The 128,939-nt window shown below is 42.0% G+C and overlaps 1 long non-coding RNA gene across 1 annotated transcript; it reads left to right on the forward strand.

Moving 5' to 3' along the window:
• Positions 1–26,914: 26,914 nt before the first annotated feature.
• LOC134532568 (uncharacterized) lies at positions 26,915–87,160 on the forward strand. Its single transcript, XR_010075155.1, has 2 exons — positions 26,915–27,030; positions 85,556–87,160. It is a non-coding gene; the product is annotated as an uncharacterized LOC134532568 (long non-coding RNA).
• Positions 87,161–128,939: the final 41,779 nt, after the last annotated feature.

The following is a 128,939-nucleotide window of genomic DNA, read 5'->3' on the forward strand; positions in this document are numbered from 1 at the left end:
GTAATGGAAGCTCTAGACATGCTTGGGAACTTGGTATCTCGTGTTCCGGAACAGCCACGCAGGGAAGAATTTTCTCCTTCCGGACGGGGAACTAGACCAAGAGGTTTGGCGTGGGTGCCCACATTTAAGGAGTGGCTGCAAGAACACGTTGAAGTCGGCCACGTCGATCCGACTTTAATGCAGGAGATTACACAGTTACTGGTGACTCTCAAAGATGCCGCCCATCGAGAACCATCTGAACCACAGGGGGAGATGGATCTACCTGTCACCCGGGAAACTGAGTTTGTACTAGAGTCAGAGGATTTTCCTACATTTGACGAGTGGGCTTCAGAATACATGGATACTGATCATCTGCACCCGGACCTCAAGGAGGGAGTGTTGTAGGGGCAATGGTTTGGATTAAATTATCCATAGCTAATTGGCCAAATTGTACCATCATTTATAATGTATTTCTAGAAGTTTCCCATTTATAACATAAGCTAGCATTTACTAAAGTACTATGAAAACAACTGATGCTTGAATATTTTGTGTTGATTATCCATGACTTACTGGAGGTGACCCAAAGTAATGTTTGAGAATACCCCAGCTGAAAAACTTAATGCTATTTTCGTTAACATCTAATTTAGTTGAAAAACCATTTAACATACATAATATGGTTAGTTATATAATGAGTTAATTTTAATACACCCTTAAATATAAAGTAGTTTATACCTTGTTATGATTAAAGTAGTTTAAAACATCGGCTTTGATAGTATAAAATAAAAATATTGGCCTACTTCTAGGCAATTAAATTATTTTGTTAATAAATAGTGGAATAACTTTATGGATAAACTAAACTTACTTAATTTTTAAAAATTTCATTTACAAAAATATCAAGCAACTATCGTCTCTTTAATTTTTACCACAACTTAACAATTGACTATCAATCAATAATAATTATGTAAAATCGATGATTTGCATATCACAGGCATTACAGGAAATGATTATTCCTTCTGTCCAAATTGGACAATAATTGGGAGCCTACATATGTCCATCAACTTCAAGTTTTCAGCCTACTCTAAAACATAACGAGCGAAATGTTCTAATGTTATTGTATTTACAATATATGTTTTCCACAAAAACATATTACATCTGCTTTAAATCCTTATTTTCTACGTGAATTGTCTTCCTGTTGAAATGACGATAGTGTTTCTTGGACTTAATTAATTTCAATAAATGCACAGGACCACACTAAACCATTTAAAAAAAATGTCCCTCAACATAGTCTTCAAAGTTTACATTACTCCGTAACATAAACATTATCGTTAAAACTGGGGAATCATCTTCATGATTGAATAACAAATGTATTACTTTTTTTTGGACCTTTTTGGCTACACACAAAACAGTATTGAAGTTTTTTTCAAAAGGTATACTTCAAACACTTGTGAAATTATAAGACAATTACTCTCAGCTTTTCGTGGGGCCTATAATGGCAGTGTTGGAAGCATAGACTAAGCTAGGGTCTAAATAAATTAATTTATATGTGTATTATAATAAATTGTTGCTAAATACCAAATAAAATAGTGATGATTTATTATGTATTATGATAATGCTACATCAATGTATTAAATGCAATAGTCAAAAGGTGCTTTAATGTGGTAAAACATACCAAAGTGAAGGGATTTTGAGGCGGGTATCACTGCCTTTTATGTAAATTTCGTAAAGCCCATCTGTGGTAAATTCTGATCCAAATGGCCTTGATCTGACACTTAAGCCTTGCCACCCATCACTGAGTAAAATCGTCTAAGAACAGTTGTAGTTGTGAAAGTTTTGAATTCATCTGAATGTAGTATTTTTATGGGTAGTGTACGTCTTAAATACATACACACTAATTTTGTGAAAATTTTTCTATATATAATTACATAATTATATTGTAAGATTTCTTATTTCATTATAGTATTGGTTTGAAATATAAAATTATTGTTATATATTTATTTACTTTAACAATAGACAGAGTATCTATAGAAATAACTAGTCAAGTATTTTTAAATTATTTGTTTTCAAAAATTTAAAGTGCTTCAAGGTATTACAGACAGACCAACACTGGAATGCAAGGGGTGGTTATCACCACACAGCTACAATTCGGCCACAAAGGATGATTAAGAAACCATGAAAATGTTTTAAATTGTCAGGTAAATCATCACAATCGTGTACGAAAAAAGCAACAGAACAATGATAAATCAATAACGCATAAAACTACCAAGAATCACACAGCTGTGAGCTGTGATATTTTTATTTAAAAAAAAAAAGTCATGCAGACAGCACTTCTATGATTAACTTAAGACCTGTCAGTCTTTAAAAACGTTTCAAAGCTCTAAATGAAAACGGGTGACAATGAAATACCACTTCTTTCATGACTGCATATCAAATTTGAAAGTAATAGATATTATTTTTACCAAATTGAAAGAGCACTCTGAATTTAAAATCTTATAAATTGGCCAGGTAATAAGATGGTGAGTTGGCTGGGGAAGATGTATTCACACACCAAGTAACTCCAATAACACATTTTGGTGGTTATTCTTTCTGTCACGACACATAAGAAGCAATAGAAGATCCATAGATATGTCTTATGATCCAGCCAAGCAGTGGGGCGAGAGAGCTCCACGCCGGCGGAGACGACAGGCATGGGTGCCGACATTTCCCGAGCTGCTCTCTGAGCACTTGGAGCTCCAACATGTGGCCTCAGAGACTAGACACGAAGTCATGGAGGCCTTAGAGATGCTCGGAAATATGGTATCGCGAGTGCCAGCAGAACATCTAACGGAATCCCACCTGCACACCGGGCGGCAAGACGAACAAACAACACAACGACCGTGGGTGCCAACATTTTTTGAGTGGCTCGAAGAGCACTTAGATGTTGACAATATCGACCCGCTGGAATTGCAGGACATCAAGGAGTTGCTAGCTACCCTCAGGGACCTTGCATCTTCTCAAAAGCCCACAAGACAGGTGGAAATGTGTCCGTACAATGAAGACGAGATGACGCTGGACCGGACAATGTGGATGCCTAAATATTCCCAGCAGCTCGATGAACAAGAAGATTGTGCACACATTCTATCCTCCCTCGGGCAGGAAGTTTTGGAATTCTCAGAGGTTTTTACAGACACTGGATCAGTTAATCAATCAGACTCACGACTGGAGGTGGGGTCATATGGTCAACAGGGAGCAAAGCAGCTTCCAACAGCGTCAAGACAGCAGGTGTCGGAGTTCTCAGAGGTATTTACAGACAGTGAATCAGATCATCAAACAGATCCACGGCAGGAGGCGGGATCACATGGATTGCAGGAACCAGAGCGTGTTCAAGTAGCTTCGGTGCCTACTTTTTCCGAATGGATCGAAAGTCACCTAGACCTTGATCGAATCGATCCCGCAATCAGGCAAGATGTCAAGGAGTCTTTGGATATGCTTGGATATATTGTTTCCCATGTTCCCGAAGGATCGCGAGTGACAACTGCCCCAAGGGCCAGAAGGGAAGTCGGTCAAGATCGTCCAGTCTGGGTCCCAACATTTCAAGAGTGGCTACAAGAACACGTAGATGTTGATCATGTCGATCCATTAGTGATGCAGGACATCATGAAGTTGCTAGCTGTTGTCAGAGACCCCGCTGCTCCTCATTCGACCCCGCCTCATTTGGAGATGGAACCGTGTGACAGAGAGGAAATGGAATTCGAGCAAAGTTTGCAGAGGCTGCCTAGATATCCTGAGTGGGTATCAGAATTCTTAGAGTCTACTAACGTACACCCAATCCTCAAGCAGGGAGTGGTAGAGTTGATAAGGAGAAGAAGACCAGCAAGTTGGATATCTCGGTACTTAGAGTTGGTTGATCTTGTCGAGTAGAATGTGACTTAGGACCTGTTTCAAGAGGTGAACATTTGTATGAAAAAACATTATAGTTTATTGTCAGCTATTGTAATGAACTGCTTGAAAGGAAGAGGATATACATATCAGAGTAAGTTCTCAGGAGACTGGCGATTTGTAGAGTATTCCTTGCTAGACACTTAACTGTTATTGGGTGGCCAGAAATTTAATTTAATTCCTTTGGAACTACTTATGCTATTTCTTACTATAGAAACATATACAATGAGTCATCAACGATCAGTATATTTGAGGTAGCTTTAACATAATGTTAAAACCTTTTTGTATAGAAATAAGATAAAATAAAAATAGGACTTTAAATGAGAAATTATCTTTCGAGTCAAATGTTGCAATAAAGATCAACTGTGTTTGATGGTAAAAGTAAAACATTTTCCAATGGACAATGGCTGAGGAATTTTTCTAAAGAGTCGTGGCCATGGTTCTTCTTTGTCAGGTTGTTGATGCAACCGCCTCTTGGATGTAGCACGGTCGGGACGAGTTGATGGACGACGGCCCTCAGTTCCTCTTCTTTGGCGCTTCCATTGTCGGGAGCAATAGCCTGCTCGCTGACAGGCTATGCTCACACAGTTACAAAAAAAATAGACTGGTGTCATGATTCATGTCAATGTATGACTTTCCGCATTTCAGTTTTACTGGTTTGGTTCACTTTCTTACATAATGAGGATTACAAATTTACTGTGGGAAAGTGTGATATATTTTTATGCTTCAATACTCTTAGTACATCTGCGCAGTATTACGTTAGACGTCACCAGCTTCGATCAGCTAGAGAAGCGCTTCCCATGCTTGACCGCAGCGGTGAGAAGCAGTAACTGTTGTAGACGGTCCACGGTTCGCCATGGTCATTTCAAAATTATTTCTTCAACCAGAATCAATTACAGAATTTTGGCAATCCATCAAGTTGAAATTAGAGTGGTTGTGTCCAGGTGGGACACGCGATGTTCAGTAACACGTCTGTCACATTCTCGTCGGTTGAGCCCATAGCGGCACGACACCAGTAGGACCACTCAGCCACCGTCGGCCCTGGTAAGGTACTGGACGTCGCATTGGGGATGACCTGGGGTTCGAAACCCCTTTTCCAGCCATTCCGATCATTTCTTTCCAAAGCCGGGATCCACGCCACTATCGTCCGCTGTTATGTCGAGAGGCCAGCACAGTCTTAAAGGCGACGGGATTGTTGTGGGATCCGAACAACTAAGTTGCTGACTCTATGCTCAGAGTTTATAGTCATGCGGGCGTGATGGGATCTGACCCACGACCCTCGCCGTCGGGCGGAAGGAGCGCTGTAGCACCGGGTCTGTCGGGGAGCATGACGGGGAGGGGGGGAGGTCACCTCCGCGGTCCTCTGGTCGCGTGAGCGACGGAAGGAGGGCCTCTCGCGCCGCGGGACGCCGGAGACGCCACAGGGACGTCGCCGCGGCGCCATTGTCTCCTCCTGGTCGCCGTCGACGAAGAACAAAGAGGCGAGGAGAGTGGCCCAGTGCCCGGACTCGCCCGGCGTGGAGGACACGACGTCTGTTTCTTCCTCCCCGCCGACTGCCGTACCATTCAAGTGTCAACGCACAGTTGCCGCGGGGAAGCAGCAACCAAAAAAACACGCCATTTGGTTTCAACAGATCTAAGGATACGATGTAGCTTGGCTTCTGGGTTTTTTGCCGTGTCCTTGGCAAATAATTCCACCAGTACACGGCTACAACCCAGAAGCCAAGCTACATACTTCAGACACTGGCCGTGAAAGCCTGCGAACATTACTAAGGATATGATATTTTCTTTTAAATTTTTTTCTTGCAATTTGGGAAGATTGATTTCAATCATTATTTTGGACACACTCCATTGTTAGTTTGCACTCTGAGGAAAACACGAGAAACCGACAAAGAATGATGAATACACAAACACACAGATTACAAGCCAAAAACCCCCAATGTCTTCTTCGAAATGTATTGATAGCATAGATTATTCCGTGGAAGGGGTTAATCAGAACAATATCACAGCACAGATGAACACATTGGGCTGACAACGACGAGACAGTTGCAACAAGAACAGTAAATAAAGACAAACAACAACGCTGGACAACACTGCGACAGACAGACAGAGGAACACAACGATGATGCTAAACAGTACAACCACGCACGTGTGAACCCAGTTTAATTTCGTCGAGTGTCGTAGGCCCAAGATAATGGTTTAAAATTACTTTTTTTCTCATTTAATTTTCAATTATTGGCGTCGATAAAACATAATACATATATAGTTTTGTATAATTCCTGAATTAATAGTGGCTGGTTACTACAAATAGTTTCCTCTGTCAGATAATCATGGAGACGGCAAGCTGAGGCGTAGCTGAAGTCACTTTTTAACCTCGTCATCGCTGCATTGTCCCGTCCAAAACATTGCGGAAATGGGGCTCGATAATGTCTGATGACGGTTAGTAAGTATGAATAAAAATCTCATTCGTTAAAAACAATAACTTCCATTTAAAAAAAATAGGCATTTGAAACTGTTTCCACATTGCAAACACTACACTACAGTCAATGTTTTGGGCGTCTAAGTAATGTGGTGCAACAATGAATTGAAGGTATAAACCGGCTTCACACACTTACCATGTAACCATGCAGACGTGGCCACCCTCTGGAGATAACGACGTTAAGTATTGAATTCATCGTTTGGAATTACTATTACTGTAATATACAATGTTTCGCGATCTTTGCAATCCTCTAAATGAATGATTTCTGCCAGAACGAAAGAAAATGTATAATATCAATGTTTAAAAATCCTTATGGTATAAAAACTGTAGATTTAAATAACGTTTTTTGTTCTTATCTGTTAATGACGTTCATGACCAGTCATGGTATCATGGTTTTAATCATAAAAACACATAAACTATATACGAAATCTGCAACAAAAAAATTTAGAACTAAATTTTTTTTTTTGGTATATCTATAGGCCTACTAGTTCTCCCTCACAAAAAAGCAATGTTGTTTTCTAGCGCTCCTGGTAGCAAGTACTGAAAATAAAGAGGGCTTCCTCCAGCAGACGAAAACAAAATGGTGACTATGATGTCATAATCCAAGGTGGCGGCCTACTGCAGACGAAAACCAGATGGTGGTCATGACGTCATACAAGCTGCCGTAATATATTCATTGGTATTAGTGGTGAGCGGTCACTCTAAAGGTGGCATCCGTGGAGGAAAGATCTGTCGCCTTTTTTTTTGTCCTCACTTGGTTTGAACCGAGAACGCAGAGCTCCAAGACGTGAGTGCGGTTTTAATTAAAATTTAATTAAAATTTTATTTAAATAATTATTTATTAAATTAAACATTTTAGATTTTTTTAGGATAATAATTACAGATTTTGAAGACGGCGGCCGTAACGAAAATTTCAACGATGACGTCAAATTCAAAATGGCGGCGATGACATCCTAATGGACGAGTTCAAATGTCCTCAAACGTTAACTGGAGGCTTGTAGATGAGGAATTTATCCTCTTTGAGGATTTTTAGTATTTTTTAAAAGCAAAAATATTTTCTAGTTTTTTCATATTCCCAATTTTTTTAATATTTTATGGTTATTTTTCCTTCTAAAGTAGAATTTTAGAATCTTTTCTTTTTTTAGATTTTTGGGGGAATTTTTTTCCTGAAAACTGGAAATTTCTGCTAATTTTGGCGAATTTTGGCGAAATGTTGGCAAATCTTGAAGGTCAAGGCCATACAAGATGACCAACCATGACGTCACAATCCACGATGGCAATTGACACCACCGCCACCACACTTCAAGTTTAATCCTAGGAAGCCCTATTATATACTGCTCGAAAATAACGTACGAAACAATTTTATATTTAAAAAGAAAATTATATTTCTTTAAATTAAAAAAAATCACTTAACATTTATTTTATTGTCATTAATATTATGGGGTATTTAATTTATACATTTAAAAAAAAATTAACACACACAATTAATATAAGTTTAACATTTTCAGCCAGCACTGTGATGAATTGTTTAATTTCAAAATTGAAATTAAAATTGTAAAAGTTCGAGATAGATCAGACCAAAAATCAACTTTGATAGTGTGCCATGATTTAAAAACATTTGATGGAGAAAATTGTAAGTAATTTTGCCTCCAATATTGTCAGTTACATTGAGAGACAAATATTTGACAGAGTGACAGGGCCGTCCATCGTGCACGTGGCTGTATTACCGCACGTTCTCGCCATCGCCGTGCGGGTTGGCAGCACTGATGTTGTTTCCGCGGACGGCCGCCGGATGCTGGCGGCGCTAGAAAGCGACGCGGCCACCCGGGCGTGGCATAACGCGTCGCGCCGATCGCCACAATGGCGCTCCGTTCCAGACGTCTAGCTGGGCCGTTGTCCCCCCCCCCCCCCGCCCTCAATCACGTGACAGACAGGCGTCCTGCCAGGAGCCGGCGGGGGGCAACAGACTCTGGCTCACTTCACCCTCTATTCACGTAAATATCTGCAGTAAGTTATGCGCGTCGTTTTTCTGGCGATACTAAGAAAGACGTTTCCTGATATATATATATATATATATATATATATATATATATATACATACACACAAATACGCACACACACATACACACACACATATATATATATTGCCGAACTACACAGAACGAAGAAAATATCTCCCCGTGTGCTCGACTGAACACACACTGTGCACACGACACAGTTGGAAGTGCAGACAAGCTCTGTGTACCTATATGCACGTGTGCGGGTTGGGACTGGGAGCGCAGGACGACAACATTTTTGTAGACAAAAAAAACCCCCTGTGAAATAAAGAGAAAATATAAACATAAAAAAATGTACAGTATCTACTAATAAATACTTACATTTTACTCATTATCATGTTTTCAATGCAGATCTTTATTGCTCAGTTTCTAGTGAGTTTGCGCCGCATTGTTTAAAGGTTTTTTTTTTTAAATATCGTAATTTAACAATGCAACTCTACTGACGTTATGTTTTACTTTAATCTTTTGTGTTTACATTGAACCTTGAACACTATATTATTGCTATAAATACATACGAGTGTATAAGAGGTACACAGTGTTTTATAACATGAATTTGTTACGCGCTATCGTTTGGCGCGTCCAGTCACGTCTTGCCCAGGGGTTACCTGCCTTCCCACGAAATGAAGCTGAAGATTGGCGTCCCTGTTTTGCTAATGCTTAGCCTTGATGCACCGAGATTGTGCAATCAATGGTCTTTAAAATAAAAATTTCCCGTTTTTCAAGGATATGTTCTGCAGACTTAATGACTTATGATTAGAGACCTGAAAAATTCGCGGGTTCATTTCGTGTTATCCTAAAATTCAAATAATTATACCTCAGTGCTGCTTCTGCCATTGGTACACTGTAAATCTCGAGAACTGAGGGCCAATTAGAGACCCTCACACATTGAAGTGTCGAATCACAGGCCACCCAGTCGAGATGAACAGTTGGCATTTGCCGGAGTGTGTAGAGGATAATGGAGTCTATCCTGGAGGTCATTTAACCCGCGAATTTTTCTGGTCTCTACTTATGATGTGTTTAGTTAGCCCTGATGACGCCAGGTACTTCAGTTAGTTTGTAAATAAACATGGATACATTTTTTTAAAACTTTATTTGCCCAGTTCGAGCCCGTTGCCAAAATAAACATAAATACAAATTATGCAAATATTCCCTTTCCCCGCCAGTTCTCGCTTTCTCGTTGTTTCTAGGAGAAACTCTACACGCGTAGATAATGCGGTGACGACTCGCACAACACGCAATGCCGGCAAGTGCTTCGTGCTAGACCTCAACTGTGTGGTTTTTTTTTTTCATGCGGCCATCTTTAATCGTGGGTGCTCTTCCCACAAGCAACCCCCCCCCCCCCCCCACCCGGGCCCGACCGCGGCACAACTTTTACTCCCGAGTCCGCACGAACGCGAGTATCGGAACTCATCACTATGCGCCGCTTGTGCAGTTTGCTTTCCGCGTCGTGCAGGGACTTTCTACGCTGTCTCCGGGGCGAACGACCAGCTCCAGTGTAGGTGCCACGGGTAAAGGAACCTTCACCATGCGGTAGCTACCAGCATGGAGGTACTTGACAGCCATATCAATTACCGAGTTCATATAAGAACTTTTACGGTTATAATTATAGACCGGAAAAATTCGCGGATTCATTTCGCGATATGCTAGAATGCAAATAATTGTATTTTTATGCAACTTCTGCCATTGGTTCGCTGTTAACCTGGAGGACTGTGGGCCAATTACAGACCCTCAGTCAAAGCAGTATCGAATCACGAGTCTCCCAATTGAGGCGCCTCACGAGTCAGCAGACAATGAACAGGCGGCGTTTGCCCGAGTGTGCACAGGATCGTGGAGTCTAGCCTGGAGGTCATTGAACCCGCGAATTTTTCTAGTCCCTAGTTATAATAGTCTGTAATAATTAATTTAAACGTTAGTTACTTGCTGAAGTGTTATTAACAACTTTGAGTAAAATGGAAACTAAGGGAATAATAGAATATAGAAAATAGGAATAGACTGAAATAAGGTTTTTATGCATTAAAATTGTTTTAACTATTTATATTGCAAAAGTTTTTTCGTTAAGGTAGAGATCACAGAACAAGGGAATTTCAAAAGTATAATAACAATAACATTGAAGTCATTTTCAAAAATGAATTGATAATTTAACGCCAGTTACTTCGCTGGGTAACCAGTCAATACTAACTTCATAAATTCCACTAAATTATTTAAAAACGCTTTAATGAGGCTCAAAATGATAATGTTGTAAAATTATCATGGCTTTAAAGCTGTTTGAACTAAGATGGAGTCTCTTGATTTCTATTCCCCCCTCCCTTAACAATACACACTCCGTGATAAAAATATTTACTACTCTTGCTATGTTTGATCTACCTTCTTCACAAGGCACAACCTCAACACCCGGCTGGTTCCACAAATAACAATCTCCAAAAAAATGCACAATGTTTCTTTCCGAATCTATCCAAAGTGGGCATTTCGTGAAATCAAAATCAACCTTCGCTATCATGATTTAGTAAAATAAATATTTATTTCAGAATATCCATTAGAGTATATAAACTCCAAATAATATAATACAGCTACAAACATAAAATTACAATTGATGACCGGAAAGGCAACTATAATTTAAAATTATAAAATAATTACAAAATAATGTTATTTATAAAAATATACCAGTATTTATAATTCATTAGAGATTGCTATAAGAATTTTAACCTAAACTTTCGGCAGTTAAAAATTAATAAACTACGAGTTCGCATTAGTAAAACTTTCCAATAAAAATGACCTACGAAATTTTGAGAGTGCACGAACCAACTAGAAAAAACGCATTTTAAAACAATTTAAACTTTTTTCCTCCAAAAAATTTCGTTCCACAACCGAATCATTTTATGTCGTGAGCTAAGAAAGAATAATATACACAATCGCAAAATTTAGATGTAAAAAACATGGTAACCATATTTTCAAAGGTATTTAAGTAGTCGTGAATAGGTTCTAAAATTAATTCACTGAATTCATCATTTAAAAACAGGAAGGTTTAATGGCAAAAAAAAAAATGGGACTCATAAAATTTTTCCATTTAAAATTCTTACAAAATGAGTGAAAGACGGTTAAAAAAAATTTTAAAAAGGGCATTAAACAACTAACGTAATCATTTGGGACACTGGGCCTGGCCACATCTATAACGAGTGTTCCTTTAAATATATTAAACAAACTTCTAGCACTAATCTTTATACAGCTGCGGCTGATTTACTTGCCAATTGCTAACCATAAATCCACTTCATGGACTGATGGTTAGGGACACCTGTATTTCGCGAATACATTTCGTGTCAAGGTATTTCACAAAATACTGTAACTTTTCTCCTGTGGTTATTGGCTGAGGTCGGTGAGAGGTGTCGTTCCGCTCTTGACGGGGCCAATGAGAATGTGGTCACCGTACTGCTGCACCCTCACAATTTGCCATGACTCTTAGAAAAAGCTACAGTATTTTGTGAAATACCTTGACACGAAATGTATTCGCGAAATACAGGTGTCCCTACACTGATAGTCCATGTAGAGGCGACAATCTTTATGATTCTTTGATGATTTTTTTAACGGGGGTGGGGGGCGAAATGCTTTCAGGTCGACCTTGTTGGAATCCTCCCCGCTAACGTGGAACTCACATTAACACATAAATTTATAATTTTTTCAAATGCGTTCTTCCAGTACATTCTATTGGATGTTAAAATTAAAATCTCGATATTTGTTATTGTTGGCTATAGTTTTATAATTGATACAAGGTTCATTCTTATACCGTAAGTACTCGATTACTCCTCATTTATGACTATATACGAATGTGTTATCTGTATATCTCAGGGTTAATGCTTTGTTTATCAAATAAAGTTCATTATTAGATTGATGTATTTTTATAGTTAAATATTCTTACTCTGTGTATCAGCAAGAGACTTCAAATAATTTCACAAAATTTTATAAAAAAAAATAATCTAAAAAATATCTGCAATGAGCAATGTTTTAATGTTTAAAAAAATATATGTAGGCCTATGTATAAAGTGTTTTAATATTGTGTCAATTAGGAAGACATTTGGAGAAAGAGAAGATATATATGTATAATGTGTGAACTACATTCACATTGATCGACCAACTATAAAGCTGAAGTAGTATTTATGATATTATATTTTTAATATGTTTAATATGCTGTTACGTATTTTATTTAATAGTTGTTCATTATCTAGCTGTAATTCTTCACTCAAAATATCAACTTTGTATTAGCATGTAAACTTAGTCCAGATCAGCATTGCTAAACTATTAGTGGAGGCACTCGGTAGTTAGAGAACAGTTAGTACATCAACGATGTCAAATTATTCACTATAACGCCTTTCCAAACATGCATCGACGTGATGAATTGATTTGATTGATCTCCTATCCCAAAAACGCCCTCTGCTTGGAAGATAACAGGCAGCGGACTGGTTAGCTCACGAGGTAGAAAGGCAGGCAGTGTTTCTATCTGTGTTCCAGGAAAGACGGCGAAACTCCCGCTAAACATCACAAACCTCCATATTCCTGAGTAACGGATGGCCAAAAAAAAAAAAAAAAAAAAAAAAAAAAAAAAAAAAAAAAAAAAAGTAAGTGGACGCATTTATATGTGGCCTTTCATTTAGTGTTATTAATTACTGTAGATTAACTTCTCTTGCTAATTGCCCGGGTTGATTACCGTTAAGAGAGAATGGGTTAGGGTAGGCGACTTAACAAATTACTTGAATATAAACCACAAGTTAATATTCAGTTTGGACGGATGAGATACTTCCGTGGCTACACTAATTATGTTTTTTTTTTTTTTTTTTTTTTTTTTTTTTGCTTTTACTGAGCGTGAATCCTGCTACGGTCGGTTTGGTGAGGGGGTGTGTGGGAAGGGAGCTCAGCGGATCAATGCTAACCCAGCTGTTACCAGTAAACGCCTACGTTTCATTTATATTTATACTAGCTGTATAAACACACCGCAATATAAGGAACAGAGAAGATATATAGGTAACGGCCTCGTAAGAACCTTTGGCAGCTGATTTTCGAAAAAAAAAAAAAAAAAAAAATGTTTTACTTAGTGGTTTTCTATGTAACAAAATAAATAAAAAAACTAATTTCAAGTCTGTAGGTATTATAGTTCCGGATAACTCGTGATGAATGAGTCAGTGAGGCAGTGAGTGGTATTTGGCTTATGGATTGCCTAATTTTTTTATTTTTCAGTAAGACATCAGACCACCAAGGCGTGGTCATTGGTACACTACTACATGGATGCCGCTTGAAGCCATGTTATCAGCTAAATATATCTAGGTGCACAGTTTTCTTGAGGTGTCATAAGCCCTCTTTCTCTGAATCCACCATTACTGGATTCACAAAGAGAAACAAGTGTGGTCTCAGGTACCAAATTTCTCTACCTATAACACATTTCAACATGGGAACAGTTACTGAGGTGTTGTTGGTACCATAATACTATCCCTGCATCTCATAGAACAACTATGCGCTTTGGTTTATCAAATGGTATGTACACTTACTATACTGTTGATGGTACTGACTTTTAAGACTATCAAAGTAGGTACTGCAGATTCCTCTCAGTGTTGGCTATATCGCTTCCTTTTCTTGTTTCTTCGTGTGGTTGTTCTTTCGACAGGCGACTCTATGAACGGTTAGTTAAAAACAACACGTGGTTTCGTGCTTTCAGTACATGCTAGGACTGACATAAAAAAATTGCGTTTAAGTTAACAAAAAAAAAACATTAAATAAGGACTTTTTTTAGTAGTGGAGAGAATAAACCTTTACAAACAATAAAATAAGGTTATACTATGAATTTATTTAAAAAAATGAAAAAAAAACACGAAATGAAAGAATCCAAATAATTTGGGATACCTCCCTCTCTTAAGGCGTCCTGTCTCCTTCACTCAGCACAACAAGCGCCAGTGGCGCCATGACCTTGGCTGCGGGCAGCTCTCGTACTTGGAAGAATGGCTTCTGGCAGAACGCCCGACGCCTTGTAACAACATTTTTTTTCCTGCATACTGCAAGGTCATCGTCACGTGCAATGCACTCGTGCAGAGGTTACGCCCCCCCCCCCCCCCTTGTAACCTTTCCGTGATTTTTATAAAACGACACTAAATAAATGTTAATCTGGATTTACTCTTCTCGTCGCCTCAACAAGGCGTTAATTTCCTTTTATTTTCTCCGCGGAGACCCGCGTGTGTCGTGTAGTTCGAAACAGCTACACACCTCGAATGTTAGCGAAACCGATGCACGGCTGTTATTTATAGATTTTTTTTTTCACGGCTACGACACTTAAGACGTTGCACACTTAAGCAAAGTAAACCCGTAAATTACAAACTGTACTTGTACAAGTCTCACCGCAAACGATGGCGAGAAACCTTTCAAAAAAAATTTAATATCTTCTGCAGTCCATTTGAAACGATTTGAAAGAAAAGAAAGAAAGAAAGAAAAAAAGTTTTTGAAACATTGCGCACACGAAGCTGTGAATATAAAACAACCTGATCAAGGTTGAGCATAGGTGGACATAGCAAAGCAGAGCTGGGAGCAAGTAACGGGAAACATTTTCAAGTTTCAATTTGGAAATTTTTCGAAGTTTTTACTGGATTATGCTGAACTTGGTTTTTGTTTTGTTTGGATGTAACCTAAGATAAAAAAAAATATATCAAAACTATTGTTTGTGTTTTTTTTTAATTTTTCTAAGTTTTTTTTTTTTTGAAAAATCTTAAAAATCAAGACAAAATTTTTTCGGATAAACTAAAGTTTGTCGGAATCTCTCTTACCTGCTTTCTTCAACGTTTGTGTTATTAAAAACTATTGCAGTTGTTTCGAAAAAAAAAACTTTAATATTTGAGCTAAAGACGTGCTCTTCATCTAAATTGCGACTAATGTGTAATTTCCGAGTGTCTGTATGAGACACCAGCGAGCGAGTGTCTTCAGCGGTGTAGTGGTAACACGCGCGCTTCCTACCCCGATGTTCGGGGTTCAGACTGGTTCGAGGCCGTGTTTGTGAATGAGGGCACGGCATCGCATGTAGGTCCGGAAGTAATGTTACGTATTATTTCACAACAATAACGTACACGCAGAGATAATGCCTGGATTCAAATACAGGAATCATAACTGCGACATATGTCGACTTTTTGGAATGTGCACATGATTTTAATTCCTTCTGTTGTTACATATAGTACCGTATTTTACCACCAAATTAATTCTTTAGTAACCAAAACTAAATATTATTGACATTAAAATTATCATAAAAAAATTTGTCTTGGAACAAATTGTTATTAAGTCAATATGTGACAGGCCTGAAAGATGTCAACGTATTTTCTCACTCCTTAAGTGTCTTTCATTGGTGAGTACAAAAATATTAGTTTGGCCAATGCACACCAAAATCTAACACAACTTAATAACGTGCGCAGGAGCTTCAAAACTTTTTTTAAATAGCAACCAGTCATACGTTGATTTTTTTAGCCAGTGACTTTAACCTTTAACTGAACTCCTCAAATTTTGTTTCCTAAAATTAAAAAAAAAATATTTACTTTATGCGCACAAGAACTTAGTGATATATAAAGTAATTTAAAAAGAGATGATTTCATGTCAAAAAATCAACAGGATTTGTTGGAGTTTAGGGAACAGTGTAAACACTGAGTTATACATATTTAAACTTAAAAAAAAATGAAGATGAGTTTGAATCTAGCTTGAGCTTGAGCTTGAATCTCAAACGTGGCCTCTCTATTCTAATTACGAGAGTACTGACAAGAACACAAGAGAAACATGCTTACCAGTCAAAGTAATAGAATATCCAGAGTCAGCCCGCCGCCGGAGAAAGTGTCTCACCATTAGACAGCAAGGAACACTCCGTATGCAAAAAGCCCGCCTCTAATTACCTCCACCAGGAAGCACTCCCGTCATCTTCGCCGGCTGTAATTAAGCCCGGGGGACACAATGCGAAGACGCCAGACTGACTTCCCACCTCCGGCGCTCCGGGCGCTGATCTGAGCGTCGCAGGCCGTCGTCGCTTGTGCCGTTGTTCTCCGGAAACCAGGCTGTTGTCGAGCTGTCCCTGGCGGGGACGTACCACAACGCCGAACGTACAATAACGCCGAAAACCATAACGCCTAATGCCAAATTGACTACAACGCCGACAGCTAGAAACTGCTGTGTACCATAACGCCGAAATACATTAACGCAGAAAAATGTCATTGCGGGACTGCCGCTAAGGTTAGGTTAGGTAAGGTTAGCACACAAATTCATTCAGTTGTTTTTCATTTTGCTCCTGTGCCACCCCCCCCCCTCCCCGCAACAAAATTTTTCGGCGTTAATGTATTTCGGCGTTGTGGTAACGACCCGTCCCTGGCGACCCCCCCGACTCAGGCCCTGCCGTCCGTAGCGACGCAGCCAGGGGGTAAGTCCGGACCCACCTTTCCAAGACTTAAAAAAAAAAATCAGTAAGAGAATTACTGCAACTTTACCACACAAGATTACAGAGAGATCATTTTGGAAGGACTTTTGTAATCCGAAGTGGGCTGCGATAACGTATTTCCTCCCCGTGACAGCCCAACATGCCTCATTCACGAAAGCTCCCAGGAATTTTGTTCCCACTTTGTCATACAAACTTTACATGCGTGTTTTTATGTATTTTATAATATTAATATTTAATTGTATTACTTGTTTTAACTAAATTTTCAAATATTATCTTAAAAAACAATCATTAAAAATTATTAAATAAAAAACTAAAATATAAAATGCTCAGTTGCTTTTTCCAGGTAAAAATATTACTTATATTTTTAAGTGTAAGCGTTGGAGTTATATTTAGTGTGATAATCAATTTTCTTTAAAACTTCAAGTACGAAGAACCCTTACTCACGAAAGATGATATAATGGCTATACTGTACCCCCTCCTTCACAATATCCTGGCTACGGCACTGTTTTGCTCCGGCGTGAATCAGTTTGGAGCAGTTATTAAGAGGACAGGAGAGGTCGCATCGTGCATGAATATATATATATATATATATATATATAAGAAATGTTAAAAAAATGTAAGAATCCAAATAATTTGGGATACCTCCCTCTCTTAAGGCGCCCTGTCTCCTTCACTCAGCACAACAATATATATAATATATATATTAGAACATATGAACGACTCTACAGAGAATTCGATGGGGTTGGTTTTGACGGCCAGATATTTTCATTACGGACACCCGAATGTACAGAAATATGTAATAAATGCAGTGTAAATAAAAAATAAAAAATTGCAAACTTTTTTTCTCCATAAAATTAAGATTTTTAATCCTAAAGATAAACATGAAAAAGCATTTGCTGTAAATGTGTTACAATCACATAAGAAAAACTTGTAAAACAACCAAATCTTAGAACTAAATATGTTTCCCAGAATTTCTTTTACAATTACATTATATATTTTTTAAATGCTTAAAATTGAAATGTATTTCGTTTCTTAGATTTGGTTGCTATATAGGCAATTTAGATGAGATTTAAATAATTTTACAGCCATGTTTTTTTTCAGTCTTAGGCTGTAGGCCTATATGTGTCAGTGAGGTAGGATGATAAGTGCGACGCTCGCTGGCGTTTATAGCGTGGTTCCGACTCTAAGCACTACGCTGTGAACTGGCGCGCAGTCTTCTCGTCGTGCATGGGGCAACTTTGAGATCCGAGCAATATCCGTAGCATTATATGACGGGAAAACGAAGATGTGAAGTTGTAAGCAAGTCCCTCGAGTGCTTCCCTGCCAGAAAATGATTCCAAAAACACGCGTTTTAGCCATTATCATTAGAGACCGGAAAAATTCGCGGATTCATTTCGTGATAGGCTGAAATTCAAACATGTGGACAATTCTGCTGGTTCTGCCATTGGCTCGCAGTTTAACTGGAGCTCTCTGGGCCAATGAGAGACTATCGACCAATGAAGCGTCGAATCACAAGCTACCCAGAGGAGACGCCTCACAATTTAGTACCCAAAGAAAACACGCGTGTTTACTTGAGAAATTCAGAAGATAATAGAGGCTATCTTAGAGGTCATTGAATCCGCGAATTATCCCTAATTATCATGCTTCTAAAAATACAGTTGAAAAACGAAACAAGGGAGCAGAACTTCTCATCGGCCCTCGGCCTCGACGCTTTTCGTGAACTAAAACCGCTCGGACATCTCGAGCAGTGGTCTGTTTTGAAGCTCTGCGCACCGCGCGAGAGTGCCCGGGTGTAGGCGGGCCCTTCAACAGCTCGGTGCTCGTGAGAACCCGAACATATTTCTCTGAGAAGTGCCGCAGCCACCTCCGTGAGTGGAGGAGGCCTTGGCGGCTCCGGGGAGACGGGCCGAGGTCACCTGGGTCCAAGGTCACGGGGTCACGGGGTCGCGAGGTTCCTCGCACCCAGGGGGAGCGGGGGAGGCTAGTGGTCAGCTTCTCCGGAGAAGACGCGGTCAGACACACCAGGCCCTGCACCCAACAGCTCTGCGCCAACAACCAGGTCCCGTGTCCAGGGAGGGGGGGGGGGGGGTTACCCCTGCCTCCCAGGATCATAAAAAAAACAAGCGAAGACTGAATAAGAAATTCATAGCAAATTAGTTACTTATAGATATTTTTAAAGATTATTGTAACATTTAGATAGCTACGATAATGTATATCGTCCCCATCATAGCACGACATGCCTCATACTCCAAGTAGTCTATATTTAGTTCTGGTTTGCACTTAAGTTACAAACTTGACACGAATGTTTATTTAATGTTTTTAGCAACATAAGAAAGTGTATGCGTATTTAATGACATGTTTTTAGAGAAATCATCAAATAACTGACTTAGGAATAATATATTAAAAATATTTTGATAAAAACCAAATTATGAAATGTTCTGAACTTTCGTAGAAACTACGCCGTTTTTCAACTTCCTAGTTGATGTTTCGTTTTAAACAAAGATGGACAAAAAAAGTGTTTTTACTGTAAGACGTAACTGGTTTTTGAATGTTTCGTTATAATACCAAGAATATTATTTTGGATTTATATTCATAGTAAGTTACATCAGTTTATGTTAATTTGCGAAAATAGGCGTAAATTAACGAACACCCCTCGTAACCAGCGTTCTTCGTAATTTGAAGGTGAACATTTTTAACAGTGCAGATTTCTCAGTGTCACAACCAAATTAAGCAATCTCCTACAAAATAGTTTGCTTGTGGTTTAACAAATGGCATAGATTATTTATTTTAAACTCAGCATAAAACTTCTTACAACAGATTTCTGACAAATGGTTTGTAAAAGCCATTTCATATATGTATTTTTATGATTCTAATTCTTGAGGAAATTTGTACTGACTTTGATAAACGTTAACTTGTATCGGTGATTTATTGACTATAAATGAATGTTAGAGGTAGAAGGTGTTTCTGATTTTCGAAAATAAAAACAACTTAATTAAAAAACCCAATCTGTCACACTTTGTTTTAATATGCAAGCATGGGTCATATTCATATATCAATTTTATCGAATCCGAATATATGTTTCGAATCCCAAAGAGTACCTCGAATATGCCCCTCGGATTCGAATCTAGGTGTCAAAGGTTAAAAATAAAATTATATATAATAAATAAAAAAATTAACTTTTGTGTTGAAACATTCTTCTATGTAAATAGTTGTTTCACAATGTAAGCTTCCATAATAAATACCAATTGTAATATTATTCATATAATTTCTTGAGGAATGGTAACAGGACAGGTATGGAGAAAAGATATAGGCCTACCTAGTAAACCTCAGAGGTTATGTGTTAATATTTTTTAGTTTACTTTAATATTTTTCTTTAAATTGTTTCCACCGATTATCGAATCCTTCGAATATTAAAGATTTTATGGGTTTTGAGGATTTTTGCAAAAATATCAGATCTACACCTGGATACCTTCTCACTCTAAGGTTGTAGCGTTCGAGTTCGTGGTCAACTTGCGAGGCATATCAGGTTAGTGCGACTGGGGAAAACCTCAAGGCTAGCTCAAACTCGCCATGTTTGTTATGTAACCTTCTTGTTATTATACTTTAAGTAATGTTCCTTTAAATGTCACGATAGGTTTCACTTTTACTGGTTTTTAGTCGCAATTTTGCCACATTATTATTACTAACAAACTAGGAGGTTGTAAGGCGCCTAAGGCACCCGATAAAAATGATGACTATAACAAACACTTTAACTTAATATGCACGAAACGTTTATTAAATAATACATAACAAAACAATATTTGTGACTAAAATTAAACTGTCAATAATACTTCAAGAAAATATCTACCGATAAACGGTTGAACACACAACATCGGTATACAACCACTCACTGACTGATACACACTTAATTCAAATATATTATGTACAAAAGCAAGATAAAATATATGTTGGTTTGAGCTTTATATATGACATGGTGGAATGATAATGCTACAGTTACTAAAAAACTAAAACAATATTTTTGCAAAACTCCGTTCCCCCGGAGAAACCCCCGGAATGGCCACCGCATGGGGAGCCCAAGAAAAGAAACGGGCTCCCCATTTGGAAGCCACCTGGAAGGTTTTTTTCTGTTCCACCCACCGTTTCTTTGGTAGCCTGACTTGTTACAAGGGATTGTATTCCTACCAGAGAAAATGCCACCATTTTGTCTGGGCAATCCGCCTTGGAGGAGCCGGGGCGCGAACCCGGGTCCTACAAGTCACAAGGCAGGCGCTCTACCCCAGAACCAGAGTGGTAGAGCGGATATGTGCAGTCTTCTTAACACTGACATGATGTTATTCCACGAGTTTACTGTAGTTTCGTGTGTCATAAACACGTGCAGTAACATCTAACCTTGTTAACGAACAAATTTATGTGTTCTTATGTTGTTCGTTCAGCATGAATTATGTAATTTCATAATAGTGAAATATAATTTGTATAACTAGTCTGGCAATTTGTTAGTTGATTTCCTGCAAATAAACTTACAGTCCCGCTGCACTATGATTATACAAAAATATAGACTAGTAAAAAAATACGTAAGAGCTTGCACTGTCGATGGTAAAGTTATTTTTAAATAAATGTTAAATATTAAACGAATGTGTTTAGTTCAAATATGTGTGCGCTTACAAGCATGAATTTATTGTATAAACATTTTATTTATTTGGTTCTAAAGCCACAGAAAAGTTAACGTTTTTATATCACTTTTGGCTTTCTTTTGTTTTACCGTGCTTAATATGCGCAGTTAATACTGGAAAGCTATTCAAACAACTGTATGCAAATAGGCGTTTTCAAAATATTAAATTAAGTACAACTAAATCTATGAAAGTATTGGAGATGCCAAATAAAATATACATTTTCATACTGACATCGCCAGAATTTCAGTTTATGAAGACTAAGAATTTAGATGACACTAGTTTTGTGAGCTTTGCTTACTTATTTAGAAATATCCACATCATTTGAATACAACTATATTTTATTGGAACAGAAAGTTTTTTTTTTTAATATTTGTGCACATCGTAGTGATATCGCTTTTTATTTATTTGTAATTTTAATTGTAACAATGTTAAATACGGTGTTTTAAAAATTTGTTTGTGTTATATTTCTACGTGTAAAAGTATAAAACATGTACTATGTTTTAACTGTTACAGTATCAAAAGTTCATTTAATGGTTTTGTATGTTTATTTCCGTCCAAAAAAATATTTTTTTAAAAATTAAAATGAAAAATAAATAATATTAAAAAAACTAAAGAACACGCTTTTATAGAAAATACAACTAAAAAATAGAAAATAAATTTTTAAAATTTGAATTAAGAATCATGTAAATAAGAATAAAATGTATTTTATTGTAAAAAAAAGCGTGGGGTGCTTTTTAAGATACTATCAAAATGATAATCCTTCTTCTCATATATGTCAATAAAATATTTATAACTATTGACACCATGCACCCCACGATTTTTTTTTACAATAAAATATATATTTTTTCTTATTTACACAATTCTTAAATATAATTTATTAAAATTCATTTTCTATTTTTTAGTTGGATTTTATATAAAAGCATGTTTATTTAGTTTATTTAAAATATTATTTATTTTTCATTTTTTAGTTGGGTTTTCTTTATTACATCAATTTACTATTAAAGTGAGTTTGAGCAGTTATTGGATGCTCTTAAAATATAGGTATATTCGATATAGCGTTTTGAAGAACTATAGTACACAATATTTTCAATATCCTACAATGAAAAGCAATGATTTTCAATAAAATTGGGAAGTCATTGATGTATATTCTAAGTCAGTTACTTATCCGAGAAATGAGTAATTTGGGCGCCTGCTGCCTCCCTTGGATGAGTTAGCCAGTTCTCAGGTTCCCTCTCCGTAAAATTCATCTTATTCAAAGTCGGTAACTTATCCGAGAAATAGGTGATCGGCGCGCCTGGTAGTTTCCCTTCTTGGTCTTGGCGCAAAGACACTAGGTACCAGTTTTAGGAAAACAAAAAATCGCTAATCCTGATTATCCTAGTAAGTACAACGGGTCTAACTGTTTAAATTATTAAATTGTCATTGGTCCTTGATAAGTATGCTAAATTTCGAGTTCATCCGACGTTTTTAAGGGGGCCGAATCATGTTCAAAGTTTCCGTTACATACTAACATACATACATACATACGTATGAAGCTAATAAAAGCGTGTTAAAAATTCCATCAATTTTAATGTTTTGCTTAAATATGATATATATAATGATAAAATATATTTGACAAAAAATATAAAATATATTAAGTGCATCTGTGGTATTTAAGGATAATTTTAGCAGCAAGAAATTAACTGAACACAAAAGAAGAATATAAGAATATAATATAAAAATTCAAAAGGGCGTAACTACAAAACAGGAAATCTGCCAAAGAAACTTCAGGCGCACGAACATATACTTATTATATGCATAAAGACAAAAATACCAACAGTTTTTTAAATATAATTATAAATTTCAAAAATGTATGCAAATTTCAAACAAAAAAAACTAAGTTGTCGAAAGGGCATAAGTAAAAAATTCAAAATGTAATCAAAAGATTGCCAGTGACGCAAACTTTTATTTTCACAAGGTAACAATTTTCACTGCATTTCCTTTAGAGCTAAACTTTCTGAAACATAGGCATTTTTATTAATTATATGCAATAGGTATTCGTAAGGCGCCTTAGATGCCCATTGAAAATTAATAAATATAACAACACACTTTAATTTAATCAATAAGGCGTGTTCCACTTATGTAGCCGTATATCAAAAGTTATTACATTGTTAAACTTCCATTTTCTATTTTATACACATATTTATGGAGTAGGCTAATATTGTGCTTCATGATACGCTTGTCTCTAAGGTATACGTATCTCTTTGGCGTTACAGAGTCAGTGATTCAGTGATGAGCGTAACTACATATGTATATATAAAATGGTATTGGCGATCTGTGTGCAGCGACTACAAGAGTTCTGACAGCCCCAGGCTTATTATGAGGACGCGCCCCCGCCAGGTGACAAGTCAGTGTTTGTTTTACGCGCGCTTTTTAAAATTTCAAAATGTATTGTTAAAAACAGGGAGTCCCGAGCTTTTTCAGTTCACAGCGCATTTAGTTTTAGTGTATTGTCTCGGTCTAGTTGAAATATGTAGGGTACATGCAATGATGCTTGATTAATAGTGCATGCGAAGACACGATTTCAGCGCACCCTCCCAGATCCTCACGCCCTAGGCTGCAGCCTAATTAGCCTAAGGGTTAATCAGGCCCTGTCTGTGTGAAATATCACGCAAGTGATCGTGATTGCAAGAGAGCTATAATGGTGTAAAAAAATTACAGGAATGATTATTTATTAAACAGGAGAGACAGAAAACGAAATAACCAACATTGATTGTGATTACAAAGTTCTAAGACAATGTCCAGTCGGACACAACTCCGCGGGAAATGTAAACAACGCCGCGCTTATCATCGCCCGATGACCCGACATTCCTATTGGTGCAGCCGTGGCGCTGATATGAGCAGTGCCAACCATGGGAAAGAAAAGGAACTATTAAGCTCGGCTCTACGCTCGTGATATTACATATTAGTAGTAGGTGAACTCGACGACGCGGTGTACTGGCGACTGGCTGCAGGCCCGGAGAAATGGGTCGTCCTTCGGCCCGTGACTCGATGTAAGCTTTTGGACATACGCCATTGCTAAGCACTTTTTTCTGTAGAAGAAAACTAATAAATACCCAAAAGACAAAAAACACAAAAAAAGCAATAAATTGTTGTTGTCAACAGGATATAAACACCACATAATATTCCATAACAGGAATATGGTCAACAAACAAAGAAAAACAAAGAAAAATGGACTAAGAGAACGAAAGAAAAAAAACCCACAAACGATGACAGCACAAAAATATTGAACCCAAAAAAATTCAGCACAACAGTTGAAACGAGACAAAAACTCGACAAAACGAAAAGACGAAACTAACACAATAGTTTTTCCAAAACAGAAACAAGCTACGTTTCGGGAACTGCTATCTGCTCCCGTCCTCAGGCAGAGACGCACATGGTACGAAAACACGGGTGCGACCTTCGGCCCGTGGCGGCTATAAGCGGGTGTGCCCCTAGCCGGGAACAGAACCCGCGACGCCTGTGGCTGGTTGTTGGTCGAGACACCGAGCGAGCGACGCGACTCGAAGTCAGTGGGGCCGTGTCCCAACTTAGCGATTGGTATTTATTTTTTTTTATTTGAAACGCTTTCGAACGTCACTAATATAAAAATAATTTATAAAATATAAACGTTATAACTTCAAGAGTAAATTAAATTTTTTATAGCTACTCTATCGCATTATCATTGACTAAAGGAATCAAAATAATAATATTAATATATTTAAAAAAATATGTAGGTATAAATTAATGTTTGCTTGTTTGTCCCGTATGCCATTCATGCGATCTTGATGAAATTTTGCACACTTGACCTTTGAAACACGGGAAGGTCATTAAGATTTCGAAAAACCATCCCCATACCCCGTTCCCACTCCTTAAAACAGAATTTTGATACGACTTGAATAAATTTTGTTCACTTTGCATTCAAAATAAGGGGAAAATTACTGTCTTAAAATATTAAAATGATTTATAAAAAAAGTTAGGTCACTGATTACATAAAAAAAACCCATTCCCCTTACCCACCCCTTAAAAAAAAACAATTTTTTTTTAACTTTTTGAAGATACGTTTCTACATTTTGCGTTATAAATAAGAGAAAGTTAAAATAAATTCTCACACACCCTTGTATACATGAGATTTCGAAAAAAAATACCCCTAATTCCCTTACTACCCATAAATCAGTATTTTGGTATTACTTGATGAAATTTTGCAAACTCGACGTTCGAGTTAAGAGAAAATTTAACTGTCTAAATTATGTACTCCATATGAGGTTTCGATCTGATTTTCATAAAGAAACTTTATTAAAAACGGGATATTTTACAAAACTACCCCACCCACTTTTCTCATGCCTTTAAGGAGAATATTATACTCATAGATAAAATTTTTTACACCTGATGTTAAAATAAAATTAACATACCGTCAAACCTACATTGTTTCCTGGCTACATGAAGTTTAGAAATAACTACCCGCCTTTTCCACTTTACTACTCAGGCAGATTTTTGGCTCTCCTTGGTGAAATTTCGAACAGTTCACGTACAAAAAAGGGGAATTTATCGTTAGCATACAATCGAAGAGTACAATAGAAGTTTTACAGAAAACTTGAGAATTCGCAAAGAAAAAAAAATTCCCTTTCCTACCTCTTAAAGCTGTATTTTGGACTTTGTAGATGAAATTTTGCACACTTACCGTTAAATATAAGAATACTACTTCTAAAACTGATGTATAACAAAATTTTAATTCAATACGTGATATTTTGGTATACTATTTCCCTCATCATTTTCTACCCCCTGAATCAGAATTGGTCAAATTTTGCACACTTGACGTTAAAAATAAGTTGACGATTATTGTCTACATACAATTTTTTTTTTTTTAAATCTCCTCGGACAACGCCGGGTACTCCAGATAGTATTATAATAAAAACATGACATGCAGGTAACCATCGTCATGGTACCTTGATTATGGAATAGCTTTTATGATGACAATTACTTCAATTTCTTTGCAATGATTAAGTCGAGGAAACACGAAAACACGAAGATGCGTCACGTCACGGATTTCGACAGCAAAAAAAAAAAAAGAAGGTGGCAATTGTAGCGCGGCCTGTCTTGCGGAGTCATGTCGGATCGCCGCGAGAGATGATGTCCTATCAGAGAGAGGCATTGGCGGCCGCGGCGTTACGTAACACGGAGCTGCGGCCGGCCGCTCGCGGCAGTGGTTGTGATGTGTTGTGTCTCCGCTGTCTCCCGCCCCATCCTCCCCCCTCCAGACCACGTGTTCCCTCCCCTCTCCCGCCGCTTCCCCCCTCCTCCTGGGCCGGCCGGGCAATCACTGCTGAGCGCAGGACCCCATTGAACGCGGCTATCTCGCTTCAGTGCGGTGCGAGCCGTCGCGCGAGGCGGTCACGGCTAGTCGGTGTCCGTCAGCTGGCAGTGTCGTTGTGACGTGTTTGCAGCGAGGCGTGTTTACACCTCGGCGCCTTTCCTCCGGTGAGTGCTGCCAGCCTGGGCGCTCGCTATTCTCCTGCCGGTCGATATCGAGATCAAATACAAATAGAGACTGAAACCGGACAGCTCCCAAGATTTTTGTGTGGAAACCTGGCGTTATTTCACGTTAGTCCGATATATGGCAGACTTTATGCCCAGTATGAACAATATAGCGGTTTAATACATATGGTACCAAAATTATGACAACGGAGAAAAAACGTATTTAAAATTATACAGATTCATGGAAGGAAATAAACTTCCGGTGATTCAAAATTTACTAAAAAGAAGTTAATTGTTTGACACCAGATAATGTAATATTTGTATAATAGAACGATTTATCTATAATATTATTGTGTTGTCACATCTCTTGCCGTTAGGTTATTTTTTCACACGCTCTCTTGTGTTGTTAGTACAGCGCTGTCCGGTATTAGTCTGGATCAGGGACGGGATGCTGCATGGTTTGGGGGGGGGGGGGGGGACTTGCCGACGACGGCAACGTCCACCATGTTTTCCACTCGCAGGAATTCCGGGAGTCAAACCCCGACCGCCTTTGCGGCTTTTTATTCTTGTTTGCTATTTGAACTACTGGACCAGCATGCCCCGAACTTGATAAAGGCTGAGTTCTCAATTAGGAAACTTAGCGGATGTATAGCACACCTCACGTAATTTTTTTTTTTTTTTTTTGTAAATAGAACAGCAATATTTATGTAAAATTACAGATATTTGTGAATTTGTACATTCTCAAAAATAAACTGCATCACTGAAATATAGTGTTTGTAGTAATACTGGGTTTGGATATTTGCTCGGATATCCCTTGTGTTGTCCCAGTGCCTTTAATAGGATAGTTAAAGAAACGTGGAAACCGTTCCCTGAGTAGCTTGACAGTATTAAGTGCGCACATTAATAAACACAATAAAATGAAATAAATTCAAATTGTTGGATATTCGATTGTGTTTTTCCGTGGTTGTTAAAAAAAATACGATTGAATGAAACATCAATCAAAATATAAAATTATGCACCAGTTTTCCTAAGAAGTACTCGGTATCATATAGAAAAAAAAACGTATTTCATATAGTTAAAAATAAGAATAGCCATGTGTTGTCCAAAGTTACAATGTCTTTCTTGTAGTGTTACAAACCATTTCTTGGCCAATGGTTTCCAAAGGAATCTTTTGTAAAAGTACGAAAATGTTTTTTCTGTGCATGCACATGACCTATGCACGCGACCTGTGCGAAATCGGTTCACAATTTAATTCTCATGTGTTCATTTTTGCCAATGAAATATTGCGTGGAAAATAACCTATGTTCGGTAGTGTTAGTATATAAAAATTTTAAGTATGAATTTCCCACGACAGCTGAGGGGTATTGGAATATGAAGAGGGTAAGAAAAGAGTATTGTAAACAACAATAAAGAAAAAAAAATAATTTACATTTATCACCAGTGTGAAATATTACATTTTGATAATTTCTGTCACAATACGGTGAAAATCCCGCTAAAATTCTCTCATTGGTAACTAAACCATTAGTCCATAACATATATGAAATAATATATATTCACTTCCTTGCTATGCGCAAGACCTTCTTACGTGCACACGACCATCATGTGTGTTGTGGATCAGTATGTTTGATAACATGTCGGTCTGCTCTTGTGAATATTACCTACTGATACTTTTATTTATTTTTTTTCAATCGTGAAACCAGCCAGAGTAAAAAATTGTAGTTGTTTACTTTTCAAACACCATCAATAGGTAGGGACCGGAAAAATTCGCGGATCCAATGGCCTCTAGGATAGCCTCCATTATCGTCTGCATTTCTCAAGTAAACACGCGTGTTCATTGGGTACTAAATTGTGAGGCGTCTCCACTGGGTAGCTTGTGATTCGACGCTTCATTGGTCGATAGTCTCTCATTGGTCCAGAGAGCTCCAGTTAAACTGCGAGCCAATAGCAGAACCGGCAGAATTGTACACATGTTTGAATTTCAGCCTATCACGAAATGAATCCGCGAATTTTTCCGGTCTCTATCAATAGGTAAAACTTGAATAATTCGATGATTCATTTCATAATAGGCTAGATTTCAAACTCCGTCTTCAGTGATTGGACCACCGTTTACCTGAAGGACTATGAGCCAATGGAAAACCCTCCACGAAAGCAGTATCGAATCACGAGAAACCTTGTTAACTGGTGGCTCGAGTGCATAGAGTTTCGTGGAGTCTATCCGCGATTTGTTATAGTCCCTATCAGCAGGGACTGGAGAAATTCGCGTGCTGGATGACCTTCAGGAGAAAATACGTACACAGTTCTCAGTATTCTGGGCAAATGATGCCAGTTTATTGGTTGTTAACTTTTGAGTCGTCTCAACTGGTTTCCCTGTTATTCGATACTTCTCTGGCGGAAGGTTTCTCATTGGTCCAATAGCAACATTAGCTTAAGGGCGCTGTCTGCCCGGGCACACATATGTTGCGCAGAGAGCTTCAGGAAAAACAACGTGATTTCAAAACTACTCAAGTAATTCGAGTGGGATCTATTTACGAAAAGCATTTAAGAATTCGCTGAGTGCCGTAAAGTACTTTTTAATTCAGATTAAGTTTTTAAACTGTATTTTTAGAAGAGTTAAAATGGCTAAATGGTGCATTTATAGTGTAATTATTACGCTTTAAACAACCTGTACATATTCTTGAAAGCACTTGCGGGACTTGCATTACACATTTCTCTTCATTTCTCTGCCATATAATTTTACTGTTACCGCTCAAATTTCACAGTTATCCTGTAACTACGAGAAGACTGCGCGCCAGTTCAGAGCCTTGCGCTTAGAGGCTATACCGCGCTAGAAATACCAGCGAGCCTCGCACTTACATTTCCACCTCACTAAAACACATACACACCCCGACCAGACGGCCCCCTTAAAGGTATATGTATTTGAATTTTAGCCTATGACGAAATTAATCCCCTTATATTTCCGGTCCCTAGTCATTCGGGAACCGCTGCAATTATTACGTGCTCACGTGTGTTGCCTTGTTTATATTTAGAAACCGGGAAATATTCGTGGAGTCTATTCGCACACGCTAGAATCCAAACTCCATCTCATGCTGCTTACGTAATTGGACCACAGTTTTTTTTGGAACTATCCTGATCCAATGAAGAACCCTCCTCGAAAGCAGTATCGAATAAAAAGCAACCCAGTTAACAGATCTCACAAGTCAGTAGCCAATGAGCAGGTGGCATTTGCCTGAGTGCGTAGAGAAGTGTGGAGTCTATCCTGGGGGTTATTTAAATAGCGAATTTTTTTTCCAGTCGCCATTTATAGTAAAGCAGTGAAGCGAGATCACTGGAGGCGCATTCACGAGACAACGCCACTCAGGGAAAGTGTAGTGGGGAAACCCCCCCCCCCCCCCCTTTTCCAACTTCCGGACAGGTCACTGACCCGGGTATCGGTAAACTTGGAAAAACAAGTTGTTTTAACGGAAGCGGTGGGGTAGCTTGTTATTTCAGTTCACTTTGAAATCCCCGCAAGAACAGTAAAGCGAAATAACAATTTGTAACAAGGAATAGTGTTTGCAAATGTGTCATCTTGCTTGCTACATATAGTTATGGGATATAAGTGATAATAAAAACAATGTGAAGGGGACGGAAATTATTTCAATTTGATACTGAACCCAACGTAATCATGGCGGTAATTTTTGCTTACTTTTGGGGCCCTAGTTTTGAGTTTTGTGCGAGCCATGAGTAATTTGAAATTCTCGACAAGCCTTTAACTCTAGCTTTTGGCAAGATAATTTTACCAAACTGTAATCGAACCATATAAAATTTGTGCGATATTTTATCATATGCTACCCACCTACTTTATCCTACTGTTTCCCAGTCTATTTTTAAGTTGACTCTGAGTACTGATGAGAAAATATTTTAACTTCTCAAACTATCTCTATAATGATATATTAGGCGGAAATACACCGTATCATACAGGAAATATGTAAATTAGTTTTTTTAACACAATATAAATATCATCCGTACAACATACTTTATTCAAACATATGTACAGGTCATAAGAAAAGTATACAAAAAGGAATTTTATATATTAGAGTATTAATATAGATTTTCTATTTTTAAAATTCTATTTAATAAGTTTAAATTGATTCTCGCAAAAGTTTGCAGTAGAACTAATTGTTTTTTAATTAGGCCAATAATTACTTATAATTTTTAAAATAAAAAAAAACCTGTTGTCATACCTTGTTTTAATATTCAAGGAGATTTAGTTGAAAAGCAAAAAGTTAACTAAATATGAATTTTCTTCCAAATCGATAGAGCCGTTTCGAATGTTTAAATTTATATATACCTACAATAATTGCTCGCTGGGCATGTGTCGTTTTGACTAAAGGAGTTTTGCCTAATTTTAGGCAAAACGCCGTTTAGGCAAAACGCCGTTAGGCAAATCGCCGTTAGGCAAATCGCTGTTAGGCAAATCGCCGTTAGGCAAATCGCCGTTAGGCAAAACGCCGTTAGGCAAATCGTCGTTAGACAAAACGCCGTTAGGCAAATCGCCGTTAGGCAAAACGCAGTTGGCCAAATAGGATTTAGGAAAAACACCGTTAGGCAAATCGCCGTTAGGCATATCGCCGTTAGGCAAACCGCTGATAGGCAAAACGCCGTTAGGTTAGGTAAGTTTAAGTTAGGTTAGCTTAGGTTAGGTTAGCTTAGGTTAGGTTAGGTTAGGTTAGGTTAGGTAAGCTTAGGTTAGCTGAAATGCGGTGAGTTGAAAGTTAACCGATTTTCGCGTTGCGTTTTTGCGGCTTGCGCGATATACGAAAGAGTATTTGTAAACGCCGCTGTGTAACGTCTTGCGAGGTACGAGCCTGGCTCGCACGTCCCGGGTGCAGCAAGAGTACACCGGGGGCTGCGCCCTTACAGACAGCGCCAGGCGCTAAGGGAGGGTGCAGGTCGCCATTATAAATCAAGCGTGGCTCCGCGAGGGGTGGAACAACCCCTGCGATATTGCGATGGCAGCGTGCAGGGGTGTCCAAATGTGCCTGCAGAAGGGACGGCATGCCAGCGAGAAGCTACACATGTCAGTTTAGATACTGCAAGGCAACCCGAGTACAACGTAAATGTTTCAATCGACCGGTGTTTCGGCATCGTGAAGAACTTGAAATTTAACTTGAGTTCAGTAATGAAGAGCAAGATTTCGTAATTAGTCTGCCTTCAATGCAAATCATCCAAATCTATTCAGTCTTAACTAATTTGCCAGAACTATCATGAAAATATGTTTTAAGCCATACGTAATAAAAAAATATGTATTTTATTATTGTATAAAATTTTTCCCATAGCTTGAAATATTTTTTACTTAAATAAAATGTCAGTTTCAAAGTTTTTACGGAGGCTCTTTGCAAATGAGAAATTTCTTTTAATATACCTAATCATATACTTACCTCTAACGTTGTCCGTATATGAAAAAAATGTTACCAAAATAATACTTAATTTTATAATGTAGTTACATTTTAGAGGTAAAAATAATATACTGTAGGGGAAGGCACACGCACTTAACTTTGACACATTATATTTCTGTTAATAAAGTTTAAAAAGCAATGTAATTAATTTGTAGCAAGGCGACATTAAGTCAGTTTAAATATAGCCGAGTATTAGTACATTGTTTAAAAGGGAAGTGTGTTTTTTTTTACTTGAACTATTAAATATGTATTGCGTACGATTACCCGACTTGAGTGGGTAATCGTACGCACTAAATTTATGTTGCATACTATTAACCTCTATGCCAATTCTGGTGCATAAAAAAGGTTTTCCGAATATTCCCTGAAAGGAAGTATAATTTTTTAAAATATGACAATTTACCTAAATAACAAAATACACTTTTTGTACTATACTGGGAACATACAAATTTATTTTCTTTTCAAATTAAAATAAAACATGATTTGATATTTATCTACAGTTTATTTATTTTTATTATTTTTCATAGCCTCTAATTTAAGCTTGCAGTTAAGTATTTTTAAAATATTGTTGTAGGTACTTGAATGAAATTATATATAGTTTAGAACTTAGCTTACTCATTATTTGCATTGTTAATGAACAAATAGGGAGAGATAACACAAAACAATACACTTACACACTGACAAACCATAGTTGCAAATATATAGAAAAATTAAATTTTCATCAAAATAACAAATCACAGTTTGTTATTTGACAAAGAAGTACACTATTTCAGCATTAAAGTTAATGAAATAATTATACTTTCACTTGACGAAAATCTCATACAGAATTTTAATGATTTTCTGCAGCGCTACAGTCTGTATGGACCCAGCCCGAACACCTGCACAGCGGTACCACAGTTCTCTGTCCTTGCTAAACTCTCCACAAAACATACAGATCTAATTAGTGCCATTTTTTGTTGGAAAGATAAAGCCACCATATCCAAATCTTCAATGTCATCATCTTGACAAAGATCTTTTATATTTCCTTTGTCTTTGCTAGAAGAAACGGACGAATCGCTGAAAATATTTTTCTTCTTTTTCTTCTTTTTCATTTTTTTAGCTTCCCTATATCATGTTCATCTTATGTTTCCTTTTATTTTTCCTCCTTGTTTCCACTTCTTCCAGCACTTTTTTTTTTTTTTTTTTTGGAGTGGCTGTTAGAATTCCCGAGCGCTGTTTTCGTGTCGGCGCTTTCCTGATACCTGCAGTCCTTGATGTCGATGGTTTTGTAACTGGGGAAATTAGTATACATATTTGTTTGTTACTTTCATAATGTACAAAACCATTGATATGATCCATTTTAACATAACAGTTACCAAATTTCGCACGGATGAATGAAACGCAGGTGGGAAACTGGTACGCATGCCTGCGTACGAATACCCCAAACGACGCCATGTCAGTTTACTGACAGTCACAGTTGAAACTATCACAAAGTACAAGCCATTACCGCGTTAAATTATAGCAAAAACACCACTAATTATTTATAAACATCTAAAATTCTACAAAAGTACACAGTTTTTTCCTTACCTCGAATGCAATGAATGGAGGATTTTATTGGAAAAATCTCCGATTTATAAAACACGTATATCCGACACATCTTCAGCCGCACGCCATTGCAACTCGACTAGAACGATGTTACTCCTTTCGCCGCATAGCAGCGCCAGTACTCCTGCGTGCGTCTCCTCTTCTTTAGCCAGATACTGACCTGCGTACCATTACCCACTGCGTCCAGTTACCCCGCCTTCCCCTATTAACTGTACTGTTGTGTAGGCCCACTTTTAAAGTATCTCGCAAATAGAAAACATTATTTTGGAGAATTTCTATATAAATAAAGTAATTCTCCCACTGTCATGCCTTATGCCATGAAGCCTTTGAACTGAATGTTAACGAAACTACCCCAAACATCAGCGTTTAACTTTTTTTTACATTAACTATTATTAAAATACATGACCTTAGTTCTAATAAAATAATTAAAATACCTGACCTTCGTTTACGCGTGTAGTTACCCTTGGGCGGTTTCGTAAATATTCGATTGGAAAGCTTTAGAGTATTGAGGGAATATCGAAGGAAAAAAAAGTTAGATTATGTAGCTCATAATTATCCTACACGGCATAGACAGAACATAAATTTACCCATTCCCTTATTTCATAAAACAATTTCACAGAGATCTTTAACATTTTCGCTTTAAAAAATTGTAGTTTTTCTTCCTGAAAAAAAAATCAAATTAAATATGGCAATTATTGGCTCAATAATTTAACTTATGAACATTTTTATGTAATATTAAAGTGAGGTTTTAAAAACAGTAGTACTTTATGTACCTACTTGTACTTTTCCTATAAATATAAAAATTTTATATTTTTATATATATAATTTTTTTGGAACAATACTTTTTTAACTTCAGACTTTAAGAAAACTTATGTTAAGATTTCATAAGTTATTTATATTTATTTATTTCCCAATCGATACAATTTTGGAAATTTTTACATTAGTTGAAATACCGCACGTAAGGTTAAAGTGACTAGGTGTACTCGCACACAGGTTTGCTCGTGAGAGTGGTAAATTTTCATTTTTAATTTAGTGAATTTTAATAAAAGTGTAAAAATAAAAAGAAGAAACAAATGCATTATCATTAAAAATAACTTATCCCTCTGCTAGTGCTGGAGTGATTGCCGCGAGGGTGGATGCGTGTGTCGCCGGGAGAGTGGCCGTGGGAAGGGGGAGGGGGGTCGGCCTGCCGCAACGTGACCTTGAGCGCCTGCTCGGACCCGCTCTCGCGCGACCTTTGCGCGGGGGTAAAACACGGCCGTATGACATCTGGTCCGGTTTGTTATGCAAATCGCTCGTCCCGCGGGCGGACGGCAGTTGGGAAACTACCCGAGCGGATGATAAAAAGCATTTTTACGGGAGCCTCACCTAGTCCTTCGCGCTCCCCCCCTCCTCTCTTCTCTCCCCCCACTCCTTCTTGACCTTGGTGCGACGAGATTACGTCGTCAGATGCCTGCGCCGAAGCCCCCGACAGCGCGCCGGTAAACAAACTGACGCGGCGGCGCGCGAATCGCGCACCGCGCCGCTGTAAACGGCCCGTAATGTAGCGCGCTAATGGAACCGCCGACTTTATAATAATTTAAAGAATTGGGCTTTCGCGAAGCTTGCTGTGTGTTTTTTTTCTTTTTTACGTTTCCTTCCTCGGCGACTGGTCCTGCCCCGCACATTCCCTCGTCTTTGTGCGTCTCTAGAGCCGCGGTTGTGTCGCGGCCATGAAGAATCATGGCGCCGGCCTGCCGTCGCTGTTCACTTCAACGATTCAGGGTATAAAACACGGGGAGGAAAAAAATCTACGTTTGAGCATTTTTATTACCGTAGCCGTGTTGGTTTCGCTAAATAATTGGGCAGCAATGTAGACTTGAAGCACGTGAACATCTGCTTCGCGTTGATGCTTGGACAACATCGCTCTTGGCCACGCCTTTAGACTCGGTCGAAAACGATAAGAAGCACGTGACCTTGTAATCAACCAGTGAGTTGGAGACCCAGGGGAAAAAAAAATTAAATTCGCGGATTCGTTTCGCCGTGTGGGATGAAATAAAATTATTCGTTTCTTGCAAGCTGCTTGCGCGCTATTGGCACGCCGCTTCTCTGGAAGACTGAGTGAACCAGTGAGTGAACCTCAGCCACAGAAGTGTCGAATCACAGCGAACCCGGGTTGATACTTCTCAACAGTTGGCGGCCGTTTTACCCCTTGCAATATGCTTACGAGTCGAAGTTTGGTGCAGATTCGTTTACATTCAGTTCGAAGGCTTCATGGAGTAAGGCATGACAAAAGGAAAAATTGCTTTATTTATGTTGAAATTCTCCAAAATAATGTTTTCTATTTGCAAAATACCTTAAATGTGGGGCATATCCAACAGTAAATATAATATTGCTAGGGTATACTATTTTTACCTCTGAAATGTAACCACATTATAAAATTAAGTATTATTTTGGTTAAGTATTTTTGTCATGTACAGACACAGTTAGAGGTAAGTACTTATAGGATTGTAGAGACCTGTAAAATTCGCGATTTCAAATCCCTAAAGGATAGACTCCATGATCCTCTATGCACTCGTGCAATTTACATCTGCTGATTGGTTACCGACTCGTAACACCTGTTGACTGGAATGATCGTGAATCGCTAATTCTTCTGTTAAAGATTTTTTCATTGTCCCAGAGTCCTTCAGATAAACAGTGGCCCAATCACTGAAGCAAAATAATGTCAAAAGTATTTGGACTCTATTCTATCGCGAAATGAATCCGGGAATTTTACAGGTCTCTAATGATTAGCTATATTAAACTGAGTTACAGGCGATCTTTATATATATATATATATATATATATATATATATATATATCCTTTCGCCGTGGCCTTTGGTATCCACTCAGCGAGTGTGATCATCCCGAGATGGGGATTGGCTCGGCTCGCCCGAGTAACGCCCGTGACAACACGTGACAACAGCTGGCCTCGGGACCGGAGTCGTTGCCCGGGCAACGCGAGATGGCGCCACGGATCAAGATAAAAAGCACGGACGTGAAGCTTTCAAACAGGTTACCCCCTGGAGTCGGCATCTATAACACTTTAGAACTGTAGCCAACCTTGACCACAGAACCTCACTCTGCCTCGTCCTCTTAAAGAGTTCTGGTTTCCGATTCGCTGCTGTCGTCGCTTGCGTCACCCCACCACACGGGAGAGCTCCGTGTTTTTAGTTACGTCCTCGAGTCACTGCACTGAAAACTAATTCTAATCGATGAAGTTACACTACTTTTATCGTGATGTATGAAGTCATGAAGTCTCAGACCAGATCCGAGGTGTGCTGAACAACCAGAAATCTCAGATTCGCCTACGTGCCTTTTTTTTAAAGTGAACCTCCTTTCGGCGCGATAGGAGTAACATTTCAACAATTCAGGGCCGAATTTCAATGAAATTTTATTTTCGTGAAACATTTAACGTTTTTTTTCCCTAACATAACTAAAAACTAAGTGTATTTGTAGGCGAGGTCCGGGTTAGGGAGGGACCTAGGTGCATCTCAGGCCGAATCCTATACGCCTGGTCATGCCGGGATCAGCCACACAGAGAGAGGGTCGCATGCATCGTGTGCTAGGAGGGGACGTGGGTAGCCATGGCAGCGATTGATGTCGTGTCTTAACTGCCCTCACTCATAACTCTAGATGGGTTTTGGCCCAGGTAAAAACCAGCATGGACACAAGGAAATATGTATTTGGCTATGACTTTCTTGTTGTGTCTTCGCTTGTTGTTGATCCCGGAAGGGAGGGGTGAACCCCTCCCCCCCTCCCGTGGGGTGCCACGTGCCTGCAAGGGGAGGGCCCAGCCGCCGGCTCGAGTTGGCTTCGCAGACCGGCATTCCAGCGCCGCGCAGTGAAAGCGGACGATCGACTCGTTGCGCCACGCGACCTAGTAGAAAGTTTCCCTGAACGCGGACCCGCCTGCCTCGCCGCTTCTCCTCCCGACCCGCCGGTGCAGTCTGCTGGCGCGTCCCTCGACGGCGGGGTCGCTGCGAACACCGCCCCGGCAGACACACGAGCACTCTAGTCCGTGAACCGAACATACCAACAGGCTCTAGTCCGTGAACCGAACATACCAGTAGGCTCTAGTCCGTGAACCAGACATACCAACAGGCTCTAGTCCGTGAACCGAACATACCAACAGGCTCTAGTCCGTCAACCGAACATACCAACAGGCTCTAGTCCGTGAACCAGACATACCAACAGGCTCTAGTCCGTCAACCGAACATACCAACAGGCTCTAGTCCGTGAACCAGACATACCAACAGGCTCTAGTCCGTCAACCGAACATACCAACAGGCTCTAGTCCGTGAACCAGACATACCAACAGGCTCTAGTCCGTCAACCGAACATACCAACAGGCTCTAGTCCGTCAACCGAACATACCAACAGGCTCTAGTCCGTGAATCAGACATACCAACAGGCTCTAGTCCGTCAACCGAACATACCAACAGGCTCTAGTCCGTGAACCAGACATACCAACAGGCTCTAGTCCATCAACCGAACATACCAACCGGCTCTAGTCCGTGAACCAGACTTACCAACAGGCTCTAGTCCGTCAACCGAACATACCAACAGGCTCTAGTCCGTGAACCAGACATACCAACAGGCTCTAGTCCGTCAACCGAACATACCAACAGGCTCTAGTCCGTGAACCAGACATACCAACAGGCTCTAGTCCGTCAACCGAACATACCAACAGGCTCTAGTCCGTGAACCAGACATACCAACAGGCTCTAGTCCGTCAACCGAACATACCAACAGGCCCTAGTCCGTGAACCAGACATACCAACAGGCTCTAGTCCGTCAACCGAACATACCAACAGGCTCTAGTCCGTGAACCAGACATACCAACAGGCTCTAGTCCGTCAACCGAACATACCAACAGGCTCTAGTCCGTGAACCAGACATACCAACAGGCTCTAGTCCGTCAACCGAACATACCAACAGGCTCTAGTCCGTCAACCGAACATACCAACAGGCTCTAGTCCGTGAATCAGACATACCAACAGGCTCTAGTCCGTCAACCGAACATACCAACAGGCTCTAGTCCGTGAACCAGACATACCAACAGGCTCTAGTCCATCAATTGAACATACCAACAGGCTCTAGTCCGAGAACCGAACATACCAACAGGCTCTAGTCCGTGAACCAGACATACCAATAGGCTCTAGTCCGTGAACCGAACGTACCAATAGGCTCTAGTCCGTGAGCACTTTGAGTAACAACTATTTTATTCTACGCGGGAGACTACAACTGCCCTGATAATTGCCAACAGTTCACAAGTGTTGACTTCTACAAGCAGCCAAAGCTAAGCCGTATAAACCAAAATAATTTAGCACGGAAGCTTTATTACAAGCGGCATCAAATTTTTTTTTTTTTTGAAATAGCAAGATTACGATGCATGGACCCCCTTAAAGAGATGGCGTCCAACGCGAGTGGCATGCAATAGATAAGTCACAGTTATTTATTCAGTTAACATGTTCTTTGGTGGCTGACTGGCGAACGTGGTATGTGATTCGACTCTTATTTAAATTAGGTTATATAAACGGCAGAGCCCGGAAATTTCGTGGATGCTTTTGTTGTGATATAGTTAACGTTAATTAATTACTTTATACACGTTTGCTTTCCCATTGGCTTACTTCTTCTTTTGATTAGGTCGATAAGATCCGGACTCTTCACTGCTAGCTGGTAGTTGACTGGCTCACAGTCGTAGAGGGATTGGCAAACAATTGTGAGAACATATCATAAAAAGCAATACTAAGGTATAAATGTTTGCAACATAACTGGTCACCAATATAAACATCGGAATTTCCAGGTCTCTGCTCAGCGACCAACGGCATGAGCAGCAAGAAGGTAGAATTTGCGGAGAACTCCAGAGCTTGTGTAGCGCTGTGGAGTGTGTAGCCTTGTTAACCGCGGATCGGCGCCGGCAGCCACGACCAATCAGCGCACGCGGCACCTTGACTTGGCCAATGGGGCGGGCCCAGGTGGCGTGGCCGGCACAGCTCTTCACCCGCGGGCTGTGGCTTTGGAAGAACAATGAGGGTTTTTTCTTTCTCCTTCCAGACCTGCTGGCACACCGACTCCTCCAACCCGCGACGGTTGAGCTCTTCCTCTTATTTTATACATTCCACGCCCAAGTCATTAAGGTTGGTTTCTACACGCTGAATTGTTTCACCTCCTCCTGTCTCTTCCCCCCCCCCCCTGGTGTTTCCTTGGATACACGAAGAAAACCGCGAGATGCGTGCAACACTCCCCGACGGTCGTTTCAAATAACAGCTCGCAACTCTGTCTTGAAAAAAAAATGGCTATTCGTTCAGAGGATAACATTTCGTGGCAGTGCTGTGCATCTTACATGACGTTACCTGATAAGCTGAAGTTGTTGGCCAATTGGCTTCTTTTATTTTGGTAGGCTGGGCAATTTGGCTAATACGAGCTGGGCTTCTGTGATTGGTTGGAGCCTCTAGTCAATCTGCGGTCTCTTTCTTTTCTTGTCGGCTGGGCTACATTTCCATAGGGGAGCTGTATTTTGGTTTCGGAGATTTCTGAACAGAAGTCCGCAGATTCTGCTTATGTTTGATGTGCGTTGTAATATGTATAATGTAATACTTATATTGAAGAAATTTTGTAAGGCATCGGTTTCAGTCATGGGCGTAGTAGATCCTGGGTGTTCCGGCGGGGAGGGGGGGATTCTGGGATTAAGAATACCCTCAGTGAGAGGTCTCGCTTGCGCTTAAAAAAGTGTTACTGTGAAGCAGGGTTGATAAACGTAAGTGTCAAACCTAAGTTTAAAGTAATCAACACGTGCATTTTAAAGTACATATGGGAAGTATACAAAACACAAACACTCTATACAGATATGACTTGCGTCTTCTGTTAACACCTTGCGCAAAAATTCTCTCCCCCTCGGGAATTTTCATGGGCCTATTTGCGAATCCTACAGATTTCCCCCCCCCCCCCCCCCTGATTTCAATTATAAATTACGAATTCGTCTTCCTCTTTGTCAAGCATAATTCAATAATTATTTGGTTTAGTTGTGTATTGTATCAAAGAAATGCACGGGCGTTTATCCCCTCTCCTCCCCCCAGAATCAAAAAGCCTCTTACTGATGACCAAGGGCAGGCATTTTTCGCGAAAAAAAAAATCCCAACGCCCATTATAATGCAATATGGTTTGCCCCTCCGCCTGTGTTTTCTTCCTTGTGACTGGTGGTAGTCTACAAGAGAGGCCATTACCTTATTTGACCGAGCCATTTGACCGGGCCATTTGGGACGCTTTTTTCCCCCCCGTACTGAATTATTGTGATTGCTGTGCTGACAGTACACATGTGCTAGAAATAAACTTGATCAATAAAGAAACACAGACAGCGCTACGCTGTTTTAACTCTGAGCCATCAGTCTCGAAATCTTTTCGTGAAGTCTACAAGCCCCATTGCCAGATACCCGCGCGGTAGACGCCACCCCCCCCCCCCTCCCCCACCACGGGAGAACCCAAATGATTTGAGACCTTGAAGAAATGTATTTTATTTGTCCGGTTCCATACGACGCATCTCACATTTTCCATAACCCTGAATGTGAGTAGCAAGGATATTAAAAAAAAAAAGTTTTTATGCAAAATAATCCATATTTTCTGCCAAAATATTTTTTTTATATAGTTGTTCATTTTCTTCAGCGAAAACGTTAAGCTTCATCGCGAATTGAAATTAAATTTGTGTTTAAAGCAAAATGTCTTTCAACATCATTGGACTTCTTATCAGATTTGCCTAGATTTTCTCGTATTCTATAAAACTATAAATTAGGACCACGTAAAAAATTAACAGCCAACGGATGCAAGTCGTACTGGAAATAGACTCATACACGCTGCGTCTTTGAGTTAAGCGCGAGTTCATGGAAAAAAAAAAAGTTTGTAGCGTAAAAGAGAATAAAATGTGACCTCGTTCAAAGAGCTCTGAATAGGATCATAAATGAGGCTGGTTTTTGCTCGCGCTTGCGGTAATTAAACTGCCCGTGCGACGAGTTGTGGTCCCGTTTAATGTACGAATAACGTGTTTCGACGTTCCTGAGGTGCGCGCCGCCTGCTCAGTTAGAGCACTGAACCATAGCTCTACCCACACGCCGGTCGCGAATACGCCGTCTGGTGCGACGGGCGTGTCTACGACCTGGCCACTTACCTTCTCCGTCGGCCTAGTGAAGCCCGCGGCGGCCTGCGAACTAACGGCGGTAGTGGTAGTTGAACCCATTAAGAATTGACTTCTGTAATCTCGGTTAAATTTGTTAAACATTTGACCATTATACTAATGATAAAACTATTCAAGGTAAAAAGTGTGTAAATTATTTGAAGCTGTGAAAAAAACTAATTGACGTGGCTATTAACATTATTTATAACTCAAAAAGATAGTTTTTTTTTAAATTTCTGTTTTTTTTTCTGTTGTTCTAACATCAAGAAAAAACTCAACGTATTTTGATGAAACTTTTTTTAGTAAGGTATTTGGATAACTATAAACACTAGGCTATACAATACTATAAATTTCCATCGCTAAGAGTGTGAAAAAAAGGTAATAATGATTTCAAGGTATTAATTATGTCTACGAATTTAATTAAGGACAATAATGTGTCGAAGGGGGAAAGTAAAGCTTTAAAAAGAAAAATTAATAATTTCAAGTCCATTTAAATTAGAGGTAAGAAACAAATGAACAACGTAGATGTAGAGTTGCATTTTGCATTTTTTACATTTTTTTGAAATTAATCCTTTAGGTGATTAAAATGGGGCTAAATTTCGGTTTATCACTTACTTTGCCTTTATTCCTCTTGTTACTGTCATTAAAACAACTTGAGCTCATGTCCCCAAAGCATTTTTTTTCCCGCATAAACTGCACTCATCAACGTTTCTGCAAACATGTTCGATGGGTGATCGACGAGACGGTCTCCTGAGCTGACTGAGAGAGGGTCACGCCAGTATCTGACGCACGATGTCGCGTCTCGCTCGGTCTGGCCACCCACTTAAAAAGTGACTCGTCTCATCGCATCCAGTGCGAAGCCCTACTCCTAGAGCTGCCTCGCACGCGTCGCAAGATGGCGGACCTAGCATCCCGCTGAGAGCGCGTCGCAAGATGGCGGACCTAGCATCCCGCTGAGAGCGCATCGCAAGATGGCGGACCTAGCATCCCGCTGAGAGCGCGTCGCAAGATGGCGGACCTAGCATCCCGCTGAGAGCGCGTCGCAAGATGGCGGACCTAGCATCCCTGCTGAGAGCGCGTCGCAAGATGGCGGACCTAGCATCCTGCTGAGAGTGCGTCGCAAGATGGCGGACCTAGCATCCTGCTGAGAGCGCGTCGCAAGATGGCGGACCTAGCATCCTGCTGAGAGCGCGTCGCAAGATGGCGGACCTAGCATCCTGCTGAGAGCGCGTCGCAAGATGGCGGACCTAGCATCCCGCTGAGAGCGCGTCGCAAGATGGCGGACCTAGCATCCTGCTGAGAGCGCGTCACAAGATGGCGGACCTAGCATCCCGCTGAGAGCGCGTCGCAAGTTGGCGGACCTAGCATCCCGCTGAGAGCGCGTCGCAAGTTGGCGGACCTAGCATCCCGCTGAGAGCGCGTCACAATATGGCGGACCTAGCATCCCTGCTGAGAGCGCGTCGCAAGATGGCGGACCTAGCATCCCGCTGAGAGCGCGTCGCAAGATGGCGGACATAGCATCCCGCTGAGAGCGCGTCGCAAGATGGCGGACCTAGCATCCCGCTGAGAGCGCGTCGCAAGATGGCGGACCTAGCATCCCGCTGAGAGCGCGTCGCAAGATGGCGGACCTAGCATCCCGCTGAGAGAGTGTCGCAAGATGGCGGACCTAGCATCCCGCTGAGAGCGCGTCGCAAGATGGCGGACCTAGCATCCCGCTGAGAGCGCGTCGCAAGATGGCGGACCTAGCATCCCGCTGAGAGCGTGTCGCAAGATGGCGGACCTAGCATCCCGCTGAGAGCGTGTCGCAAGATGGCGGACCTAGCATCCCGCTGAGAGTGTGTCGCAAGATGGCGGACCTAGCATCCCGCTGAGAGCGCGTCGCAAGATGGCGGACCTAGCACCCCGCTGAGAGCGTGTCGCAAGATGGCGGACCTAGCATCCCGCTGAGAGCGTGTCGCAAGATGGCGGACCTAGCATCCCGCTGAGAGCGCGTCGCAAGATGGCGGACCTAGCATCCCGCTGAGAGCGTGTCGCAAGATGGCGGACCTAGCATCCCGCTGAGAGCGCGTCGCAAGATGGCGGACCTAGTATCCCGCTGAGAGCGCGTCGCAAGATGGCGGACCTAGCATCCCGCTGAGAGTGTGTCGCAAGATGGCGGACCTAGCATCCCGCTGAGAGCGCGTCGCAAGATGGCGGACCTAGCATCCCGCTGAGAGCGTGTCGCAAGATGGCGGACCTAGCATCCCGCTGAGAGCGCACTCGCTTGCTCCTCCGCCCACAGAAAGACGCGCCTTCAAGTCTGCGGAGCGCTTCCTCCCCGCCTGAGAGGGGATGACAGCTCCGCTCCCACAGCTGCCACCGCCGAATGACGTCAGCAGTCGAGGACGTTTTTGTCTGTGCGCGAGCAACCAACTCCACGCGACGTAAAAAGGAGCCCGGCTCGGCGCGGCAGCGACCCCGGGGGGAGGAGTGCCTCGAGGCGGCGTGGGCGCGCGAGTGAACAGCTCCGGCGACAATGTCCTCCGGGCTCGACGTCTCGCCTCGTCCGTCTCGCCCGCGGAAGAGGGCTGTTTCCACCCGGGACCCGCGGACAAAGCCAGCGATGTCGATAATTACACCCCCCGGGGTGTTCTTTTTATTTCCGTCTCTCGACGGCCTCTGAAAGGAACATTTCTACTCTCGGCCGTCGTTCCACCTCGGCGTGCTCGTGTTCCGACGGGGTGTTGGCTCGACTTGCTCGTTGTCAACTGCAACCCACCCTGTAGCGGAGGGTAGGTTTCCCTTCTTTTTTTTTCTGTTTGCGCGACACGTCATTAGCCTTACTTGAATATCCTCTGATTATTGATTTGAAGTCTTGTTAACCGAGCTGGTGCTCAATCCTCGTCCTTTCGACAGCCAGGTATGAGCAGCTCAGCTGCACTTGTGCGAATATTATTTTTAATTGCTCAAACTCAATACATTATAATACACACATATCTCTCTATACCTTGTCCTGTTTCTTTTATATAGGTATAAATATATTTTTTTCCCGTAATCTGTTCCGCATATTTTTTTTTCTCGTGCGTTGTATTCACGAGGCAAATTTTGTGTGTATGCAAAGATTTCAACCTGCCCTATTGAGGAGTAATAAAAAACAAACGACTACTTTAGAAAACTCTTTCGTTTCTTAATACACAAATTACAAACTTTTTTATCTTATGGGAATAATGCACCCTCATTGTTGGCAACAAAACTATCTTAACAATATTTATATTATTTGCATGCGTAAAATTAATTTTTTTTTTAAATTACGCCAAGTTATTATAACTTCTAACGCGCGTTTACGAGTAGCCTACTCGCACCCATTTTTATTCCCGTGCATTACCACTTTACTTTTTGAAAATATCCAATCATGATGAATTATTTAAGTAGGATCATGACAAGCGACAGATAAACGTGCCTCTCCTTCTCTCTCTAACCCAGAGAGGACTCGATGCTGACCTCAGATTCTTATCACGTTCACTGCGCTATCTCAGCTCAGACCAGTTGCTGGTGCGGACAGCACAGTCTGCGACCAGTGCGTCGCAGAACTCACACCGTCGTCATTGCCGGTAGCGAGCTGCCCGGTCCGCCTGCCTGTCTGTGCCTGTCTGTGCCTGTCTGTGCCTGTCTGTGGCATGGATTCAGGGAGGCTCGCAAAGAGTCCCAGGCCACGGGGTGCCGCCCATTACCTCTTGTCTTGTGTCTGTGTGTTACGTTCTTTGATGTGTTTGGGTGTAAATGATTCTGGAGTCTGTGGTAGCGGGTGGCTGTTTGGCCTTTCGGCTGTGGTGGAATGGCTGTGCTATCTCTGTGTCCCTCTTCGTCCTCTCCTCTCCCCTCCACGCAGCCTCCCCCTGGATCACTGCGGGCTTGTGAGGAGGGGCTGCTCTCTGTACGCTCCGTTGTTTGGGCGGCTGTGTCGGGTCGGATGCCGAGGATCACGGGCGCCCGCGCGGGCGGCGATAAGGTCGACCTTCCCTCAGCACGCGCCGTGCCCATGACGCCAGCGGGATGATTACTAACACTCGCGGAGACACGCGCCGCATTCCGTGATCACGAACCACATTGCGGGCGTGTGTTTCGTTATTACTCGCGAGACTTATCTCGTAGAACAAGCCGACGTAAGAAACGTCAGCGACGTTCCTTCCTCCGTAAAAAAAAAAATAACTTTTACTGCGTGATTATACAGCCAGAATTCACTTCGATGTACGAGCCAGTGAAATCCTACAGCAAAATGAATGAAAAAAAAAATAGTTATAAATTTACTGTATCAGACGAACAAAAATAAATACCTGTAGGTAACTTCCAGTTCAGTGAACTGAAGGAACACTAACACAAAAACAAAACACTTCTGTATAAGTACTTCACAATATTCTTACTTTATAACATAAATCCCCCCCCCCCCCAAAAAAAAAAATCGATTCACATAATTTCTCACTACACGTACTCCACATAGGTAGATTGGTAGTAAGTAATATGCAGCGAAATAAAAAATAAATAGTCGTGTGAGGATTAAAAACTTATGTTTTATGACACGCCATAGTCTACACAGTATCATAGGTACAGAAAATCTGAACGGACAAATAAAAGATGAATACACAAAAACACACCCGGTAAACCAAGCAAAAATCAGTCGGTGTGAAATGTTAAGTGCATATGCAGCACAGATAATTCCGTGGAAGAAATTAGAACAGTGCCACAGCACACACGAACTGACAACGACGAGACTTCGCGACAAGAACAGTAAACACAGACAAACAACAAAATTGGGTAAAAGTGACAGAGTAACCCAACGTTGATTCAAAACAGATATCCTGTACAGCCCAACGACAACACAGACGAACAAAGTAGGCGTCTAAAAAAAAAAAAAACAACAGTTACAACGTTTCGGGAGCTGAGATCTGTTCCCATCATAAGGATAAAGTAGACTGAGGCTGACTTGTCTCTTGTGCCCCACATTATTATGTGATGATAATTAATCATCGCAGTAAATAATAAACTATGAAAAGCCCCTCAATCAAGAATCGAACAATTTCTTAAATTTTTTTTAAAAAAAGGAAGAAGGGAAACTGCCTCAGGGAAGAAGGACACGAGCTCTGAAACCGCGGGGGCGCTAAGGGTGACATTGGCTCTCGCATCACACGCATCCTCGCCTCTATACGCGCCGGGCACCGAACTGGAAAGAAGACTTCTGGTCGGCAACGCTCTTCTATGGGACCTTGAGCGGCGACCATCTTGTTCTATGGTGGAATATTAAAGAGGTAGAAGAAGCTCCTACTACCCTATACAAATTACAATACTGCGTGTAGAATTTTTTCATACTAAACAATGTTCGTAAAAACACTCGTTTTTAAGCTTTTTTTTTCCCCCAAAAGTTAAAACTTGTACAGACAAGATAAATGACTTTAAAAAGAGCCATTTTCATGATATTGGCGTGGTCGCAAAAGTGTTAAGGTGGGTATGAGACTACTTAAATCCACCAGACCGACGTCGAATGTTATTTTTATTCCTTTCCTGCCCAAAAAAAAATCGAAAATCTCAAGTTCTTTCTAAAGGAGAGATATAGAGGTAAATGTCTACAGTGGCTTCCTTCAATCGTCTAGACGGCGCCCTTAAGCGGACATTGTGTGGACGGCGTGTAAACACCCGAAGCTGTGCATGCCCGGCGACCAGCGCACTCAGAGAGACGCCTGCCCGCGCGTCGCGGCGCTGCGAGGCGGGAAGAATAGGCAGAAGGAAGGGGGGGAGGGTGTGTTTACGCGAGGGTCGACGGGAACCCTGGTCGCCATGGAGACGCCACGCCGCGACTGTGAGCTCTCCCGCAACTGGTCTCATGGCTCGACTCGGAAGTTCCTATACAACGTAGGTGAGGCTTTTTGAAAATTTATTCCCCTAAGAGGGGTCTTATGTATAAGAATTAATGTTTGTGATGGTATACGTCTTATATGCGTTCGCGCATATCGTTGTTTCGATTGAGTTGAAATCATTTACACTTGACCTTCGAAACACGAGATGAGATTTGGAGAAAACCACCCCTTAGAGCAGAATTTGATTATTTTTGGACGAAATTTCACAATTTCTTCCTTGATGCATTCTGCGTCTCCATGACAACGGGGCACCGCAACGACAGTGGCGCTCCCAGGGGAGGGGAATGCATACTGAACAACTGAACACTACCCTGACTGATTGAACTGACAGGCAACGCACAACCTAAATCGGTGGACCTAGAGATTTGAAATTTAGAGAAAATATACAGTGCTTACCCTAGGGGTGCACTAAGGAGGGACTTTATGAAATTTTTTTGTGTGAAGCGAATTACCACTCAATGACTTACTCATCACGAAATCTCAGGAACTAAAAGACCTACAGACGTGAAATTTAACACGTGCATTCCTTTTGCTACGTAGATATCCGCTAAAAAAAAAAGGATTATACGAAAAAATCATCTCCCAAGGAGAGTTGCTGAGATGTTATAATTTTAACATACTTCAACAATTAGCTATACATAATTTTGCTGGGTGTTAAAGATAAAAAATGTCCCGTTCTCCAAGTATATTTCTTACAGACCTGGAACTCGGCAGTGATGTTCCTTATATTACATAGCCATCCAACCGAGGACGAGGTTTTCCGAGATTCAGATCCCAAGGCGTTTTAGCCCGGGCAACGCCGGGTAATTCAGCTGTTATATTCCTGAAATAAAAATATTTAACTGTTTGCAAAATCATTTTTCTACCAAAAAAATCCTTATTTAATGGTTTTTATGAATTTAAGGCCAACTTTTTATATTAATCCTAACTTGCATTGAAAGCATGAGATCATGTGGTGTGCAGGTTTGCATTGACTGCTCGTATGTCAACTTCGTCTTCAAACACTTTATTTTTATATATGATTAATTAAATTAATAAAAATTAGTTTTTTCTCTAAAAATTCTAAAAAAAAAAAATACCTTCGGTTTCTGTGGTTTTGGTAAATAAAATTTTGATGGAGTTGATAAATGGTGGTTAAAAATAAAGAGTTCTCAGACGAAGGTTTTCATATGAGTGGTTATACTAAAACTGTATACCACATGATTTCATGTTTTCAGAACATGCTAGGACTGACATCAAAATTTTGCTTTAAATTAGTAAAAAAAAACCTTTAAATAACTAGTTTTTTTAGTAATAAAAGCCTTTTGTAAGCAAATGTATATTATTATATTATAAATTTATTAAAATCATGTGCAACAGTACTCATCTTCACATATGAGTATCGGGTTTTTATATAATCATTTTCGAATTAGGAATAAACTTAAAGGTTCCGGATTTTTTGCAATGATTTAGAATATTTATTGAATAATTTTCATGAAATTAAAGGTCATACACAAACATGTTCCTACTCGTTCGCAGCACTACTTTTCCCATAACTGATGGCTCGCATCACCAGAACAAACCACACCTCTCCTCGGGAAGTGGACAGCGCTAGGCGCCAGGCGGTGCCAGGAGTCGATCCGAGGACGGCGATAGATCGATAGGTCGACCCGCCCGCGACCTCGCGCGCCGCTGCAGGCGCGGCCAGCGGCTGCCCGCCCCTTCTTTGTGGCTCTAATGAAGTGTGAGGCGCAGCGCCATCTAGGGCGGAAACAGCCCCTAACTCTCCCGGTGGCCCGTGGGGGGGGGGGGGGGGGTGTATATTTACCTCCCTGGCCGTCACGGGTCGAGAACCCCGGACACGCGCCTGGAGGCGTCACGTATTTATACACTTTCCCCGACCCACGCCCTGGAGTCTGCTGAGCGACAGCGGCAGAGGCCTTTCAGATCGCCTACAGACCTCAGCCTCCTCCCAGCCCTGGCGAATCCTTCAGAACATACCCGCTGAAGACATTTAAAATATTAGAAACTGAAACAAAGTTCGTAGACAGATCAACTTTCGTTTTTTTTTTTTTTTTAATTGGAAAAACATGCAGCAAGGGTCACACGGATATGTATTAATCTAAACTGTACACATTATGACGCGAATTAGGGAGCCAAGACTTACGTACAAACAAGTTATTTTAAGTATTTGATTCGTTAAATCCACAAAAACAAAAGTTGTTTTTAAACGTTTTAATAGCGTTTGGCAGAAAAAATGTAAACATGAACTGGGAAATCTGAAACCGCATAACTTTATTAATTTCAAAGTGTCTAGTACAACTGAGACGTGGCCAGCGCTACAGGCAAGGCCATGCATTGTCGAGAACTGACACAGAATGGCCAATGATTGCTAAGTCGCGCCAGCTTTCTTACGACACCATCTTTAACACGTTTGTATTTTGACAACTATCCATCCTGCACCACAATCTGACTGCGGTAGAGTTGACTGATAGCACAATATGTACTTGCAGTAATATAGTGCTTAAGATGCAACGCAACTTTTACCGTGTTTACAAAATGCAGTGAAACTTTCTACTCTGAATAGAATAAATTGGTTTTGGAAATCAGTTTAGTGTATTCTGTTTTTTATAGCCTATTTTAGTTTTTTGCTGAAGTTTTTTCTCTACTGAAAACTAAGGTTTTTTTTCTTCAAAATTACGGTATTTTCACAAGTCTTGTGACATGGATGCTACAGAATAATTGCTGTGTTTTATATTTACGTTGTACCATCACACTCTGTGACATTGGGGTACGATAGCGACTGACAGAATTCTAAGAATCGCCAGAAGTGATAAATCTCAAAGCTACATAATGTTCTCAGGCCCGTTGTTACCTGGAAACATAATGGTGCTTCTACCTGGCCAGAATATAAAAAAATAAAGAACAAAACTTTTGAAACACAATGATTGGAAGTGTACTTCTAACGAGTACACGTGGATCAGCAGCAGGTAAAATTGATAAAACGACCAATTTGTTTGTGTATTTTTTTTTAATCACAAAGGGGTACTTCACTTTTAAGTATTTCTGATTTTCCCTTTAAAACAATTCCTAAGTTAATATCGCTATGCTAATGAAAACACTTGTACATGATGAATTGAATAATTGTTTGGGAAGCATAAATTAAATCAAAGGTCTCCGATTTCGCACACTCGTCCTTTGAAACTCGAGGAAGGACACTGTCTAGGTGAGATTTATATAAAAACCAGACCATAAAGCATTGCTTAAGCTGGCGCTTGCGCTAGTAATATCGGATAATTACCAGTAAGTACTTTATGGCCGTTCCGCTTTTCTTTGGTCCGAATAATATTGGTGGCGCGGGAATCGAAGGAGAGATAGATAGAAAGATAGGGATGGAAAGAGAGAGGTATTTAGAGATAAAGATATATATATATATATATATATATATATATATATATATATATATATATATATATAGATTGCTAGAGATAGACAGCAATTAATATATATATGTAGCCATATATAAGGGGACATATATGTGTGTATGGAGATGTAGAGAGATAGACAGAGCTATAGATTTAGGGATTTAGAGAGAAATGTCTTGTATATGTGTACCTACTTCAAACAAATAACAAAAAAAAATTGAGATACATTGCAACGCTTGCCGTACAATAGCTAGTTACTTATTCACATACCCGTGGAAGACAGCCAAACTGTCGGGCCGTGTGTAATCCTACCTGTAAGGACATCAGAGCACGTGGTATCTGGTCACGATAGGGAGACGAATGCGAACCTCCAGAGCTTGAATAGCAACGCTATTTCAAGTAATCTACCTCCCGCTCTGAAAGGCCGTAAAGACGAGTGTTTATATGGCAGCGCGGGCTACCTTATGGACCAGTTTGCCTCAGCGGGGAGTTGAGCCCAAGAGCTACCTCTTTAACGGGGCAATCGCGATAATCGCCACGTACATTAAAAGGGATGTCAACTCCCCTTATAAGCTTTTAACAACCGCACTTCATTTTCCTCGACCATTATTTAATTTTCTTTTCTTTTTTTTTTCGGGCTAAGAGAAAGTGGTTTTAGCTCTTTGAAAAATATTTTAGTATTAATACTAAGCTGTTATTAACAATCACAGTGCGTAGTATGTTTTCCTATAAATAACTAATAGGGTTGTTTATAATATAAACCTCGATTAAGTTGTGCATTATTGCATCCTTAAGGGATTTTTACCCTTTCGACTATATTAAATTACCCGTTTGAATTTAAACAAGTCTTAGGCCTAGTAAATTATACGCAATAGCCTCCTTGGCTGTCGCAAAAATTAACCTTCAGGTGTTACTCACCAGTTTCCACCTTGAAACAGGCTGACCAACATGGAGCAAGGCTTGAAGCAACAACCAACTTCAAGGTGAGGCTACAGGGGTAGAATCCTGTGCAACGCGAGGAGCAACATATATGTCACATAAGCAATTAAAATTTCCTGGATTTTGTATCGTTCTGATTTCCAATCACGTACACGCATCATGTTAAGCAATAACATATGTATTTGTATTCGCACCAAAAAAATATTCGATGAAGAGAAACGTCTACGAATAAAAATATGTACGAATAAAAAAAATGTGTGTACTTATATGCTCACGTTAGAAGTTATTAATATTTTTTATTTTAGACAGTAAAATAATTTGAAATTTATTGTAACACAAATTAAGTTAATAAAAATTAGTATTTAATATTAATAAAATTAATTATTTAATTAAGTACATTTAATTTGTAATATACTGTACTGCTGCTAAACTTGTTGGTGTATGCTTACTGCTGGCGCCAGTACCATTAATAGTACTCGTTGATTTATAAATAGACCCTTTTGTTGTGTGTGTGTTGTCGGGTCGATATACACTGGCTGTCACTATTTTTTCAAAAAAATATATATTTACATAACTTTTGCGGGCGAACAATATACAAATTAAATAATAAAATTTCATAATAATAATAATAACAATCAAAATAATAAGACTTTATAAATAATAGTATCATTAAAATAAGTCATAACTTTCTGTGCATTATGAAAATAGTAACAGCACAGAATTGCCGCCCTTGTCAATCATATTGAACTGCAATCGTTGACCTGTTCAAAACAGTACAATGTGATTGGCAGTTTACCGTCTCTCTCGCACTGTGTACAACGAATAGCCTTGTCGCCTAGCGGCGCGCGCACCACACATAAAAAAAAAACTTGGAGCGACTGAGTTTCTTCTTCTCCTCCTTTTTATTTATTTTTTTTCTATCGTCCTTTCGACCGTTACACCAGACAATTCGCGCAATTTTAATCACTTTGCAACGGGTCGTCGCCGCTAGCAGACCTGCGCTCGAATGGTCCACGGGTTTTCCCGCGCAAAATCTTCTCTGCTGGACCTGCTGCAGCTCTCCGACGGCGTCTACTCCCTTGAGCCGCTCCTGTTGAGAGGGACGTGGGAGGACATACTTACTGTAAGTAGCAATCTCATATGGCTGTAACGGGTGTATGTACATGTGAGTCAACAATGTGACGTTCTCCAGGACACGTCACGGCAGTGGATCAACGTCCACCCGCGGTGCAAACGACATCCCCGGCGGCGGCTGAGGAGGCATCGGGACAGCGCCCGACCTCAAAGCGGCCAACACCAACACCTGCTCCACACCTCACGTCGGCGGGATTGGCGTGTGGCGGCTCGCAGTACCGGACACCACGGCTCCGGGCTCCGCGGCGAACATCTGCAGCGGCGGACTGCGGCTGCAGCTGCCGCCCTACCCCACGAACACGTGAGAGGCGGCGTCGGGACGTCTGCGGTGCTGCTCGTGTCGGCGGAACCGCCACTTCTCACAAGGACGCACTCGTCGGGTCCCATCACTGATAGGTACACAGCCGTTGCTAACCGTATTGTGTACATTTTAACTAACACGTGTCCCGGTCATTAAACAGTCTTAAAACTCTTCACTCATGTGTGAATCGTGCACTTGTAACGCACGAATGTCGGCAGGCTAAGACATCTTCTGTGCTTAACGTAGCCTATCCACAAGCCAGTTCATTGTGTTTACCGCTGCCTGTCTGAGCTCCTTGGGTTTTCCCTCGCGATTCTGCCAGTAGTTGTGGACGGGCTGTTGTCGGTGGGGCTGTGGTACCCTCTCACTCTCCTCCTTGGTATTGGGTGCTCTGTCCATTTTCTCAAGTTTATCATAATTGAGAAGGCGCTCGCGGAACTCTGTCACATCACGGTACGGCAGGCCTGACAACTGCTTCTGATACTTGAGTGGAAGCTGCGTGAGGATGGCCGCGATGAATTCATCATCCGTCATGGGCTGATCCAAGTAGCGTGTCTTCTCAAACATTGCTGATAGATGTGCTTCCAAGGACGCGCACTTCCTTGGGTCATACTTCTCCGTGTGAAGCTGTGCACGGAGATGACTCTGTATTCGGATGTTCCAATACTGGTTGTGGAACAGGGACTGGAACTGGGCGTAACTATGCGTTGATGCACTCAGCATCTCCCACCAGTAAAATGCCGGTCCTTTCAGGGCGCTGTTGAGACACTTCAGTATCTCTGTATCCCTCAAATGAAAGGTTGAGGTGTATTCCTCAAATCTTTTCAGAAAACGGATGGGGTTCTCTGTAGCTCTGCCAGCAAACGTGGGCATAGCTTCTGCCCAATGCTTAGCTGGATGGTGCATGAGCGTGGCCGCATCAATGTTGGATGGGCTCAATACAGGGGTTTCTCTGGGCAGATCCATTTGAACGGTAGGATGATTGTGGATGGGTAGCAGTGGAATTGTGTACATCTCACTGGGGCATGGTTGCCTGTCTACTGGGGCAGTCGGTACAGTTGACACAGGGGCTGTGTGTGACGGTACATGAGCTTGGCGGTCAGCTGACTCACTCCTGGGACTGGGGTGTACACTAAGGTGCTCGATTCTATCTCGTAGTGTGGCAGTAGCCACCTCCATGTCCTCTAGTCTATGTTCGAGATGCTGGAGATGTACTCGCACCTCCTCCCTAGCGCTAGCTTGTCCCTGGTGTTCATTTGAGATCATGTTTCGTATGGATGTTACATGAGTCTCCAGACTGTCCACACGACTACTGTTCTGTGATACCTGCTCAGATATCTGCTGGACCTGTTCGTGTTGCTGGGCCAGCCTAACCTCAATGCTGTGTTCCAAGCTCTTTAATCCTGAGTTGGTCTGATCCCTCAGCGCTCCCAACTCAGCCGTAAGCCGCCCCATTTGAGTATTGTTCTGTTCAAGTTTCGCATTTAGTTGAGTATTATTCTGTTCTAATTTCGCATTTAGGGATGCATTATGCTGCTCCATTTGAGTATTACTCTGTTCAAATTTCGCATTTAGCGATGCATTATGCTGCTCCATTTGAGTATTATTCTGCCGTAATAACTGCATGAGTGCTTCCAGTGTCACAGGTGATGTAGCAGTATTATCTGGCAATGGTGTGATGTTAGGGACAGTGGCCTCCCTTTCCTCCTGCTCCCCTGTTGCTGGTGACATGGGCCGCCCTAACCTCTCAGTCACGGTGGTAGAGTGATTACTAGGCCCCTCCACACAAGTGTTCCCTGGTGAACCCCCTGCTGATGATGTCGCCGTGTCACTTCCTGAATTCCCTGTGTTATCGCAGTCTTCACACACACTGTCACGCCTACTCCTGAGCGAGTATGTGGGGTGGTTGTGTGCCATGTTATTATAATGGATTAGATACACTATGCAGGATCAAATAACAACTTGAAATAAGATGTGACAACTCAGTGTCAACACACTCGGGCCCCACGTTTATGTGCGCCACTTTCTATACTGTACTGCTGCTAAACTTGTTGGTGTATGCTTACTGCTGGCGCCAGTACCATTAATAGTACTCGTTGATTTATAAATAGACCCTTTTGTTGTGTGTGTGTTGTCGGGTCGATATACACTGGCTGTCACTATTTTTTCAAAAAAATATATATTTACATAACTTTTGCGGGCGAACAATATACAAATTAAATAATAAAATTTCATAATAATAATAATAACAATCAAAATAATAAGACTTTATAAATAATAGTATCATTAAAATAAGTCATAACTTTCTGTGCATTATGAAAATAGTAACAGCACAGTAATGAAAATAAACAAATATGCTGAATGTTGATAATTATTTATTAGTTTTGTTATTTAATTAAATAATAATGTAATAATTAATAATGCAAAAGAATTATACACAAGGGAACATAACTTCGCTTATATAAATTAAATACACTTGGAAAAGTTTAAAAATACAATTTATAACACTAATATTTTAAATAAATAATTGTTTTTTAAAATTATATGGACCAGTATTCAATTTCAATCACTTAAGTTCCGAACGCGACTCACAAGTAGTTCCGCACCCGCCGCTAGAATTCGCTTCCGGAGCAGCTACGTCAACTACGTATATAATCACTCGGTTTGCAGAGCGAAAGGTTAATCTAAGTATGTAATGAAACGTCTCCATTAAAAACGTAAAAGACTTTAAAAAAATACCTAAACTCCAGCTTGGACCTGATTTTTGACAATAATTTTATTTAACTGCCCAAGTTTTTAAAATTAATTTAAATTTACTTAAAGTAAAAATAGAGCAAATAGGCCCTAAGTAGTAATAATTAATCAATCCAATGGATTAAGCGTACATTTAACAATATTATAACAATACGATAAACAAATAAAGTGTATTCATATATATTTGCTTAAAGCACAATTTGTATGACCCAGTAATCTGTAATTTAATAAAGTAGAAAAAAATAACAATTTCCACTGGCGAGTTATGAACCACGTTTTATTATTTTTTTTAGCTTACTAACCTAGCACTATAAGCACTGCGCTACGAAGTCTGAATAATTTAAGGATAATAGGTCTTAAAATTTTTATAATACCAGTATCCTTATATTCTTAGGTTTTTTTAAAACTTGGAATTTCTCTTTACTGTGCCTTTTTTTTTGTTTACTAAATATATTTCAATGTAAGTTCGTTATCATAAAGTTTCATTTGGCACACCGATATTTTTGATCTGTCCCTCTAATTTTATGAAAGTGACTATGTTTATGTTAAAACACACGACTCCACTATCTTCCTGTGAAAATTTCGTTGTATGGTGCGCGCGCATCGTAATAATTTCCTCTCATCATTTTTCCCAACGTGCAGAAGTATAATTAAAAAGAAGATATATTTTCTTTGAATGATTCTGCAGTCGGGAAGATAGTTTTCACGTACGCCATTGTTGTGTAATCTGGTTCTGGTGTTTTCCTGCATGCATTGTTTTCGTTGAAACAGTCTCCCACTGGGTTAGTTTGTCCCGCCATTTTTTTTCCGGCTAACTTAACTTCGGTGGTTTTTCCTGTGTGGCCTGAGCATGTGTAACATTTTACATCGGCTGATATTAGCTTGTGCTCCGCGTGTGTATATATTAATCTGCGTTGTCCATTCCTGAGGTTTTTACTATGATAACCATCGTAAATTATCAGTGACATAGTCCAATTAATTAGGAGCAAATACGTATCGAAATTTAATAAGAAAAAAAAACAATCACGTCCGTGCAGTTGTAAAACGATGACGAAAATTAGTTTTTCTTTTTAGGCCTACGTTTATGAACAAGATTGAAAAGAATATATATATATATATTTTTTGACGTCATAACGTCTTATAAATCGATGAACGCCGGGCTGCACGCACGAAAAATGGTCACGTTACGCCTGAGCCGAGCGTGCAAGAACCGGGCAAGCACCGTGCGAGAAAAGCTTCTATAATATCAAACAGGTTAATTGTTCGTGATTATATTGAAACAAATTATTTAAATTAAATTTGCAAAATAAAAAACTGTAAATAATATTTGAAAATTAAAAAAGTATGAAATTTTTCATCAATGTTTTCTTATGACGTTATCACGTAAAATTATCGTCCGTAAACCGACTTTACAGACAACCCCCCTTTTTATAAATAATGAGTGGTGATGTTAGATGTGGAATGAAGCTCGGAGGCCGCTACCCGACCGAGCGGAGTGTTGCAGTCGCCGGGGACGGCGCGGGACTGCCGTCTGCCCCCGGCCAGGAGAGGCGCCTGCTGATCGCCGCGTGGCCCGGCGGGGCGCGTGTGGGCTCAGGTGCGCCTGCCGACACCGACAAAGACCTCCGAGAGTGTTTGTCCGGGTCCCCCCCCCCCCCCCCCGGGACCTCTAGGAGGCGGAGCGGCAAGACCAGAAGTTGGGATACCGCGTCACGGGTAGGCCACTCTCGAGATGATGTTCGGCTGGAAAACACACTTGGTGAACAGATCTTGAGCCGTATCGGAGGACGGACTCGTCCGAGTCCAGCTCCACCTGCGCCGAATTGGCGCTCATGATTATATAAAAAAAAGTCCGGATCAGCGCGAGACGTCTGCAGCCTCGGATCTCGCGCTAAGAAAGGACCGGGACGAGATACCCCGTCGGACAGTCCGGGTTCTGGGAAAGGCTGTGCCTCCGAGCCCCTCCCGTTACTGCAGCAATTACCAGCCGGCTGCGCGCGGCGCAGCTCCCCTAATTCGAGCCGTAAAATATCGACGTCGACGTATGACGGGCGAGGGGTCCAGGCAGGCTCCCGTGGCCCCATCCCACGAATGAGCCTTCGGTTCCCGGAACCCCCGAAACTTCACCGCCTTTGGAAGGTACCGCAAGGCACCCTGCCCCTCCCGTCATAAACCTCGCGGGGGGGGGGGGGGGGGGGAATTAATTAGAGGCGTGCGGCCCTTTTTCCCCGCGCCGGGCATCGGCCGATCGAGCGAGGAGATTCAGATCTCCGACGCTGGTGGTCACCTCCCCCAAGAGAGCTGAAGTTGAAGGAAGATGGCGGGCGTCTTTACCCGCTGGCTGTGCATTATTATTTGCGGATAACACGCGCATCTTCACGCATCCACACAACGCAACGTTCGCAATCTGCCGAAATCTGGTGCTGCGATGGAAGAGAATTCCCGAATAATGACATGGACGCCACTCAGCGAAACACTGTCCTGGATCACGAATACACTAACCATTCTGCTTCCAAGGGTCGGGCAAGTCGCCCCACTGCGATTAGCAGGGCCCCGCGGCGACCATTTTGCCTCTCTTTTTTTGGTCCTTGTTTGTCCAGTTCTTCTGAGAAAAAAAATACATTAATGAGAAAAGGACAAAATTCAATTTTTATTCGCAAATAATTTTAAATGATGATCAGTACCTTTCTATTTGAATTGAGTTTACATAAAGATTTTACTACCTTGTAGAATGACTGATTTCATCGAAATGCGATCGTTAGCATAAACATCTCTTCTAGATAGAAAGTAAATTGTTTTTTTTTTTTTTAAGATAAATTAGAAAAAAAAATCGTCGAATCTTAAGTACCAAGTTAGCTTAGAAACATTGTTTTATTTGTAAGATTTTCCAGAATTTTTGTTACAGGACTATTCAGTATATATACCTCACTGACTCGCCCCCGGTAAGGCCCCATCTTCGAAATATTAGGGCCCCGCTAAAGTAGGGCCCCAAAATAGTTCAGGGTCACCACGCCACGCGCTGATCGCAACTGAACACAGCCTTTGTACAACCGACAAGTTGACTGCAGCTGCCTTTCTGCATCGAGGCGCGCGCCATCTGTCTCGGAGAGGCCGCGCGTTTAGAGTGCCGGCGTGGGCCTTAGCACTTTCTTGCATCCAGACCCGTGCAAACTGACTTCCAGTGCTGTGAAACAACTTCTCGACATTCAGTGTCCTAATCAGCTGTGACGTATTCCAGGCAGTGATTACGCCGAGAACCATTCCGAAATCGCTGGACCTTGTGCAAGTGAAGAGTTCTTCAAGGTCGACCCACATAAGTAAAAAAATAACACTACTTTATGATACCATAATTAAAGAGCATTAAAAATACAAGAATGCACAACAGATCAGTGGTAATTCAGTGCAAAAAGTCATTAATATAAAATGCATCTCCATAAAAAATGAACTTACCAAATATTCTGTAAAAAAAGGGTTAGCGATACAAGTGAACAAGAATGTATTTAATTTTTTTGCAGTTTAAATAAATAATGATTATTTATTTCTTTTAAAAACAGCTTTCAAATATTGAAGATGTTGCATATCACTCCATAAAATATAATATGGAAATAAAAAGTTATTTATTAGAATAACGACTTCACACATCAATAAAGATTCTCTTACATTCAAAAATCACCTGAGTTATGGATACAAAGTATATAACTTGTGTTACACGTGTTCTCTTGCAATTACCATATAACAAACATAAGGCGTAACATTCTGTTCTGTTGTTTGAATTCGACTCAGCGTCATGTTAGTATGTTTCTTGGGACGTATTTAAATTGTTGTTGTGTTAATCTATCCTTGCTCGAGTGCTGAGGATTATAATGTACTCCTTACATGTTGGAAGATTTAACCCACTCTGTTATGTATTGTGACGTATTTTTACGGCCATTTCAAGACTGCACAGCCAGTGGCCGGCATCATCCTGCAGTAAGGGCGAGGCTTGTAACTGCCCGTGTGTGGTTATCTGCGCTGACGTCACCAGGGAGTGACCTCTGACGTCGACCGATCATATTCCAATGACAACTACGCGCTCCTTCGCGTAGCTGTTCGGCAAACAGGGAAGCCTCTGCTGGATGCGAGGCAGGAGAGACCGTAATACCCAAGATATTATGTGAATTTGTAGAATTTTCCCAGACAGGCTGCCAAAGACTATGTGAGCCGCAATCGATTCCTGGCCGAGAAGTGAGAAGGGTCGTATGAAGAGTTAGTAAGTTGTGCTACGAGAGTTGTGTTCTGAGGTGTGTAACTAAGAGCGAGGGAGTAAGCAAGTGCGTGAGAGTTCGTAAAGCCTGCCCCACACGACACCCATTTCCTTAGCAGTTTTCATGTAATTTTTATGCTAGCGCGCCTGCTCACGTGTGGGTAACATTTCAGCACCCTTCCAAGGGGTCTGGCTCTGGGTATAAAAGTTTTCATAACCGAAGTCTTAGCCAAAACCGTAATAGAACGTGTTCTATTTTTCTGCTATACCCACGAGCTGGAGCCGTCAAGATGGCGGACCCACGTGTTGTAATATAACCCCGTATATAGTCTGTATTGTCAACATTAAGGGACGTAACAAATGTAATGGTATGCCAAATGAAACTTTATAATAGTAAAACTACTATGGAATATATTTGTTAAGCTGAAATTGCCACAGAAAGAAGTAATCGGAAATTTTAAAATACGTTATGAAAATACGTTGTAGTTATATTACCCATTATCTCCAATTACGCTCGTAGAAGTTGCGGTAGCGTAGTGGCGAAGGGCACGATGGCAGTGGTAGAAAGGTGATTTTGAATGTGGTTCGAATACTAATCAGTTCAATTTTTTTTTTTAGTTTTTTTTAAATAACAGATAATGAAATTGTACATACTGTGCTTTCTGCAAATATAAATTATTAGAATTCATTTATGATATAATATTATTAACTACATTTAGGTGTCTCAGTCCATTGATTTTATTCTACGTACCTAGATTTATTTTTACTTTTAAAAAAGTAAAGTAAAATCACATGTTCACAAATAATTTAAACCAAAAGTTAATTTTATAATTAAAACGCCAACGTTTATTAAGAAACGAGTGTCCATAAATTAATAATGAATAAACTGATACTTCATAGCGACACACCTGTGAGGGTAAAAAAAAACATGCAAAATGTTTTTCTTCACCTAAGATTTAAATTTATTACGCGATATGTGTGTGTTTATTTGTCTCACTGGGTTACAAAAAATATTAGTTACAATTCCTCCAATTATGTAGTTAAATATATAAGTAATCAATAAATCTTATATATAACATATATGAATCATTTTTTTACTATTACAATGAAATTAGCTTGATTAACTGTATAATTAAATTAATATTAGAATTTAAACCGTACATAAACTACATTTAGTAAACCCAATGTCCCTTGTATCATTTAAATTTATATATTTTTAGATTTTGAAATTAACCTACAACTTAAAAATATATTTGTAATTCCAAAATTGCTCTTAATTTGTTTTTAAATATTAAATCAATTTTGTTATTTATTTGCAAATGAAAAATATAAGATAAAATATCAAATAATATTTCCGCAAGTTACATAATTTTTAACACAAACAGGTGCAACTTTCACTTTTTTTTCAGTATTTTGATAAGTTGACTACGACAGGTTTATCCTCCCCTGATATGTTTGCTTTGGTCGGCAACTGCGTTGGCTGGTTTTCTGTTAGCATTCTAGGTATCGTGTGTATGGAGTTAAGAAATCTTTCTGCGGTTCTGCTATACAAATTTTTATGAAAATTTTTATACCCATGGGTATAACAGAAGTTATAGCAGAAAATAGGCATCGTGTGGGGTGGGCTTAAGGGACTTTTCTGTACCGAATTAGAGTATGGACATACTTGATAACTGGAAACTATTGATAAAATTTAGAAAAAAAACATTTTTTTTGACGTGATAACGTCTTATAAATCGATGAACGCCGGCTGCACGCACGAAAAAGAAAAAAAGCCCCAATTTAAAAAATGTGACTTATTTGTCCAATTTCGTCATTTCAAATTAACAAGATTGATATTGATTTGATTTCACTTTATTTCTACAACTAATTGTTTGTGATTATATTTAAACAAATTATTTAAAGTAAATTTGCAAAAAGTGTAAATAATATTTGAAAATTAAAAAGTAATCAATTTTTCATCAATATTTTCTTATGACGTTATCACGTAAAATTATCGTCCGTAAACCAACTTTACAGACAACCCCCCTTTTTTTTCAGAAGTATACTTGTTCAAACGAACGGAATTTATCAAAAAACTTGGTTTTATTTCTGAAGAAATCAAACACTCCTAATGACTCTCAAACTGCACGGTGTGTTATTGGCTGGGACGTTGGTGTCAAGATATTGTCGAAATGATCGGGAACGCGCTGCAGAGCGAGAGGAGGTCGTAAAAGTCTCCAGTTTATTGGCTCCCCGAGTGTACTGTGTGTTTACCAGAGTCGGCGCTGGAAGGGCTTTTGCCTCCCAATCGCACAGCTCCCTCCTCTCGGCGGAGGGCAGCCTTTAAAAGCGGAAGGTCAACACGCATTTCCAATATTTCCCGTCGGGGTTCACTAAGGGAGGGAGGTGCTACCGGGTTGTAGACATCAAACACACCTGCCAGGTGGAAGTTATGAAACGACCGCCGCTGGAGTGAGTGCCAGTTTTATTAAACATGCGGTAACAAGCCCGAATGGAGCCACAAGCAAGGAAGAAAACACATATTGCCGTTTCGGGCCGCGTGCGACAAGCGTGCAAGTGCCTCGGAAATGCTGCTTCGGGGAATATTCTCTTTCGCCACGGAGCACTGACACGTAGAGAGAGATAGAGAGAGTGAGAGAGAGAGTGAGAGGGGAAAACGAAAAGGATGAGGGTGGGGTGAGTTGCACTGGGTTACCTCGCTTCCTGTGATTGATGGGGCGTTACATTCATCTGTAACAAACCAAAGTTCGAGTTATTTATTTATTACCGACTCTATGGCGAAGTTAAGGCACTTAAACACCAACTACACAAAATCACATTACATAATCTTATGATAATACCTAACACAAAATTATTACTTAAACACTTCAGTCCAACAATTATAAACGTCTAAAGAACAAACAAACATAGGTAATCAACTTAAAAAATAATAAATGTAATACAATAGAGCAGAAAAGTAGATGTACATAGTGCATATATATCTAAATGAACGCCTACCTATAAATGAACGGGCGTGGTTCTGGAATCATTTGGAGCGTGTATTAAATCTGCGACACTCACCTAACGACACCAGTCGGTTGCACAAATTGTCCGGGGGGTAGAATTTTTCAAAAATTTGTAAGTGAGGATTATAAGCGATTTAAAATTCATCTTTTGTGAAGTTGTAACATGTTGAAAAGTTGGTCCCAAGTGGTTTGATACCACGCATACTTTAGTTTAAGAATCCGAAATTATTTAAAGAACCATGCTAAAGTTGTTTCTTGATAAACACGTCTCTTTTCCACTCAAAGATAATCCTTATTTAAAATTTCAGACACTTCATCTGTATGTAACCTAAATCATCAGTGCATGCAAGGTACAGTGGTTTTTTTTAGGGACGACCAATTCAGAATCAATCGGGCAACATCTCTCCTGGGTTCCGACTCGTTGCTCAGAAGTCAGTCGCTCCGGAGAGCTGGGACCGGAGCCACGGCGCAGAGAGCCAGAGGGAGGCCATCTGCGGCATCTGCAGATGCACGCTGCATCGGCCCAGCAGCCCGGCCTGTCTCCCTCAGACGCAGCCGGCCCGGGGTCAGCGGGGGGCGAGGCATTCCAAACCTCCCGAGGGGAGAAGATAATAAAAAACTCTCTTCCCCACCCCCCTCCCTTTTCCAGGCCCACGCCGGGGAATGTGTTCATGGGAGGCGGGGGAGGGAAGCTCTTCGGAATGACCGCATGCGCGCGGAATAGTCAAAACGGTCGCGTACGAGCCGCGGCCGGGGGAGGAATACCAAACGACAAGAGCGGCGCGGGATTCGAGAAGCGCCATCGGCCACCTCCCTGCGTCTCCCCCCCGCGGGAGGACGGTCCGTCGTCCTCTGGCAGCAGGCTCGACGCCCGGGCGACCGTGTTGACTCCTGCAGGTGTGTCCTGTCTCGTCGACAGCCTTGCTCCTGGATACACTCTCGTACATCCCCTGGACTACCTTGAGCCAGTGTGATGACCTCTGACCAAGGCAGCGGACGAGCGAGCACGCTTTCTCTCACTGTCTCTCTCCCAGACCTTAATTATGCTTCATTTTGATTACTGGGATGTTTTGTTCGCTGATACGACAGGTAATCTGGCAAAGCACCAAAACTGCCGTGTAAGATTTATTTTCAACCTGAAATCACGAGACCATTTAACTCAGGACTATCAGCATTTGTAATGGTTGAAACTCACTGAAAGACGAAATATCCACGCACTGATTTTTTACTGCATCCGGGACCGCCTCGCTATCTGTCGGGCCAATTTAAATTATCTACGCAGCTACCGTAGCCACGGGACACGATCCGCAAACAACTCCGTGCTGTCAATCCCCGTACGTTCATCCGAATGTTTATCGGCGCCACTTGCAGCCACAAGCAGCAGATATGGAACGAAGTGGACCGGGCGACAAGGCAGTCCGACAACCCAGCGACCTTCGAGCGCAGGCTGGAGAAACATCTCTGGAACACCTGCTCAGCAGCTACGAGCCAGCAAGTTGACAATGGCCAAAACCATACCTGAATAAGTAACTGTGGATGTTTGAAGATCAGTCTGGCAGTCAGATAGTTCATATCCGGTCAAGACATACACAGTTAAGAATAGGGGCAGGAATTTTTCGCGAATAAATCTAAACGCCTATTTAACTGCAAAAAAGTATACCCTAAACAGCGGTTTCTTCCTTGCGATTGGCGGCCGTCTGCGAGAGAAGTCTAGGCCTTATTTGAACGAGCCATTCAGGACGCGTTTGCTTCCGCGCTGAATTACTGGGATTGGTGTAGTAACAATAGACATGTACCTGGAAGAAACTCGCCCAATCACGAAACACGGACTATGCTAGAGTGTTTTAAATTTCAGCTAGTCTTGGAATCTTTTCGCGAATTATGCATGTTAAGAACCATCCATTAAAGCTTTCGCTCAGAGAGTTTCGTGGGAAAACGAGAACAGGATTCGAACTTGCGCCTGGATGCAAAATAGAAAGTCTCTGTAGCCCTATCGTAGAGCACAAAAAATGAACAGTTTACGCAAGAATTGATGGCACGCTGTTTTTTAAAAAAGAAAGAAACTACGTAAGGACCGCGCAAGGCTTAGCGAAGGGCAAACAAAGGCCGAGCGACAGCAAACAAGCCTGGCGGGGGGAATGTTTGCGCAGCAGCCGCGGCCGGGCCCTCGGCACACGCACCTGTGCACGTGGATCCCGGGCTCTGGCCCACGTGTGCCTCTTCAGGGGTTCCGTCGACCTCCCCCCGCCCCTCCTCCTCACCAACTACCCGGCTGTTGGCACACACGCCCAGCTCCGCCTATCTGCACGCGCCTCCTCGCGGCTGGAGGGGGTGTACACAGACACGGTTGTCTTGTCGAGGGCACAGTTACTGAGGTTATGTATAGAGACCGGAAAAAATTCGCGGATTCATTTCGTGATAGGCTGCAATTCAAACATGTGTACAATTCTGCTGGTTCTGCTATTGGCTCGCAGTTTAACTGGAGCTCTCTGGGCCAATGAGAGACTACCGACCGAAGAAGCGTCGAATCACAAGCTACCAAGTGGAGACGCCTCACAATTTAGTACCCAATGAACACGCGTGTTTACTTGAGAAATGCAGAGGATAATGGTGGCAATCCTAGAGGTCATTGAATACGCGAATTTTTCCGGTCCCTAGTTATGTAACGTCGTACGGTCACGCAGTTAATGCACTCATGATTAGAAACGTATTTTTTTGGGGGGGGGGGGGGTCAAGATATTCTACAAAACACTATCTTAATCGCACCATTTTCGGGCAACTGTCTGGTTTCGTTAAGTGATAACCCACAGTTTTAACACACGGTCGAAATTGGACCTTAAAATTTGCATCTGCGCCTACAAGACTCAGTACTGTTCCAATTTTCACTGTTTCTGCAGCGCGAGACTGGAACAAGGCTCCCTGCAGAGTTGCGAGGCCCGGAAACACTCTCCAAGTTCAAACGTGAGGTTGTGGAATACATCGTTCAGTGTCGCCAGTGATTCCACAAGCACAGCAGCTTATGTGTGTATGTAATGTTTGTAACCATATTACTTATATATACATGTTTCTTTTAAAGTTCTTTTAATATTTATGGTTACGGTTTCGCAGTGGTATGGTATAAAAACTATGGATGATAACTGGGTAAATTTGCGAGGTCAGTGATCACAGTTCTTCGTATGCTCGGGGAAATGTCACCAACTCATAGGTGGACGTCGTACGACACGTCCCAATGTAGCAGCCTGTGATTTGATACAGCTTTGGCCTAGGATTGCTCATTGGCCTAGAGTCCTCCAGATGAGTTGTGAGCCAATAGCAGAGGCACCACTAAGAATAATAACTATTTGAGTTTTAGCCCATCGCGAAATGATCATATAAAATTTTCTGTCTGTAATAAATTATGAGTCAGTATGAGTAGAGCCACAAGCATGCGCGGGGAAAACCACGTCCCGTAATTACTGTGAGTTACCGGTATAATTTCCAAACCACTTCTTCAAAGACGTGGACGCTATAATATGTGTGTTTATATTCCTCGTATTTGCGTCAGGTCGTCTTCGTAGCCTTATTGGAAGGAGATCCGTGAGAGTTGCGACCAGAAACAGTTCTACCTGGTTTAAATCTGGCCAAGAAGTTTGTAAATAATGCAAATAAACTTTTAATTCATCGAAATTTTAATATGTATTTTTTATTCTTGCACTCCCTTATTATATCTCAGACCCGACGTAAACTGCACATTCTTGCTTTCCCCCTCCCCCCTCAAATTTAACCGTCGACTGAAACAAGTAAGCCACGCTTAAGAATTCACAGCCACTGAGAATACGCATGTTTCATGCCTTGAATAGTTCTGCGGTATTTGGGGGGCGACTCTGTTTACCAAGAATTTTTTTTTGAAATTTTATTTTTATTTTTCGCAATAGCTTATTTTCTTCGTACCACGTGTGCCTGGCGTGAAGTTAACTTTACAGGGCGCCATTTCGGCGGCTGAGGAGGGAGTGTTTAAAAGGCACTTTGCAGTAAGTCGTGACTTTTCAGGAGTCGCTAACCAGTTTCCCTGGCTCCCCCCCCCCCTCCTCGACCCCCGGCACGACATGCGGTGTTTCAACGCAGCCGGGTAAACAGCACTCGGCACGTGTTCTCGCCAGCCTGCACGTCCCGCCGCGCCGGCGCTGATTGCGTTCTCGCGTTCTGCTCTCCGGCGCGACTCGAACAATCCAGGCCATTCCCATAGAGTGAGGGACTCGTAGACTGATTCTTACTTGCGACTGTCCACCGGAACAGTCAAGTATAATCTGATTTTAATAACGTGACATGTTGTGTGTTCATGACTTCTGTCAGCTAACCTGTATTGCGTGTTTGCGGGACTATCCACACAAAAAAAATTGCATGCTTTGCCTCTGAACGTAGGCCAAAATTTGTAAGACGGTATAATGCCTGAATTAAATTCACGTAACAATTTGGCTGTGATAATCCTTCTCTAAATATCAAAATAACTCTTCATAATCTTTCTCTCGAAATACGATGTACCTAGATAGAACTCGTCGTAATATTCATTATTGAGCTCTGGTTTACGAACACGTAATACGCACTACTGTGCACATAATGACTACTACCAGATGCTACAGATGAGTCTTGATTCTATGGATCTACGGTAGGTTTGTACAAAATAAAGTAAAAACATCGACCGAATAAAACTTCGCATTGGAAGATTTTGGACACCGCAAATAAATTTGCTCGTGATGAGCCTTTGCACAGGTTATCTTTCTCAGAAAAAAAACAGAAACGTGAAGGAGGAGGTGAATAAGTTATTTCTTCCGTATTGTGTAATAAGGATAATTATGCGACATTAGATTCCCCGAAGAATGGAAAGTAGTTTTGGGAATATAATTACCACTGCCTCAAGTGTGTCAACATGTGCTCCAACGTGCTTTATATTATATTAATGCCAAAATTATCTTTACAGTGTAAATGCTTGTATAGATAATTTAAAAAAAATCTAATTGAACCGGTTATAGCGTTAACACAGCTGACGAATAGTCAGAAATTTCCCGTGCATTAGAATTCATTTCAGCGGTGACTGACTTGTTGTCAGTATGGGGCATGGTCTTTATTGAAGGTTTGTTTTTCTTCGTCAGTAATTGAAGGTCGAATTTTGTCATTGAAAATGAGACATACATTATGAAACAAATAAAATTGGGAGGGAGAAACTTTACTTTGTCTACAGTATTTGATACGGTGTATGTGGGAGAACCAGCAGTGATTTAAAAGCGAATCAGTTCTCAATGGAGCTACGGTTCAAGAGCAGTCGCACGAGAGTGCGTCACAATACCGTTAGTTTGTCCGGCGTCTGGTGGCTATTTTCGGACGTCTCCAGCGACAGGCGGCGATTTCTCGGAAGGCACCTTCGCTTGTTCCCTCGCGTTTGGGAGCAGTCCAGACCGAGGGCTTTCCCGACGTCCATAATCCTCCACTGTGCTCGCCGCGCCGCTGCTGGAAGCATTCACAATGCTGTTCTGCACGACCCTCTCTCTCTATCTCTCTCCCCACCCCTTCTCTTCCTTTTAGACTGCAGTAGGATACTTACCGCATCACGCAGCTGTTGTGTCTCACCTCCAGGAATCCAACCGCTGAACAGGGCGACGACGGCAAACATTCCCGTTGTTTTCAAATCAGCTAATCGTGGGCTTCCGTAAGTACAGGCTATGCGAGTGGTTACACGTTTGTATTGTGAAAACCGGTATCAAACAATGAGTTTTCTTCAATACCGAATCCTTAAACAAATGACGAAACCGCTATATTTTAAGTTGCATTTAGACAAAATGCCCGCACGTCTAAAAAAAACAATAGTATAGTTTTACGCCAGGCAAAGTGGGACAAAAGCTAAATTTTTCTGGAGTTATAATTGTATGATCGCTTGATGCAAATAAAGGTGGAAAATTAACTGTACACTGATTTGGGCAGTTTTTGAACTGAAATTTCTGCTTTGACAGCTGAATATACGTATCAAATAAACAAAACAAATAATCATACAAGTAGCATTAGCCTAGCCAACCACGTGAAATTGTTTTGTTTTACAAGAACTGAAAGCTGTCGACGTCCATATAGTTAGTTCTTATAGCTTGAGGTTAACAAGTTAAATCATAGATATATTTATATTAATGAATATCTCCTTTGCCATGCACTGATGAATTTTCAAACTTTGCGTATCGAACAAGGTCAGATATGGGACACATACTCGCAGCAAGAACTTTGTCCTTTATTTCTGTTGTCAGGAGTGTTGTTTCCTGTGGTTAAAGAAATGCCTTGATTCCCCCCCCCCCCCCCCCCCCCCCCGAAACCAGGGAATTCTCGCAGCGGTTTGGAAAACCCGAAATGCGGGGAACTACCAGCGGATTGGCAACACTGCCAGTGTGCGCAGCCCTGCGTAGCGCTGTGATGTCCTCCGCTCGGCTGCAGGCAGCGAGGCAGAAGCACACGACCTTGAATTAGTGTCAGCAGACGATGGTATCGCGGACGACGGGGCTAATTCGCGGTCCAGATTGCAGCAGATTCGTGTCGAAGGACACGCTGGGCGAGATGTGTGTGCAGCGCATGATGCAAGGCAAGGAGTTGGGAGATGAGGTTAATTTGTTTGACTCGCCTTAGTCGACTGTAAATTTAAAAATGTAATAGTTATTTAAGGAATTTTTTAAACCAACAAAATTGTCGCTTTTATGTTGATACAGGAGGAAAAAAAATAATTTTCAGTTCCTTGCTTAAATTCAAATATAATTCCACTGATAGACTTGTCAAAAACTGTCAGTCGCAGATACATTTTTTTTTAGTTGTGTTCCTTCAGAAAACATTTTTTTCCAGTAAATCATTTCCTTTTTATATTTTATTTAAATGCTTTAATATTTTTGATGGTCTAGATTTTTTAAACTGGTCAATGAAAACTACGTATAGGCCTAGGGATCTTAGTATTTAAAAAGTAGCCAATAGTCATTGTGGATAATTTTAGGAGAATTATTTATTAATATTGCAATATATATTTTTTAAACCTAAAAGGATATGATATTTATTACTCAACTCCATTGTTGATTTCCTCATTAACTTCGGTAGCTACAAATAAACTGCTTTCCTTACAGGCATACGCTGAACCATCTCGAATGCATAGAATTATTTGAAGGAGAAACAGTTTTTATAACAAGGTAACATAACTGAAGTCTTATTCTTTTTAAGGAAGCAAAGAACATTTTGAACTACGGGGTTGGCAACATCTTGTTTCTCCTCAAAGCCCGCGGCGCGCGTTGAGAGGTTTGGACTAGAGATTAGGAAAGTATCCAGATGGAGCATTAGCCGGCAGACGTGAAGCCGTTCCCCCCACCACTCCAATATTTTTTTTTTCGGAGTTTAATATACTAATATGGCGGCGTTTATTGATATTTGTATCAGCTGTTCTAGCCTGATTTGATTAACGTATGTAGGCTGATCGGAAGAAAGATCAAAATATTACCGGTTAATACGTTTTACAAAATCTGAAATAAACCTTCATAATCTTGATAGGAATTGAAATGATGGCTGGATGACATAAAAATATACTTAAGTATTTATTTTTGCTGTAAGTAGACTCGCGCACATTTTTGTCCTAATTTTTTTTTCGAAGTATTTCGTCTTTTAAGCAACACGAAGGTTTCTCGATTCAAAATTTCCATCATTTTCACATATATCTTCAGCGTTTGAACCTCAAATGCAAGTACAGCTGATACCTTTGTAAACAAACAGTCACCATATTAATGCGTGTAGTACAGTGATTTTCCCTTCTCTTTTTTTTAAACTTCACCTCCCAACCCCTGTATCATCCTGAAAAGTATCTTATTCTCCATCTGGATCCTTTCTTAATCTCTGGTTTCGACACGTATTCACGCGTTTGGAAGGATATGTGATTGTGTGTGTGGACTCGGGAATGGGAGGGGAAGGGGGGAGGTAGCTAGGGTCTGACCGCTCGCTCGAGAAACTCGCCAGTCACTCGAGCACTCCACACGTCGGCATGAGAGCCGCAGAAATCGCAAATATCCGGGGTGGGTGGAAAGTCCAGAGCAAGGCACTTCAGTAGGTGGACCACGAACCACTTGTCGCCAGCATGGATACACGTTCAGCCACACGATCGACTGCGCAGATGGCCAACATGTGGCTACACATATCCACACGCAGCTACAAATATATGGCTACACATGCGGCCAGCCAGACATCTGAGACCGGTAACTTCCTGACTTATCTTATGTTTCAATACTGCCCTGGTCGTGAACGATGCTGGTGATCACCTTCGAGCTTATAATAATTTAGAACAATAATTAATCCTAGAAGAAAAGGGGAGGGATTTAGTTTGTTTTCCTACCCGTGCAAACTCGAGATAACTGTTCCGTTTCAGTAGAGACATCTTCAAGAACACCAGAGTGTTCCAAAATAGAAGAACATGATGCGTATGCATGAAATGCGAAATTTTTTTGGTGTTCGTAACAGCAAACAATGTGCTGAATGGGTACTTGGCAATGGTTCGCAGTATTAGGTGGGCTTGCACTGTCCTGAGTCGAGGCGAATGAGAGTATTACTCCAGTTGATCAACCTGCCAAGTTGTTGCCAGATCGTTCTAGTCTGACTGCGGGTGGGCGTTAGGTCAACAAATGCTGATTCCACTCTGCTGGTGTGATCACTACCCGCAATCCTAGGGACACGGTATGGAATAAAAAGTATCAATACTGTACTCTTTAGTTGTTCCGAAAAACAAAGAATCATACTTATCGATCCTTTTTCCTTGAATACTTAACGTTATTTTTTTTTCACAAGCGAACGGAATGAATGCGAGCAAACGAAGCATTGTATGTTATTCGTTATATCACTCCAATTGTTGTAAATAAATAAAATGTTAATGGAACTTGATAGAACTGACCATTAAAGCCATATTGTGGGTAGGTTCAACTAGGGATGGACCAATAAAATCCTCAAATACCATAAAACCCTTAGTATTCGAAGGATTCGATCATCGAGGAATAATATTCGAAGAAGAGGAAATAAAATAAATTAAAAATATTCAACACTGATATCTGAAGTCTACCAGGTTAACGTTTTTATGCATACCTATTTCCAACATATTATTCCCCAATATATTGTTATTTGAGCATATAATAAAGTAAATAAAAATTTCTTTTAAATTATTTTATTTTATCCTCTTGCCACCTAGATTAGAATTTCAGGGGTATATTTGCGGTACTCTTTAGATTTTAATTCGAGTTTCGGATTCGAGAAAATTGAGAAATGAACCATCACTATTTCAAACACATTTTACTATTTATACATACATATATACACACGAGTGGTGGGGAAAACGGGTTCGTAAGCATAGCCTTTTCTATTTCATACAGTTTTGTTTAATACTAATATTTACGTTACTAATTAAATTAATGTCTGTCCACAAATAACTAAGTATCTGTCAAGTTCACAGTTCACACTCCTCACTGGAGCTAGGTTGTCAACACACACACACAGTCTCGCGCCACTCGGTCACACACGCGCGGTACCGTCGTCGCTCTTCACTCAACTCGCATGTTGGAACTACTGCAGCGTCGCGGTTGTGACGGGTCGCATAATCCCGGGTCGACCTTGACGCTCGAAGCATCCAGAACAGCGGCGCGTTATTCACGCCACTCCACGCGGCGGCCTCGGTGAGCCCGTGGAATACCCAGACCGCCAAGGGATGGATGGCAGCGAGAAGTAGGGCGCGGGGGAACAAGGGGTTGGTGAGGCCGGGGCCGCCCTAATAACCGAAGGTATGCGCGCGTGACGTCAGGCCATCCTGGTACCTGGCGTGCGTCGCGGCCTCGTCTCCCACAATTTCGTAACAATATGTTACGATACCCGCCCGAAATGACTCGTACGGGTAAACACACCTATGTGTAGAGACCCGAAAATTTCGCGGATTCGTCTGGTCTCAGGGTACAATTCAAAGTCGTAGATGTGTTTAACCCATGTTTGCTCTCTCATTGGATGATTTCTTGGCGAGAAAAATGTTATCCATGTTAATTGGCACTATCTGATTCGCATATTTCACTTCTAATTGGACATCGTTGGCTCACAGTCGCATAGAAGCGTGTCCAAATAACTGCGATCAAATCATGAACACTGTGCGAGAGTGTGAAGGTTTGCATTCTAACTTGTGACTAAATGAATGCGCGAAATTTCCGTCCCTCTACCTATGTGGAAGGAAAACTGCAGGATGCCACACATCATGGACACTTTCCCCGCCGTCACGGATCACTCAGTTCGCCGGGCACGTGTCTGCGCCGCCGACTGCCCCGGGAACACAGCCGCCGAGGAGGGCGGTGCTAACCACGCCCGCCCGGGCGCGCCACCAATTAGCGGCCAGAGGCGCCCCGTCCCGTCCAGTCCAGTCCGCGCGTTGCTTCTCACCCCGGTCCAAGGGCGCCCATACCGTGGCTCCCCCTAGCTTTCAGACAAAGAAAAAATTAGGTGTTCTTGAGCATTTTGGGCAAATTTTGAGTCCTTTAAGGCCATTTTTGGCCTTTTGTTTTTTTTTTGTCATTTGTGATGGTTTTTCCCTCCCCCCCCTACAAATTATGCCCCCCCTTTACAAACTTTCATATGGGCGCCCTTGCCCCGGTCCCCGGCCTGTGCTCAGCTTCGCGTCCGAGGACGGCGCTAATAGGTCCGCCGGGTTCCGCGGTCATTGTCTGAGCTCACTGGGACAGTAGGTTTGGCACCTGCTACCACGAGGATGGACACTGCAATGCCGACCGAAACGTCGGAGATTATTATTATTTTCCCGCAAACCTTCAAGCGACTGAAACCCCGAGACCTATTATAGCCCGTTCAGGCAGTGCTGGAGTTTAAATAACCGTAGCTGATTGGCGTAAAACTTGACAAACAATATGCATAGACCAGTGATTTCCAACTGGCAAGCCGCTCAAAGAATATCCAAACAAATAAATGTCATTAGATAAACCATCGTGCATTAGCATTCTTTTCGTATTTTTCACAGAAATGTTGAAAAATAGAATTTGTGTTTATTTATTCATTGTAATTTGTAACTTATTAATTTTACGCTCTACTTTAAAGATTTAAAATTTGAATTTGATTTTTTTTGTAAATAATTTATTTTCTTCATCACTTAGAAAATATTGTGTTCGTTAGTTACTAAAAAGAATAACACAACTTTAAATTTTTTTAGTAAGAAATTTAATACCTACTAATTCATATTGTCTGGCACTCAAAGAAGTTTTAAAAAATGCTATCTGACCTTCGGAAAGAGCATAGTTGGCCATTCACCGGTACGGACAAGAAAGGTTTACGACTTGAAGCCTTATAAAATGTAATGTGGTGTAACTGACGGGTGTTGTGACATGCCGGCAGAGGGCGCAGTGGTGGGGGGAGGCACAGGAGAATAGGCCGACCTCCGCCGGCCGGTCACGGAGAGGGCGACGGAGCGGGGAATCGAACCCGCGACAACGCGCGCTTCCCCCCCCCCCCCCACACACACAAGTTGACGGCCTGGCGGGTCGCCGACCCAGCAGAGCGACATCCTGGGGTTCAGAGCCGGGGAAATATCGGTCCCTGAAAGCACCGAGAATTCCCGGGGGGACTTTCGGGACTCGACATCGACATCATAAAAAATTCCGTTTTTATTGCTCGCTGAGGTTACTTTCAAATGATACTCTCCTCTGGCTGCGGGCGGGGTGAAGGGAGTGAGTCCGCGCTTCTCAGTCGCCAGTCGGTGTTCGAACTGCAGTGTGCGCTAGTACCTGTGGTTGTTGCGCCGATCTTCTTTAAGTAACGACTTTTTTTTTTTGTTTTAAATTTGTTATGAATAAGACGGCATGATATTTTAAGTTAATAATTCTGTGTTTTTGCATGTGCTAAAACGATTATTTGTTTTAGTGTTTTTTTTTTACCCCCAAAGTTAAAGATTGAGAATATAGTGATTATTTGCTCATGTTAGTAGATACTTACTGCAACAAAAATATTGTAAAACAAATGTTTATACTTTTACTTTTGGTCACTAAAACTTGTTTTAATCGTTCGAAGCCAACTATTACTACTTCAATCACCGAATGCTGCACCATTAATTAAAAAAAAATATGCCAGTACTGGTAATACCGGGAATTCTCAGTTCCGTTGAAGACTGGTACTGAAGTTCCCGGTTCTGGAACTCGATTACGGTTCCGAATACCGACAACCCGGGCGAGGAGCCTGTTGCGCCGAGAAGCCTAAGATGTACATCAAGTTCTGTCCCTGCCCGAACACGCCCGAATATTCACCTTCGGCCAACCTCGGCATTTGTTTTATTTTTTTGCGCAGGAAAAATGATTTCAAATATTAAAAGTGGTCGGTTAGGTTAGCTACATTAAAACACTTCAAAATACTGTGGATGGTTAGTTAGGTTAGTTAGTATAGCTACATTAAAATAAACAGAGAAATATAAATATATATATAAATAAACCCGAGGTTGGCCGAAGGTGAATATTCGGGCGTGTTCGGGCAGGGACAGAACTTGATGGACATCTTGGGCTTCCCTGTCGCGCCACTCGAGTCCGAGCGTGATCTACCGCCAGGAACTGGTTTGATCGCGGCCCGACCGCGCTTCCTGCTGCACCATTGTGTTCGGAGAGCTGAACGAAGATCATCGGGAAATTCGAGACGAACCGACAAGGTTGGGCGGTTCGGAGCAACGATCTCGGAGAGACACACCGCGTGAGCTGACATACACGGCAATCGCACAGACTTTATGCAGGTTAATTTAATTTCAATTTTCATATTAGAACGTTATTTATAAATTTCAAATCATTCATAGGACATGTATCAAAACTACTACTTCCCGTGTGAAATACCCGTGTTTTAAATGCTTCCAGACTTCATGCAGGTTAATGTAATTTAAATTTTCATATTAGTACGTTATTTATAGAATTTCAAAACATTCATAGTACCTACTTGTATCAAAACTGCTACTTATTCTAATGCTACAACCACTTCCACTGTGAAATACCCAGTGTTTTAAGTGCTTGTTATTCAGTAAAGATCTCTCAGGCTTTCACGGCCATTGCGTGTAGTTGCTTGGCTTCTGGGTGGACTGTCGTCGTGAGATGCAGTCGGGGCAGCACCGAGGCGCAGTCGGCCCGCACTCGCCGACTGCTCAGACTGCTTGCTTTAATCAGACAACACCGCGACGCGGTGCGCCGCAAACTATATTGCCATCACAGCCACTGCGGGCCTCGTGGTCTGTGTGCCGGAGCCCAGCATCGAACCGAGGGCCCGCGAGGAGTCCCAGGCCGCGGAGTACCGCTTACTGACTCTTGTTGCGAAGTAGAGTTTACGTGTGGATCTGCCGCCGCGCGCAAGGCCCTCCCTTCAGAGCCCAGTCCGCGCGGGCAGCTCGCAGCCCCCTGCAGCCGCTGACAGCCCACATCCCTCCCGGGTAGCGCGTCGCTGTTCCCCGCTGTTCCCCGCTGTTCCCCGCTGTTCCCCGCTGTTCCCCGCTGTTCCCCGCTGTTCCCCGCTGTTCCCCGCTGTTCCCCGCTGTTCCCCGCTGTTCCCCGCTGTTCCCCGCTGTTCCCCGCTGTTCCCCGCTGTTCCCCGCTGTTCCCCGCTGTTCCCCGCTGTTCCCCGCTGTTCCCCGCTGTTCCCCGCTGTTCCCCGCTGTTCCCCGCTGTTCCCCGCTGTTCCCCGCACCAGTCCGCTGCTCGGGCTGACGGCTTGCTGAGCGGTGCCGTGCAAGGCTACATTCCAGAGGAAATTACTCCAAGCAAGAATACGTAGTACATATTTTTTGTATAGCAGCAAAATGTTTTTTTTTTTATGTTCTCACAACTAAGGCTCTCATGTGCAACGTCGGTTATTATTTAATTTTCTTGACATTTATAATAGTTAGGGGAATTTTTCCTGTAAATTTATTCTGATAGCTCTCTTGCGATTTTCGACGGGTCACAGATTTTCGCCAGATATTCTGTAAACGTTATTCGCAAGGAAATTAAATAACTACAATGATTTGTGTGATTAGTAGTATATTAAGAAATTATTTTAAAAATAAGGTAATGTAAACTGGCCCTTACTTTCTTAAACAATGAAAAAAAAACGTTATTTTTAATGTGCATATATAAATAGAAAACTACATAGCATTACGGTTTTTTTATGACATGCATTTGGGTACCTGCCTGCGTCGAACAGAACCCCACCAATTAACAACCTGGGATAAAGGATAGGCTAAGGGGAAAAAAAATCGACACTCATTTCGTGTTGCATTTAAGTAAGTGATAACGTAGCACAGACTTCGTAACGTGGTCCTCTCGAACTAACATCGCTGTGCGCCCGATGCTCGGGGATCGCCGTGGGAGGAGACGGTGAAGCCAGGCGCTGACCCCCTGCCGTGTCCAGCAAGATCTCCGTTAGCTGCGAGAACCCGGCAGGTGGGGCTGGCGAATTGCGACGAGGAGAACAAAATGAAGGGGGAAGAATTTCTTATGTTTTACGCTCCATTTGAGCGGCGAGCGGGGCTCCCGATGGCCGCCGACTCGTAACGAGCGCTCCCCTTCCCCTCCCTCCTTCCCCGCTGGAATCGACGTCGTACAGGTACTCACAGGTTGCTGTTAGTTCGGCACTCGGGAATCTCCGGATATCTTCGTAATATCTGTCCAGTGTAGCAAGTATTTTTTGTTTCTTTTTTTTTTTTTCGATTCCCGCGTAAGCCAAAGCCCAAACAGCCAAATATGCCCTTATATCCATAAATTTAACTATAACCTATAACCAAAACGTCCCAGACATGGGCAATTTTCGAACGACTCGCCGAGGTTGTAGAGACACGCTTCCTGACTCTCGTGTACATGGGCATTTCCGCGGGGAAAAAGTATGATTTAGACACAGAAGCGCATTAAATGTAAGAGAGAAGAAAGTTAAGTCGGAGACGAGTGTAAGAAAGAAGCGGTAGAAAGAGCGAGGGGGAGAGACGGCGATGGTATCTGACGGAAGCAACCAGACCAGGGAATGGGGCAAGAAGTGCAGCGAGTGAACGCGGAATAAAGCCGCGAGAGACTTCACCCCAGTCACAGCCGCGATCCCCTTCAGCCAGCTCGATCTGTCCCGATGCATCCCCCTTTGCGACCACACACCGTGCCCTGTGTCAGGGAAGACACCATGCCCTCTGATGGACAAGGGACCATGGCTCTGTTTTAAGTGATGGGAAACGGAACCGTACTTTCTGGATGACCAGGTACCGTGACCTATGATGAAAAAGCAACAATAAATACCCTGTGACGGGCGAGGCGCTATGCCCTCTGTTAAGGGGCCCGCCTACCTGGGCACACACACGGTGTGCAGAGCTTCAGGAAAAACAACGCGATTTCAAAACTACTTGAGATATCCGAGTGGGGTCTGCTTAAGAATAGCATTTAAGAGTTCGCTGAGGGCCGAAAAGTACTTTTAATTTCGGATTAAGTTTTTAAACTGTATTTTTAGAAGCGTTAAAATGCCTAAAACGCATGTTTTCAGAGTAAATTTTAGGCATAAAACAATCAGTACAGATTCTTGAAAGCACTTAAGGGGCTTGCATAACACCTTTATCTTCATTTCTCCGCCATATAATGTTACGGTCACCGCTCAAATTTCATAGTTATCCTGTGACGACGAGACGAATGCGCGCCAGTTCACAGCCTTGCGCTTAGAGGCGATACCGCGCTGGAAGCACCAGCGAGCGTCGCGCTTATCATCCCGCCTCACTAACACACATACACCCCTGACGAGGCGGGCCCCTTAGAAATCGAATGATTACTCGTTTCATAAATTACGTTCTAATGAGCATAATTTGAATTTTAATCAAACAAGACAACTGTTTAGCGAATTGATTCTTTCAAATGAGTTTTTTTATTGTGTTTAGTTAGATAAAAAATATCCAATCTTATATTTATTTTCTGTTGTTTTTGTTTTGTTTGTGTTCGACATAAAAGCACGTTAAATGTGCAGCTAGAAAAAAAATACTTCAGATCCATTTACAACCTGTACAATTTTTTTTTGTATCAGTGGCAAGCAAAATATTTAATGTGAAACTTTTTCCTTATTCAACATTGTAACAATTTCCAGAATATGAAAAAAAAAAAAAAAAAAAAATTCACAACGAGGTTTCAAAAATAATGAATCGTCGAAATGGTTTTTCAGATACGCTGCTACAGAGACTTGATTCAAACTTGATTAAAATTGTGTTCGTGAAAGAAGGAAATTTATTTGGAGCGTGCTGGCTTTCCGCCAGACTTTGTGGTATTTCAGAGTACTTCTATTGAATACGGACCACATCGCAATGCAGCCGCGAAATGCTTCATTACATGCCGCCTGAAGCGATGAATCAGCGCGCCAGCGCCATCACACGCATACCGGGGGAACTGCTAACGAGCGTGGAATTACTCTCGTAACTCGAGGATGACACGGCTGCAATTTATTTCGCTAACCGAATCCGTGATTTAGCGCATGTGCAGTTGATAGAGGAGTATCCGTTCCCTCGCTCTGCCACGGCGTTAGCTGTAAACGTAACGTAGCGAACCCTTAGGTCTATTCCGAACCATCAGCTGGGGGACGCACCACAACGCCGAAATACCACAACGCCGAAATACACTAACGCCGAAAAATGTCATTGCAGGACTGCCACAAAGGTTTGATTAGATTAGACTAGGTTAGGTTAGACTAGGTTAGGTTAGACTAGGTTAGGTTAAACTAGTTTAGGTTAGGTTAGGCTAGGTTAAGTTAGGTTAGGTTATATTACGCTAGGTTAGGTTAGGTTACGTAAGGTTAGGCTTGATAGTGGTATTTCGGCGTTAAGGTACATTTAAGAAACACACACAAATTAATTCAGTTGTTATTTCGGCGTTGTGGTACACAGCAGTTTTCTAGCTGTCGGCGTTGTGGTCAATTTTGACATTCGGCGTTGTGGTAACGACCCCATCAGCTGTTGTGTGCTGTCTGGAGGCGGATAAACGGAAATAGGTTTAAAAAAAGTCACGTCTCCGCGCTTATGCAAAGAAAGGCTTGAGAGAAATAGTAGTATTTTTCGATTAAACAGTTTTATCAATCTTAGAATTCGGTGTCCGAAGACATGCTAGTTATTTATTTTGTTGACATTAAGAATTGGTGAGGGCTTTCCCTGAACATTCATGGCGATAGCTTTCTTACGTTTTAAATTTGGTTTCTTATTTTTCTAAACATATGGTCGCAGTGTTATACCAATACCGGCGAATAAAACTCACGTGACATGTGTTGAAAACGACTCAAGGTAGCCCAATCTCGCGTAACCAAAATGTGCATGTGTGGACGGGACACGTCGCAGAGTTGCGTGTCAAAAACTTGGCACGCAGTCACGCAACGGGCTCGATCCGTCATTAGTCGGTCTTTCGCCGTCACATCGGAGTAAATCACGAGTGACGCGTCATTCTCTGCGAGACTGATAAATATCTAGTGACTTCGTTAGAGCTAAAAAATAAACCGTTTACAATCGATTTTTTTCTTTCTCAATACATTGTATCGTCACGCACTTCCTATCACGTCACTTCGTCGGTAGATTCGAAGGTAGGTGGCAGCGTAGTCGGTGATTTCATGCGGGTACAGGAAATAAAAAGGGAAGCCTAAGATGTACAAGTTCTGTCCCTGCCCGAATATTCACCTTCGGCCAACCTCGGGTTTATGTATATATATATATATATATATATATATATATATATATATATATATATATTTCTCTGTTTATTTTAATGTAGCTATACTAACCTAACCGACCACTTTTAATGTTTGAATTCATTTTTCCTGCGCAAAAATAAAACAAATCCCGAGGTTGGCCGAAGGTGAATATTCGCGCGTGTTCGGGCAGGGACAGAACTTGATGGACATCATAGGCTTCTCAAATAAAAGCGACGTTGAGTTTCCAGTCTTGCAGACTTCCAGGACACGTGACTGGTGTGGGAGCGGACCCCGCTCGGTCACGTGGGGCGATATGGTAATGGGCGCACGAGTGAGGAGTATCTATCTCACTGCCAAGGTTATCGCGGGCGGAACTCTCCCCCCCTCCTTCTCTAGGCCTGGGCGCGGGCTGTTTCCCTCTCTCACAGCTTTTGTCTGCCCCGAGCCGACTGAGCCTGGGAACAGACACACATTGTTACGGATCGGGAAAACAACAGCCAGTTCACCGACCCGTTACTTGGTTGCCAGTTTAAGAAGTTTCCTTATCTCAGCTGTACTGCTTTTTAAGTTTTTTTTGAAATTTTATCTTAACCATATGCCGAAACAATTGTTACATAGTAGTCTGTAAAGCATGTCCATAGTAATGTCGCAACAACCTCCCTTGCCAGACAAGTTCATTTATTTTGATTAGACACCATGCCACGCGAATGTTACGTCGTAGTCAACCCAGCTTTCCTGAAGACAAAGAGTCGTGCTGTTAACAGTTTGATTAATAGTTAATAGTTAGAGACCGGAAAAATTCGCGGGTTCAATGACCTTCAGGATAGACTCCAATATCCTTTGCACACTTTGGCAAATGCCAACTGTTCATTGGCTGCTGACTTGTGAGTCGTCTCGACTGGGTGTCCTGTGATTCGACACTTCTATGAGTGTGGGTCTCTAATTGGCCTTCAGTCCTCCAGATTAACAGTGAACCAATGGCAAAAGCAGCACTAAGGTAAAGTTATTTGAATTTTAGCATAACACGAAATCAACCCGCGAATTTTTCAGGTCTCTATTAATAGTTAATAGTTGGTTTTGCAATAGTTCATATTTTTGTTTACTAGTAGGATTCAAATCCCCCCCCCCTAGGTTTAATTAATGTTTACTCTACTTACCACCAAAAATGAGACCCCCACCACTTATGTTTTTAGTTGTTATATGTTTGGCGACACTGCAGCATTGCTTCCTTCGGGGTGGTTTCTTGCCAGAGAGGGGTGGTCTCCCGCCGACAAGGGTGGCACGCTTCCCGCGAGTCACAATGACGGCAGCGTCCGCGCGAGCGGTCATCGTAACGGGCCGCTGAGAGCGAGGGTAGCCGGCCGTCAAAGAACCAGAGTCAACACCGTCTGTCGCGATTTGCTTCTTCCCCGCCTCTGTTTGCTCGTGCTTCGTACCTGAGACAGCAAAAATGAGAGAGAGAGGGAGAGAAATAACTGTAATCATAGCGAAGAAAGAAGTACGACGATATTTTACACGTGCAAACCTCTCGTGCTGGCAAATTGCGATCTGCGAACTGTGTCGTAAAACTGAAGGACATAAGCACGACTGTGTGAGTACGTACTTCCTACTTGTTCTGTAGTTGCCGACGTCATGTTTTTTCCTGACGCATGCCGGCCAGGTAGGTGAGTTCGCTGTCCTGGGAGTGTTTGTTCTCGGAACGATTTCTCTCGATGTAAAATACATAGTACAAACTATCGATTTATGCTTTTTAAATGCTAAAATATATAAGTAGTATAAAGCAATGAAAAATTAAATAAATAATAATTTATTTTGTTAAAAAACTTTTCCAGCTTAACATACAAAAAAAGTACAACTGGATTTTACAAGAATAGTCTCCAGAACAAGGTGCCTGTTAATCGTGTGTTATTTTTTTTTATTGAAACATTTGTGTTACTTTTTACGTGTTATATATTGAGAACGTAGATGTTTACTAACTGCTTATAAACTTAACAAGTATAATTAATTATTAAATAAAACAAAGTAAAAAAAATACTCCTGTAAGGTTAACGAAAGTTAAAAAAAGAGAGGTTTAAGACGTTTGGGGAAAAAATTTAGATATTTATCAAAATGTTACCAATAGATAAAATTAAATAAATGTGCAAAGTAAGTGAATTACGCACTACATGCGGATACGTCATCTTGAGATAAAGGAAGAGCAAGTCCTAAAAATGAAAGCGGCGCAGCAGGCGAACATGTAGGCTGTCTGAAAGTTCCCGCCACAGTTCCTTTTCGGGGGGATATTATTGGCCACATGTGTTTACGACGCAGCCAGTCAGAGCGCAGGAAAGCAGCAGGAAGCCAGCAGGTTGTTGTACGGGCGAGAGAGCACCGCGCGGCCGCGGAAGGAAGAAAGAAGAAAGAAGATATTTGGCGACGTGACTCTTGCCCCGCGGCGCGAGGCCGGTCTCGCGGAACTTGGCCCACTTGTGGGTTGTGTGGGGGGGGGGGGGGGGGGTGTTGCCCCTGGGGGTGAAAGTTACCCTCCCTCTCCCTCATGGAGCCGTGCCCGCCAGCGACTCACGACACCCCCCAGTCTACATTCACGACACTCACGAGCGTCGAAGTCTCTGCCTCGCAGGCGAAATGTCTTCACAGATTTCGGCAGGAAGAAATATTATGATGACTGCAAAATAATTTTTATTTTGGTTACTTTTTAGACAAAAAAAGTTTTCTTACTTTTACAAAAAATAAAAAATATTATTTTGAAAACTACTCGCCAATTTTTTTTGAACCTCTGTTAGAAAAATTGTAAATTTGGCAATAATTCTCTAAACTTAGTACAACTTAGATAAATAGTCTAATTAAAAAAAAATATTTTCTGCTTACAAAAAAATAACAGTTTATAGTTTAATTTGTAAGACCACAAAACAGGTTTTTAATGTCCCAACCATAAAGCTATTATCACATTCGATGCATAAGTATTTTCATAGCCATTCTGAAAGGAGTTTAATGATATATTAAAAAATATATATATGAAAAAATGCAGATAATACTCGAAAGAAGTAAGTAACCTCAAAACAAAACTAAGATAAATAAGGTTAATCAAACAAACACACACTGAGTACAGTATACAGGAATATGAACCAGGATGTACTCAGGGGAAAAAATAGTCTGCCAAAAAAACTGGACATTCATTTTTTTGTTGATTTTATTTTGCGCAGTCCAAATTTCCTTGCATGTTTTCGTACGCATTTGGTTTCCTTGTTTATCTGTGACTTCTCGTTGGTTTGGTACTTCATTTTTATCAGTGATTTAATCTCTACAGTTTTTTCCTCTTTATGTTATGAGCGATGTCTTTACTATACAGAGCGTTGACTTGTGCGCATAACTAAAAGTTCTGACACCGGTTTTCTGAGACTTGTGCGCTCTGCCGTGGCGTATAATCGTTCCAAGAACACGCACGCCTACAAGCTAGTTTTTTGCACTTTGAAGTGCATCATTAACTGCTGAGGTTATCGGCTTTATTTCTTTAGTGCTAGGACATTATAATGCGGTTTAATTTATAGCGTGCTCCATGTGTGGCAATTCGGATCACAGTTCGGTTATAAGCAACATTAAAACGCTAATTTATCGGCGTTGTGCTGAATTGTAAGCCCAGGTAGCCAGTAATTGCGGTGTTGTATTTAACTGCCACATTACGTATTGCAGATTTTGCGGAAGTCATTCGGTGATAAATACAAAATGAGAAAAATGAGAAAAAGTGAATGGAAATTTACCTTCGCTCTGTTTGAAAAATTTGGACGTAACGACGTGAAGTAAACTGCTTTCTCGCTGGACGAGACAGGTCATTATTTAGTAAAAAGCCACTACAAATATAATATTTTTTTCTTAAATATGTTTATAGGTTGTTTCTTTTAACTAGTAATAAATAAAGTCTGTATATTGGAACTAATAGTGGTTTAATATGTTTCCAGAAGTCAGTCAAGAGAGCGTGACTTAAACCAGCAACGGTCGTGAAATAGCTGCCGTGGTAGCCTTCGACTGCAAGAATAACCATTACGGTAAGTTTTTGAAATCTGGCAATCGTCGCACTTGAATGTTTAATTAAAATTTGTTCCCTCTTTTCTTGCTATTTTTTTAGACTGTAAATATTACGCACAAGATATAGTACTCAAAAAGCAAGATTGACTAATAGCTTGCGCAATGTTTATAAATCAAAACATACAAATATTTGCATTCATGTAATAGTAATGCAAATGGATGTGTGTATCTGGTCATTAACTAACAGTAATTTACAAAAATTAAAGTAAAATAAAATTATTAGAGTGCTATAGTAATATCGCAGCTAGTTAAAAAAAATGGTTAACTCCGTACAAGTTGAAAGATGTATCAACTTTTTTGTGGGTGTATCACTATAACACTATTATTTTGTTGATTATATTCGCTTCACCCTTGACTCAACTGCCGAGTACACATTCCACTGTGCTCATTGGCCGATTCCTTTTGAGTGTGTCGCACGTGATTGGGCCAACGCCATGCACCTGTAGGCAAACAATTAATGTGGTATTGGTTCCCACTATCTTAAATGTCTTAATGTTTTGCTGAAAAGTTAATTTTGAGCTATTCGTCCAAAAAGTTTATCATGAAAATTACATAAATCATATCGGTCCAAGCTTTTAATCGTACGTGGTTGTAATCTGGTATTCACTAACAGACTACACTAACGTTACGGCCAGGAGGAACTTACCGACTGTGTCACTCTGTCTTAGCAGGCCTCCACGAATGTTGACTTCGAAAAGCCAGGTCCCGCGGCCAGCCAAGACGAAGTGTTAATTACAGAAGCTGCGCTGGAAGCTGTAGCTAAATATTTGCTAGTCCTATATGGCAGGGAACGTGATACCCCTTAAAGTAGTTGTGGAACCGAGTGAATTACCCATAGCCTCGTGCCTGTGAGTAAATTACCCATAGCCTCGTGCCTGTGAGTGAATTACCCATAACATCATGCCTGTGAGTGAATTACCCATAACATCGTGACTCTGAGTGAATTACCCATAGCCTCGTGCCTCTGAGTGAATTACCCATAGCCTCGTGCCTCTGAGTGAATTACCCATAGCCTCGTGCCTCTGAGTGAATTACCCATAGCCTCGTGCCACTATGCACTGACTTATACGTGACACGGACAGGCTCTTGTCTTCTGCGCATGAGGACGTCACTGGCTTGCAGACTGCCATTGGAGCTGTCGACTGTGACACGTGTTCGCAGACTCGAATTAATCGAGTGCGCTGAAGTTATTTGACGCGAAACTTATTCAAATGCACTAGTTATTAAATATCGAACACTATACGTGATTTTACATTCTAGATAACGACACGCGTTTTCTACAGTTATATTGTTTTTATGTTATTGACTTATATTTTTGATAATAACACGAAACTTACATAACTATGTTAACATTAAAACAACCATTACCAAGCAAATGAAAATAAACTAACGAATAAAACACAGTCTAAATAAAACTACCAGGAAGTGTAAATAAATATTCAAAATTAAAATGATATAAGATACTAAAAGTGATTTAACGCAGTCTACGATGTATTAAAAAAGGCAATAAAAACAATACATAAATTGTCGTTATTACATACAGGATGCATTAGTAATATATGTTTCTAATTTACATAATGCTATAAGTTTAACTACAGTAAAAAATATTTAGTGATATGCCATTTTATAAAAAGAACCAAAGATATGAACTACCGTAAAATAACTCATACCTTTTCTTATTATAATTACACATTCACACATTTGTGGACTACAGCGCGTGCGCTCTACATGCGCCTGCAGCGCACGCCTCCACGTGTCTCGCGAGTTGCTCCCAGCGCCGACGCGCAGCTCCTCTGCGCAACTTCCGGTCGGAGCACGCGACGCGGCCTTCCAGGGGCGCGGCCCTGGATGGTCGTCCCCGGGGAGGTGCTGTCACAACTTAGAAACACACTACTTAGAATCTTCTACGTTATGCCTGTTCTAAGTTGTGTGTTTCTAAGTTATGACGTTTCTAAGTTGTGTGGTTCTGCGTTGCGTGTTTCTAAGTTACGTGTTTGTAAGTTATGACAGTTCTAAGTTGTGTGTTTCTAAGTTATGTGTGTTTCCCGTCCCCGGAGAAGTGGAGGCTATGTGACGATGAGAATATGAACTAGCTAACTCACTGGTGTGAGACCAGGCCTACACAGGGGTGTATCCGTGTCGGTGAGGCGGGATGACGAGTGCGACGCTCTCTGGTGCTTCTAGCGCGGTGTCTCCACCTAACCGCAAATAAATGTTAGCGTAACCGTAACATTTACATGGCGGAGAAATAAATATGAAGACGTAACGCAAGTCCCTTGAGTGTTTTCAAGAATATGTACCGGATGTTTCATGCCAACAAACGTCTCCGAAAAAAAAAACGTGATTTTATTTACCAATTTATACTGTTAAAATTGAAATACGGAAAAAAGAACTACTAATTCGCCTTCAGCGTATTCACCGTAAACAGACCACCTTCCCTTACCCAATCCAACTCGGATATTTGGAACGGATTACAAAATGCTTGGTTTTATTCTGAAGTTATGCTCACCGTGTGTGTGCGTACGTGTGTCCGGTTTGGGTGGGGGGGGTGGGGGGGGGGGGGGCTCTTGACTCGAGCGCCAAGCCAATACGCGGCGTGTCCCGCGGTGTCGCCGGCGGTGGTTGGAGGCGCCTCCGCCAGGCGGCGCGGCGATCGAGCGCTCCGAAGACGATCCTGCAGTTTTTTTTTCTCCCCCTTCCCCTTCGACGAGTCCAGCGTCGAGAATCTAATTACACGCCTCGGGAAGTATCTACGCTTTCCCCTCTCCCTCTCCGCCGCTGACGGGCGTCTCTCTCTCTCTCTCTCTCTCGCTCGCTCACGCCGCCGTCGCGCTGTTTCCGTCGTCCTTCGCCGGCCAGACGCCCGGGTCCACTCCTCCAGGTCGCGGCCGGCGAAGAAAGTTGCGGTGGAAAGAGAGCCACTGAGCTACTTCTGGTACGGCGCCTCCGCGGAGGAGGTTTTACCGTCGCATTGCCGCAATGATGGTTCATAAAAAAAACCATCATTACCCTACATACCACTTTCTCCCGAATGAAACTGCTTAATAGTTTCTTTCTACTTTTCTTAAGGTCGTGTGTTCCTTTCCGGAAAAAAAATTCCTGTTCTCTTTACATTCACCCAGGTAGTCGCTGAAACTTTGTGAAGCCTTGGGTTGTTTTTACAATCCTTTACTATGGATTTATTTTTTTTCTTCTGTTTTTGATCACGATCAAAATTTTTTGGTACTCTATTTGTCCTCTTTCTTTGCTGTTTATTCAACAATGATTTATTGTATAAATCTACGTAATATTGTGAGTAAAAGCTGAAATACTGTATTTATTTTTTTGTTTTGTTTTTCTGTGTCATTTGTTTGATGACTATTAGACTCCTGTGCGTTCATCCAACATACCATTAAACATTAATTTTTAATTGCGTAATTCTGATTGATTTTTGCCGAATCATATCAGGAGATGTAAAACGTCAATATATATGAAATTCATATTGCAGATAATTCAGGTATATCGGCGTTTCGTTTTTCAGACACATAATTGTGTTAAATATTTCATGGAACTGTTTTGTAAAATACATACCTACTCATCTACTTGCAGTTTCAACAACATATTTGACAACATGTAAATGCTGGTAGCCTTGCTAAATTTCCATCTGGCAGTTGTTGTAGCTATATTCGTTGGGAAGGTAACGTTAGCGAGAATACAATCTTTTTTTTCGGTACGTATTACGATTTGGTTACTGTGTGGCCTTGGGTTTGTATGGAGTCTCCCAAGGTGTTTCCAATTAACCAAAAAAAGGGGGGAATAGGCGTGATTTTTAGTTGTAAAGTGTCACAGAACTGTTAGGGTAATCAACATTTATTCTCTGGATGTTGCAGTGCCTGATGGATACACACAGCGAAATACTGCCGCTGGTTTGGAAGTCACACGAGTAGTTTCAAGTGCCTGTGGTCAGATAGCAGCAGTAAACATTAAGGGCAAGAAAAAAAAAGAATGATTAAAAATGGAGATGAGTCATGTATCGAGCACTCTGTGTTAAGCACAGAAGAACAGGCAAATGTTCTTTTTTTTTGTGTGTTTACTCTACAGGCCTGGTAAACAAGTTGCATTTCTGTGTTAAAACGGATGAAACTTTGCAGACACTGGAAATGTACTGCTGATAGCATCGGCGGGAAGCAGACGTAGAAGAAACATGTCCGCCCTTGGCATGGAATCAAGAAATAAAGTAGAGAAAAAAAAAAAGAACGTTTCCTCGGACTACAAGAAAACAACACATCTTGGATTGGGGCTAAATGACTTTATCCTGAAAATCTTCATTATTATTCTTCCCATTCATTGTGTTACAGTTATCTTTAAAAAAACTGGGTGCCTGTAACTCAGTACACTTAATGGAAGTGAAACTTCTTTGGTAATTCAAACCTGACTCATAAGTGCTTTCTTCATATTTATTTGGCGTCAGAAACGTTTTCAAAACAATGTTTCACGAAAACGTTGAATAAAAATTTGGCCTTGAAATTTTACTCCTATTGCAACAGAAAAGTTTTACTTAAAAAAAAAAAAAAAAATTCAACACTACGAAAAATACTGAATATCTGAATACTCGTAATTAACAAATATAAATATGATAATTTTAATTGCCTGGTATCAAGGGGTGGATACGTCTGCATAATTATATCGTAATCGGGTGGAGCCATTTTTTTATCCAGCTCATGGTCTGAGCCAAGTTTGTTGGGCGCCCAAAACTTTGACTAAAGTGTAGTGGAAACAGTTTTTAAGAATGTGTTTTATGGAAGTGACTGTTAAACGATGGAGGTTCTTATTCATACTTAACAGCCATCTCAGACTTGGTCAATCACCATATACGCAGTGTTTTGGGTCTTACAATATGGCGATGGCGATGTAAAAAGCGACTTGAAACATTGAATTAAAAAAAGTATATGAATATTTATATTTATTGCTACAACTACGCTACAGAATGCCTGTTATGCTTAATTATCAGTTAGCTGAACAAAGAAATTCTATGTATCAGCACCTTTTCAAAAGTGCTATCGATGTATGGACGAGAGACGTTTCAAAACATTTAGAGTTTAATTAATAAAAAAATGAATAAAAAAAAACAAACGGCCGTAAATTTATGCATGTAGGGTGATGAAGGTCTGAATAAATATATTATTGAATGATTCGAAATTTTGCCCCATAACCATCTCAGACTGTCAACATAACATAGGTACAGTCATAAGGTGGGTTTTGCATGTTCTGTTTCGGTTCATTTTGCTTCAGGTGTAAGTTAGGGGGTGTAAGTTAGTAGTGTTATAAAAGGGGGGGGGGGGGTGGTTTGTAAGATTTGCGCGTGGGTTTTAACCGACCCAATTCACCTCTGGATAAGGTGCCTGCGTGTTGTATACATACTGTTACGATCGCGCTTGGCTTCAGAGCTTGGCGTCGCCGCGCTCGTTCGGCCTGTCTGCGCCCCCTTCCACCTGCATCCTCTCCCTGGTATCTCGTGCCATACTATCTCGCGACATCCTGACTGTCGCGGCGCGCACCTGCCTCAGATCGAGTTACTTAAGGGAGGCCGCACTGCGGAATGGAGGGACTCAGACATGTTTATCGGTGTGTTTTGTGGGAACCCGATGCTTGTTGAGTTTATCGGCGTTCTTTGAGCAGCCGCCGCGTCCTTCGAGGACTCACGACGCGTTTCTGGGCATTTCGACGACGAAGGTCGCGCGATATCTCGGAGACATGCCCGATTGTTCTGGACGGGAACCCAAGGGCTATTTAAGGAGGTTGGGCCGACCTTCGAGTGAGTCAGTCAGGAGTCTGAGTGGGGAGCTCTCCCGCGGCGGAGTTTCCGGGCGATAGTGCCGCAGGTGCGGCAGAGTGGCGAAGTCCTTGGACGAAGGTTCCAGGGCAGGGAGTGAGTGAGTTCAGTGGAGTCGGGAGTTTCCGGGCGATAGAGTCGCGGGCGCGGCGGAGTCCCGAGTGAAGTGGCGAGCGAGTCGTCGAGTGGGATCTCGGCGAAGGGTGTGACGGCGGCGGCGGAGTGCGGCGACGGAGTCCCGCGGCAGAGACCCACGAGGGGTGCTGCGGTCAGAGTTGCGCCGAAAGTGCGGCCCAGCGAGGTGTGTGAAACGAGTGACTGGGGAATTTACCTTTCTTTAAGTGTAGTTAATTATCTGCCATTTTAGAAGATTATTTGTAAGTGACAAGTAGTGGTAATAAATAAAGCTGTGTGTGTGAAATAAAATCTATTGATTGGGCTATCCTTTACGAACCCCCGCAGGTAAATCGTAACATTTTGGTGTCAGAAGTGGGATAGCCCTAATTAATAGATTTAGGATTCAGTTTTATTATCAGGAAAGTTAAGAATAGAATTTAGTTTACGAGAATAGAGTTAGTGTTTAGAACTTTAGTGAATTTGAAATTTTCTAGAGTTAGTTTAAGCATACTGTAGTCAGTGTTAGTTTTGAATGTAATAGAGATATTGTTAGTTTAATAAGAAGGTTCGGCTAGGTCATTTAAAATTAAGAACAGTATTAGAAAAAAAAATTATTTAGGTTGTTTAATTAGTAAATGCTTTAGAGAGAGATGGCTACTGAAGGGTTTACTGTCGATCAATACAAAGAGATAAGGGTTGCCTTGGAAGAAATGAAAGCAATTTGGAATAACTATAACAAAGAAATGTTAGCCAGTATAAAGAACTATACGGAAGAAATGGTAACCAAAATCGAGAACTTTACGGAAGAAATGAAGAGTGGAAGGGAGGAGAGTAAGAACCACCGTGAAGAAAAGAAGAGTGAGTCCAATAATAACCCCGAGGAAATGAAGAAGGGACAGGAAGAAATAAAGGGTCAGGATGATATGAAGAATGGCCAGGAAGAAGTAAATAATGAAATGAAGACCGAAGTGAAGATAAGCCTAGAAGAGAAGAACAGAGAAGAGAAGAACAGTGAAGAGAATAACAGTGAAGAGAATAACAGTGAAGAGAATAACAGCGAAGAGAAGACCAGCGAAGAGAAGACCAGCGAAGAGAAGACCAGCGAAGAGAAGACGAGCCAAGAGAAGACGAGCCAAGAGAAGACCAGCCAAGAGAAGACCAGCCAAGAGAAGACCAGCGAAGAGAAGACCAGCGAAGAGGAGACCAGCCTAGAGGGGAACAGCGAAGAGGAAATTAGCCAGGACATGAAGATGAAAGAAGAACTGAAGAAAAGAACAGAAGTAGTGAAGATGAGTTACAAAGTAAGGAACATTGAAAAAGAAGAAATAAAGATAAACAAAAGAGAGGGGGGAAAATGCCAAGAAAAGCTGAAGAAAAGCCGAGAAGACAGTCAAGAAGAGATAAAGAAGTGCAAAGAAGAAACGAAGAAAGACCAAGAAGAGACTCAGAAAGACCAAGAAGAGGTGAAGAAAGACCAAGAACAGGGGAATAAAGACCGAGAAGAGAAAATGAGAACACAAAGAGTGAAGAAGATGGTGCAAGGAGTAACTGAAAGCAGTCCAGACGATATTCATAAGAACAAAGAGGGAATGAGGAACCAAGAAGAGACGAAGAAGAGCTGGGAAGAAATGCTTTGTGAACAAGTAGCTACGAGAGAACAAACAGAGAGGAAAAGGGAAGAAACAAGCGAACCATTGGGAGGCAACGAGCAATGCTCTCAAGAGAATCGGGTCCGTCCAAGGCAACGGTCGGCCCATCTCGGGCAGCTGACTGAACGACATTGGTCATCAGCAACGCAGAAGTGTCACTGGGTGACGAGAGAAGCAACATCTACTGCGAGAGAGGGTTATCTGGTGAGACTGTACAGCCCGCGATGGAGAAAAGGCAGGAGGCCTAAACTTCGAGTAGCATAAGGACCTCCAGGAGGAGATGCATTACCTGTTCGGGACGAACAGGTTTAAGGAGGGGGCAATGTTACGATCGCGCTTGGCTTCAGAGCTTGGCGTCGCCGCGCTCGTTCGGCCTGTCTGCGCCCCCTTCCACCTGCATCCTCTCCCTGGTATCTCGTGCCATACTATCTCGCGACATCCTGACTGTCGCGGCGCGCACCTGCCTCAGATCGAGTTACTTAAGGGAGGCCGCACTGCGGAATGGAGGGACTCAGACATGTTTATCGGTGTGTTTTGTGGGAACCCGATGCTTGTTGAGTTTATCGGCGTTCTTTGAGCAGCCGCCGCGTCCTTCGAGGACTCACGACGCGTTTCTGGGCATTTCGACGACGAAGGTCGCGCGATATCTCGGAGACATGCCCGATTGTTCTGGACGGGAACCCAAGGGCTATTTAAGGAGGTTGGGCCGACCTTCGAGTGAGTCAGTCAGGAGTCTGAGTGGGGAGCTCTCCCGCGGCGGAGTTTCCGGGCGATAGTGCCGCAGGTGCGGCAGAGTGGCGAAGTCCTTGGACGAAGGTTCCAGGGCAGGGAGTGAGTGAGTTCAGTGGAGTCGGGAGTTTCCGGGCGATAGAGTCGCGGGCGCGGCGGAGTCCCGAGTGAAGTGGCGAGCGAGTCGTCGAGTGGGATCTCGGCGAAGGGTGTGACGGCGGCGGCGGAGTGCGGCGACGGAGTCCCGCGGCAGAGACCCACGAGGGGTGCTGCGGTCAGAGTTGCGCCGAAAGTGCGGCCCAGCGAGGTGTGTGAAACGAGTGACTGGGGAATTTACCTTTCTTTAAGTGTAGTTAATTATCTGCCATTTTAGAAGATTATTTGTAAGTGACAAGTAGTGGTAATAAATAAAGCTGTGTGTGTGAAATAAAATCTATTGATTGGGCTATCCTTTACGAACCCCCGCAGGTAAATCGTAACAATACTATGGGTTGGCCTGTATGCATACAAAACCAGAAAACTCAAAAAAAAATATACATAAAGTTTTCCATTGGACATGGTTTTGAAAGTTTACGTTTACCATCCCCGTTTCACAGTCGCGACTTTGCAAGATCAAGCGGGCCCACTCTGTGTTTAGCAGGGGGGGGGGGGGGGGTTAGCCCCTCCCGGTCAGACGGTATGTACGCCCTGGGTCACTGTCACGTCGTGACGTCTGCGCGGAAGAGTCGGAGGACCGGCGCTGGCAGAACACTAGAACACGGCTGGCAGCACCTGGACGCGAGGCCCGGATGGCCGCTGGCCGTGAAGAGCGGCGCTAACCACAGCTCGGCCGCGGATCTGCCGTCACCGCTGAGCGCTGCCCGACCCGTCCCCGCCCCCCAGCTCGTCCGACCGGGACAGCCTTGCCGGCGCCCGTCAGTTGCTTCACACACGACACACCGGCCGCCCATGAAGGAATGTTCCAGTTTCAACTGCACGTTATAACTAGAGACCTGAAAAATTCGCGTTGTGCTAAAATTCAAATAATTTTACCTAAGTGCTGCTTCTGCCATTGGTTCACTGTTAATATGGAGGACTAAGGGCCAATTAGAGACCATCACTCATAAAAGTGTCGTATCACAGGCCACCCAGTCGAGACGACTCACAAGTCAGCAGCCAATGAACAGTTGGCATTTGCCCGAGTGTGCAGAGGATATTGGAGTCTATCCTGAAGGTCAATGAACCCGCGAATTTTTCCGGTCTCTAGTTATAACAAACCGCACATAAAAATGTAGGTGAACAAACACCAGGTTTATTTTTTGATGTGATAACGTCTTATAAATCGATGAACGCCGGCTGCACGCACGAAAAAGCATGACTCATTGTCACGTACCGCCTGAGCCGAGCGTGCAAGAACCGGCCTACCACCGTGCCAGAAAATCTTCTATAATATCAAACAGGTTTTAGGCGGGCTTTTTAAAAGCAGCAATTTAAAAAATTTGATATGACGTTATCACGTAAAATTATCATCTTTAACCGACTTTACAGACAACCCTCCTTTTTTTTTTTTAAAAATGCTCAATATTTGCACCTTGAGTTGTACGGCACACATTTAACCTAGTCTCTTAAATTCCGTGTCACAACTCTTGTCAAATCATTAGGTAGCGGCGGTACGTTGACACGATCTTTGATAAAATAAAGCCCCAAAGGAAAAAAAAAAATATGGCATGGCGTTATGTCGGGTGAACGTGAAGGCCAGCGAAAAAGAGCTGTTTTAGTCTGGACCATTACGACCAATCCAACGGCCAGTGATTTCGACCTTCAACCACTCGCGTACGATTAGATTCTAATGGGGAGGGGCTCCATCCTTTTGCCAAATAAAGTTTACAGGTTAACCCTCTACTAATTGGAGAAAGAGCCAATCTTTCGCGCTGCAAGCGAGAAAACAACAAAGCAGTACTCGCGCACGCGCTTATCTAAAACTATTTGAGTTACTCTTTAATTGTGACCTTGAACCTACTTTCTACAACGCTTACAGTTGATACTATTAAATTTTATTATTGGGACATTCTTTTACGGACATACTGTATTTAAAATGAAACTCACTGCTGAGGGTGCTGGAGCAGATGCAGTGAAGACTATTTACGAGGGATGGTTTGTTTTATTAAGTAAGTACCGTTTTGAAATCTCGGCTGCTGCATTGTCGCGGTCGGCATTCCGCGCATGCGCGCTGTGTACCTGCTTCTGTTGGCAAGCCACAGACGCCATTACGGAAACATTCGACCGTGTTTACGATTGCTTGTGGGTATTTGAAATGCCTCCGCCGATTGAGAATATCGCCAACTGTGAAATACGCGTTGTGATTCGTTTCCTTAGTGTTGAAAGCGTGAAGCGGCTGAAATGCGTCAAATATTGTAGTAGGACGATGTAGGAAAGTCGCTGGAAAAAAAACTGGAGACACGTTTCGCAGCGCATTCTAGCGGCAGCGCCTGATCCTACGGCGTTAGCGCATTTTTGATAAGGGTATTCTGGCAATTTGGAATGTAATCCCCCCCCCCCCAATTATACAGTTGTAATTATTTATTATGACTGGAAATTTTGTGCAATGTTTGGTTGCAACAATTACGCTGTTGCCAACAGCTCAAAGTCGTTTTTGAAGTTAAACTTCTTCAGTCGCGTGTGGTGCTTGGCTTCTGGGTTCTAGCCGCGTCGGAAAACAAGATTTCACCGACCTTTCGGTCTACCTTGCAGTCGCCATCTTCAGGGTAGCAGTTACTTAATGAGTAGGTCGGACTTAACAGCCAAGGAACTTAAGCTAAAATTAAGCAGCTATAAATTACTGTAAAACTACGACAAATTAAGAACGAATAATTTTCCCGAAATGAACGTAGAATCATTCGTAATTCCAAGAAACTGAATCCTCGCAGAAATTCCGCCAGATCACTTCTAAGTCATTTCTGTGTGAACAAGGCGAGCATGAACCCGGTAGGAACGACAGTTATTTTTTTTTCTCGATCCCTCACTCCGTGTTAATTTTTTTTATTTATTCAATTTTTTTATTATTTTGTATTTAAAAGAATGTTTAAACACTTTTAGGGTTAGTATTTAACTATATTTTAATATTTTCATATTGAATACACAATTTTAAAATTGATTTTAAATCGGTGGATGATACATCAGCGATCTCTGTCATTTGTAATTTTTCAGTATCTAGTTTAATGTTTTGATTCCTTTGATATAACATATTTTACGTTGTTCATGTGTGCGAGAAGGTGTACTCTCCTCGATTGCGCCTAACAAAAGTCTAGATAAATAAATGAGCGAGCGAGAGGCACCTGGGGCCGCGAGGAAGTGAGTCGCGTTTCCGGACCACAAACGGCGCCGCCCCGGGCAGGGACCTGGTCCAGAACAGCTTCCGTGGTCCAGCGGCGCGCCTCGCCTCCAGCCTCCTGGCTCGCCGCGAACAGCTGCAGCCGCCCGAAGCTTCATTCCTAGGGACCGGAAAAATTCGCGGATTCAATGACCTCTAGGATAGCTTCCATTATCCTCTGCATTTCTCAAGTAAACACGCGTGTTCATTGGGTACTAAATTGTGAGGCGTCTCCACCGGGTAGCTTGTGATTCGACGCTTCTTTGGTCGATAGTCTCTCATTGGCCCAGAGAGCTCCAGTTAAACTGCGAGCCAATACCAGAACCAGCAGAATTGTACACATGTTTGAATTTCAGCCTATCACGAAATGAATCCGCGAATTTTTCCGGTCTCTATTCATTCCACGTTACAAAGTAACTCATCCTTTCACAGAAAAAAAAAACCACTAACATCGTCATTCGTAAACCCTTACTGCAGATTACCGCAAACCCTTACCACAAAATCAATTAATTCCAGACTTAAATTTAGTTGGCTAACTTTACAGCGGCTCATAACCATACTAACACTTTTTTTCCTAAGAAAGTGATGGTATTCTGCTTAGCAAAAACTACGTGAGTACACTGACAAAAAAAATCGTTATTTGGGTGCCACGAAATATTGTTACGAGTTGGGAAAACATGTCCGGAAAGGAAAGTCCAATTAATTAATTGCAGTTTTTTTTACTAAATTTACAATATTATTTAAATTACAAAATTTACACTCTACCCCAATGGGGCTTGACATGACAGTGGCTCTCTATACTGATCGTTTCTCTCGTCCGCCGCACACACAACACCGGTACCAGAGGCTATGTTCACCGATGGTCCAATCTTCGCACACATGTACCGTCGCCTTGTCACCCGCTATACCCTGGCAAGGGGTCGCTCACCCACTCCACTTTACTGCCTCGCAGGCCGGGAATTGTCGTTTATATACATCTCAGTCTTGCTCTGGAAAGGTCTCGCAGCCCTTCTAAGTGTCGCGTCAAGGTCGACTTAACGCCCGAAGAGCCCAGAACAATGGCGTTCTAGTTATGCCACTTCACGCAGACAGGGTTCTGGAAACGTCCCAAACCGTCGAGGGAGATAGAGAGAGGTGCCACGCTAGTCGGACCGCTGGTGCAGATAGGAGACGGGCGGGCTCTACCTGCACACAACCCCCCCCCCCCCTACAAATCCCACATGCTGGAGCGACGCTGTCAGGCCAGCCTCGTCGCTATACGTGACGTAACAATATTTTTTGTCTGCGCAGAACCTACCAAATATTTTTTGTTACTATTTATATCATTTTGTAGCGTCCACGATGTAGATTTTAAGTGGCAAAAATATTTTGCAATTTTTTTTGTTGAGACTTATGTTATTTTGTTGTAACAAAAAAAAATTTTGTGGACTTTTTTGAGAAACTATTATTTGAACTTTCAAGAATTATTTTTTCCATCGTGTACTCTGAAATAAAAAAGAAAAATACATTTCTTAAGATTTTAACATGAGTACATTTATTATTGATACTTGAAAATTCCTCTTCCTTATGACATAGTACACACACACAAATGTTAATCTGAAGTCGTTCATAGAGAGTTTATGTTAAAAGATGATTATATTATTTTGTAAATAAATACTGAAACATTATTACCCAAAACTCGGGGACAAAATACTTACCGCAAAAATTTACTATTATTGCAAGCATTCCACTAAGTTAATGTTTTGCGTGAATTGAATCACGTACGCAAAAAAAAAGTACAAAAATGGAAGGACAAAAATAAATTAAGACTGTATGTAATCAACATGGCACGTTTCGATTATCAAATGCGTAGCTACATTTTGTAATGCATTCTTTAGTACGAAAATGAGCTATTTATTAATAATGGCACTTCTTTTCGCTATCATGTTGTAACGATATAAAGACAGGTAATATGTGTGGTTCTTCGTTATTTTGAAGGTTTGCGAGATGGTCTATGTTTTGCAGAAATATATATTTACTTTTTTACTGGTTTGATATTTTAATATCAGTAGCTGCGGATGCAGCTCGAGCGAAAGCTAGAACGCACTCTGCGAGTGTATGTGTCACGTGACGTCACACGAAGCCCATTGGTCCGGGGTCACACGGTCCGAACCGGCGCGGCGGGAAACACAACTCACGAAGCCTCGAACACGGCTTCGGCGAGATCTGCAAATGTCCGGAAGCGGAAAATAAACTACTTTCGAAAAGTTTTCACTTCCGAAACGCTTCCGAAACGCTTCCGAATGCCGTCGGGAGAGGCCCTGGTCTGTGTGGAAGTCGTCTCACGTATATCCGAAAGTTTTTTTTACTGATGCTTCTGAAATTTTGACGCAACGTTGCATTTGCAGTTACGTAGCGTATTCGAATGCAGTTAAATAGTTTATAAGAAATTAATAAACAACGGGAATTTTTTTTGTAACCTTTCCAAAGATAAGCTGGTGGAAAGTATTACTTGGCTTGTGGGTACTAGCAGCGTTGAAGGCGAAGAGTTAATCGACGTTTTGGCTGACCATGAAGTCGCCATCTTCAGGATAGCAGTCGCCTAAGCGGCTGGAACCCACAGTACAAGCAATCTCAGGCAATGGTCGCGAAAGCCTGCGACTATTAATACTTAATCGAAGGAGAAAAAAAAGAAACTATTGTTTTTCATTTGGAATAACGAAGGCAGTTAGAAGCAACCAATATAACACCCTTTATTTTCATTCAAGCCTGATGGCTTTTAACCCTCGGGTTTATCTTGTTTAAAGTTGTTAGGAACAGAAAAGTATTACTTACACATAGTTAAATTTCATTGACAGTGTTCTGCTACTTATTTTTCAGCGAATTCCATTGTTCTTTGTACATTTCCATACCTCGTCCAACTGATTCGGTAGCCAGCTGCTAATTTCCTTTAGCTTCCATTAAATTACGATAATCCAGTTTTTTTAAATTTACGATGTTCCGCTATTATGCAAATATTATCTAAGTTTTAAAAAATTTAACTAGTTATGCTTTTTGGTATTCAATGGCGATATAGTGCTAAATATGTCTATTCAGAAATAAATATCAATAAATATAAGACTTTCGACGAGAAATTACTTTATTATACCATCACAAGTAATAATTTATTTTTTTACAAATAACTTTTTTAAATGGCCGATTATCATAGTTCCATCAAATTTCAAAGCTTTTGAAGAAAAAAATTTAAAACCACACATAAACTAGAACGATGAAACAGAATTTTTAGAAATCACACAGAACTGGAGTGGTATTTTATGTTTTTTTTAAGGCCATTAGGAAATTGATTCATAACATTCCTTGAAGAAAATTCCCATAATATTAGGTCCCAAATTTCCTAATTGGCCGGATATAATAAACTTAAATACAACGCCTCGTAAAATTGCACATGATGACTGCATAAAAACTATCCCCCCCCCAAAAAAAAATCGCGACTGTAAAATTCCCGTCACGCGTCTAACTCAACAGGATATTGCAGATTTGAAGTCCACTTTGGGGAACGGATGTTGTCTGAAAGGGATATTTTTTTTTCAGTGCGAAACCTGGTGGAACGGAACGAAACAAGAATTATTTTTCAAAAGCCAGGGTCCAGTTCGGTGAAGCTTTAATTTTTAATATTTTTATTTTCACGCACATTTGGTTTTGTTTCCAAGTTTGAAAAAAAATAACGTTTAGCGATGAGTTATTCCTACTAACTTATGTCTGATGGTTTAAGTAGTGATCAAAACGTCAAATTCCTGTATTTACATTAAAGCGTAGGGTGCTCTGTTCATTCATTTTCGTAATCCTAAAATTAGTGATAAGAATATTTAAGACAAATGATATCCTGCACTCCATTACTAATTTGAAGTTCATTATTGTTACTAAATTCCTACAGTCATTTTAGTATATATCCTATATCCTAAAATTTTCGAAATTACTATATCCTAAAATTTTCATATTGAATGTATTTTTAAATTTCTGATAGAAAATTGAAAAATGGCATCAATCACCCCACGATCTTAGTATACAGATTTGTGATGCATTATTTGACTGTTGGCCAAAAAACTTAAACCTAAATTTTATTTTTTTTTAATTTTTAGTTTATTCAACGATGAAACCGTGTTCTGCGACTTGCCTCGGGCATAGCGGCCAGTGGGTCGTGGAACCTGCTGAGTGAGTCTTGTCCTGGTGAGCTCTGGATAAAACACTAAACACTCAGGTCCAACCGAGTGCAGAGTAATTGTCCGACACCAACATCGTAGTTGTTTAAAAACATGAACATTTATGATACCTAAACCATTTCCTTTTGCCTTTAGCCCGTGTTTCACACGACTTGAATTTTTTTTATACTCCTTACTATAAGTTAATGGCTATTTCTCTAAATTAAACACTATACCTCTTTTTGATTTGTTTTTCCGTTACTAATATTTTCAACGGATATATACTAAGTGTAAATATGTTGGGTGAAAAGATTAGCGCTAATATGACAATTAAAGGAATTGCGTGACCTTTTTTTACACTAATTAGTTATTTATTCGTTGAAAATATTCGTGGAGAAACAAAATTAACTATAAATAAAAAAAAATCCATAAGGCTTGTTAGACCTTGCCTTGACAAAAATCTTTTCTTTCGTCGTGTTACATATTAACCTTCACTGCTTTAAATTTCCTAAATGAAGTGAAAAATTCAAATAACTAGATAATAAGTACATATAAAATCAAAACACGTGAACGAGTGTTTCAGTACTCGCCTGAAATGTGTTAAATCTAACCTCGGTATCGAGCTAATTGGTGTGTTTTCATATTTGCAAACACACTTATAATACGAAACTCAGACACGAAATTTAAAGTATGTATAATTCTTTAAAACAATTCCAAGCGTGATAAATATACACGCAAATTGTGTTTCCAACTACATTTCTTGCCGCACCCACTGCTAAAATTTGCTCCCGGAGAAGCTACGTTGACTATCGAATCATCCGATTTTGCCGAGCGAAATTTTCAACTATATAATGAAACGGCTCCGATAAAAGTAAAAAAATAAATAACTTAAAAAAAGGGTGGTTGTCTGTAAAGTCGGTTTACGGATAACGTGAGTTTTACGTGATAACGTGAGTGGAAGAGAGATAGATGCGTCACAAGCCGAACTCTTAGGCCGATCGTGCCTCGCTATCGCTTGTTCCGCGCTCTCGCTTGCACGCTCGGCTCAGGCGGAACGTGACAATGAGTCATGCTTTTTCGTGCGTGCAGTTGGCGTTTTCATCGAATTATATGACGTTATCACGTCAAAAAATTATACTAAACCCCGGCTTTGCATTGATTTACGACATGGAATTTGATTAAAATACTGCCCCTCTTGTTAAAATTTGATTAAATTAGTTTGGCTTTGTGAACTTTGGTTGACTCCGTCCGCCCCAGATGGCAGCACCGCGGCGGTTACACGTTTCCGTTCCGCGCGACTTCACTTCAATCTCAGGAAGTCACTCGCCTCCGAACGACGCACACAGAGAGCTGAGGTGTATTTAGAGACCGGAAAAATTCGCGGATTCATTTCGTGATAGGCTGAAATTCAAACATGTGTACAATTCCGCTGGTTCTGCTATTGGCTCGCAGTTTAACTGGAGCTCTCTGGGCCAATGAGAGACTATCGACCAAGGAAGCGTCGAATCACAAGCTACCCAGTGGAGACGCCTCACAATTTAGTACCCAATGAACACGCGTGTTTACTTGAGAAATGCAGAGGATAATGGAGGCTATCCTAGAGGTCATTGAATCCGCGGATTTTTCCGGTCCCTAGGTGTCGCGCATCGACATGAGTGTAGTAGAGGCACGGACTTGCTGGTCGGTTGTCCGTCGCTCGTGTCCGGTGTCCGGTGTCCGGCGAGCGTGTCCTGATTCACGGAGTGTCGCGGGAGGATGTGGAGCGGAGGACCGCTCGACGCCGCGCCTCGGGAGTGGAGCCAAGAAGGTCGAGCCACTCCTCCAGCCCCTAGCTTACTGCCTATTCCCCGCGCACGCCATGAACCGTACTGACTCTCCAGCACGTGGGAACAGGCGCGGCGCAGTGGTAACACGCCGAGCTCTCGTCCCGGGGACCCGCGGAGTGTCATTGTTCGTTCAATTGTTTCAACGCAAATGTATTTGTCAACACCTTCTGCAATCACTCTATTTTATATAGGCTAACCTGGGAATATTAAACTTTTTTTTTTTTCAAAATTATTACAGCGAATGGTGTTGTGCTTTTTCCTCTACTTTGGTGTCGAGTTATGATAACAATTAGTTAGTTCTCAAGTCATATCAAAAGAGTATGATCGACAGTCATGGTAATAATAATTATGCTATGGAAAGGTATAGGATTCAAAATGGCTTCAAATAAAATCATAAGTTCTCAGTCGGGCTTCCAAAACTAGTGACATATTTGTGAACAGACTTTGACAGTCGATGCAGTATTGCGCAACAGCAAAATTTTTAACGAACATAATAATTCTTGAAATATGAGAGTATAAAGCAGTACAATTAGTTATGAAAGTAACACTACATCCGATTTTCAACAGTGTCTGTAAGGAATTCGTATCACTCATACGTCGCGACTGTTTTAATTGCTATCACATGGTGTTAAACAGTTATTTATTGCAACGCAATGCCTATCAGGCGGACGATTCAGGCGAGTGTTGTTCGGTATCATTTACTGACAGTATTTCGAGGTCAGAACTGTATTCTCATGGATATGCTGTGTGAAAAATTTAAACTGTCGGTATTTTTTTTCTGATGTATGTTGTAAAATATGTATGTTTACGTTATTATACACGTTATTGAATTAATTAACCTAGGCCCTTCACATATGGTATACTTCCTAATATTTATAATTTTTTTAGTGTAGGTCTCGCATGCTATGTTTTTTCCTTCAATTTTTTCTCGTCATTAGATGTATTTAACAGCTATTTTAAAATTATTTATTCGATCACTCAATTGCATTTGTTGTTGCTGAACAGAAGAGAAGTATCGAGTTAAAATTGTAGAAATAGTTCTTTAAGAGAGTAATGACGAAAAAAAAAAAAAAACATCCTGCGTATGTGTAAGACTGAGCCTTAAACAATTTGATAACGGCCATGCATTAGGCGTGGTATACATTTGAACAATCTCCGACGGGGTGTGCCTAAGCCAGGCGGAGCTTCGCGGCGGTAAACTCGCGGCCACTGACGGAGAAACAGAGGCTCGGACGGTGACATTAAAAAGCAATCAGCAGGGTCGACTTGTTACGTCACGGTCGGAGACGGCGCTGCTCTCGACTGGTCGTCCTCGGAAATAGCTCTGGCGATGGCGACCGCAACAGGACCGCTCCGAGAGAGGGGCTGCGACTAATAAATCTACTCCCCCCCCCCCTACACACCCTCGGGCGGCCAGCGACGCCCCGGACGAGGAAAGATTCGCGAGGAATGCGCGGGTCCGAGAGGCGCGCAGGCGCCGCCCCGCCGCGGGCGACTCGCCCGCTGATTGGCCGGTTCGTGTGCCGGGCGCACCTGCGCTGGGAAGCCTACAACTTACGTAGTTTCGGTTCCCTGCAAGAATTGCCGAAGATTTCCGAAGTTTTGCCCTTTTGATATTAACGCCACTTCAGCCGCTAAATCAGAAGTTTCCAACGAAAACAAGCATGTTGTGACTGACCTAACATAACCTAACTGAACCCTTCGATTTTTTTTTAATTTCAATTTTTGAGAGAAATCCGAAGTTGCACGAACGTGGTAGGGAACCGAAACTACGTGAGTTGTAGGCTTCCCACCTGCGCTCGGGCGTCGAGGTGTGCGTGGGCCAACTCGTGCCCGCAGACGGCAGGCATTTCCTGGCCCGACCCCCGTCGAACAAACTGCCTGGGGAGTGGTCGGGAGAAGGTGCTTGCTGCTCGAGGTGTCGAAGCTGTTGCCGGCTCTGGTATCCAAACACGACCCAACAGGACCGTGGCAAGGGTGCACGGATGCGGATGGATAGCCTCTCCGCATCAAGGCAACCCACTTACCTCCGCGTGGTACCAAGGGTGGTTACCAGAGTGAGCTCTGCCGGCGAGTCCCTCGACCTTCGACATCTGCAACCAACGGCAGGTGGTCTGGAAACCTTACCAGAGGGTCGGCACTGCCGGGCCTTCATGCCGTAGGCTCCAAAGGGCTCGGATCTATGCTGAATACAAAAAAAATGGGAAAAAGTAATAACCAGCTCTGGGCGGGGCTTCTGTCACGGAAAAGACTGCGACGGGGCCGTAAAAGCTGTAAACTCCAGGTCGCCGGAAGGGGAGGTCCTCTGCGGGTCTCCAGTTCCAGAGGTGACCCCGTGGTTCGGACTGGGCCAGTTACGCCGTTAGCTTACGGGCTAACAGGCTGGGAAAAACCCCTAGGCAGTGAGGCTGGTGTCTCACTGCGTTTCTTCCGCAGAATATTCTTTCGATCACTGTTCTGAAATTGCACATGACAAGTCTCTCAAGAATGCACTAAGTGAATTATCAGAAAGAAACAAGTAAACAAATTATTTGGATGAAATAACCTAGTAGAAACTGGCATCCACACTAGTTCAACCGCATAATGTTTTAATCGACGGAAGCACCCCTAGCATGTGTTGGGTGTAAGGTTACCTCGAGAAAAAAAAAACATTGACAAGCGGCAACGGCTTACTTGTTACAACCCCGCCGGGAATCGAACCTACTTAACCAATGACATCTCCTGCCGGACCTACTCAACCAATGAGATCTCATGCCGGGGTAGTGAGGCTGTTATGTTTGTAAGATCTCTATTTACTTTCATTGCTGTTATACTTTATTTCTCAATTTTTTGGAAGATTTATATCTCCTTTTGAATTCAGTTTGTCTATACATTTTTTATTAGGCTTTTAAGGACATCCAACATAAAAATATACCCCCCAAAAATTCTTTGTGTAATTAATAATTACCTTGGACCTCTGGTATAGTGTGTCACACACTCATATATTATATGTAACCATGAGACATTATTCTGGTAAAATTATTTTCAGAATTCTAAATGCTGCAATGTGGCAAAGCATTAAGTTAAAATGAAACCGCAGAAATGAACCCAATGTGATGTAAAACCTGCGGTAAGGAATACCTATAGCCCAAAACGAACAGCGAGCTGTCACGTTTCTTCGTGGCTCTTAATGGCTTCTTCTGAAGGAAATATTCAGTTTGAGGGTCTTCCGTTGAAGCATGCCGTTTGTGGCTGGATAGAAGTGAGAATAAGTTGAACGCGGAAGAAATATAAAGCAATGTGGCATGGAGGGTGTAATTCAAAAGAGTAAAGTACCTTCTTTCTTCCCAAGATAAAGTAATAATAATTTAAGAAAAATAGCACTGTTGGTGAGAGAGGTGGAACATATTTTATTTAAAAAAAAAAAAACCTTTCCTTCTCAACTGTTTGGTCTTTCATAAAATAGCCCTTTTTTCCTGCGTGTTTTAAGCTATTCTCTCGCCTGAACCAGGAGGCACGCAGTTTTATGATGTGATAAACTCTCGCGCTGCGCAGAGTACACTGAGCGCCTGTGTTAAGCTGTGAATAGAAAAGTACTGCATTTATAAGGCTGTCTGTTTACTTTCTTGAGCTCCAGACCTCTCTTAGCCAGAACGTATTTTTTGTATATAGTACGTGTAGTTATTTAAGCTATCTCGTGTGCTAATGCTTCCTGGCATTAGTGTGTGAGGGTTAAGGCTCGGTTTTACACGTCATTTTGATTTCTTTTTATTTACTCAAATTTCCTACTATTATTTAAGGGATTTTTCCGAAATTTTAACAAGCCGCCTTCCTTGCATTTGTTTTTCTGTGACCAATATTTTCCAGATAATCACAAAGTTTAGTATAGGGTAAAAAAAAGTCGTTTGATAACACTACTCGTGATAACACTTACGCGTCTTTAGACACCTATTATTAGGGACCGGAAAAATTCGCGAATTCAATGACCTCTAGGATAGCCTCCATTATCCTCTGCACTTCTCAAGTAAACACTAAATTTTGAGTTGTCTCCACTGGGTAGTTTGTGATTCGACGCTTCTTTGGTAGATAGTCTCTCATTGGCCCAGAGAGCTCCAGTTAAACCGCGAGCCAATAGTAGAACTAGCAAAATTATACACATGTTTGAATTTCAGCCTATCACGAAATGAATCCGCGAATTTTCCCGGTCTCTACCTATTATATTACACTTGGTTAATATCTGTTGAAATTTTTGTGACAGAACAACAAATAAAAATGGAGGCATCATGTTTAAATTTAAGGAGTAGCCCTTTAAAGATAGTAATAACGATAAACTGAAAAAAAAGGCATCATGGCGTGTGGGACCAAGCCTGGAATGTAAATAAATGAAATCCGGCCGGTCATATCTTTCCAGATTCCCAACGGGCCGGTTCAATGAGGAAGAGTTGTCCTTGTGACGATCTACGAGCCAAACCCGACTCCTGTCGGTTTGAGTTACACCACAGACGCCCGGGAATACAGCGACCTCGCTTCCATCGACCCAGCAAATGACGCAGCTAGTAAAAAAAAAAAAAGTGTTTGCGGTCTTCCGTTACTTTGAAGTCCAGCCAGGATGCCAGTACGATCCGCGAAAAATACGATCGTGTCTGAACTCAACCCATCCAATTATTTGTTTTGGTACACTGTTTCGCCTCCTGCCTCGGGAGCACTTTTAAACGTCGCAGGATGAGGGTCGGCCCATCACGCCGACCTGCAGGGACTGTCTTTTTTTTTTTTTTTTTTTTTGCGGTTGGAACATCCGCGACAGGGATTCGTGCCCGGCACAATTATCTGCTCATCTCTCTGTTGGGGGAGGGGGAGGGGAAATGCCTCCGCGGACCGCAGGAATGCCTGGACTCGCACAGCCGGCCCACAAGGTCGATCGTTTTCCGCGGAAAAACATCCCCCCCCCTCCTCCCCGGTCCACCCCCCCGGGCCCCTGTAGCCTCTGTCCAAATGGTCGTTGCCCCTGCCGCTCGCTAGCGTGACGGCACAAGGTCGACATACTCGATTTCTCTTGAGCACATACTCGCCGTTCAGATCGAACGACTGCCCGACCCGCTTCTTCTACGTCATAACTCGTCCAGTTAATGGATATTAGTTGTTTTTTTCCCCCCTTGCGACATGACATTATGAAAATGTTTTAAAAACACTCTTTTGATGATTTAAAAACACATACAGACCTAGAGGAATGGCTTCACTAGTTGTCTGATCAAACAGGAACGTACTATGTCAATAAACTTTGTTTTGGACTCGATCATTCGTAAGGTCTGCCGGTAGCACATGTCTCTGTCACCACGTGCACTCACCCCCAAATCCGTAGCAGCTTCCACACACACCTTGTTGTTTAACGTGCCGAGACCGATGGAGTACGTGCTGACTATTCTGGGCTGAGTTTCCATCGACACGTCTCGGGCTCCCTAGCAGCGATCGCCGCGGAACCGACCGTAATATCGAAACTTGGGCTCGCAACTTCTGTACATTATATTTATTCAGTGTTATTGCTGAGCGCTGGCGTTACGAAACCCTCACGATGAGGGGTAGACCCATCCCCCTTCTCTCTCCCATTCCCCCCGTCGCTAGTTGAACCCGTTCCACGCGGCTCCAAGACAACTCTCTCCGGCGGCAACAGCGCGACATTGCCCGCCGGCGCACCAGTGGTCGCTGCCACTGTCGCCGGGAAGGGGAGGGGGGCGTTAGGGGCAAACGGGAGTGCTCCGAGAAAACCCGCAGTCCACGCAACGACCACCATGTTTCCCAACCTGGAAACCCGGGTTCGATCCCGCGGGGAATCGAACCCATGTACCTCGGCGAGGACACCGAGATGCCTTTTTATTTTTATGAATTGTCTACAACTTGATTGCCTTACGAGGACAGCTTATAAAATAACCAACAAAAATCCAAATGACACCGGGTTTATTTCAGAATATCCACGAAGAGGCGTCGGGGCGGTCGATCGAGTCACCAACTGTAAGCCGTATTATAGAAAAAAAAGTCACCATCCGAACGGAAGCGTTTGAGCTCAAACGGCTGTCAGATGAATAGCTGCAGACACTTCCCCAGTCAGACCTCGAGGGGCCGATTCTCCCAAGGCCCCAGGTGGGCGTGGTCAGTATCGCGACACGCCCGCGAGGCGAGGATCCAAGGGCGAACCCTCAGTCCGGGCAGTACTCAGACATGTGAGCACCGAGCCGGTGACCGAGTGGTGCGGCAGCTGTAACACCGGAGGTCCTGTCGCCCTACGCCTCAGTGAGACCCGTAACCCAATAAACCAAGGCAATCACTCTTATGTTAACAGCTAACCTAAAGCGCTTATGGTTAGGGGCATGCAGATTTTGCGAAAAGATTTCGAGATTAGATGCAAATTAAAACACTGCAGCATCGTCTGTGATTCGTGATTGGGTGAGTTTCTTCCAGGTACATATCGATTGTTACAACACCTATCACAGTGATTCAGTGCGGGAGCAAACGCGTCCTTAGTGGCTCGGTCAAATAAGGCAACGACTTTTCTCGCAGACGGCCGCCAATCACAAGGAAGAAACCACAGGGACGCGTAACACCTTGTTGCAGTCTAATACGCATTCAGATCTTTTCGCAAAAAAATGCCTGCCCCTACTTATGGTATAGGCACCGTGCGCGCCACTCTGGCGGCCAACGGTGTAACTAACTGCGGGACGGCAGGAATTGAGTAACTGCGCATCGCTAGTGTGTCACTTCTAAACAGTTCAAAACAACTAGCAATATGAATGTATTTAAAAAGCGGAAAGGTAACACAAATTGCTGTGTGGTTGGGTGTAGTAATGCGTACAGAAACACATCCTCTGATATAGTGCTTTATTCATTTCCAAAGCGGAAAACTGAAGAACAACGACGAAAGTTGTGGGTTCAAGCGGTACGCAGACAAAAGTACACTGCTTATAAACTATTATATGCCAAAGTTAAACAATATGTAGGCATATAATGCTATAAAAGCAGTTAATTTCTGCACAAAGTATGCTAAAATTATGTTAAGTATCACGGTAATCACATGGTTTATTTACATTTATGCCTAGCATCTGTCGCTGCGACAGTAAATGTAAGCTCTGTGAAACACATTTGAAAATATTATTCCGAGTTTTGCATAAAAGTGGTCAAATTTAAGTGCTTTGAACATTTTTTTCCAAATAAATAAACATTTATATAAAATAAAACAACAAAAAAATGTTTGCTTTTACAGTTTTATATTTTTTGCATACGATTCGTGAACTTGACGAGGTTTTAAGAAAAATATTTGCCAGCACTACTCTATCATTTTACTTTTATTTTAGTACATTTACTAATTTGTTATTTATATAGAGGCTATTAGTGTATTATTTGGTAAAAGTTACATTTTTATTTCAGTGTTGATAATTCACCTTGGGAACCAACAACCACCTCAAGAATATGCAGTGTTCACTTTATTGGAAACAAAAGGTCAGGACACCCTAACAATCCTGCATACGTCCCCAGTTTATTTCCAAAAAAAAACTATAAAAAGACAGCTGCCTCATCACACGCTTCCGAGAGGGATGAAAGATCCGCGAAAAGGTTTAAAAAAAAAACAGTAGCTATGTAGATATTATAGATTATGAATGTTCAACGAGTGCTGCTATTAAGAAACATGAAGTTGCAATACAGACGGATGTAAATGAGACAATTGTCTGCGATTTTGTTTTTTCTTGTACAACTGATGGGGATGAATTGTCGACTCAAGCTTCTATTCCATTGCAAGTCTGCCATAATTCGTATAAGAAACGTTATGACAAGAGCTCAGGAACATGTGATATGTGTAATGAAATTCAAGGTTTTCAAGGATACCCCTCAATAAGAGATGAGACAGAACTGCGAGTCTTAACTGGCGTGACATTTGCTGTTTTTAATCTATTGTTAACACTGTTACTTAATCAAACACAATCTTACAGCAAAATTAGTAAAGAAAATCGTTTGCTAATATTTTTAATGAAGATGAAAACTGGCTTGTCATATTCTGCTATGAGGGTGATGTTCGGAGTTCACCGTACAACTATATCACGTATTTTCACCACTACTCTAATGTTGCTAGCATCTACAATGGCTAATTATGTGTCTTGGCCTAGCAGGGAAAGTATAATGGAAACAATGCCTGCAATTTTCAAAAGAAAGTACCCTAATTTCCGAGTAATAATTGATTGTACGGAAATTAAAGTAGAACAGTCACCCATTGTTGATCAAAGAATTATTCTTTATTCTAATTACAAGGTTACTTACACAATAAAATTCCTGGTAGGCATTTCACCTAGTGGAATGGTGACCTTCAAATCAAAATGCTATGGTGGCAGATCGAGTGACACATTCATTACAAATGATTGTGGATTATTGATTCTATTAGAAGTTGGCGATGAGGTCATGGTCGACAAAGGTTTTCCAGGAATAAAAACTAGCCTCTCCGACAAAGGGGTCGTTGTTGTAACTCCGCCATACCTTCATGATGGAAAATTAATAGTTGAAGAAGTGAAACTACTAACAGTATTGCCAGTGTTAGAATTCATGTTGAGAGGTATTGACGATATTGTTCATATATGTTCTGTTTTAGTCAATTTGCAGTCTCCTATCATTAAAAATAATACATAAAGACAGATTTTTACTATGTAAACATACTGAATGAGTACTTTATGTATTAAATATGTATGACTACAAAGTTAATAAATTTAAGTTAGTCAAGACATGGAAATTCTACACGAAAACAGATAAACAGAGGAAATGCAATCTGCTATGAATAACATTTGTTATTATAATGTACATTTGTTTGATTACTAGACATTTACTGAAACAAGTTTAGGTAAATAGTGATTAAAATAGAATGTTTCTATTTTATTAATACAGTTCTCAATGTACATCAAGTTCTTTTCTAATGTTATGCAGATCTGTTGTTTTCTACTGTAAACATACAAGTCACATGTATCAACACCTGTTACATACATTAATATCTGACACTGAGTGTAATAAATATTATTTTTCTTTAATGTAATGTTTCCCCTTTCGTCTAGAAGTAAATATTTCAAAGAAACATTTCCTGCCTCATCAATTATGCCATTATCTTTACATGAAATTGGACATTTTACTTCTAATACCTTTTTTGCCTTGCCTCCACTAACTACGATGCCATCTGGGCTTCCACAAAGCCATGGTTTCAGTTTATAAATTACCAGTCCATAACATAACACTTTCGTATCATATGTTCTTTGATAATGGCCTATGGCTTCAGATTCCATGTATTTTCCGTATTTCACATTTCTAACGGCTACACCAACTAGAATTTTGTTAGACTCTACCAAAAAAGTATTTGCTAACGAGTCAAAACTTTCTCTTCTTACTTTTATGCGATGAGCCTTGTTGCTCGCCGAGATGCGGAGTTTTCTTTCAGTGAACCATTCTGAACATTCTGACTGCTTCCGTGTTGCTACATAAATATTGAGTGCCTTCTCATTACTAACACTCACATAGTTTTCGTAGAATGACTGTTCGCCCTCATTCAATGGTCTAAACGCTAACTTTGTTGTCAAACTATTACACTGATTTTGTAGGATTTCTTTAGTTATATTTTTACACCCATCCAGCACTACTGAGCTTTCCACTGATTCTAATAAATAATTAATTACACTTTTACAGCCACGTTCCTCTTCTGTTCTGTTTTCTGCTTGTAACATTTGATACAGAGGACAAGCGATATTAACAAGTGTATCCAATTCTAAAGGAGAAGCGGCTACAGAATATATTAGTTCTTTTTTTATGAAATATTTCACTTATTCGCTTTCCCTTTGAATACTTTTCTTTCGCAGCCCTATTGGAACATGGTTTTCCCCATGTTTGTGGAATGTCAGTCTTCGAAGTAATTTGTTCATTATTAACATAGTAAATAACTGCAGCAATGTGTTTACAGTCGCATCCAAGTCCTGCCGGGCATGGGCAGTTTATGTTTATAATTTTTTCTTCCGCCGTCAACCTACGAAAACAAATGAACGGTTAAATAAACATTAACATTTAAACAATAGGCACTCAAGTATAAACGTATGGAAATAAAATACTTCATGAGTGACAAGGTACGGTGGAAGATTAACAGACGTTTGCCGAATCACTTCTGCTTTTAATAGAGAAACGTCACCTCTCTTTATTTCCTTTACATTATTCACATGGCCACTGATACAAATATTTTTCCCTGTCGATAATTTATTCTCACTGAGGTTACTATTTTTAATCGGTAGGAAACCACATGTAGTTTCTATATCACACATTATTACAAACTGATTTTCAGCGGGCTGCGTGTCTCGGAGAGAGACAGGCAGGTCGCGCGCGGCAGTCCCTCAAGTTGTTTCGAAAATAAACACTACGCAGCGCCACCAGTACGATTTTCAGACCCGTGCACGGTGCCTATAGCTTTAGGGACATACCTTTTGCAGAATGGTGCAAAATTATTCTCAAATTTAATTCATTACGCATAAAGCAGCTATATTCGATTTTAATTTATTTATTTTCGTGTTATTTTACCAACGTACTATGAGTTTGTTTTAAAAATTAATCTTCAAAAACGCAGGACAAATAAGTGTGTTAACATCGAGGTTGTAATGGCCCGTTGATCTTTAGTGACGATGGGCGAGCGGTCTGAAAACAAACTCGGCGTAATTGGCACGCAGTTCGCGCCGTCGCAGGCTGAGGAGCGGTGCAGTTCGGAAGCAGGAGTGGTCTGGACAGTCCGAGGACTGCGAGCAGCGTGGGATAATAAGCCCCGAACGCACAGGTGCTCGCGTGTGATTGGCCGAGCGGCTGGCAGGTAAGTGAATGAGCTGATGGATTGTCGGGATTACCGTGGGGCGGGCGGTTAAATCGCGAGGTTGCGTCGCGGTGAAGTCGCTGGGGTAATCGCGCGGGTAATAACAGCGATTACACGTCCTGTATGGTGGCTTCCATTACAAGCCCCTAGGCCGTTCTCGGTAAGCAATCCCTCTTATTCTCCATCAGGTAACCAGATATTCTAGGGTATCAGTAAGCAACTTGCACTGATTGGACTACAATTTTTTTCGAGCCTAAATACTGATAGGTATATTTAAAACTGCAAATGCTTAAACATGAATATGCATGCATGTACTGGCTTTTTTTTCTCTTCAATTTACTTCAAATTACATGACGCGTAGTGTTTCGGTTATTTTCTTACCCTAACTTACGTTTGCGAACATCCTGAGGGTCACTTGAATGTACACGCTGCGCCAGACCGAAACTCAACATCTAGCGGCTCGCCTACCTGGGCACTCGGACGGTGTGCAGAGCTGGGCGCACACTGTTCGCAGTGGCTAGGACTGACCGTTAGACATCGCAGGAGGACCTCGGCATGCCACCTTCACTTCCCCGACCCCCTGTCCACGGTCCAAGGGGGTTTACAGCCGATCAAGGCCCGGGTGCGCCAGTACCTGCCAACGGAGGTCTCAGTACTATATTTTACCCTTTAGCATATTTTGGCTCTTCACGGCGAGACTGGTTTTTTGGGACCCGACGACGGCCACCAGGGCTCAGCAGTCGCAGTTCAGCCGATCCACCATTTCTAGAGACCGGAAAAATTCGCGGATTCAATGACCTCTAGGATAGCCTCCATTATCCTCTGCATTTCTCAAAGTAAACACGCGTGTTAATTGGCTACTAAATTGTGAGTCGTCTCAACTGGGTAGCTTGTGATTCGACGCTTCCTTGGTCGATAGTCTCTCATTGGCCCAGAGAGCTCCAGTTAAACCGCGAGCCGATAGCAGAACCAGCAGAATTGTACACGTGTTTGAATTTCAGATTGTCATGAAATGAATCCGCGAATTTTTCCGGTCTATAACCATTTCTGGTACCCCTGAGACAGGGACACACCCGGCAGAGTCATGTTTGGTGGACATGGGGCGGCAGGGATTGCCATTTGTGTCGAGAGGCTGTATATTCGCATGGAACACCCCTCCCGTGGAACCTTGACCGCGGCTCGGGTGGCTAGAGACGGCCGCACGTGCGACTCGTCGAGTGACGGTCGCCTTCCCCCGCACTCCCGACGAGACAGACACTGGCCGCGACGGACGGGGCGAGTCACACGTGGTTTTCCGGCGGCGGGCGGGAGTCAGGCGGCTGGTGACGAGGCGCGGAACCGCAGGCCTTCCTCCCGGCGGCACCACGTGGTGATAGCGCCGCGAGCCGGCGGCCGGCAGGAGGGAGGAGGCAGTATGTCCGCGCCGAGGTCTGCACCAGGTCCAACTCTCGAGGGCGACATGGAGTCCTCGCCTCCTGCCGCCAGGTGACCACTCCCGCCCTCTCACGTCGGCACGCATTTCTCGCGGAATAAATAAATGAACACTCATCGGACTGCAACAAGGTATGCCTGCGCCAGAGGTTTCTTACTGATACTTAGAGACCCGGAAAATTCGCGGGTTCATTTCGTGTTATGCTAAAATTCAAATAATTATACCTTAGTGCTGCTTCTGTCATTGGTTCACTGTTAATCTGGAGGACTGAGGGCCAATTAATACCCTCACTCATAGAAGTGTCGAATCACAGGCCACCCAGTCGAGACGACTCACAAGTCAGCAGCCAATGAACAGTTGGCATTTGCCTGAATGTGTAGGGGATATTGGAGTCTATCCTGGAGGTCATTGAACCCGCGAATTTTCCGGGTCTCTACTGATACTTAGGGCCATGCATATTTCGCGAAAAGATTCCGAGACTAGTTATAAGTTAAAACACTGTAGCATCGTTTGTGTTTCGTTATTGGATGTATTTCTTTAAATGTACATGTCGATTGATACAATACCAATCACAGTGATTCAGTGCGGAAGCAAACGCGTCCTGAGTGGCTCGGTAATACAAGGCGACGACTTCTCTCGCAGACGGCCGCCAATCACAAGGAAGAAACCGCTGGTGCGGGTATACCTTGTTGCAGTCTTGTAGACGTTCAGGTTTTTTTTCGCGAAAAATGCCTGCCCCTACGTGATACTCTGTTAAAAGTCCTCACCTTCAATTTTCACGAAGAACGCTGATTACAAACTATCCGACGATCTCCGCAAATTTACGGACACTTGAGATCACTTACTTACGTGAATAAAAAAGGATATTCTTGATATATTAACAAAAACCTTAAAGAAGTGGTTAAGTCTACAAGAATAACGTAATTTTTGTTTAGAAAGAAATATACAATGGGGTAGTCTAAATACGGCATAGTTTCTACAAAATTTCGGTTATTTGAATTTATGAAGATTTCTTCGTTTATTTGAATAGAATCATTCGTTGAGAAGTACGTAAATTTGCTGTAATTTTTTACAGTGTAGTTTGTGACCGTCTGCAAGAGAAGCATTTGCCCTATCTGACCAGGCCATTCAAGACGCGTTTGCATCCACACGTAATGGCGGTGGTTCGTGTGCCAACAGTTAACATATTCAACCAATCACGAAGCACAGACGATGCCCCAGTTTCTTAATGCTCAACTAAGTCTCAAAATCTTTCAGCGGAAAATGCATGGCCCTAATGATAGATAATGTTCTTTTACGGGAGATGTTTTTACTGTAGCTCATTATCACCCCTTTTGGTTGGTGCGCTGGTGGACCAGACTTGCAGTTTTGAGAAGTGGTGGGATAAAACGGAAAGCTTTGGGTTGTATCGAACACCTCTTTGTTAAAATGGGGCAGTCCGAAATTATGAAAATTAATAAGCCACTTAAAAGGCTTTTTTAACGTATTTTCGGCGTTCTAAATAAAAAAATGTGTGCGTGGAGTCCAAGTACGACTGAAGTAAAACTTCTTGCTTATTATATTATTCGGTATAGGAAACATGAAAGTGTGAATGTATGCAAGTTTGCAAGTATAAAATATGCAAGGATGCAAGCATGAAAGTGTGCAAGAAACCTGCGTCATTTCTACCTCTCCCCTGCCATCTCCTCTACCGGTTCCCCCACCACCTTCCTAACTTCTCCTCATGCGATCGGAATTTACGTAACGCTCGAAATTTGTAGCCCCCTCAGCAAAGAAGTTTCATTTCAAAAGTCATCCAAACAAATGAGTGTTTTTTTCCCCCTCGACCCTCTCCCCTCTTATAGGACCGACACTGGTATAAACTTTTTACTGTGGGGCTTTAGTCCCGAACATATCCAATGAAAGAAGAAATATCGCCAACGTTCATGTTAAAAGCATATCATTTTAGTTAAGTTTCATCCGCAAAACACAACTGTCTCTACACATGGTGAACTGTTGTCAGCAGCCGGCCCAGAGAGAGCTGTGTGATGTCCAGCACTGCACGAGGCCGATTCATCATATTGCCATCCGGGGCAGTAAGCGTTAGCGAGGCCAGAAACCGAAGTTTCTATAACTCGCTAAGTGCATAGTAATTCAGGTGCACCCCACACTGGTGAAGAATCATTCGAATCGACGGCGGGGGCGCGTGTCTTGTGGGATAAGTTTGGCACACGGGCCTGTGTGCGTGCGCTGGTATAGGTTGTGTAATGCTATAAAAGTTACGTGTACCTAATTCGGCGGGGGAGTGAAGCTCCCCACCAGTTAGCTGCACGAGGTCGTGAGTCAAGTTGCTAGCGAATTGGGGGGGGGGGGGGGGGGGGGGGGTGAGACATCTTCCTGCGAAGCAAGGTCACTGTCGGCGAGACTCTTTGTGGCTTCCTGGCTTCCTGGCTTCCTGGATTCCTGGTTTCCTGCTCGGTGACTCCTTTCTAGTCACCGGCGCCGACAGTGATTGGGTGATGCACCCCACACTGTCGCAGTTGAGCTCGACGCACAGATTGAAAAAAATAACAGCATCAGTGACAGTAGGACGTACGCACAAGATTCGACCGCCGTGTTTGGGAACCTACTGATACACATAACAGCGCAATGGACGGTCGTTTGCTTGGGAGACAGGTCGTGCGCATGGGAGGGAAAAGAATATATTTTCTGTTACGGACGCATGGCGCATGGCGTATTTCCGAAATCCTTAAAAAATTAATAGCCCCTTAAAATACTATTTTAACGCATTATCGGCGACTTAAAAAAATGTGTGCTTGGAGTCCATGTGCGACTGAAGTAAAACTTCTTGCTTATTATATTTAATTATTAGGTACAGGAAACATAATTATCTTTGGCTGAGGTCGCAGATAAAAAAATGCAAGTATTGGAGTTCTAAAGTTTGCTATTACGCAACTATGCAAGTGTGAAAGTATGCAAGTGTGCAAGTATGCTGCGTCATTTCTGCCTTTCCCCTGCCGTCTCCTCCTCTACCGGTTCCCTCACCTCTTACCATACCATTCCCCTCATGCGATCGGAATTTTAGTAACTCTCGAAAATTTTAGCCCCCTCAGAAAAGAAGTTTCACTTCCAAAAACATTTCTTAATTGTGTTACTGCGTACTTACCTATTTTACTGTGCATTTTACTTTGCTGACCCGGCCACAGGTTGGCAGCATTTGGTGATGATGATAACTAGGGACAGGAAAATTCGCGGGTTCAATGACCTCCAGGATGAACTCCATAGTTCTACGTACACTCGGTAAAATGTCACCCATTCATTGACTGCTGTCTTGTGAGACGTCCCAACGTAGCAGCCTGTGATTCGATAAAGCTTTGGTCGGGCGTTTCTCATTGGCCCAGAGTCATCCAGGTGAGTTGTGAGCCAATAGCAGAGGCAGCACTGAGGTATAACTGTTTGTATTTTAGCCTATCGCGAAATGAATTCGCGAATTTTTTCCGGTCTGTAATTGATAACAGACAGCGGGGTGTCTCTTGAACACGTGGCAGCACAGCGGCGATGTGGGATGGTTTTGACCCTCACTTGGAACGTTGGAACGCTCTCGCGAAGGCGTCGACGTCACTGGGTCGTCGTGAGCAGGAATGCTTGTGCGCCTGAGTCCGGAGACAAGTCCCGCCGCTGTGTGCGCGGCAGAGCTACCTCCAGGGGCGACTGTCGCGCGACCTGGCGGCTGTATCAGGCAGGCCGCGGTGTGCCGGGGCAGATAGCAGGAGAGCCATTAGGCCGCGGCGACCTCCCCGCGCGACCATCGTCCTCGGAACACACCGCGAGGCAGCTGGGAACTCTTCCCATAACTTCTGTGTGCGGCACCCGGCAAGCCAGTGCGCAGATACAACCACTTCATTCACTTTTTAAACAGTTTGTATCAGAAAGACTTACATGCATTGAGACACCAACTGAGACAAGTTAACTTATAAGAACTACACCTTAAAAACAGTACGTTAGAAAAAAAATATTTTTTTTAGACGTAAGCAGAAGGCCAACCCGTTCTTTCTTCTGCTGAAATATTTTTTTTTGGTCAACCAATTACTTGATGGTTATAGCCTAAGTGTGTAATATGCCAACATTCGTTGGCGCAGTTTTTAATTCGAAAATGTTATTAACTAAGTAATTGCATCTAGGAATTAAGGAAATACCGTAGAAGTGGTCTTATAAACACGATTCAAAAATTTATTCCAAACAGGAAAACTTCAGAACGGATTTCGATGACACTATCCTGATTTGTTAGTGATGTCTAGGGACCGGAAAAATTCGCGGATTCAATGACCTCTAGGATAGCCTCCATTATCCTCTGCTTTTATCAAGTAAACACGCGTGTTCATTGGGTACTAAATTGTGAGGCGTCTCCACTGGGTAGCTTGTGATTCGACGCTTCTTCGGTCGATAGTCTCTCATTGGCCTAGATAGCTCCAGTTAAACTGCGAGCCAATAGCAGAATCAGCAGAATTGTACACATGTTTGAATTTCAGCCTATCACGAAATTAATCCACGAATTTTTCCGGTCTCTAGTGATGTCTTTCGCTAACTTTTAACACTGTGCTACGCATTATTTAGAATCCACAATGCCTAAGTGTCATTAGCGGCGATGAGCGTGGATCGTAGTAGTTGACGGGGGTTCCCCTGGAGTGCGAGCGCAGTGTTGCCACTCAGTAGGCGGGGCGCAAGTGAAGCCACGACTCCAGCTGGAGGCCGACAAGGGCTGGAGTGTCCCGCGTGAGGTCTGGAGCAGCGCGCGCTCCGGCCTCGCCTTCCCGCCGATACGAACCTGCATGAGGGGAAGGGAGGAGGGAAACGGAAACGAAGTAAAAAAAACACACACACACACACACACAAGAAGAGGACCTGCTGTCTCCGGCGCAGCAGATGCGCGCGCGCCTGTGACGTCCGCCATCGCTCGGTGACGTCACCCGACGTCTTCTGCTCTTCACGGCAACGAAGACCGTCTGGCACCGAGCTGAGCGGAGGTTTCAGACAGACCCTGTTCGGCCTTTTTGGGTCGGGACCACACGTCCGAAGAAATGGCGATGTGCCGGACTTTGCGTCTTGCCAAATTTGCAGCCATTATAAAAAAAAAAAAGATAAACAACTAGAGTAACTGGTGTTTTCTGGCTAAAGGGTCATTCACAGTCCAGCTGTGATTGATTCCTGTGGGTGACCATGATTGGTTGATGGTCTGGCCAATCAGGAAGAGTCTTCTGCCTGTCAGCAACTATCTTCTCCATACATAGTTTCACTGAAAAAAAAAAAATATATATATGGCTGCAGTAAAATAATTAAGCCGTCTCAACAAACTCAATCATTAGTGACAACAGAAATTTGCTGTCATTAATAAGCCACTTATGGACACTACAAGATTATTTTGTAATAAAAAAATACTGTAGGGTCTACACAGGCAGAAACATGTGTCTGCCACAACGCTGTTTTCCCAGTATGATTATCGTGTATCGTAGGCGGGGTGTCGTAACATGGCGGCATCGTCCACAATCAGGAGTTTGGAAATTTTTCCTCTCTTTCGACCGATCCTATTTACAGCTTTATGGAATTAGGTTGGTTCCAAGATAAGCAGCGGGCAAGGAAGTTACGGGCCAATTTTCCCCTTCTAACCACGGACCAAACAAAGAAATATGGTCTGGGCAAAAAAAAATTATCTCCCTTCCATCTAAATTTTTTTTCTCCTACCCCTTCCTCCGAAAGGGCGGGGGTTGGGGTGGCATCCGACACCGCAGTAAAGTGTCGAGTTTCTGTGTGGCGCTCTGCTAACAAGCTGGCGTCACTTCCTGCTGCCTGGGGCGGAACAGGGGGGGGGGGGAGGCTGAGTGGGTTAGTCGTCAGGCGGTGAGGATCTCCAGCGAGACTTTCGCCCTTACTGACACTCAGTGCGGCCGTGATGTGGCCCGGAGGTGAGCATCACACTCCAGCAAGAGTTCCACCGAGGAACAGGACATTGCCGCGGATATGCACCGACAGCGTTGCCACGTTAAAAAAATAGTTTAATTTCAGAGATAATTTAGTTTCATTTGAATAACACGGTATCACACAATAATGCCATTTAAATACTGCATTAATCGAAAAAAAAACGAATACATTGTATTTCTGATATCATTTATTGGTCTTCAAGTAAATTTTTTTTACAGGATAAGTTTTATTTCAAACTAAATAACCTTTGAATCTACAAAAAAAAATGTGATGGATACATATCCTATGAAATGACCTCCTCTGTTAGTATGTCTTTATCTTGTTTAATCCGTTAATTTAATAAAAAAAACTTAAATTAAATAAACCATGCAATTAGTTGTTAATTTATTCTAATTATTTATTACAAATTTTAAACTTTAATTAAATTAATAATTTATGTACGATTTATGATTTTGTAAGAATTATAAAATATAATTATTTAGCTTTTAACGCATATATTCAATTTTTCGTCAGTTATTTTTGCAGTTACCATCTAAGTACTTTTAAATACTCCATCGTTAGTACAAAATATGTTTGTTGTCAATTGTAACATTTTTTCAAGTACTTTAAGGCTTCACTAACTTATATAGTTGTTTGAGACACACACACTTCTAAGGTTTAATGGTGAAGATGACTGGCGAATGCATTGATATTTGGCATCTATTGGCAGACAGTGAAATTACATGTATTACGTGTACGTTTGACTTCAACGATTACTCCTAACATTATAACGACGAAAAAACATGTTTCATATTTTGCTGCAAATTGTTTAGCTCGGGTATATATAGCAGCCTGAAAATAATTTTTTTTTTTGGAATTTTTGGGTTTAAAAATTTGATTTGTCTAGACAACTTTTAAAGTTCATTTGTTTGGATGAATGATCAGTGTTACTACCGTACCTCGAACTTCAGATGCCTGACTGACTGACGTCACGCGGCAGCAAGCCATATTCATGTCAGTGAATTAAAAGACGTTCTATAAACTCGCGTTTGTGTTTGTGGGTGTACATCCAAAATCCACACAAAAGCGAGTTTATCTTCTGTTCATATGTCATCTTTTTTTATGCTGTTTAATTGTTTCAATGTTATGACAGTTCGCTAATGACCTTTCTGCGTTCGCTCACCAGGCAGTGAAGGTGTTCATTTGCTCGCAGTAGTTTCTCAGAAGCTCTATTAAAAATTTATTTTGGGCTGTTTATGTCAAAGACAAGACTAACGCAGGCTTCAGAGCGTGTAAACACGAGATAATCTGTGTCCGAAAAGAATCCCTGCCATGGTTTAACATCCCGGCAAGTACTACATCTCGCTGAGTTAATTAAAAGCGTGTAGTGGCTTGAATAATTGCTATTGCCGGACGGGTGGGCGTGGTGACCTAGTATGTCGGCTGGACAAAATAGCTCCCCCCGATCACTGAAATGTTATCCCACGGGTCAGTGAACTCCACTATGAGAGCGCTAATTAATTATGGAAGTCTTTCGCGGGAATGATTTGTGACCTTTGACCGGACAGTACGTGTTCTGTTCTGTATAAGGAAGTGTCCTTGGATGAACATGGAATTATGACCTCGCTGCGGCGTGTAGGCCGTCGGTGATGGGTCCAATTAAGTTTTAACTGATACAGATCGCGATAGTGAATCCGATTCATGGCCAAGTTCAAAAATCGCACGAGGCTGAAGTTCTACTTTGTTTTGAAGTATGGCGAGCTGTATTTGAGTATGATGGTCTCATGCCGTACTGGGGCGCGTTAGAGTTCGAGCTATAATACTTCGAAAGGCAAGGTTGACAACCACTTACACAAGTGTGTGCAACATAAAAAAATAAAAAAAAAATAAACGTGAGCGATCCTTTCAGTTCTCACCGGGAATTTTTGTAACATCAAACTTCGGTAACGAGCAATTTCATGTACACATATAATTATAAACTCGGACACGAAATTTAACGCAGAATACTTTCAAATAATGCCAAGCGTGATAAATATACACGCAAATTGTGATTCGACGCGAAATACACGCTGCCCGAGCAACTAAGTCGACTATAGAATCACTCCGTTTGCAGACCGAGATTTTAAACTGTATAATGAAACGGCTCCTGATAAAAGCGAAGAAGACTTGAAAAAAAAGTATGAAACTTGATTTTCGACAAGGAGTCCAGTCCACGAGCTCGGAGTATAGGCCATGGCCGTCGGACACTCGTACAATCTCGTCCAATCATAACGCATTAAAAAAAAAACTGTTTGAAAGGGGCGCGGGGGAGCGTAGAGATACAGGCTCGCGGTACGCGGTTTGTCAGTGATGCAAAAGGCCACCACGACAGGCGCGTTCGATTTCTGTTTTTTTTTATTTTGCAGAAAAAACTGCGTCAAATATATCCAAGTAAATGTTACGGCTAAGTTTTTGTGTTCAAATGTTTATGGCAATTGTAAATAAAAAAAAGTGTTCCATTACTATACGTAGGCTGTGAAAGTTTTCGTTGATTTCCAAAACAGTTTTGGTATGGAACGTGTAATTTTGGTGATTCCCTGCCCGTTAGTACCGGACACAAAGTTATCCATTACACCAGACAGTGAACAAGTATTCAAACTTATTATAATCATTGTTGTACGTTGTTTTAGAGAATATAATAACGGAAAGAGATCGATATGGAAGAGACGAAACAAAGGAAAATAGGACCAAAAAGATTAAATAACTGCTACAGATAAGGTTTGTAAAAAAAAAATGAGTTTGAGAGAAACTTTGTCGCGCTATAACATCCCAGATGCTGCCAAAAAAAACTATCAGCGGCTCGGAAAAGAAAATGAGAAAGAAGTGAAATTCGAACCTCACCACCATACGAAATTGCCGTTGAAGAAAACGAGAATGAAAAGAACGTTAAGGATAAAAAGAAAAGAACGCGAACTAAGTTCAAAACAGCAATAAAAGAGAAGGGGAAACAGACCAAAGGCACGGATGCTTAAGGAAAAAGTGGAGATGAAGCTAAGAAGAAAGAACCATTAACTCAGATATCGGACCTAGGAAGAACTACTGGCGTAGTGTGCTGCCATGGGCTCATGAAGCATGGACAGGCATTCCTGAATGTGCAGTTGCCTGAATGTGCGATCGATGAAGGATGTTTTGAAAATGTTCGGCGCTTGGGGTTCGAATTCAGTCCGTCCAGTACTGGGTGTCACTTACAGTGATAGCATTTGTTTTCTTATATCATAGGTTAAAATATAATTTTCTAAATAGATTTGTACAGAAGTTTCATTTTTGTTAATTTATTATGATTTTATTCTTTGTTTGATTTAAATAATTCATAAATAGAGGAAACATTTCTTGAATTGGTTTTATTTCGTTTTCTGAAATACCTATGTTTGCGCCTATTGGGAGACTTCTCCCTATTAGCAAAAAAAGAAACCATTGGGCGGGAGGGTTAGGTTTATAACAACTTGACGACTGATTGCTAAACTTCGCGAGAAACACTTAACGCTGTGGTGTGCTACACCACAAGATATGTTGCTACAAAGTACAAGTGAATTTATTTTAACTGGCGTGTTTTCCTGCAAACATATTACGCATTATATCTCACAATCAAAATAGCTATGGCGGTGGTATATTATGAAAGCTGCTATCTAGCGAGTGGGCCCAAAACTACTTGCCCAGGTCTCAGTCTCGGCAGTTCGTTGACGAGAAGTGAAGAGTGGACGATGGGAGGAGAAGGAAATCTGAGGGAAGGGTGGGGGGTGGAAGGGGAGGACGTCCCGAAGCTACTTTCCCAGTCCGCTCTACGCTGGTCATAAACGTCGTAGCGCGGAGGCACGCCTACTTGGACGGCGAACGAGCGCCGGGACGCTACGTCGCTACAGGAGGACCCTGACGGGACCGATGACGTCATGAGGGCAAGGGCTGGGAGAGGAGGAAGGGCGTATCTGCATGCCCGCGCGGGGAGGTTATTTACGAGATATTTAACTTGCTGCGCGATGGAGAACCGATTAGGAAGCCGTGTCTTCGTAGGGGCCGCCCCCACCTTCTTTTTTACCCCCTCCACAAGGTCCCTTTCGAACATGCTTGGCTCGGGCAAGGCGGTACATAAATCCCCGCAGCCATTACATTGGCGGGCTTTTACTGCCGAAGGCACGGGCCTATAAAGCCCTGTGCGGTGAAATACGCCGGCTTTACGTTCAAGCAGATAAAAAGGAATTAGAAAACAAAACATTGTAGAGGAGTCAAGAGGCAAACATTCAGTGTTATGTGCCAAGATCTGAACTGCTCAAAGAAATCTATTACCATTGTACTTATGCAAACAACAGTGAAGTGTATAGTATAACAAGCAGATACATAACTCTTGTTCACTTCACACACACGAGGTACCCTCGATTCTTCAGAGAACTATAAACATGTGGATAGATGTACGCTCTGTTCAGTATAAGATGTATATTCACGTCAGGTGGTACAAGGACTACACGAATAATTTCTGATACGCAAGGGCATGTATGTTTCGCCTGTCGTTCCGGCCGGCGAGTGAGGTGAGATGGGGCGTGGAGCAGCGACGGGGTGAGCTGGTGGGGGTAACGGGAGCACCCCGAGAAACTTCACATTCCACGGCAACGTCCGCCACGTTTCCCCACCGCGACCAGAATCCGTATTCGACCCCGCGGGGAACGGAACCGGGATTACCTGGTGGGAGGCGAGTGTCTGACAACTAGAGGTGTAAAAGTAACGAAAAAAAAGCGTACCCGTATGTATTCGTTACTATAACAATTAATTAGTACTCGTTACGATCGTATCGTTACGTTATTCGTTACTTCTGATACCTCATAACATGCTAAGTTATGTTAGAGCAACGAATCGAGTCGTGTTGCGTACGCGTACAGTATGACGTCGTGGCGTCGCTACATTCGCAATTTGTAGAAAAAAATACTTATACATTAACATACCAAACTGCGTTAGGTGCATTTTTTTTTTTTTCACTTTTCCGTATTTTGAACCAGACTTGTGTTTAAGTCATTCTATATTTAATTTGATTGAATAGATGAAGTGTAGAACTACAAGTTAACTGTTCCCCACTACGAAAAATGCGAGTAACGAAATGCAGCCGTTTGTAACGTTTCGTTACTCGGTACTACATGGCGCACCCGTTACTCAGTACCGGGTACATACGGTTTGCTACAGCTCTAGTGACCACTCGACCAGAACTCGCCGCTGCTGTCCGCGAATAGGGCGCGAGTTCGGGAAACGTGGAAGCGAGTAGTTGAACGCGAGGCCGCCAGTCGCGCTGCCGTGCAGACTTCATCGGTGCTACAACCGCAGTTAACTGTCTTCACGAACATGCCGTTTTGAAAACGTTTCGGGAGTAAGATCAACCGATGGTATCTTTCAAAATCGAGCGGCTCCGGACTTGATAACAGGCAAACTGGCCATTCCGCGGTTGATTCCAAGCACCGAACTACCGGCGGAAGATGTTCTAAACTACCGCAGGCAAGCACCTGGCTGTTTTATTACACGGCAGAATGATTGGGCTAAAGTACGATGTATCCCAGGCTAGTGCTTCGTGGCGGCAACTCTTCGCCGCAGTTTGATGCGAGCGCGTAGTGGCGATGTGATGGGGTTTGCGTGAGGAGATAACATCCTTATTGCAGCCTTGATGCTGTTTCTTGATAAAAGCAAAGCGCAGACTGTTGAGAAACTGAACTCCTAGAGATGATAATGCTAGACATTATATTTTACATTGGTGCTCTTTTTAAAATCATAAACATGCTTGTTATTTCTACATGATACATATTTTTGAACGTAGATTTTGTGCTTCCAAATAATAATCACTATCTGGTTCACGTCTGTCTCCGAAAGTTTTCCACGTTATCAGGACGGAGACTGCACGGAAACGAACTACTGGCGGGTTTCATCAGCAACATCGTGGCCAGAAGCGCGGGGCGACAGTAAATCTTCCCTAACAAGTGAATTATTATATTACAATGTTAAGTACTGCCTGAGATTTTATCAGACTACTATATAATTAATATTTCAGCGAACTACAGCTTTATTTTGTTTTGTTTTCAATTCGTTCAGCACACAGGGGCGTAAGAAAATTTGAAATTTTTTTTACTTGGATTTTTTTCTTTTTAGTTCTAGTTCACACACTGTTCAAATATCTAGGCTATATTAGCTAAAATAAACACATTTTACACATAATGTTCTAGCACCAGGTGGTAGAAAGTTGTAAAACTTTAAGCATTGGGGGTACCTAACTTCTGTCCTTAAATGGTGCTGCTTATTCCTTCAGCGGTAAGGGATGTGATACTGAATTTATGGCCTTCTTACCCTCAAGTCTCGCATTTCATAAACGCGGTTGGCTTGATCGATGTTTTCCTTTGGTGCGCGGAGACGTCAGAACTCGTTCTCCCCGCCGCAACTTTTCCTTTCAAAATCAGCTCCTTCTCGCAACACACTTAAGGTAGTTCTTTTTCATCTACCGCTTGCCGAAAGCTTCCAGATTGCTTTCAGAAGTTGTCGACGGGGCTAGGGAGATTTAAGAACTCTAAGGCGCACACAAGAGTTTATTTTTTCCTGCGCGCATGATCAAGATGCAAGCGCCTGCCAATATCATAGCTGGGTCCGAACCACTACAGGGAACCTGCTCGTTGGGCCGCAAATTTAATCCTGCCAGTCGGGTCCGTTTACTCTGTGGCGATGAACCTCAACTTCTTCCGATGGATGTTAGTAAGTCCACATTATATGTTTGGTCTTTGTGCGCACGTTGACGAGCTACGAGGCTTCAGGCCACATATAAAATTTTACAATTGGAAACAAACATGGCAACGATGAACCTGCAAAGGTATTTTGGTAGTTATTTCTCTACTTAAAGACCCACCTGGAATATTGAGGGGCAAAACAAAATCCATAGTAAAGGGCAAAGCCTCAGTGGTTGGGGGTCGGACAGCTCGCCTGCCTTCAATACAATCCATGGTCAATTTCCATCTGGGTCAAACCTTTTTTTGAAGTGAAAACTTCTTTAGCCGCGTTGGGCGATTTTTGGTAGGAGCAAAACTTATGGGTTCGCGTCACCGACGTGCTAGTGACGTGTTGCGCCAGACTGGCGACGCGCACCGGCCTGTGTACATGCTTTGAATATATATATATATACTGTATAGAAGTCGCGAGTGGATAGGATTTACTCTACGTTTTTCAGAAAGCAGCTTGGGAACTTCACCGCTGCAGTGCGCTGCCGTAACGCCCTGTATCGTCTTAGTTGTTATTTACACGTTAGAGCACAGCATTGTCGCCCGGTGTCATTCCCCGCACCCCATCTATCATTCACTGCAGCTCAAGCTCGTTCAACGGGAGGGGGAAGGGGTGTTTGA

The sequence above is a fragment of the Bacillus rossius genome, chromosome 6 (genome assembly GCF_032445375.1).
Source record: "Bacillus rossius redtenbacheri isolate Brsri chromosome 6, Brsri_v3, whole genome shotgun sequence".
NCBI lineage: Eukaryota > Metazoa > Arthropoda > Insecta > Phasmatodea > Bacillidae > Bacillus > Bacillus rossius.